At 34.5% G+C, this 119,288-nt stretch overlaps 4 protein-coding genes and 1 long non-coding RNA gene across 6 annotated transcripts; 2 read left to right on the forward strand and 3 right to left on the reverse strand.

The window, feature by feature from the left end:
- Positions 1-1,156: 1,156 nt before the first annotated feature.
- tamo (PUB and ZnF_RBZ domain-containing protein tamozhennic) lies at positions 1,157-20,803 on the reverse strand. Of its 2 annotated transcripts, none has more exons than XM_085943611.1 (7): positions 20,158-20,803; positions 18,170-18,369; positions 16,908-17,087; positions 14,863-15,001; positions 13,154-14,039; positions 11,283-11,782; positions 1,157-3,514 (listed from the first exon to the last, which is right to left on the reverse strand). In XM_085943611.1, exons 1-7 carry the CDS (start codon positions 20,312-20,314, stop codon positions 3,237-3,239), a joined length of 2,340 nt encoding a protein of 779 aa, XP_085799737.1. In that variant the 5' UTR covers positions 20,315-20,803; the 3' UTR covers positions 1,157-3,236. The 2 variants fall into 2 exon arrangements, with proteins under 2 accessions (XP_085799737.1, XP_085799739.1); XM_085943613.1 differs by having other exon boundaries at positions 16,908-17,259; positions 17,344-18,369; positions 20,158-20,405.
- A 3,173-nt stretch (positions 20,804-23,976) lies between these two features.
- Positions 23,977-55,416, forward strand: mi (cyclin E-interacting protein minus). The gene is made up of 7 exons (XM_085943609.1): positions 23,977-24,031; positions 27,002-28,223; positions 33,213-33,625; positions 35,644-35,913; positions 42,316-42,868; positions 48,724-48,899; positions 52,269-55,416. The coding sequence occupies exons 2-7, from the start codon at positions 27,033-27,035 to the stop codon at positions 52,645-52,647; spliced, it is 2,982 nt and encodes a 993-aa protein (XP_085799735.1). The 5' UTR covers positions 23,977-24,031; positions 27,002-27,032; the 3' UTR covers positions 52,648-55,416.
- Positions 55,417-64,672: 9,256 nt separating this feature from the next.
- LOC147074330 (calcium and integrin-binding protein 1-like) lies at positions 64,673-74,531 on the forward strand. Its single transcript, XM_085943951.1, has 5 exons — positions 64,673-64,764; positions 66,184-66,283; positions 69,308-69,455; positions 70,819-70,940; positions 74,421-74,531. The coding sequence occupies exons 1-5, from the start codon at positions 64,673-64,675 to the stop codon at positions 74,529-74,531; spliced, it is 573 nt and encodes a 190-aa protein (XP_085800077.1).
- Positions 74,532-82,732: 8,201 nt separating this feature from the next.
- Pabp2 (poly(A) binding protein nuclear 1) lies at positions 82,733-109,564 on the reverse strand. The gene is made up of 7 exons (XM_085943640.1): positions 109,505-109,564; positions 109,007-109,129; positions 104,994-105,132; positions 102,628-102,760; positions 92,084-92,213; positions 91,045-91,172; positions 82,733-85,773 (listed from the first exon to the last, which is right to left on the reverse strand). Exons 2-7 carry the CDS (start codon positions 109,091-109,093, stop codon positions 85,737-85,739), a joined length of 654 nt encoding a protein of 217 aa, XP_085799766.1. The 5' UTR covers positions 109,094-109,129; positions 109,505-109,564; the 3' UTR covers positions 82,733-85,736.
- On the reverse strand, positions 87,627-88,805 carry LOC147074332 (uncharacterized). The gene is made up of 2 exons (XR_015070219.1): positions 88,121-88,805; positions 87,627-87,778 (listed from the first exon to the last, which is right to left on the reverse strand). It is a non-coding gene; the product is annotated as an uncharacterized LOC147074332 (long non-coding RNA).
- Positions 109,565-119,288: the final 9,724 nt, after the last annotated feature.

The following is a 119,288-nucleotide window of genomic DNA, read 5'->3' on the forward strand; positions in this document are numbered from 1 at the left end:
GAAAAATTCTCAACTGTCGCATGAAAATTCAGAAGCTTCCGAATTTTTTTGATTCAAGCATGCAATCTTGCAACTGCATGATAATACATGTTTACACGTAATTTTCTTGTTACGTCAGCGATAATACGTACTTACAGCAGTAAACCCATGCAAGTGTAAAAGGGGTATAAAACCCTGATTTTTTCGATCTGCGCCTGCGCAGTAGATCGATAGTGGCGAACCAGCCAGCAAAAAATGAACTACGAATCAATTTTCAGGTTGACCAATTTTCACTACCTGTCAAATAGTACTAAATAGTACCATAAAATGATAACATCGCGTCTCGCTCACTTTTAAAGAATGAATTGGAGAGACAGTCAGCACTTATACTTGTAAGTCACGATAGTTTAAAATATGCACTATTGCTGCCAGTAAATCCATGCACGTGTACAAGCACTATTATATCGCAAGACCGCTACACTACATTTTGCTCTACAGATAACAATAATATACTGTACTCGTAATACAATATCCAAAGGCTGAAGAAAAATGGTTATACTCTAATAATTTCATTATACATAAGCAATACAAATAATAATATTAACATTTAGGTATATACACTGTCTAAATATATATATATTTAATTTTATGTTATATACGTAATATAATAATGAAAATTGCTGATTCACTAACCTAACCATACAATAATTTCTATGTTTTTTTTAATACTTAATAAAGTTAGTCTCAATAAATAACGGAGTATATTTTCTAAAGTTTAAAACAGATCATAATAATTATTATTAATTAGTAATAATTTATTCACCAATGATTAGTTAAACAGTAAAAAAAATTCATCAATAACCGAAGAAAATTAAATTTAAAAAAAAATGTTACAATAATCAACCCTGCTTTAGCAATTATAATAATAAATTTATTATTATAATTTCACTACTTTCATAGATTTTTTTTTGAATGTGTACAATAGACAATAACATAATTCCTAATATATTATGTTATATTATTAAATTGTATTCATAATATGCTAGCATAAGTTTTATGTGTGTATAATGTCTTTATCAACAATGCTAGACTCTATTAGAAAAAAACTCATTTCTAAAAATGTGGTTCACACAATCTTTTTTTCTTTTTTTTAAATAGAATATATATTTTCTTTATTAATTATTGTGCAAATTTTGAGCCGCTCGGTTTCTACAAAATAAATAAGAATCATTTTTTATTGTGCTTTCGAAAAACATAACATCAATAAATTATTACAAAATCAAATCCTTGCAAAAATACAAAAAAAAAAAAATCTTCACATTATAAAAACTCTATATTTTTGTAAAAAAAATCTGGTTAAGTATAACAAATTAATAAATCTCAAAATTGCATTAGTAATTGTATTCTACTGACTTGAATATGAATTCAATGAGGCGTCTCTTCCCAAATACTGGACATGTCCACAATTCAATATATATATGGCAAACAGTGGCGAAGGGTGGAGGTAGGCTGTTAAGAACTGATATAAATTGTGCCCAATAAACATTATCAGTCATACTTATTTGTTTTCATTAAACTAAGCCTACAATAATTTACAGATGGTGTTGGTTAGATTTTTTTAAATTCAATTAAACACTGCGAAAACCAAGCCATCATAGATAATAGTCAAAAAATAATCGTCTATCTATAAAATATCTAAAATTATGCCATTATATCATAGATAATTTTGGATATTTTATAGATAGAATAATATTTTTATATCTACTATGGTTTGGTCGAGGCAGGGCTTAATGAATTTTAATAAACTAACCAACAACATGTGTAATATGTATTCTTAATTTATCGAAAACTAATAAGTATGAATGAAAAAGTGTGCACTATTTTGTCGAATCACCCATAACATACCAAAACAATTATGGTTTCGTTTAGGCAAGGTTTAATTTATTTTTAAAAACTAACCATCTGTAAATTGTAGCCTTAGTTCAATAAAAACAAATACAAATGACTGACAAAGTTTAATGTGCACTATTTATGTCGGATCTTAACAGCTTTCCTCCACCCTTCGCCACTGGTGGCAAAATGACATTTTTGTGTTTCAAGAGTAAATGGTTGATTTTAACGTTGGCTTTTTTTCAATGTATATTCAAATTAAAAACAATATGCCCATTTATATTACCCGAATAACACTAAATTGCAATAAATATGAGCAAAATAGAATTGGACATGTCATTTTAATTTAGATTTTTCGTATGCCTTTGACGGATTTTGGAAGGTTGATCATTTCGACACCTTCTATGTACTTTTCGGTAGTACGATTTTAATAAATCTTAATGACACCACAATTTTAATTTTTAATGCTGAAATAGTAATTTTTAGTTATTTTTCTTTTTTTTATCAGATTATCATTGTTGTATCTTCAAAATTATTTAATAAAAGGCAATAGTCAAAAATAGCCAAAAACGCAGGTCCGGCATTTTATGTAAGAGGTGTAGATATTGAGTCAAATTATATAGCTATAAAATACATACATACTTACTTCTTGTTAGGTTTTGACGATAAATTATAGAATTGGAAATAGACACCTCAGATGCTCAATATGACCGAAAACTACAATTTATATGTTAATAATGTTATAGTAATGTCATATTTGGTAACCACCAATACAGTAAAACCCCCGTCAATTGAAAGGACTGAAAAACGATAAAAAATCGAATTCCTAAATACAAAATGCATGGCAAAAATACAGTAAAACTTTGAAAAAAGTTTTTTTCTTGTTTTAATTTTGTAAAATAATATAGTGTTGCTATAAATAGATTTTATGAATTTCCGCAAAAATATTGATTTACGGCGAAATAACATATTCGTATTAACGAGGTTTTACTGTACATTGATTTAAAGTGTAAAATAAACATAACTCTCAAAAAGACTTTCAATTTCACCGATCAACCTATTATGTTCCTATCAAAAATTAATATTCTATGATGACTTCAAGTGGCTAACTTGCAATAGAATTAATAAGTATTTCTTCAAGTTTTAATTTAGATACTTGGTTAGTTTAGAACATATTGATGTTATATTATAATGACTACAATTATAAACGCCACTTCGAGTGCCAGCCACTAAAAAGCTGCCCTGATGGAATACGCTCCTACCACATTCTGGTACTTCTCAATAACAGTACACAGTTTACAACGGATATATCCAAATACCCATAGGTAATCCATCAATTCGTCGTTAAAGAAAATTTGAAATCGAGTTCAGATATAAGTGGGTGAGTTCTGTAGGTTGGTGTCGCAGGCTGCACATGTAGTTGCTTCGCGGCGGTTCACGAGGGTACAAGCTGGGCACTCCTTGCCCCCGCTGGTGAGGGGCAGAGCTTCCACACCGCACTTTTTAGACTTGCCACACATGTCGCAAGCCTTCTTCTTGCCGGCATTTAAGAAAGTGCAAGTGGCGCACTCCCATTTGCTCGGGGCGGCTTCTTTATCGACAGTTTCATCCGTTTCCGACAGTCGCCTGACGTGATTTGAATGCACTGAAACAAAGAAACAGAAAAATAATATAGTAATTTTGCGATTGCAGAAATAATATTTTAAAGTAAAGATCTACCATCGTAAGTTGGCAGCCGGTCGAATTTGAAACTAAAATTGTCTATCGAGGATAAATTTGTTACAAATGCCATTTAATTTTACAACATGTTTCTCGAATTATGGATTGCATAATATTTGTACAGAAATCTACTACCAATAAAAAATTATAAATTACCATTTTTTTGTTAGTTATGGTAATATTCTCAATGTCATACTAGCGCCCTCGCTGAAATGCCAATTTATGATGGTAGATCTATACATACAGTTCACACAAATTATTATTACTCTACTGTTAAAAAGGTGTACCTAGTTACGAGGGTGGGTCAATAAGTCCTTAGAAAAGCCGACAGGTGGCGCGACTAGTACTGCAAGCGGTTTGTTTTCATGCAGCGGCACTACCGATTCAGTATGCTGCGAAGTTTCAATCAGATTGGTCGGGTTGTTGTGTGTTTCTCGTACATTTAAAAAAAAAATTTGCTTGTGGAAAAATGGAAAATGGAGAAAATTGAGTTTAGAGTTGTTATTAAACATTTTAATATAAAAGGGTTAACAGCAAAGGAAATAAAAAATGAGTTGGATTTAGTTCACGGCATATCTGCTCCTTCACTTGCAACTATTTATAACTGGTTAAATGAATTTAAACGTGGTCGTACATCAACAAAGGATGAACCACGCTCAGGACGTCCTGTAGAGGTGACTACACCAGAAATGATCAATAAAATCCACGATATGGTGTTAAGTGACCGAAGATTAAAGTTGAGTGAGATAATTGAGGTTACAGGGATCTCAAAAGGTAGCGTCATTTCTATTTTACATGACAAATTGGGCATGAAAAATATTTCTGCAAGATGGGTGCCGCGTTTGCTCACAGTCGACAATAAACGCAGTAGGGTGGTGGCCTCTAAAGCCCTGTTGTCGCTCATGCAACGCAATCCGGATGAATTTTTTCGTCGCTTTGTGACTGTAGATGAAACATGGATACACCACTATACTCCCGAGACGAAAGAACAGTCAAAGCAGTGGATTGCGAAGGCAAACCATGTCCAAAGAAGGCGAAAACCGTAAAATCAGCTGGTAAGGTTATGGCTACTGTATTTTGGGATGCACGTGAAATTATTTTCGTTGACTATTTGGAAAAAGGAAAAACAATAACAGGGGATTATTATGCATCTTTATTGGACCAGCTAAAAAACAAAATTGAAGAAAAACGGCCTCATTTAAACAGGAAAAAAATCCTCTTTCATCAGGACAATGCCCGTGTTCACACATGTTTACGATCAATGGCTAAAATTGAAGAATTGAAGTTCAAATTGGTCGACCACCCACCGTATTCGCCAGATTTAGCCCCCAGTGACTTTTTCCTTTTCCCAAACTTAAAAAAATGGCTAAGTGGACAACGTTTTTTTTCAAATGAAGAAGTCATCGATCGGACAAATGCTTATTTTGAGGACCTTCCGAAAACTTATTTTTCTGACGGTTTAAAAAAAATTGAGAAACGTCTAACCAAGTGTATTGAGCTCCAAGGAAATTATGTTGAGAAATAAAAAAAAAATACAAAAATAAAACCTGTTTTAATGCTTTTTTCTAAGGAATTATTGACCCACCCTCGTACACTAATTGCAAATTCTCCATTTAAATTGGTAGCAATAACACAAGTGTTGGATTAACTGTAAAATCAAGAAACTTTTTTTTACAATGTTAATTTTTAGCTTACACAGCCACCCAGAGGAATTCATACTGTAATAATCTAAGAAAAATATGACATAAAACCAAACAGAATTAATATATTAATAGCAAAGCCGGGAAAATATTGCATTTTTTATGACATCGTAAGTGAATATAATATGTACTAAGTGCAATCGAATTACAGGAGCATTGCATCTAGAGTATGAATCATGAATCCCAGATGTACATGTTTTGTAAACATACTGCTGTAGTAAAGCTATGCAGAATCTACAAAATTAATGAGGCTCTCAATGTATGCAGCAAACGCTAGTGATGATGATACTAACCTACAAAAAAAAAATGGTTATAGTAAATTCATTTTTGCCGATACCACTGTCACTTGGATGTCACTTACAGCAGTGCTCCGCAACCTTTTCCCACCCACGGCACACCAAAGGTCTACCCAGAATTCCGCGGCACACCGCACGTAAAACAATTTATACACCAAAACATGGACCCCACATCCTGAAGGGGGACCCCAGGTTACGAATAATTATTTGTCGAGTATTGACACAATAATAATAAATTGTATCCTACAATAAGATGTCTTAAAATATTAATACTATAGTAGTAGAATAGCGCCGCAGGCGACTTTTTTTGACTCGAAAATGGAAGCTGAACTGCGATAGTTTTGTCGGAAATCCGAATATTTTTTATTAACGGAAATTCAGAAAATAACCAATGGAACATCGGCGAAGTTCAGTTTTAGCGTCCCGTCATTTATCAATTCAACAAATTCCTCTCGAATTTATAGGAAAAGCGCTTCTATAGAATTTTCGGCATTGGTTGCAAAAGGGTTTCGTATCCAGTCGCATTGATTCTATGAAAGTACTGATGAAATTTCTTTTGCTGCAAAGTTAAATGTTTTTGAGACGGATCCAAAATTGATTGCTAGTTTTCAATGGTGGTCTGGTAGTTCCTTTGGAATATTTGTAGAGATCCTTCTGCCAAAGTTCGAGTTTATTTTTGAATTCTGCTAATTTATCAGAGCACGTCAATATATTTTCATTCTGACACGCATTGTTTTATTAAGTTCATCCATGTACGCAAATTTGGCTATTGCACCGCGGCACACCTAGCATCGTCTCACGGCACACTGGTTGCGGAGCACTGACTTACAGGACAGGAGGCAGCTATTTGCATTATGTCCACATTGTGACGTTTACATTTTTATAGCATTCGTTAACAAGCAGTTTGACCAGTATTTAGTTCGAGTGAGATAGCTACATTAATTTCATGCATACGACTTAGTAAATAACACCATCAAAGAACTGAATAAAATTCAATAAACTACCACTGGTATGAACATACAGTAAAACCTCGTTAATACGAATGCCATGAGACCGGAAAAAAAATCGATTTACGAAATATGAAATGTACGGGGGGGAAATATTAAAAATTTGAAATTTTTAATTTTTTTTGCTTTTTATTAATTTCGTTTCTGATCATAGATGTATGTTGCCTACCAAGGCCTGAACAAAAACGATGCATAAGTGCGAGTGAGAAAGTATTCGGCACCCTTATAATCTCTGCGACACGCGCTAGAGTAAGATAAAAGGTTTACAGATTTGGGAGATGATTTGCTACGGTGTAGCCGCCAAATCTTACCTTATTGCTTAACTATGCGTCGATAACCGTGTTGCTAAAATAGCTATTTTTTGTGTTAAACATAAAGTCAGTGGTAAATATTTTTAGTTAATTAAGTAGAAAAGATGGTTCTGTGTGTTGTATTAAAAAAATGTGGTAGCCGTACTGATAAGCAAGAAGGTGGTATTACGTTTCATGGGTAAGTTGATACATGTTCGTGATAATTTATTTGTATATTATTATATATTTTAATATCAAGTGACCGTGTTTCTTTAAAATAACTTAAATTATGAATATTTTTACGTAATGGTTGCATTTTGACCGCTTAAAAATACTATATAACGTAAAAAAATAGATAGAAAAACTAGAGCGTCCAGTGCGAGCACTAGCGAAATGGTCTATGGTCTCGAACATTTGAATACGAATGCGTTCGCTCAGCCACAAACCAAAAGCACGGCACGAAGCTTCATTTAGCAATGCAATGGGTGGCGTCTAGATGTATCTATAGTCTAAGTTGCCTACTAAATTTCCGATACAATTCTTTCAAATTAAAATCTGTGCAAATACCATGTGTCATTAATCCATAAATTAAAGTTACCATGTACTGTCCAACAGGATCTTCTTGGCTACGTGTTAAAACTGTGAACTAACAAGCTCGTCCAACTTTTAGCTGCACTAGCGACTTCCGGTTATTGCCTAGGCCCTAGATCTTCTTGTCGGACAGTAGTTAGAAAATACTTTTTATTTTTCCAATTTGTCAATACAATTGTTTGGCATTGGTTGTCTAGTAAAACTATGTGAAAAACCAATAAACATTCAACAATTAAATAACTACAGCCCAGAAACATGTGAGTTATTGTTTTTCCTATGAGTGGAGTGCAGTTGTGACTTTGATGACATACCGCTGTGTGTGTCAATGGGTCATAAAATGTCAGGATTATTTTTATTAGCTTCATAAAATAAGTAAGTTTTGATGTTGTAAGAAATGTCTGTCACATTTTTCAATGACTGGCTCATAAAATAATGTACTTTTATTACGATTTATTGAATATTTTTATATGCCAGGGCTCTGAAATCATTTCGAATTACTAAATTCGAATTTAACCCTTAACACTCGAGTGCCGCCATACCGGCGGCATTAGAAGTTTCCCGTATTACTCGAGTGCCGCCGTAGCGGCGGCATGCCAATAAAGTTATTTTTTGTAATATTTTCAGCAATTTTTATAATGCGATTTCAATCAAGTTAGAATGAATAATAATAGGTTATTACATTTATCTGAGAAAGAAGTCAGCAAAAGAATACTGCGTGCGTAATTTCTACATAGTATTTTTATCGGAATCTTCTCTTTTTTTATTCGTAGGTCGCTTGCTTGCAAGCAATGTTTTTTTGTCACATAAATTTTATTTATTGAACGTTCCCAGAGTAGAGTGAATTGAAGTGTTTGTCACGCATGATTTTGAAGTGTGTTTATTTTTTTTATTGGTTCTCGCTTGCGCAGGGGCGTCTCGTATAGTTTACAGTTTTATATTTGAATAGACTGTTTTTGATGACAATACTTACTATTATATTATGCCGATTCAGAACCTTACAAATATAATGTGAAATACTCTAATGAGTCAAATGAAAATTATTACGTATCGATTTATTATTTTTTGATAAATCTTTTGATAATGTGTACCGCACTGGGAATGAGTTGTTATGAGCCCGAAACTAATTTAGAAAATTTACGAGTCGGCTGCTTATATTACAAGTGTATTTGAAGGCAAATCATTTGGATCATATTTACAGTCATAACTATATGTATGGACGATTTAGACTTTATAGCCACTTCTCTACATACCGCTATTTCATTACGATTCTGTGATAAGCCAGGATTACATATTGGAGATTGCTTTGTGAAATACCACACAATGAAGAATTATAAATAAACTTAAAATAAGTACAGTATATTCATTATAAATCTATTTTATAGAAATAAAAAAAAAAAAAAATTTACATTTTTTTCACCAATTAAATGTTTTATATTGAAATTATGCTTTTTACGGAAAAAAGTCTCGAGTGGGTGGTATGTACCTATAAAAAAAATTTCGAGTGGAAAAGGTTAAGGTATGGTTTTATATGAAAATAATGCTCAAGGGACTTTTTTTTCGCGAAAAATTCGAATTATGGTGAATTTCAAATTATCAGTGTTCTTACTAACATACGCGGCTCTCCCATTAGGTCATTCGGTCATTGTCCTCCCAAAATAAATACCTTACAATCGACATAATAATATTAATAATATGTACAATGTCATATAATAATAATCGGTGGATTTGAAATTATAAGGCGTACGCTGTGTTTTTGTTTTGTATTCTCGATGGGCGATAATTCGCCGCCAATGTCCGGCGATTCAATTTTTGACCCAAACTGAGAATTTTTATAAAATTTTCTCTCTCATTTTTCATACATTAGACAAAGAAAGATATAAAACAATATTCGACGCTTTAAGTTCCAAGGATGCGTGGATTATATGCCTCTCGGCCATTGTCCGAGTGTGAAACAAAAAATATTTTCAGCTAATTATGTGAAACAGAATGATAAAGTCGACTATGGTCCATTGCTACTGCCACGTCGGAAATTATTGTATGATATATTTTTTCTGACAGTTGACAAGTTTCGACGAATGTCTTTGGGTGTTTTAAACGTATGTAAATAGTTTTTGGTGCAGTTATTATACGAATATACACACAAATTTTTGTGGAATTTACGACGGTTTATTTGTTTGAACTGAGACAAAATGTCTAATTCATTGGATTATATTTTAAACGAAATAAAGAATGAGACATTTAACTATGATAAACGTCTACAAGCGAAGATATTAGGCAGGTACATGCCGGAGTACATCCACTGTTATGCTCATCAATTTAATTTAGTTCTGCAAAAAGCATCCACCATAACCACTGGTCTGAAAGTTTTTTTTTGCCACAGTCCAATCATTTTCCGTCTTTTTTTCGAGATCACCAAAAAGAACGAAAATATTAGATGAATTCGTCAAAGTGCGTCTACCGAAAGCAGCTTCAACTAGATGGTGCTTCAATGCTAAATGTGTGGAGACAGTTTTTTTGTACCGAGAAGACATTTTACAGTGTTTAAATTCAATACTGGACAGAGAAAATGACACCAATACCCTAAGTCAAGCCCAAAACTTAATAAATAATTTGGAAAAAAACACTTTTATTTATTGGTTGACTTTTTTTCACAAAATAATGCCTCATTGTCAAATTGTATTTAAACAAATGCAAAAAAGAAACTTAGACGCTATTAAGATAAGAACATACATCGATAATTTTAAAAAATATATTTCCGAAATCAGAAATGAAGCTAGCACTAATCCGAATTCCAGCTGTGCAACGGGTGATCATAAAAAGCGACGGATAGATGACAATAGCAACGCAGTAGCAATTGAAGTCTGTGATACAATTATAGTGGAAATATAAGCACGATTCACATCCAACGATCATCTCATTATATCCGATTTGTTCAATAAAGAAAATTACACTGATTTTAAAAAAAAAATCCCACAAGTCAAGTAAATTTGGTAAAACAGTTAGAAGAAATAAACATAACCAAGTTAAAAAATGAATTATTGGTGTTTTATCAACGAGATGATTTGCATGGCGCTAATAGTGCAGTTTCTCTTCTACATTTTTTACTCAGCAATAATTTCAACAAAACATTTTCCGAGTCGATCAAAGTTCTCCAATTTATTTGCGTCATACCAATGACAACAGTTGAAAGTGAAAGATGTTTTTCTACTCTCAAAAGAATAAAAACCTTTCTACGCAATACGATGGGCCAAGATAGACTGACCGCTCTTGCAATGCTCAGTATTGAAAAAAAATATGTGGGAAAAATAGACAATTTTTATAATCGTGTGATTGATGATTTTTCAAAAAGTAACGAACGAAAAGTGGACTTAATTTACAAAAAATTATAACGCGTTGTGTGCAATTTCGGTTACGATGGGTTGGCGTTATGAAAAATGGACATTTTTTGAAGGGTAAGTAGTTACCTATCTATAACAATTTCTAGCACTTATTATATAATGTATAAAAAGTCAATTTGCAATACGTCTTTTAAGTATACAACGAAAAGGCAAATTAAATTAATATATTCAAAATTGACCTACCAGTTTTTCGGTTCTAAGGCCGCCAATGCTTACTAACGAGGTTTTACTGTAGTTCATTTAATTTTTCATAAATTATGTTTGATAAACCATGTTATAATATCATTAGATTTACCAGTATTTACGTTTCATCAAATTTTAGTATCAGTGTCTCTTAAGCTCTCGATGGGAGAAATATTAACAAAACTTGGGAGTATACCTGTTATTTCTACAGACGAAACATAATATTCACCTGGCGGGGTGTGATTCTTCTTAGGAATAGGCGCCAGCTGAGGCACGCGTTCCGTTGACAGTTTTCTCCTGGCGTTCTTGTCCGCATCCGAACTAAGACACTTAACTATGCTCTTCCGTATCTTGCGGCCATCAGAACGGTCCGGATCGACCACAAACTCACTGTGAATCTCCCGTCGGACACTTTTATCTGCTTCCTTCTTATCTCTGGCGTCTTCCTTAGAAATCAGCCTCAATCGATCGGAGACCTCCGAATCCGTGTTGATATCGCCGACCGGATTGACAGGAGGCCCGTCCCGGGATGTGGACTTTCGTTTCTCTCTTTCATCGGCTAGGACTCTTTTCCTGGCGTCGGCTCTTATGGCTTTGGCCTCGGTTTCTTGTTTTATTTTGAGAAGTGTTTCGTTGACTTTGGCGGTTCTGTACGCTTCTTCATCAGACTTCTTCTCCAGTTCAATAGCGTGTAACCCGTCTTCGAGATCCACTGTGGTGCGATGATACCTATCGATAAATAAATATAACATTAATGTTATTTATTTTCATGCATTGACATGAACATTGAAGTTAATCCCTCCAAACCAAAACCCGTCCTGCACCACACTCGGTCTTAATCGAGCGTATCACGGGACCCAACAGTGACGATGTGAAGCATCTATTTCAATTTTGCCTGGCAATGCATGACCAATCAAAATATTAAGCATAGAGCATCATGGCACGAAAAGGTGTGTGCAGGGCAAAATGCGGAAAAATCACACAAAAAACCATAAATGCAGTCATACGGTGGTATCTGAGGGGCACGTAACACGCTGAATCGACATATTCATCAAGTTCGCCGAAACTAGACAGAAATGAAGAACAGTTACATGTAAATTGTACGTAAAACATTTCACCGTGGCACAGTACGCCGCGAGCTTCCTTATCGGAAAGAGATGACCGTATACTATACGGTCTCCAATTTTATTAGATTCAATATGATCACTAATTCAATTTTCATGTCTGATTTTGGAAAAATTCATAAATTCAAGAATGAAAACCCTACCTAACCCAACAAATAATCCAGTATATTGGCTGTTTTCAAAATTTCTTTGCTGATTGCTCTCTGTAAACCGACAAGAACCGTGTTTAATTTAGACATGAATTTTATATCAGTACTATACGACCCAAAGAGGTTGAACGGTCTTTAATATACGGCCATAAATATTTCCGATACAACATTTCACGGTGAAATGTGATACGGCGAACTGCATACGTACAAGTTTCCGGACATGGTGAAGAACTAGGGGCATGACAATAATGGAAGGACCTAGGGGAAGCCTTCATTCGTAATGTTGTTAAATTTCATTTATTCTTAAATTTATTTGGGTTTGCATGCCATCCATGAGAATCGGCTCTTAGGTATTTTTTACTTTAAAATATTTTGAAGTAAAACCCCAGATAATACACAAAGCAGACCAAATTTTGATACTTAAATAATTTATTATGCAGAGGATTGCTACGACTCCTTTTTAAATTAACTAAATTTCATGCGTGTTGATTGATTTATGAAAATGGTCAAAACAGATACATAATAATATGTAAAATGAAAGTCGGCAACTATTTTATCCCAGTTCTTTCAGCTACACATGCTATAAAATATTAATATTTTAAAGAGATTTTTACACATTATATTATAATATTTATTGGTAATTTAATTACCTAGGTATTTCTATTTTTTTTTCAATTATTTTACGAATAGGAAATACCGAATTACCGGTATTGGTATTTTCATTCAGTATTGCAATCCCTAATTGTAAGTAACAAAGCAATCAGCCATTATGAATCATGGATTCAAGTGTAGTTAAATAAATCTGGCATCGTGAGATGTTAAGGTACCTCTTTGGATCTGGTCTGCCGGCAGTCCTGGTCTCTCTGTCGGGCTGCGGCGATAGAATATCTCCGCGTTCACCGAGATCTTTAGAGTAGCCCTGCGTCTCCAGGTTTCTGAAGACGTAGTCCCAACTCTCGAAGGTTCCTGTGCCATCTTCTCGGGCTCGGCTCAGCGAAGGCTGCGTATCAGAGCGAGGCACCGATACCGGAGCTTCGGGAAGACGTCCGGAGCGCCTGTCCGGATCGCCTTCTGGACTTTTGACCGTAGCTCCATTTCTTCTATCAGAATCGTGCCGTGCAATGTCGCGTTGTCGCTTCGAATGGCCGTCCATTCCGTTGTAACTAGAGTTTCGTTCAGGTCGACGCATTTGCGGAGCTTCCACCGGTTGGTCGAGTTCAATCAGCCGCCCAGTCGGAACGGACGGATAATATACTTGACGGATAGGTCCGGATCGGTATCCGTTCATCATCGGTTCTACTGTAGGGTATGGTAGTAAGGCAGGCCCCGCGACATACGGATGGACAGGCATCGGTCCGTAATAAAACGGCGGCATGGCACCGTATGCAGGCATCATCGGCGGTGGAGCTTGATATTCTTGTCCGCGAAAGTTTTCCACAGGACGAGGCAAGCCATCGGAGTAATAGTACGAGTTCGGTTCCCTGCGGCAGTCTGGTGGAAAGGAGCGATTCGTGTTGTAGACTAGGGGAGGAAGGGGGCCTGTTGCATGACCGTTGGAGAGAGGGGGCACCGAATCCACACGGTCTTCCGAGCGGAGTTCACCGCGGCCTCTCGACCCAGAGTGGCCGTCCATCGAGTGACCTCGCTGATGCATAGTTGCCTTTTGGCTCGACGTGATGCTAGCCTCAGGAAACTTCACGTTTGAGTAAATATCTAAAAAAGGATAACCAAAACATTAGCCTAATGTAAATGGAAATACATTGATATGTACTATACTATCTTTTGAGGGTATTTGATTCATATTGTAACCGAATCAATTTGGTATTTAATTATAAAATCATTTACATAATTCATTCCAATGCATTTAAAGTAGATATTCTTTGACATTTAAGTGTTACCATATAACTAAAAATATCCTGATAGATTGGAAAATATTGTCGTCTGGTATTGTATTCGATATTCACATTCTGAACCAAAGTAGGGGGAAAAAATCCCCTAATACTAGCAATCCTTTCATAATATATCGCAACACCACGACGGCACGGCGCCCATGACACTTCAAGTTATAATTTTCGCAATCTAGTTTGTCTTGGCACAACACTGGTGTTTACATTAAAAGGTTACATAAACAGTCAGTATGCAATCTCCAATAGTATCAACAAAATGTCTTTTTTGTGTTTGTTAGCCAACTGCGGCGACAAATTAGTAACATATAAAATGATGTAGATTTTGGTCAATAATTTTATTCGAATAATTCATCAACCATTTATCGGCTGCAAGAAATGCACATTTAGGCATCATGCAGGCCACTGGTTGCCGACCACTGACCTATTTAATAGAGATATATTATTAGAAAATATTTTATCTCTATTAGTTTATCTCGCGTGTGCCTGATATAAATTGAATACAGGTATGCAGACCAACATTTTCAATCACTTTTTATTACATTCTTTTATCAGTTAAATTATTATTAATAGCAGCTAACCCAGATAACAAAAAAAACAGATGTTTTTTGATTGATACATAATAATTTTACCTTTGTGAGAAGTATTGGTGTGTAAGAGGGCGTTGACCGCCTGTTTGACGTCCCCAGCGCCACCCTCCCGCCACTGCGCTACCTCCCACCAGCTGCACGAGCCGTGCTTAGCCACCTCTTCCCAGATCTGCGTCATAATCTAAAAACACCATAAAATAATCGCAATAAAAACCAAATCCAAATTTATTTATTTTACGTAATAATGAACATGACATGGCATGGCATGACAAGGCCACTGGATCGATGATATGATAAAGTTCTGCGGAAGAACGTGGCAATCAGCTTGGAGAGGTCTTCATTCAGCAGTGAATAGATTCAGGCTGATGATAATGAGCATGACAAATTATAAATTCAAAGCGTTCACAATATGACATAAAGTGTTAACAATTTTCAAATAAAAATACAGGATAATATGAGAAATAATACAATAATAAAATAATAAAAATAAAAGTACATGGAAGCACACAGAGTGAACTAGGTTGATAGACCCTATCTTAAAAACTTATAAAACAACGTCCACCTAAATTCACCTCACGTAAGTGGAATATATCAATATTCTAAGTAATTTGATAAAACATAGTCATTGCTCTCCCAATTGGCATTACTAATGGCCGGTTAGTTCTGCACCTTGGAAGAACAAACAACGGATGCCCCCCGATGTTATAGATAATTATCAGAGACACACAAGCCAATACGAACAATAATGGCAAAATTTCCATTTACACCACGCCGCGTATAAGTCGGAAAAAATATGCAGCTAAATAAAGATCCCTTCTAAACTTTAAGCTACAGTATGTAAGCATACCTAAGAGAAAGTCAGTCGGATAGAGCCACGTATAATATTCATACAACCGAAAGTAAAGGAGTCTCAAAAATTTCTTCTGGACCCTCTCCAATATAAGGCCATACGTAATATGTAGCAGAAAACCATCTCGGCTCGACGGGGCCTAAATACGAGGCATCTATTTCCAAAAATTGCTCATTGCTGATAGTCAGGAAGATTTGCAAATACTCATTAATAGGGTAACGGAGGCCTGCTACAAATACATCCTAAACCTGAATAACAAATAAGCCAAAACACATGAGTACAAACGAGTCTCCTATTAATTGACAAACCCTGCAAAGTAAACGGAGTACCCTTGGAGATAGCACATTCCATTATATACTAAGGTTTCAGTCTGTATGATACCAGGGACCATACTATTGAATTAAAAAAACAGTATTGCAGTAGCAGAATTGAAACAATCACATAAACATCCAAACTTTCAGAAAATCACACGTTTTGTAATCTCAGCCAGAATTAAACTCAAGGCCACCGGATAAAAGTCAGTGCCTTGAAGCTTTCGAAATGTGCATGTTGCAATCATATCACTCAGCATTACAAGCGTGACACACTTTAATATTTACGTTTTGTTGTCGAAACAAAACAAAGAAGCGGAAGCAATTGTCAGCATTTCCAAAATCATCACCTTGATCAAAAGTGTCTAATGTCTATAACTATTTGTTTATTTGCGACAATGTCTCTTGTAATGTATGGACTGCATTTGTATAAATAGCAAGGACGATCCATAACTCGTCACTCATCTCGAGTCCATCACTCGACTCACTGGTCATCACGAGTCACTCGGCAGTCAACCGTCATTGAGTCCAATTGAGTCCAATCTCATGATCCGATTAATCTATCGATAACATCAGTCTCATCAGTATATCTGTACCCGCGAGTACAACATCACTCTGTCATCTTTATCATTGTATTTATTTATTCTTGTATCGATGAATAAAAAAGTGACTACGACTTTATCACCACATACCCTTTCATCCCTTCATCCGTGTAATATAGACCCATGCTGCATATCAGCTGGAAAGGCAATGTTACGAACGCTGCCCATAAGTCGGCAATGAAATACATGCAACCATCATTATTTTGAACATTTAAATAAACATTCACAAAATTGGTATATGTCATACATCTGAAACATCAACTGCCATTCGACTAAATCTTCCCTCATACGCAAATCAAAAATTGAATAATCGTGTGAACTCACTTGGCACTCAACATAAGCGATGAGTGAATCTCTGGAGACGGCCGCCACTTGGTCGGGACAAACGGGACCATCGAGCGAGAGGCATCCATCAGCTCCTCGGTATCCCATAGCTCGAAGCATCACCCCTCCGCCCATCATCCCTGAACCCTCCACTTCGTGTTTGTAGAAACCACTATATAACTATGGGCACATAATCACAATTAATATTATTAAAATGCATCACTTTTGGGAGATCATACGCCATACTAAAATATTCATTTAGTATTAATGCTATTAACACTAAATGCAATATCAAACACACTCTGAATTGAAGGGGTTATCGCATATATCGATAATTATGTGGTTGCATTAACTTTTTATTATTATATTTTAAATTTCTGTAATCAATATGTAACTATTTGTTTTCCTTAATAAATAAAATAAAAAATAAAAAAACATGCCACATAGCTATGACTTTGAAGAAAACCAATTCCCAGGGCATACACTTATGTTTTACTTATCGGTCAGTCATCCACGCCTTCTGCTCCAAACAGAATAATTAGATGTGAGATATATCGAACATTTTAATGAGGATAGTAATTTTTCCTGTTACAATAGTGAACGAACAAGAACATTAAATTGCTCATATCTCCAAACTATGTTTCGGTGGCATATCATTGTCTTGCAATAACCCCTTCAATTATGGCCACAGGGAATGTATTAGCGGGAAAATAAACGCGGGGGGATGGTTTTAGTTTCAGAAACGACCATGATGATGTAGAAAACTTGATATAGAAGTCATACTGTAGTGGTACTGTTCATATGATACCACATATTAAGCTATTTTTTGTTTTGTTTCATCATCACGTGTTTCAAAAATGAGCGAGACAAGTGATAAAAATGACACTTGGGCAAGTGAGAAAGAAAAATTCCACCTTCGATGACTCAACTCGACTTTAATATGCATGCGAACATATACTTCACCGACTCAGATAGTGTAGAGCAGTTTGGATAGTAAGAATGTTAGTGTACTTTGCCAAATGAAAACATTGCTTATGGCGGGAAAAAATTAATGCAAGCACTGAAAGTACCGTCCATCTCGTCAACAGAGAAGATCTCCCGTTTCCGCGGGAAAAACAAAGATCCAATATTTTTTGAATGCTTCTAGTATCATGTCTTATATGGCGCAACTGTAGTTAAAATACTTCTCCTTTACCCTGCGAAACATTCATAAACGATTCTCTCATTGAAATCTAGAATGAAAAAATCAGTAGATAACTCACTCTGATAGTGCGGTATTCCTTCCTCCACGGCTGGGCGAGTAGATTGGCGGCGTAACGGGCGAGGGCCGCCCACCCCCTTGCCAGGCGGTAACCGCTGAAGTCGCAATCGGCCATGGCGCTTCGCGATAACACCTCCGCAGTCTCCGGCAGATAGAACTTGTTCTCGTGAGGCACCAAACATAGATACTCCATAATATAGCCTGTGTAGGAACATGAGATTATCAATATTACTCAGTACAATTAAGCTTATATTATTTATTAATATCCAACTCATATTATTTATTAATAACGTCCAACCTGGTGGCCAAAGCACAATTTTGTTGCATTTAGAGTATTTGCAGTGTCATACTACGAATATGAACATCTCTCCACTTGATTGTTCAGCAGTCTTGTATTACCTACTGTTACAACTTTAAATTTTGTCTACATGCTCCTCTCTCCCACTTAAAGTCATGTAAACTCATTCAAAGCACACTTATGTGCTTCAGTTTCGGGTAACTGCTCCGAAGATATTTCCAATCATAGAAATTAGTGATGCTTCACATACAAACATAGGGCCCATGATACACCTGCTTAAGACCAGTGTCTTTATTCCAATATACGAACCGCGAAAGGAATGTATCACGCGCAAATTATCGAATTGTATTACCTTGGTCAGCAGAAATTTTCTGGTGGTTTGTGAATTTTTGGCGTCCAAATGCATATGCTAAAGATAACAATAAAATCTTCAAAACCCTTGCACCTGCAATTGTTTGTGCATTGCTTTTGTTCTTAAAATAGATTAATGGTTTTACATGATGAAATCAATCGCGATCAGACGTTATTATACGTAACCATATAAATTAAAAAAATTGTTTCTGCGTTAATGGTGTGCAAAACATTTCTCCTATTTTCAATTGTCCGCAGGCAGTGACGTCCCTAGACAAAATGCCGCCCCTTTTTATACGGTATTTTTTATCATCCTTTCATGATTCCAATATCTAAGAAATGTGTTGTATGGATACAATACCTACTAACAAAATATTTACCACTGAAAACAAAATTAAATCGCTCTGTAAGAGAGGGTTGCATCTTCAGTTTCAACGGCCAACGCAATTTCCGTGCTTACTGGTTAATAAATCAGACTGTAATTATCCGTAAATCTGCACGTGTAGTTTCTGGTTACCAAGGATGCCGAAGAGCAACAGAAGTAAACTAGACATCGCGAACACGACAAAAAATTACAGTCCTGTTAAAACTTTTATGTTGATTAAGTAATACATTTTGTTTCTAACCGGTGATTTTTTTAATGGAAAGGTATTTTCCTTATTATTAAATTTAGGTAGCTATGTTTTTTTATGTAAGTATACCAAATTATTCTCTCGATTTGCCGCCCCCAAGCGACGCTCAATCTGCCTACCCCCACGGGACGTCACTGTCCGCAGGTGTAAAAAGGTTGAGAAACGCTAGTTGGTCTAGCTAGACAATTTCCTAAAGTTACCAAGGTAATAACAATTCGATAATCCTGGCACGCTATCTTCTACTAGCAGTTGATTTATTGGAATAAAAACGCAGGTATGGTGCAAGGTGTTTATGGTGTGGTTTTTTGGAGCAGTTAACTTCAAAGTATCAATTAATTGTTTTATATTGCATAAATTTGTCTGACATACATTCATTTTAATTTCTACATTAATTACAAATGTGAATTTGGGGTTGTTTTTTACGGTATGGAATAAATACTGTATATTTAGGTACTTACCTAAAGTTCACAATGCTTAGTTAAAATTTAAGAAAAACCACCAAATTTATGAACCATTACTTCCTCCCCCTGAAGTTACCTTGTACAACTACCTGCAAAATTCTTTGCGGATTCAGCAATGAAATCATGGATGATTTTATTGATGTCGACTGTCAATAATCATTCTTACGAAAAACCGTTCAGAAAAAGCTTAAAAATTAATTATTATTGGAATGCTTCTCCCATTAGTCATTATTAATATCGCACATACCTTCCAGTTTTTTCCGCTGATCCAATTTCTCCGGGCTGTCATCGGTTTCCAAATAACTAAGATGCGTATTGTCAATCATACGTCGCAGCTCCGGCAATCTTTCCCTTATAATATAATCAGTCATCGCCATTTTAACGTGTCTTTGCGTTTCTTTCATTTAATAAACTGTTAATGGTAACAGCGCGATACGTAAATAGCATGTAAAATAATCCCGTATCACTCTGACAACAGCTGCATTTTTTTCACATGTCAAAATACGGGGTTTGTCGTTTTTCAATAAAACATCGTATTACTCATAATAGCCATAATACACATTTTCACGCGATGCCGAACAATTATAAGTAAAATACAGATAACATAATCACGATTCAACAATAACACGATGAATCATAAATACATTTGATAAAACAGAGCAAATAAAATGTCGATCCGTAAGGTTAGTGTGCTAAGCTGTCCGATCCTAAAATAGTCATTCAAAAATAGATCACAAATAGAAAAGCGCACCGAGAATATTCTTTTAAATTATGGGACCTCCTTGCGAGTGGACATTTCATTGATTTTTCGCAGATCGCGATCACACGAGATATTTAAAACAAAAATTGTGTAGTTACTACATCCTAACTTTAAATCTATTATTATGACACCTGCGCAAGGGTGGCAAGCTAATAAAAATTTATTTTCGTCTTCATTACAGTGTTGCCATCTTTTAAAAGTGGAATTATAGTACAGAGCTTCCAAAATTATAGTATTTGGGGGGAAAATATAGTACGCGTTGTCATCAGAATCAGTTGAAAATGTAGGTATAGGTTTTTTGTTTCTCGGAAAAAAACGAAGAATTCGAGAAACTGAGAAACTCCGAGACCCCTTTTCATTTAGGTAGGTACCTCTTCCGACCAAAAATGCTTACCGAAGAATTCAAAAAAAATCATTTTAAACCAGTCAAGCGATTTTTTACGTTTTTCAAGCAATTTTTTTCCAAGTTCTCCAAATCTTTTTATATTGCGTAATTATAGTACTTTGCACCAATTTAACGAACGGAAATATCGAAATTTTAGTAAGTACTTTTGGTACTGTTCGGTTATACGGAATACAGCGGAAAACACATTTTGAAAAGAGCCGATAAACTGAATTATTTGTTAGGTTAACCTAACCTAACCAAACCTAACCTAACCTAACCTAATGAAGGCCTCCGACTTCCTGACTAGCTCAGGCACTTGGAAGTGGAGGTTCATTAATGTGGAGGAACAGGCAGGAATCTCGTAGACGTGGAGTAACCAAGTAGTTACGGTAGACAAAGAAAGTCGATAACTCAAGAAAACACTGGTTAAACTTCATAACTGGTATATTATCAATGTTGTTACACAATTTAACTTATGGTCACCCTTTATTCAAAAGTTTATAATCAAATGTCAATGAAATAATGTTTATATGTAACTAGATTCTCGTTAAACAATCACAATAAGTCGAATGTCAAAATTAATATTTAACGTCTACAAGCCACAATTATCCAAAAGGAAAAGGTCTGAATTTGTTCGCATCCGAAATTCACAAGTAAATTATGAAAAGTCATTTATTTAAATCTCGAAATTAAAAAAAAACATTTGAAAACGTCTGATTTATTTATATCTCGAAGTCCACAAAAATAACCACATTTATTACTGATTAATTAAAAATTAATTCGAATATTATTAATTAATTATTTTAAAATTAACTTGAATATTATTAAATAATTATTTAACATTAACTTAATTATTTCTAATTAGTTATGCAGACGAGATCGCGCGGGTCCCGGGGCAACAAAGCGTCGCAGAGACGACCCCCGGAATCCACAATCAGACTGATATCGGATTTTAGAATCTTGCCTTTTTATTCAGTTAGGGGTGGTCGCATTTCTTTTTCCGACGCTCGATCTTTTCTACTCTTATACCTATTCACACCGATACCGCCATATGCTACACGTTTATATCCGGTTGACGGATGTCAGTCTATTAACCAAACATATAGTGATATTGATGTACATAATATGATTAATATTAATATTACCTTAATTACATTAATTACCATATACTATTAACGCCCGTCCATACGTCTCGCTTTATTATTTAACTAACCCATTGCATATTACATTACATTAACCGTTATATTACAATTTTATATTACCAATAAAATTACCTTACAAGCCAAATCATATTTTACATTTAATCTACCTTAATTAACCCTTTACCTAAACATATATTTAATTAAAATTTATCCCTATTACCATATTACCTATATGTACATGGTCTGTGACCGACTTATCTCCTCCACAGCTCGCCTTGAGGAGCACTACCATTCGACAAGGCAAACTGTGGGACTCATTTACATTTATTAAATATTGTTCTGCTTTGTCGAGGGTCGTAATCATCTAACCAGTGGTACATTGACTACCAAGATCAGACCGAGCGGCTGGGAGGCACCACTCTTTATGGGAGCGCCCCCCACAGGGGCGGAAAATTAAGTGTGCGTCACTAACCTAACCCAACCCAACCTAACCTAAACTAACCCAAACTAACAAATAATCCAGTATATCGGGTATTTTCAAAATACGTTTTCCGCTGTATTCCGTATAACCGAACAGTACCGTAGTTTTTACATATTTTTTCCGATATTGAAAATTATAGTTTTTGGGCGTACTATATCTGTTTTATATCGTACATAGTACTCGGACCAAAATTATAGTACAAATACTATAAATTTATTATAGTACGGGTGGCAACATAGCTTCAAAATAAATCTTTTTTATAGATTTTTTTTTTACTTTGTGGTACCTACCCACCACTTCTCAATTTTTCCATCTGTTTTGATACTTGGGAACGTTATTAGGCATAATACTTAATGCCAGCGCTCCATTGGCGAGCCAAAAGTCCGAGGACAATAAATCGTCCGATTTGTCTATGCTCTGCTACTGATCAACGAACGAATAAAAAAGTCGAGCTGTCAAAAGTGAAAAGTTATGATTCTCGTAATGTCTTCCGATAATCCTATAATTTTGTGTTATTTATATGTAGACTTGCATAAAATAGTATAGCAGTGAAAACAACACAAGTTTCACGATTTATTTTATGAATTTCATAAATACAAATAAAAAAATTAATTGTAAATCTCTCATTTAATAATGTGTAAATTAACAAATTAATCAATGAAAATGTTTAAAACAATTACAGATTTTTTTCCGGTCCGAATGATTGCGTATTAATGACAAATCGAATTCGCATAGTGATCGACTGACGAAGTCTGGCAAAAATATCAAACATGTTTGAAATCCAGCGAGCCTGGTCTGCGGATTAAAAAGTCTGCAGATCTGGGGTGCTCCACGCGAAAAAAAAGTCCGAAGACTGTAAATCGTCTGACTTGCGTGCCAATGGAGCGCTGGCATAATAGTATCATTGTTTCATTTTATGCTATTTTAATGTAGGCACTTAATTATTGTGACGTTTGAAAAAATGTTTCTTATCAAACTTTAGTTGAAGTAGGTACCTACCTACCTGCCAGCCATTAATAATATAAAATTTTGTAATGAAGCCCAAACTGTAGGTAGGTACCTACCATGCAGATTGATAATATTTAAATAGGAACCATTCTTGTATTCTAATGATTTACAAAAAAAAAAATAAGAAAAAAAAACTTTAAGTGAAATAAAATCATAATGAATATTCGTGCTAATAGCATTAGTACCGCTAGAAAAAACCAGTGTACTTAATAATATAATATACGACGTCAATAATTTCCATTTCTATTCCCTATTCTTTTGTCTACTTTTACGTATATTATCTATGGTTTATAGTTTATGGTCAACTGAAAGCTGACGGGTCGATGGCTGTTTAGAATTTTCAAGGTATCGTTGATTTTAAATCGCAAAACTATTTACTCAGGTCTAATTAATTCATTTCAGCAATATTTACAACCCGCGCGACAATGGCCATAAATATTTTCAGGTTTTTTCAAATGTTTATTTTAAGTACGTACGTTGCAAAAAAATGATAACGAATCTGCCATTGAAATTTAAATTTGATTATTTTACTAATTATTTTCGTCGGTATTTCAAGTTTGAAGATTTTAATAAATTCTACAACGGCTACTAAATAATAATAAAAGTATAGCGAGTACATAAACGTAATATTATTATATAAAAAAATCCAGCATCAGTTTCAAAACACACCTCGTTTAGGTACCTACATTTTGTCACATCTGCACAAATAGTCAAATTTCATTTTAGTTTTACACCGGTTTTATTAAATATTTTCGTAGAGTCGTAACTGTAAATCAATCTGTTATCTTTTAACTTACAATATCTTCTCAATTTTATTCAAAATGTAAATATATCCACTTCTTGGGTGCATTGACTTTACCCGAGTATGTTTTAGAAAACTTAATTAAGTAATATTAGGAGTTATTATGTAAGTTCAATACCAATTACGGACAGTCTAGTAAACTGTTCCTATTTCAAAAAAATTGCATTTATTCCCGCTTTGTCAAATATTAAATTGTCACACTTACATCATCAAATAAAATCTACATTAGGTAATTATTAGATTATTAGAAGATAACAGTACAATAATATACTGCTATATAGAGTCTATAAAGCCAATACCTTTATCGGTAAATGTGCCGCAAATGCCGTCATGAGATTTTATAACTTTCTTTTTAGACCAAACCAAACCTAATCTAACCTACCCCAACCTAATATTCTTCTTCCACCCTGTCATGACCCAGTATTGGCGCATAGGGCAAGCACAAGTTCACGCCACTTCCTTCGGTCCCTCGCCAACTCTTGCGCCTCCCACTGTGTCAGACCTGCAGCACGTAGGTCGCTCCTGTAGCACCGCTGCAGGGTGAGGGAGGGCCGGCCACGGCTACGGAACCCTTGAGGCTCTGCCACAAGGGTACGAAGCGTCGCACTCTTTGGCGGCTTCCGGAATACGTGTCCCAGCCACGTAAAGCGTCTCTTCGTGATAACCTCAATCACCCAAGGCTGCTGTGTCTTCTCACGAACTCGGATGTTTGTAACGCGGTCGTACCAATGTACCCCTAAGATTCGGCGGAGACATCGATTCTCAAAGCTCAAAAGCCGATACTCTTGAGGCTTAGTAAGATGCCATATCTCACAGCCGTACAGGAGCACAGGTAGCACGCACGCGTTAAACAAACGACATTTGGTCCTCACAGAATACAGCCTTGACCTCCGTGCGACTCCAAGTTGGTTGAATGCAGACCCCGCCATACCCATGCGGATTCCAAGCTCACTAGAAATACCACCATCCTCGGCAACCGTGGCACCCATCTATTTGAACCTGGACAAAAACCTAATATTACCTCATATAATCTTAGTTTGTGATAATGGTGCATCAAAATGTATGAAAATTTCAAATTTTCAATTAACGATTATTGGATCGAGAAGCCGATGCGCCGACAGAAAAACGTATTTATTATAATTGTCTACATGGAATAAACTGTTTTCGTAAAAAAAAAATTATAAAAGCTCGTAACGGCGTCTGCGGCACAATTACCCCTTTACCTAATCTAACAGTAATTGTAAGAAATGAAAGAACACATTCGTGTGGCTAATATAATGAAATGGTAGGGCCAGGTATGAAAGTGATATAAATGTGAAAAGAAGACAGGTTTAGTGTTATGGTATACTTTCACTTAGAGTTCAAATGTCATCATTTCCTCGCAGGTGATAGCTCAATGATTACGAAATGGATTCACTGCAACTGAAAACCGTAATGTAATATAACACGGTGTTGTTTTTGTTATCCTAAATCTTTATTTCTATAAATATATTACAGCACGCTCATTGGTATAAAGACAATCCAAGAGCTATAAACTGCGGCTTCTATATTGAGACATACAATTCACTGTGGTCGTTTCTGGAACCAAAATCATTGCAATGGAAAAAGCGCGTGATGTAATACTGTCATTGCATACAGCGCCATGACGGAGATGTCAATATATTGAAGGCGCACAGTAGTATACTTTGCAAGATACTTAAGACTAGCCATGATTTGCGAAATGAAAAGGAATCCACCACGAATTCAAGACGATTTGAAAAAATATTTTTTATTGGTCTCTTTACACATTTTTTACCTTGCCAAAAATAAATTGTAACTTCCCTAACATCCTTCTGGTGTAGCACACAGAACAGTATAATAAATGGAATTCAGATAGGCTATACCCCAATACACTACATTTTGAATCAGGGTTTTGAATGTCTGAGTGTCCTAAAAATTGAAACACATTATAGACATGCAATAGTGTGTTGCAACCTTCATATACACCAATTTTGAATGAGCCTAAGTGCATAAACTAAGAGCAGTTGAGTATATTCTTCCACACTCGAGATCGGTTGCCTGTTACTCCACACCCGTTATATATTTCAGTTCCCATTAATTCTGTTAGCACCAACGATACGTGTTAAATAATGTTTTTTCGTCTACTAAATCCAAACTAATCACAGTTTATTATCATTATTTTTGTGCTGGGAGAAATATTTCTTAGAATTCTTATTGGAGGGTAAATTTTCCCGTTCCACTCTTCCCAATTTCATGCCACTATTGGTTGGATCATGCAATTTTTTGTCATACTATTGGCTATCGATGCGAAAACAGGACAGAAATTCAACCAGATGCCTCGTTAGCGACACACTTAAGGAGGGGGGCGGCAATGGCGCTAGGGTTATGTGAATATTGCCGGAGTATAACAAGCTTTTTAGTTCTCCAAATCACCTTGGAACATTATTTCTCAGTCGGGTAATATATAAATATTAAAATTTATAAATGTCCTGATATGTATAAATATTTTTCAGATATATGGAACGGTTGCCATGCGGCTGAAATATGGAGACTGCTGGCATAGGAGTGAATTCTGACGGCGACTCTGTTGTGGAGTCATTTCGACCTTTTGACGAGTATCCTGGACAGCAAAACGGTAGAATCGGCATCACCCGCAACGTATTCGGTGCCGGAAGCAGCTTCAGACGAGACCTCGGAGACGACTCTGACGGTTCGTCCGATAACATTATCCGCGCTGATCTCTCTCTCAATGACGGAGGGCGATCACCAAGGGATGATGGTTTCGACTGCGGTGGGCGGCTACTGTATCCCGCTAACGAAGACAATGATCCCAATCCAATTCGAGATGCGCAATTAGAGTCTACTGCGTTTCTCCGAAATTTTTCTGTGCAAAATTTCGCCCCTGATGATTGTGACGATTTCGAATCGGACAAGTCTCTAGTTTGCAATTTTCCTCAACAACCTGACGGTTTGACGGATAAAATCTCTTCGGATTCGCGCAATCATCTCAAGGCTGACGCTGCTCTTGGGGGGCCCCCTGTCAGTTCTTTTATCACGATGGATAATAGTAATAATGCTATTGATAACAGTCTGCGTGAGAGCGTATCGGCGTCGTCATCTGTTGCTCCGCCGCCGAACGGGCATGTTTTTAAACCGCCAAACAATGAGTTGACCTTCAATGGAACCTTGCGTCGCCTTCAAAAACCACCTCCAGCTGGCGACCAATCCAAAGGAGTGTTCGGGCGCGTTGCGGAGACTGAAGAAGAGTTGACAGAAGATTTACCGTCCGATGACGTCTCTTGGAATTCGAACGCGAGCGTTTCTTGCGAGAGTTCGAAATCAGGCGGCACTCTGTCGTCGTCCGCTTGGCCGTTTCGGTTTCCAGCTGAACCCGACCGCGCCTCGACGGATAACCGCATTCCGGACTTTGTGCCGGACTCGAATCCGTCACCTGACCGTGAAAATATGCCTTACGATAAAATACTAAGCTTTGCGGGGGCTGTGAGTCCTTTCAAAAGCATCACTAATGGTGTGACCCCCGGACAGGTCAACGCCAATGGGGCGGAAACTTCGAAAAAAACTCTCGATCGCAGGGACTCTTTGGACAGTTCCTATAACAGTGGGGCACAGTCGCCGAATATGTTTTCTGACGAAGAGGAGTGTCCAGATTTGAAGAAGGCAGTGACCTTTAAACAGTTTGAAAAGTGGGATAAACTTTTAATGAAGAAGCTGGAGGTAATTGCAAATTGTTAATTTATTAAATAATTCCTTGATAGATAAACATATCTCTTAATCTTACTTCAGATTTTTGTAGTCGGTTTTTATTGTATTAAAGCTATACCTCAGTTGAGGTATGGTCTAAAAAGATCGTAGCGAGGTGATGCATGGATTGCGAGTCGCGGTTGCAAATGACACATCGTCGCCTTAGGATTTGTTTCCCGAATAGACCAAATGTCAATTTTACAGGAGACGAAAAACAAATTTCATTGTCGTATATTTAAATATCAGTAGATGTATCAATCATTCTTTCTACACTGAATGATTGCAACATTATCTAAGAATAGATTCCAAGAATAATATACTGGTATAAATCATTAAATGCACAGAAAATACGTTTTATTTACAAGTACTCACTGTGGATATTCGGGAAATTTTTAGCGCTCTCTCAGAATAATGGATATTCGGGACAAAACAAGGACGTTCGGGATTTAAGACCGTAGCGTATTGCTGCACGGCCCACGGATTACTGAGTGGTCAAGAAGTACGCGCCTCAAATGTTATATTTATTTACACGATAATTGTTAATAATTACTTCTACTATTTAAATACTTAATGATCGTCATCACCGAAGTTCGTATATAATAATAACATGCGGCAATCGCTTTTTCGGTTTTTTTCGGATTAAGTACCTAATAAAATAGTTTTTAAGTAATTAACTATTTTTTTATTGAACGAATAATCCACAAGATTTAAGAATGTACCATTCTAATAATTGAACATACATAATTTTTAAAATCACTTCTGAGAAAATATATTATAACCAATAGAAAAAATATTTTTGAAAAAAGTAAGACACCCGGCAGGAATCGTCCCTGCATCTCCTGGGTTTACGACCCAGTCCACGAAGTATCCACTATGCTACGAGGTGACATACTTATGACGACAAACTTTAACTATTGGCCTTTTAATACCTGCTCATCAGTATTCTTCAAAATTAAGCGACTATCGGCGATCGGTTTTTGTTTATTAAATAAAAGTAGGTATCTACTACTTCAATTACTAACCGACGTCACGGATTTCTCCAATATTTTATGATGGTACTTACTCGTATTTGCTAACAATTTTATATTAATAGTTTTTCCAAAAAAAAAATCTATGTATATATATCTGTATATTATTATATCTATATATTTCTATAATTAACAATTAAACTTATTACAAACCACCAAATAAATATTATATATTTACTTTTGGAATGACAACACAAAATAATAGCATCTATTAATTAATTACCATTGGCTGCTAATATTAGGTAGGTACCAATATCCTAAGAATATAATATTCACCAAATAAATAGTTACTAACATACATATTAAATTAAATTAACTATCAGCGCATTAAAAAATAAATAATAGCATCGCCTTTATTTTCATAGAAATACCTAGATTAAAAGTAAAATAAAGACAAACAATGTTTGATTAATAATTTGAAATAATAATTATTTTTTACGTTATAGTAGTTGCCGGGTCATACTGTAGAATTCATATAACCGTTGGGATTTTGTGTCATTTATCAAAACAAAATGCAGTTATTTAGGTTAAAATACTCACTTCCATAACTTTACTATAAGTTCAGGGCGAACTGGTGATGTATCAACTATAAATGATCTCTTCAAATTTGATGAATTCACTATTAAAACAATAGTAACTTTAAAAACAATATCAATAAGACGAAATTTGAAAGAGCACTCCGGACGGCCGAAAAATATGACAGTGGGCGTGATTGTTTTAGAGCTAGACAGCGTGAATGTGGGAGCGAGATGCATGGTGTCAGCGCGGTTTGATTGGCTAAAAGTCATATTCGGGAAATAAAAACCAGCCAGAGATTTATTTCGACCGAAATTAACTTGGATATTCGGGTACGAATAGTTGGACATTCGGGAGGACACCACGGAGTAATTGTAATTTAACATGGCGTATTCGGGCTTTTTTAAAAAATATCTCTGTTCCTAGATAAAAATATATTGTTTTTATAAATGATTTCGGTAGAGTTCGATAAAAGAAATTGAACTGCATTAAAATGTCGATTTCGACAAAAATGGATATTCGGGAAACAAATCCTATAGCGACGACATGCCGACCGAAATATAATTTGTCATATAAATCCAATATGCGTCCATTTAATGTTCTGTTTATTGTTCTATTAATAACAATAATAATATATTCATTGTCATGTTTTCTTTTTAAAGTAAATGGGTAACGTTTTTAGTCATCTTTACACGATTTAATAATTAATACTCCCGTCGCCATCACGAAACAAATTGACGTGTTCCTAGCTCAACGTTCTCTCTCCGAATGCCAGTGAGTCCAAAATTTTGTTGCGCCTATAGTTGAAAATTATTTGCCGTTTCACTGATGTATCGTCTTAATGTCAGGCTTATGGTAGAGGCCATTCTCAAGAGATAATGTATTCAAGTGTATGAATACAAATGATGCTCTCTAAGCTGGATTGCACATCTAAACTCTCCTCATCTGCCGCACAACTATAAATCAAACCTTCTAGGAACGTGGCACCAATGTTGCATATGAAGACCGGGCCCTTAGCGCCTAGCGGCAGTCGCACGTAACCTCTCTCTAAACATAAATATCTTGGGATGCGGCGACCGGCGAGCTTCGACTTCTTAACAGGAATGACCAATTTGTAGCGTGTGCATATGCGTACTGGCAGCTTCGACTCAGCTCGAGACACATGCGATTTGTTGTTAAAACACTAGATGTTTTTTTTTTCAAACTATAGTGTTGATGTATAATAACGATGACGTCACATCGACGTATTCGACATGTTGCAGACGAGACGAGTTTAGATGTGTGAGACAGCGAACATTGTTATTTACTGAAAAATGCCAGATTGGACATTGAATTTGGTGAAAGAGTAAGAAGCTATGACATTTTCAAATGTAACGTATCGTCCATATTAATAATGTCAGCATTCCGGTTATTTTGCTGACATCCTTTACAGTACACCTTACCTAAGATTTTTTCTTGAGATTGGCCTCAAGAACCATGGTATAGGTATATCATTATAGAGTGACACCATGGTTAGGACAAACGCGGCTTGCAGTTGTAGTGGTATTGTTTGCTAGTATTAAAACATGCATTGTCGCACGCAATCGAATACACTTGCGAATCGCCGAATCGGTGCCACTGTAAAATGATTTACCTATAACAGCACAAAGACCAAATACAAAAATATGTCCTGTGTTGTCAATTTATTGATAAGCGCAGTATTGTTTCCAAATATTTGATTAATTATTATTGTTTGGATAATAATTTTATTAATGCCTCATTAAAGTCATAATCAATGAAAGCAATTAACTTTCACAATATCTGATCATTCATAAGCTCATTATTACATAAATGAAAGCGTCATGTTTAAATAAACCCTCTGTCTTGTGTGAGGTGATTACTGTTGATTGATTTGTGGTTAGACAATGAAAGTCTGTGCCTACTAAAGGGGTGCAAGGTTTATAATCTTTTATTACACTTTTCATACAATATACCCCATTTCAATAATGCAGTCGAACTTGGTTATTACGATTACGGAAATAGCGAGATCTCGGATGTAATGAGGAAACATTAGTTGACATTTTAGTTTATGATTTTCTCCATACTTTTATTCACTTTTATAACGAGCTACTTCTCGGGTATACCGAGCAAAATGTTAATGTGTCGATCGTTTAAAAACAACATTTTCGACCCTAAGCAATAAAATCCGACCGGGCAGTTAACTAGACCGATGATGCTGGGATCGGATTACGTTTATGACACTAGTTAAGTGTCTTAAGTATCTTATTGGTGTTTACGCCGACAACATTAAAAAAGTATCCACGCATATGGCTGAAATTGCATGTAAAAAATCCACGCTTTGTGAAGTCAGTAGGTACCTACCAGCGCCGGTGGCTCAGCACTTCATTACAATAAACAACTTATTTTGTAGTTTATGAATGCCATGCTTGATTCGGGGATTTTTACGATGGTTTTCAGATTTTTTATATTCTATGCTTAAATAGAACGTGGCGCGAAAAATGTTGTATAATGATATAACGAGCAAATTCAGTCGGTCCCATCTTCCTCGTAATAACCAACTGTACTTCATTAACGTGTAGTTCTATAGTTTTGAAAGAAAACGACATAGTCAGAGCAATAAAAAGCAATGCGATATAACAATAATCATATGTGTGCACGTTTAACGTTAAATTGATTCACTATAAAAATAATCGTGTCCAGAAATATGTACATATGCAGTTCGCCGTATCGCTCTTCACCGTGAAATGTTTAGGTCGTATAGTACTGAGATAAAATTCATGTCTAAATAATAACACGGTTATTGTCGGTTTACAGGAAGCCAGCGGCAAACAAATTTTTAAAATAGCCGATATACTGGATTATTTGTTAGGTTAGGTTTTCATTCTTGAATTCAAGAATTTTGACAAAGTCAGAGTTGACCGTATAGTATATGGACATCTCTTTCCGATAAGAAAGCTCATGGCGAACTGTTCTACGATGAAATAAAATGTAATACCTACAACTTACATGTAACCAAAAATAATGTCTTAACAAAACACACTACTTTTTCGCGAATCTAATACTACAGGGTTCTACGTGTTCATCCTTTACAAAACAAACCCAACAATGAAGTAGTACTCAAAGCTGCCTCTGTATCACCAAAAATAAAACACATGTAACCTTGTAGATCTCCACTCGCGATTTGCCTCATCACCTATAAGACAAATGACGATAAAATTGCATCACGGTAGTGAATTCGTCACTTACTTACTTATGTCACCAAAAACTATTTCTGTTGCACTCACATGCCGGTTTTGTTCAGGTTTTTGATGACATTTTAGAAATTGAACTGCGTCGTTGACTATAATATTCTCATCTCATCTCATTTTTATTATCAAGAAGAAATATATATTATATCAATAATGTTTATTTCTTCCAGAAAACCCTGCAAGGAGTATTGCCACCTCCGTCAGTGACTATTTCCCAACTGACGGCTGTCCAGATATTGAAACTGTACAACGACAATCTCTCAAAGTACGTTGGTGAAGAAAATAAAAAGTCAGAAACGTGGAGAGACGCCGAAGTCTCGAGCTCTGTAACCCCGCCCCGGCGGATAAGCTGTGATTCTAACGCGGAACTATACATGTCCAGTACTTTTGCAACGGCACTAGAAAACTCTTGCAGCGACACGGTTAAATCTTCCCAGCTGACAACAGATCAGTCTAAGAAGGTGTCTCCTAGCGAAGGAGAGAGCGAGCCTCGTGTCAGTCTGCTCAATATGAACGGGACAGAGGCCGCGGCCGCCGAAGACGATTGGCCTGACCTCTTACGGTGCAGATATCACGGAGTCCAGTATGTGGATATTGAATTTTTATTAGTATTAAATTATTAAATGTGCCGATATTACCATGATAAACCCAAAAATTTGAATTTGCTATGAATGGATAGTATTGTTAGCTTAAGCGTCGGCCTATCGCGTCGTGGGTCCCAGGTTCAAATCCTTCATCTGGCAAGTACACATATTGTTTTTTAATTTGTGTATGAGTCAGAGTATCGACCTAATAGGTTGAGCAAGTGGCTGACACCCATTTCTCGTAAAAATATATCTGTTAATACAAACCTCTACTATGTGGAGGCCCAAATGATCTTATTAGGATCGGACATGGTCGAAAAAAAGAAGAATTACTGCATACATCGACCATTTTGAACACTGAACCTGTTTGACATGTATTGGAACCAAAGCATTCGCATTATAATACTATAACTGTCTGTCAAAGAACAGACTGCATCCATTGTTACCCTTAGATAGGCAATGAAATACTTTGAACCACCATTATTTACAATATTTAAATGAATCATCACTAAATATCACATTTTTCATACGTATCTAAATAATACCGAAACCTAGTGACGAAGGGTGCTTGTTGAAGAAAGGTAGGCAACTGAAAAACAGACCTAGGACAGCCATATTTACGGGACTTGAATTTGAATTTTGTTTCACCAGCATTTCACTGATTTTTTGACAGTTTACTGGACATAAATTATTATATATTTTTTTCTAAAAATATTTCACAAAAAAATACAACATTCACTAAAATAGATATTTTTCGTCTATTCAATTCTAAACTATCCTAAATGACAAATCATAAAATGTGCAGGAAAGCGAAATTTCGAAACTACGAACCTATACTTAGTTCGATTTTAGTTGTGTAATATCGAAATATTGAAAAAACATTTTTTGTGTTTCAAATTACAATTAATTTTGGGGAATTTTTTCCAATTTCAAATTTATAAAAAAATTCAATACATTGGCAAATAATGTCAAATATTAACGTTTTTATTAGCTCGTATTCTTGTTTGTCCAGTACAAATCTTGCAATCGATTTTTAACTAACTTCCCGACTAGCTCTAGACATTTGAAACTTTTAGAATATATCAGAACACGATGCCAATGCAGAATTGAATTCAGTATTCTATAGAATATAGAATTCAGAATTCAGTATTCTATATTTGTTTGTTTGTTTTTTATTTACTTCATATGAAGTACAAGTTTGAGCATATTAAGCATAATAATTCAACAGAAAATTCAAAAACGTAGTATATAAAAAGTTCTTTTTATCTTGTAATTATATTTCTTAAATTCAACATAATCCTATGCATTTAGGTTTATACAGAATGTTGGAAATTTCATAGAGAATCGATTGATGTAATAAAACGTATTTCGAAAAAATTGGCGTTTAGGATAGTTTAGAATTGAATAGACTATTTTACTAAAGGAGCAATGCCCAACTGCGAATCGAATTTATGCTAATACCTACTAAGGGTTTGTTTACATGGGCTTAATACTAATCATTAGTAATCATGTCAAACTGCATATAAAACATCTTTGGACTATCCCAAGTTTTTGTTTGCGTGTGTTAGTAGAAGATTCTATCGACTCGGATACACTATATATTATGTCAATGCCGAAGGATGGAGGTAGGCAGTTAAGATCCGACATAAATAGTGCACATTAAACTTTGTTAATCATACGTATTTGTTTTTATTGAACTAAGACTACAATTATTTACAGATGGCTGTGCGATACAACAAAATTGTGCACATTTTTTCATTCACATGTTATTGGTTCTTTTTTTTAAATTCATTGGACCCTGCCTAACCAAACTATAATAGATAAAAAATATTATTCTATCTATAAAATATTGAAACAACATCTGTAAAATTGTAGTCTCATTTCAATGAAAACAAATACATATGACTGACAAAGTTTTCTGTGTACTATTTATGATGGATCATAACACCCTACCTCAACCCTTCACCACTGATCTGAAGTCTTTGATGGATATTAAAATGAAAGATTTTTTTTACAGCTATAATCTGAGTTTGCACTCTGAAGAAATAGACCTGCTGACATGCCAATATGCCGCACGCTATATCGGCTGCGAGACGGCATCATCATGCTTGGTGGCACCGGCTCCCTCCAGCACAACGGGAGGCGTGCGGAGGAGGGGGAACGATGTGCGCTCTCCCGGCCGACGCCTCAGCCATCTGGCTCGGCGGAGGACTGCCTTCTTCAATGCCGCGTCGCTTCAGCCGCAGCCCTCCCTTCATCAGCGGCGTCAGATACTTTTCGATAGAAGGTCATTGATACTGTTCTATTCACTAGCTTCCTTGTCCACTAGTGGCAAATATAGTATATATATAATAATAGTGGCAAAGGGTGGAGGTACACTAAAGATCTGACATAAATAGTGCACACTCTTGTCTAAAACCCTGCCTAATCAGAGCCATAGTAGATAATGGTCAAAAAATATTCTTTTTTTAATTTTAAAATATCTAAAATCATGCCATTAACCCTTTGGCTGCTACGATGTTGTGCAAAATCCGGTCGAGGATTGCTACCAATAATTGTCGATAAATTAAAGTATTGTATTATTTTTAGACACCTTACCACTCTTAATTGTTTCTGCGAAATCGGAATATTATGAAAACACGTTTCGTAATTAATTTATCGTTTTGAATAGATAACGAGGCAAGTAATTGTCATATCTCTTTCTCGCTCTATCATACGGGCGATCGCGAGAGCGAGCGAAATGCACGACCCGTGCACAGAGTTTTGATTTTTATCAGTTATTGGAAACAATCGGTTATTCCACACGAGGGATAATACAAAGTAGTGGAATTAGGAAACTACCCGGCTGAAAAGAAAAATTTTGCATGGTGGCCTCGTTAAAAGATCGCGTAAAATATGCGTGATTAGTCAAAAAGGTCTTCATGGTGTTTGTTTATTGGAACATTTAAAATATGTATTGCAAATGATTTTATTTCATTATTTTTTTATAAATGAAACTGTTTTTTATATAGCACAAATCCACACTACTTTTGAGTAAAAGTCTTTCCCATTATTTCAAATGCATAAAATAAAATAAAACATTGTCCTTCCACCAAGAATTTGACTGTAAACAAATTTTTATACGGTAAACTGAAATTTGTATGTGGAATTGTTTTTATTGTAAAAAGGGTGATGCCATGAAAAAAAATACAATAGTTATAAGTTCTAAACCTACCCAGTCACAAAACATATATGAATCGGGTTATATTATACAACAATAAAACAAAATAGATAAAACAATGTTTCGTACCACTAGTGCAGTAGTGCAGTAGTATGTTCCCAAATTAACTTAACATTTCAGGCATCAAAAGCAAAACGACGATCGTTGTTAGCATTTCTGGCCATCATCAAAAACAATGATATATCGTTGCGTAGCATTCTAAGGGTTAAACCATACATAGTTTTAGATATTTTATAGTATTGGAAATTTGAAGTGTTGGGTAGGAAAAACGGTTCTAATGGTATAGTACAGGGATGGCGAACCTATGACCTGCAGGTCAGACATTGACCCACGCGTTGATTTTTATAAACTTATTTTTTATATCATAAAAGAGAGAACAAACAATCAAAAATATTAAAAACATAAAGTATATATTTTATCTAATGTCGAATTTCTAAAAAAATATTTCCATGTGGACATTGGCTAGCGAATTTTCTATCGTTTCACTGCACTATGTATGAGGTACATGGTCGTAAAACGTCATGTTTCGTCCTTTTGTCGCGAAGCGTGTGTGACTCATGACAGTTAGTCATAAACTGACGCGCATACATATTCATTGCATCGTAGAACGGGGAGATGTACCAGTGCTGAACTAAAGCCTTGAATTCACTAGGGGACAAATCGTGCAACATGATGCACAACATCTACGTCAATGTTTCGGGAACGAACCCGCGGAACATGTTTCTTGTTCAAAATGCGGACACTACGCAACGTCGCAGAATATGTTGTACATACTTGTCGCAGAAATGCGATAGCCGCTAAAGTGACTCTTATTGCAATATCATTAGAGCACATTTTTGTCTTTCAGGCCTTGTCATGTGATGGTGTCTAGACAATTTTTATTATTCTTTTTACCGACAAGCTGTTGGAGCCAGTGGCACTTCACCTTTTTAAATGTATATATTGAAATATATTAAATGAAATTGAGAACCTGCACAGAGTTATTTGGATTATAACCAGAAGATATTATTGTATGATCTTTTTGTAGAATACCCACTCCATAATAAGATAATCTGCTCGCAAATAAGTTATATAATTGTTTGTAAACTTATATCACTTCACAAATGCACGTTTCAAACATTTGAAACTCTACGCACGTCCTGAACTGCAAACATTGTCATCAATTTAAATGTAGTCTGGGCAGTCCATATCATACAAATTTGCGAGATTTAATCAAAACAACATTCGCCGAGACCACACGGCGTTACTTTTAGTGAAACAAAATATTTGTAAACACGTCCACACGTGCGTTTTCATACGTTTTCCATCCTTCAGAAATACAAAAAACGTGCACATTTGTTTAAAATACTTACATACAATTGATATGCAACTTTAAAACAGTGTTTAAAATGTTTATTTATTTACGAGGAGACCTATCTTGATTTGGGACTTGGCATAACACTTGATGGCGATTCCACAACGTTTTTAGTGTAAGTAAATTTACATGATGTATGCCTGTTGAAAGATCTTGACTACACACGCCTACGTAAACGAGTGTAAATTTATAAACTGTTTATTGTATTATAGGTACACGCGAAGTTAAATATCGAAAATATTATGCAATTCAACATAAATACAAATAAGTCTATATAATTTCCTACCCCGACTCCGGATTTTTTTTTTCATTTTACAATATGTAAAAATTCCGTATTTCACAAAAACAGTCAATTTTCAACATAAAAAATTAACGTTTAAAAAATGCTGAACTACTAAAAAAAACAATAATCGAAAACTTTTAAATGTTTAGTAACGCACAGCCGCATTTTTTTGAAATATTAATTATAATATTATATACATCATAATTTTGTCGTAAATATAATAATATTTAATTACGATATTCAAAATTAGTATTTTGGATGTGCTATGCTATACCTACCAATATACATTTTTCATATCGTACATAGTACGCGGACCACATATTGCCACATTATATAGATTATATTAAGAAACTCGGTTATCTACGAGGAATGGTTATCAGCCATTCGCCGAATTCATTGGAACCTTGCTGTATTACATGTTGTACCTTGTTCATAAATATTTAAGTTATTAGCAGTCAATTATTTTTCGTTTTATTTCTCTCGGAATAAGTAATGTTTTCGGAGATGTGAACGAATGACATCTATTTTAAATTTACCACCAATTTCACCCGATATTTGAAAACGGGTCTCAAACTAACATTTTATTTTGTTGTTTTTCAAGAAAATATTTAAAAGTTTTAATACCTTGGTCCTTGATATTATCGACACTTGCAAGTATCGATATAGATACCAAGCAATAAGCATCTATATTCTATACCTGATGATATGGTTTCTTTCTTATGTTAGATGACGTCCCTATTATGTATGTATGTATTGTATATACCTATTTAAAAAAGTGAGGTAGTATTTACCAGACACTGTTGAACTATTGAAGTTAATATTACGAGAAATGGTTGTTAGCCATTCGCCTAATCTACTAGATCCTTGCACTTGATCAAACATTGAAAAAACACAATGCTAACTAGGCCATGGTGGGTGCCATATATAAATATATGGGTAGGTATCTATATAAGAATGGAAATTACCATTTCCACCCCTACGCATATGGGCTTCCACAGAGGTGTAATTATATAGACAGTTTATAACAGATATATAACAGTTTTTAAGAGAAATGGTTAGCCATTCACCCATCTCATTCTGTTCAACAGTAAAGCTGAGTTGTGTAGGTAACGTCGACATTACCATAGAAAATAGTAAGCTTATGAAAATTGGTGTTTTAATTTCTTTATTTTACGGAGATAAAAATAACATCGCAAGTTATTGCAATCCAACTAATTATAGGTACCTACCTAAAGATGGTGTTATCACTCTGAAATGAATAAAGAAGTTAGACTTGCACTCGAGTATCACGGAGTTATGTTGATCACTATATTTTTTTTGAATAATATTATCTATCAAGTAAATATTTTTATGTTCTAAAATTAAAAATAGTAAATTTTATAAATATCAAATTAAATAATGGATATGTTAATTTTCGAATATACAGATCGATAATATTTTCTTTATTAACAAATATGAATCAAAATAATTCATAAAAAATCGAAATAAAAATAAAGGTTTTTTTGCATTGATTTTTTTTCTCGGCAACAAAAATAATATAATTAACATAATTATATAGTTTCGATATATTTTAATATTGTTATTAAATTAATTTTATTATTTCACTTTTTGTGTTATCACGCAGTTTGGACCATACCATCGCACTTGCCCATTCCTACGCACGAATGACGATGGGTTGCCCCCTTGCGCTCGCTCGTGGAGCGTTCATATGCAACATGTCGCGGATCACGTAGAAAAGCCTCGCTATGTTGCATACGACGTACGGAACAGTTCGCAACGTTGGGGCAGCTCGTAGACTCAATGCGAGACATTTTGTCCCCTAGTGAGTACAAGGCACAAGCGAAGCGACATCGTGTAACATGTCTCGCGTCACGTAGAAAAGCCGCGTGCAACGATGGGCGACAGAGCGCAATGTTGCGCCGGAACGTAGACTCAATGTTGGGCGTCATGTTGCGATACATTTTGTCCCCTAGTGAATTCAAGGCTTAAATGGCAGCCTTGTCGTACGCGTCTAGAAGAACATTATTATTATTTACATTATTAAAGTTTCTCATCAACATTTATGTATGTATATCAAGTACGTTAATAAGAAATTTCTTCTCAAATTATTTTGTTCTAAATATAAATATTTTTAGTTGTAGCCCTGTATTATGTCGGCGGTTAAAAAAATAAAAACAAAGGATACAAGTTCCAGACCATATAAAACAAAATGGTTTGATAAATATAGTCTGATTGAAAAGAATAAAACGACTGTGTGTCTAATTTGCCATGTAAACAATTTTATCAAAATTCAGGACCGGATTCGTCAGATTAAACATTCTTAAATAAATCAATTGGTATCCAAGTGGATAGTAACCAAGTTTAGTAAAGCGACTTTAATGATAAATTTGCGTTTATTTATTTTATTCGACACAACTATTTTAAACAATCGGTAAATGAAGTTTGGTACTTAAATAATACATTATTCCTATATCGACAAATACTATTATTATTTCTTTATGTTTTTTAGTATTCGGAAGGGTACAAATAAATTTTCTCTAATAAATATTTTCTTTTATAGATATACTTTGAAATATGTGACTTAGTGACCCACGAGCTAGTACTAAAAAAATAATGAAGAAAATTTGACCAGCTTCTCAAAAAGGTTCACCATCCCTGGTATAGTACAAAACTTAAATCAATTAGAATTAAAATTATAATTCCATCAATTACACTGGTTCTTGTTCATTTACTTAAAGCCAGCGGCAAACAAATTTTAAAAACACCCGGTATACTGGATTATTCGTTGGGTTAGGTTATCATTCTAGAATTCATGAATTTTGCCGAAATCGGCTATGAAAATTGGCACTGTTCCCGCCTGGCTTTCAAAAAAACAGGCCTGTACCAGTACCCTCAGTCAACAGTATTAATCAAGGAGCAGATTAATAAATAGAATTCCAATAGGCTATATTCCAATACATTACATTTTGACACAGGGTTTTGAATGTGTGAGTGTCCTACGAAAATGAACCACTCATTATGGACGTGCAATAAATAGTGAGTGTTGTAACCCTCAATACACCAATATTAAATGAACATCAATGCATAAACCGTGAACAGTTGTCAGTATTCGACGTATGACGTATTCTTGACACGTATTTAAGGCTATACCTCAGTTGAGGCATGGTCTAAAAAGATTGCGGGTGCAAATGACGCATGCCGACCGAAATATAATTTGTCATATAAATCCAACATGTGTCCATTTAATGTTCTGTTTATTGTTCTATTAGTAACAATAATATTATATTCATTGACATGTTTTCTTTTTAAAGTAAATGGGTAACGTTTTTAGTCATCTTTACACGATTTAAGAATTAATACCCCCGTCGCCATCACGAAACAAATTGACGTATTGACACCTCAAAGTTCGCTCTCAGACTGCCAGCGAGTCCAAAATTTCGTCGCACCTATAGTTGAAAATTATTTGCCATTTCACTGAAGTATTGCCTTGAGTTTATCCCATACTCAAGATCGGTTGGCTGCTTCTCCACACCCGTTAGGTCTTTCAGCTCCCATTATTTCTGAGTTCCCTGGTATTAATGAACTATGTATGTTGTATTGACAATGCGTTAGTGAGTGACTAAACAATTACATAATATATTAATTAATACATATACTTCTTCACTATATTTGAATCTAAACCTTATTGGATGCCCTGAAGCACCTCAGAAGAATGTTAAAAAATACCTTCTGAGTAAGCAAATGAGGAATTCTCATGTTTTGAAGCCAGTGGGTTAAAGTATCTTCAAATTTGACTGTAGAATCATTAAATCATTATCTAATATTTTTACAGAAGGTTAGCAGAGTCTGGAAAGCGTCCGGTGATGATCAGCCCTCGAAAGCGAACACCAGGCAAGCGGACCCCCGGCAGAAAGACACCGGCCAAGAAGACACCAGGGAAAAAGACACCAGCAAAAAAGACCCCAACGTCCGCGAGAAAGAGACGAATTGTCCCACGTCCATCGCAGGTCGGTGAGGAATTACAACAACCGACTAGAGAAACGTCTAAAAGAGCTTTATTCCTTAGTCCAGAGAACTGTGTCCAAAGCTCTCAACCTGTTGTCACGGCATCTGTTTCCTCGTGTCGTGGTTTTCGTACAAAGCGGGCCTTATTTTCCTCGCCTCCTTCTAACACTCCTGCGAACAGCGGCGCTGGTGAAGAGCCGACAATGCGGTTACGGGCTGATCAAGGAGACTCCAGACGAGGTTTCCTTCCGAAGAGCCTCTCATTTAGCGGGGAAAAAACAAGTGATGGCGATCGGCGTGGCATCGGAGGTCACACGATGACGAGGCGGGCTTCTGAGTTTTCGCTGCGCAATCGAGATCTCTCCGATATACAAAAAAAGGTTGGGATCAGTTTTCTTCTTTCAACTCTACGTGTATATTTTTTGTAGCCATACCTGAATCTTTAACGAAATTTATGTGGTAAGGTTAGGTTATATGAAGTCCATAACTACTAGAGGTGAGTTGGAAATACTGTCACCAGTTTGTGTACTCAAGTATCGGATGAAACTACCCATACTGAGTACGTGTGGCCCAATAAACTTGTTCCAAAAATCTTGCAACAAAAAACATTGCGAGTCGCTGGCTAGTTGGTAGACTTTCAATACCATTGACATTAAATGTGCACGAGCGAGATAGCACTTGAATACAATTATATTTTAATTTATTAGTCTATGCATGTGAATGTCATCATCTAATGTATGAACAATAGGTCATATATTTTCTGTAGCAGCATATTCTCTCTGGCAGTTTAAAATAAAAAAATCATTGTTATTCATTTTATCTTAACACTATACGGTCCGCGAATTTTTGCGACGTACCTACACCAATATCCGGTATTTTTAAATGAAAATCAACAAATTTCGATCACGAAGTTAAAAATGCCATAACTTTTGAACCTATTGATATATTTCAATAAAATTTTCAGAAAATACTTAAAATATATCAATGTATCAAATTGTGTCATTTATTTAACACTTGTCAACCTCTGGCCCGCGTTCCATAAAGGTAAAGTATATAATTTGTAAATTTTCGTAAATTGTTTATTATATGTTATTAGATTAGTTCAATTTGTTAAATATAATGTAAAGGAAACAGCCTATTGATATAAAGCAATCACAATATATTATTTTTTAATTAAAAAATGTAATAAAATATTCAAATACAAAATGTTTTACACCGCTATAGAATACGTATCAATTCATTTTTAGCGCTACTACTCGTATCTCTGATTATCAAATATAATAAAATAACAAAGACTTCACACAAACTGTGAAGTGTTTAAAAATAAATGCATATTCATTCCCGAACGAACACTAATCTGATTTATTGGTTTTATGGGTTTTATGGCTGAGGCAGTGCAGTGGCGTGCATATTTTCAAGTAAATTCAATTAAATAAAATGCACGCATATACATTCCCACCGCTTATTACAATTTGGTATTTTTGTAAGAATCGAGACAATCCAATAACAGTGCAGAGGCGTGCGTAAAAAAATCATATAACAAAATCTATGAGCAATAAATTGTAAAACAAACGTCTACTTATATTCCACAAAAATATTTGAATGAACACTCAATCTTATGGATAATACCTTTAGATAAACTGGCTAGGCACGAAATAATTATTGGCACATAATAATATAGTGTACGAGTAGATTTAAAACAAATCAAACACTAAAGCTGAAATTATTTGAAATAGTTTATAAAACTATGAATGTAAAATGAACTAACAACTAATACACTTTTTTAAATGATAAGAAAAGCAATTACCAATATGTAGATGTAGAGGTACTTTACACTCTTTGGACATGTAAATAGGTTCTTTTCGAAGTTTATGTGAGGAACACACTTCACACTTTCTTCTTAAACGTTTATTAGTTGCGGAAATATTTGATTGTGACTGAAAATTGCGGAGATATTTGATGTAATTTTATACTGCCTATACTTTGTAATGAAGTAGGTGAACTGGTTTTATGGGTTGAATCTGTATCAGAAGATATAGAAGATGCATGCGTTTCCGCAACATCAATTGATTCAGATGTCTGTATATCCTCGATCCAAACTTTATGTTCAACAAAAAATCGTGAAATTTCATTTTTCATTATTAGTGAATTGTAAATATCGCAATATTTGAAAAACCGCTTACGTGGCATAGTTTTCGAAAATATGGGAGTCTCTATAAGTGGATTTGTCGACCAATAAGACGGAGTCGCTTTTCTGACAATTCCCATTATTATCACCAACCCGAACCCCTTTTTTAACTCCGACATGGTTATGTCCACTCATTTTTTAGATTTAGCTTCAGGACTTAAATTATCAGTGTCAAATGTTACTCCTGATAATCCTTCAAATAGCTTGTTCTCTCTCGGCGGAGATCCTCAGAATCACTCGCAAAATATTTTGTATGTGGGCGTGTTCTCAAAGGAGCAGATGAGTCTGTTTCAATATCACTAAAATCTCCGATATATTCACAGTCACTGGGAATATCTGACATACAATCCGCATAGTTTTCTTCTAAAAACGATTGGTCCTCCATTTTAAAAAGTGTTTTTGGAGATAAAACTAATAAAAAATATATATCCTAGCTAAAATATACTTAGATTAATTATTTTTTCAATGAAATTAGTGCAACAAATATAAATAATAATAGCTATTATTTATGCAGTTACACAAGCAATAATCTCCCGAAAAAAGCGAACGAAAATAACAACGCGATAAAGTTCACATTTATAACTGTTCTCATTTTCAAGATAAAATTTCTATCATGGATGATGAGGCATGGTGGACGTTTCATGGGTAGTAAACCATTAAAGACAAAATATCAAATAGCACGCAATTTCATAGCTAAAATTCGCGTTCATTTTTTTAAAAAAGAATGCAGGTTCATAAATGGTTGACTGCCACTGAAAAGGGTCGACAATTAAATTTCGAAGTTGAAGTGACGACACTGGAATATAACTGAGTGTTCATTACCTTTTTTTGTTTATGTCTCGTGATTCACCCGCCTAGAAACGGGCTTGTAACTAATTAAAAATATGGTATAGGTACAAAAAATACTGAATGGTATTACGTCCGCCATCTCTGTAAAAACCCCGAAATATTTTTTTTTCCATCGTGATTTTACTTCTTGCACATGTCATTCAACCATCTGTCGATAGATCTTGCAACCAAATATTAAATTTCATATTTATTTTTCACAATAAAGATATGCGTAAGTTAAAACGCCACGTCGGCGTCACCGGACCGTAACGTTCGGCTCGCTAAGGACGCCAATGTGGCGTTCCCGGACCGTAAAGTGTTAACAAGAATATTATAACATAACATAAAACAACTCATAAATTTAAAATGTGTTCAAAATTTTATAATAAAACGGACATTGCGAAAAGCCCAGCTCAGTGTATATTTAGCAATTCTATTGAAACCGATATTTCAAATACTAATATGGAGTTAAGTTTTAGTTCCAGTTCAGTATGATACTTATGTCGCATACGCACGCCAAACGCTCCATATTGTATTTCAAATACTAGTACATAAGTATTTTGAAACAAGTTTTGATACAAAGTATTTTTTTATACTGGTAGTAAGTATACTTAGTCTTCAAAATCAACCAGTTTTCCCTAATAACTACAATTGTCTGAACCTTTGTATCCACATGTACCAACGCTAAACAAAAACAAAAAACCACCCAACAACACTACACCACTTGGTCAGGTGGTTAGATTATGAGGTCACCCTATATCAGGGTTTGGCGTATGGCACGGTGTGCTGACGGGGCATGTAAACGATTTGAAATTCGTTTTTTTTATGCATTGTATTTATGGACTCTTTATTTATATTTTATCTTTCCGTCAGTGGCAAAGGGTGGAGGTAGGCTGTTAATATCCGACATAAATAGTCCACAATAAACTTTTGTCAGTCATGCGTATTTGTTTTCATTGAACTAAGTCTACAATTTACAGATGGTATTGGTCAGTTTTTAAAATTAAATTAAACCCTGCCTAAACCAAACCATAATAGTCTTGGTATATTTTGGTCGATACGACAAACTTGCGTACACTTTTTCATTCATACATATTATTTGTTTACGTTGGATTAAGAATACATAATATTACACATATTCTTCATTTTTTTTAAATTCATTAAGCCTTGCCTAACTCAAACTATAATGGATAAAAAATATTATTCTACCTATAAAATATTCAAAGTTATGTTTGATTTAATTGTATAATTTTATATATTTTATAGATAGACGAGTATTTTTTTACTATTATCTATTATGGCTTGGTTTTTGCAGGGTTTAATTGAATTTAAAAAACTAAGCAACAGCATCTGTAAATTGTAGTCTTAGTTCAATCAAAACAAATACGTATGACTGACAAAGTTTAGTGTGCACTATTTTTGGCGGATCTTAAGAACCTACCTCCACCCTTCGCCACTGTTTTCCGTATACCTATATATTTAAGCTGGCAACACTGCCAATGGCAGTGTAGCTAACAAATTTTGTTATCGTTGGAGGTTATGTTTGTTGTTGGTTAAAATAATTATTAGATCCAGCTGATGTTAGCCATAGCAAGCGTCAGTGAAGAGTGGTGCATGCATAATTTAATAAATCCTATTTAATATGGCTAGTGGAAATTAAAAAAAACAAAAACTATTAGAATCAAGCAGCAGAGACTTTCAAAGTTGGTGGACTGAAGAGTATGGCTTGATTAACAAAGGCAATAAAGCAGTGTGTATTTTGTATTCTGGGTTAGTGGTATGCAGAACCTTGTCAGTGAAACGGTATTATGAGACAAACCATAAATGACTCCTTGAGAAAATGAAGGACGAACAAAAAGCCTTTATTGAAATTTATCGGCAGTCATTCAAATGTAACAGTTGCTTGTTATTTTGCCTCTAACATACTTCACTAAAAATGAAATACTGTTTAGTGATGGGGAATATAATATGAAATAAATGTAGTTTAAATGCTCCCATGATCTCTTGAAAAATTTTGAAATCAAGGAAAAAATTATTCAAAGAATTAAAGATATGCCTTCGGCTAGAAACACGGTGAAAAGTAGAATCTCTATTTTTAGCACGTAAAAACGTTCGCCAACCCTGCCCTGTATCATCCGACAGAATTATGTCACCTGATACACCTACATACCAGTGGCAAAGGGTGGAGGTAGGCTGTTAAAATCCGACATAATTAACTCACACTAAACTTTGTCCGTCAAACGTATTTGTTCGTAAACCATCTGTAATACGTATTCTTAATTCAATGAAAACAAATAAGTATATGACTGAAAAAGTGTGCACTTTTTTGTTGGTTCGCCCATAGCATACCTAAACTATTATGGTTTGTATTCTAATGGATTTAAGTTTTGTACCATTCCACCCATTGTACCATTTAATGGTACAAAACTTAAATCCATTAGAAATTAAATTCAAATTCCATCAAGTACCTTCGATCGATAGTATTAGTATTATTATGGTTTGGTTAGGCAGGGCTTAATTGAATTTTAAAAACTAACCAGCACCATCTGCAAATTGTATTTTTAGTACAATGAAAACATATAAGCATAAGCATGACTGACAAAATTTAGTATGCACTATTATGTATGTCGAATCTTAACAGCCTACCTCTACCCTTCGCCACTGCTACACATACAGTGTTTCGAGCCAAATGGGTTTTTTCACATCATATTGTATTTTGAAATAAAAACAATAAAAAAAATAATATAAACAAGCATGCATTTGTTTATATTATTTTAATATAATATCAGTTTCTATACGTTATTGAGTTTTTAAAACGATTTTTCTTTCATTAGCTTTTGGCGGGTTTTGGTAATTATATAATATAATATAGAATACGTACATATTTTTTGATTGATTTCGACAATATATGGACTTATAGCTTATCCTGATATATTCTGTTTTGTCTCATTTATCTGTAGGCCCATTCCTTTGGCTGAGACTTCCAGTCCAGCCTTTTTCAGCACCGATTCAGACATGGCAATGATATCAACATCATTGGCGTACGCTAGCGGGTACAGGTTTAGTAAATATTGTACCATTGCTGCTGGTATCGATATCTGTATTCTGGATAGCCTTTTCCAGTGCAATATTAAAGAGAAGGCATGCCAGGATGTCACTTTGCCTGAGGTCATTCAGCGTTATGAATGACTAATGTTATCCTCGATTATTTATTTCCAGAAGTTACTGTGGGCCGTTGCAGAGGCCCTGCGCGGTCAGGGCGTGGGAGTGAGCGATGAGAGCTTCCGGCGTTACGCGGTGCCACTGGCCAGACTCACCCGGAAGGTGTGCTCCTTGCCGCATCATCAGCACGCCCTCGCCGCCCTTACTGCCTCCACCAGTGACACCTTACTCAAGTAACTAACTGATTATGTTTATTTGGGCACTTCTTTATTAAGAGGATCACGTATGAAATTGTGTTGTCGAATGAAGATTTTGAAGAAATGCTTTCTTGAATCGTAGAAAGAAATTAGTACCGTGTGTAGAAATTAGTATCATAGTACAGTCGAACTTGGTTATTACAATCACAGAAATAGCAAGATCTCAGATGTAATGAGGAAACATTCGTTAACATTTTAGTTTATGATTTTCTCCATACATTTATTCACTTTTATAACGAGCTACTTCTCGGGTATACCGAGCAAAACTGTTAATGTGTCGATCATTTAAAAACAACATTTTTGACCCTAAGCAATAAAATCTTACCGGGCAGTTGACTGGACCGATGCCGCTGAGATCGGATTACGTTTATGACACTAGTTAAGTGTCTAAGTACTTAATTGGTGTTTTCACCGACAACATTGAAAAAGTATCCACGCATATGGTTGAAATTGCATGTAAAAAACCCAAGCTTTGTGAAGTCAGTAGGTACCTACCAGCACCGGCGGCTCAGCACTTCATTACAATAAACAACTTTTGTAGTTTATTAATACCATGCTTGTTTCTGGGATTTTTACAATGGTTTTCAGATTTTTTATGTTCTATGCTTTAATACGAGGGTGGGTCAATAAGTCCTTAGAAAAGCCGACAGGTGGCGCGACTAGTACTGTAAGCGGTTTGTTTTCATGCAGCGGCACTACCGATTCAGTATGCTGCGAAGTTTCAATCAGATTGGTCAAGTTGTTGTGTGTTTCTCGTACATTTAGAAAAAAAATTTGCTTGTGGAAAATGGAAAAATGGAAAATGGAGAAAATTGAGTTTAGAGCTGTTATTAAACATTTTAATATAAAAGGGTTAACAGCAAAGGAAATAAAAAATGAGTTGGATTTAGTTCACGGCATATCTGCTCCTTCACTTGCAACTATTTATAACTGGTTAAATGAATTTAAACGTGTTCGTACATCAACAAAGGATAAACCACGCTCAGGACGTCCTGTAGAGGTGACTACACCAGAAATGATCAATAAAATCCACGATATGGTGTTAAGTGACCGAAGATTAAAGTTGAGTGAGATAATTGAGGTTACAGGGATCTCAAAAGGTAGCGTCATTTCTATTTTACATGACAAATTGGGCATGAAAAAAATTTCTGCAAGATGAGTGCCGCGTTTGCTCACAGTCGACAATAAACGCAATAGGGTGGTGGCCTCTAAAGCCCTGTTGTCGCTCATGCAATGCAATCCGGATGAATTTTTTCGTCGTTTTGTGACTGTAGATGAAACATGGATACACCACTATACTCCCGAGACGAAAGAACAGTCAAAGCAGTGGATTGCGAAAGGCGAACCATGTCCAAAAAAGGCGAAAACCGTAAAATCAGCTGGTAAGGTTATGGCTACTGTATTTTGGGATGCACGTGGAATTATTTTCGTTGACTATTTGGAAAAAGGAAAAACAATAACAGGGGATTATTATGCATCTTTATTGGACCAGCTAAAAAACAAAATTGAAGAAAAACGGCCTCATTTAAACAGGAAAAAAATCCTCTTTCATCAGGACAATGCCCGTGTTCACACATATTCACGATCAATGGCTAAAATTGAAGAATTGAAGTTCGAATTGGTCGACCACCCACCGTATTCGCCAGATTTAGCCCCCAGTAACTTTTTCCTTTTCCCAAACTTAAAAAAATGGCTAAGTGGACAACGTTTTTTTTCAAATGAAGAAGTCATCGATCGGACAAATGCTTATTTTGAGGACCTTCCGAAAACTTATTTTTCTGACGGTTTAAAAAAAATTGAGAAACGTCTAACCAAGTGTATTGAGCTCCAAGGAGATTATGTTGAGAAATAAAAAAAAAATACAAAAATAAAAACTGTTTTAATGCTTTTTTCTAAGGAATTATTGACCCACCCTCGTAGAACGTGGCACGAAAAATGTTATATAACGATATAACGAGTAATACTTATTATGTTGAGAAATAAAAAAAAAATACAAAAATAAAAACTGTTTTAATGCTTTTTTCTAAGGAATTATTGACCCACCCTCGTAGAACGACGCACGAAAAATGTTATATAACGATATAACGAGTAATACTTATAACAAGCAAATTCATTCGGTCCCATCTTCCTCGTAATAACCAAGTTCGACTGTAATTCAACATAACATCTTTCATTATCTGGGCAATGGCTCTATCCATTAAGCTATCAATCCAACTATCTTACTTGCAAACAATTATTGCTAATAACTGTACAATCTGAGGTGTTTCAAATTCCATCAAGAAATGGCTACCAACTCACTACTTTTAGCCAAGGTAACGATGTTTTTACATAATGCTAGTGTCAGGAGTAAATGAAAACTTTCTTTATGGCACTTGCACATACTATGTAATACAGTAAAACCCTGTTAATACGAACAGGGCTAATTCGAAATTAGCTGTAAAAAGAAATTTTCACAAAAATTTATAAAATCTATTTAGGTACAGTGATTACGAACAATTTTACAAAATTTAAACAAAAACATTTTTCAAGTTTTACTGTTTTTTGCCATCCATTTTGTATTTCGAAATTTAATTTTTTTCAGTTGAAAGGACAGTTCAATATTGAATTCACAAGAATTTACTGTAATTAATAAATATTTTTTTATGAATGAAGTTTCTGTTTGTTGAAATTGTATCATTTTGAAAAACTTCTGACTGACAACTCCCGACATCACTATAAATCATCTTAGTAATATCCATATGGCCTACTTGTTAGTGAAACTGTCCCTGAAGCCCTGGGTCTCAGATTTGATCCCAGAACTGGTCAAAACAGTTACATGTAAATTGTACATAAAACATTTTACCGTAGCACAGTTTGTCGTGAGCTTTACTTAGCGGAAAGAGATGACCGTATACTATACGGTCTCCAATTTTATTAAATTCAATATGAACATTAATTCAATTTTCATAGCCGATTTTTGCAAAATTCATGAATTCAAGAATGAAAACCTAACCTAACAAATAATCCAGTATATCGCCTATTTTCAAAATATGTTTGCCGCTGGCTTCCTGTAAACTGACAAGAACCGTGTTTTATTTAGACATGAATTTTATCTCAGTACTTTACGACCCAAAGAGATTGGACTGTCTTTAATATACGACCATATGTTTTCGATACAATATTTCACAGTGAAGTGTGATACGGCAAACTCCATACGTACAGATTTCCGGACATGTGTCAAAACATACACGTTTTTTTCAATGTGTGTTTGATCCAATGCAAGGGCCAATTGAATATCCAGCATCTGTTAATATTCTGGTTGCACAATATCTTTGTTTAGATTGTAATATTTATCGATGTATTCAGAATCGCCAGAATGCACGTATTCGCCGTGATACGGGGCAGGTCCATCGACGAGCTTTTCCTGGAGGAGCAAGGCAAGCAGATGACGGGCGTGGCTCGGCTCTCCGGCTACGTACCACCCTCCCACACCTTGAGCCACTCCGCCACGAAGAACAGTGTAAACAGCGAGAACTCCTTTCCAGAGAAGCGCACCTTCAAAACGGAGGGCGGGGCTCCTCCCAAGAGTGTTTTGCAGGACAAAACCGTTAACATAGACATCAGGTCCAACAGCTGCAGCGAGGCTAGCGCTGGAATCGAACTGAAGAAGGTGGCCGACAGGGAGCGGCTGAGGGCCAGACGACAGATCTCATTTGACTTTGCGGACGGCCCGGCTGATAGGTGACCTCCAAATAATGTCTCCTTCCGTTTGTTATTGTTTGTGTTGAAGTGTTTTTTATAATGTCATCTGTTATTAAATCTGGTTCTTGTGGTTTAATTTCTGTTGATCAACCTTTAGGCCCCTTACACACAAGTTGGCAATTTGCGGTTGCCTCAAGTTTGTATGTGCAAGGGGCCTTAGTGGATTATTCTTCTATTACAAGTGGAAATCTAAATTGAATGCATTTATTAAATTCAATTTTAATTAACGCTCTATGGACATTGCCAATCACAAATTGAATACAGTACAAACAAAAAAAAACACAAAAATAGTACCATTTTTCAGTCAGGCATAATCTCTGTATCCCATCAGCAAAGTGGAAAACGCAACAAACATTTTCACCCATGAATTGGATATTAAATAGTGCGTACCGTATTTTTGTATATTTTTTATCACTCTAACGTAATGACTTACTGTTCTAAATTTTGATACAAAAGTGGCAATGTGTGTGATCACTTATATTTAGATATACTTCTGTTGTAATAATAATTACATATGTACATTGGATTCTTGACTTACAGATTTTATTATATTGCAGTTATACGAAACCTTTGGATTGTCTGTGTATTAGATTTTTAAATATGAAATTTTTTTCCAATTTTTATGTTTTTATTTCTATCTACCAAAAGATTGATATCTCCTAGATAAGCATACTTGAAAGTCTCCTGTTTTTCATGACTGTTTCACTGAATACTAAGGCTTATACTCCATATCATCAGTCTTAATCAATCAAAATTTGCCAGCATTTAATGCTGGACGAAGACCTCTCCAAACTGATGACATTTCTTCTTCAGAAATCACTGAATATATCGTCTCTGTTCTGGCAGAACACACTAACTGGAGAATACTAGTTTTGAGTAATTTGACTTTGAAGTTGTTAAAATGTTTGAAATGATCTATCATGTGAGTTTATTAAGTAATCGTAAAAAGGATGATTTTAAAATAAAGACTGTTTATTTATTATGAAGGTTTCCAGACGGTAAAGTTTGAAATAAGGAACATTTTGGTATAATTAATTCAATATGTAATTTTTTCGAATTAGTGTCTTCTGCCAGAACAGTGACGATATTATTATCGATCCAGTGCCAACGAACAGACGACAAGATTTATCCAGCGATTGTCTCTTTTCGAGTTGTGCATCTCTGCATACCACGCTGTGATACTATTTTTTCTTTAGATCTCTCCTTTACTGAGGATTCATGTTTCGTACGCATATCGCGAGCCTAATACTACAAGGTTCTAAAGTGTTTATTTTTGACAAAACAAACCAAGCAATGAAGTAGTATTTTAAGATGTCTCATTGTTACTTTTGTTTCTCCAAAATAAACACTTGTAATGTACGTTGTAATTCTCAACTTACCACTATGCGTTTTCGATATTTGACTTTACAATACTTCGAATTGATGACATATATCCATTGGTTTCTTTTGTAGTCTTTCCATGTTATACATGCAAATTTCCATGGAGCACTGATAGCACACTATGCTTTAGGCACAATATAAGATCATTTTTGAACATACTATTCAGATATCCAAATGCGCTCTAAGCTAGTTTGGTGAAATGTTAGATGACAGCCAAATATATATCGAACTCTTAAATATTTTAGTGATCAATGTTTAAAAACGCCAACCTACGAAATACTTATATTCTGTTCTACAGCACTAAAAATGTTCCAGTGGTGTAATACTGAAAGGATCCATATAGATTTAATGCTAAGGGAAAAAAGGGTGCATGCAATTTTATATTATATAATAGCAATTATCATTGTACCAAGTTGCTTTCTTTGCGTGAGTGATATTCTACATAATATTATAATTTCAATTGTTTGTTTTATTGTGTGAGATAAGATTTTATTTGTTTTGACTTAATTTAAAGCCGTATAGAAACTTTTACTTGCGTCAGAATTTTGACCTTATCAGCTTTCTGCATTACACTTATCAAATTTTCTCGCGTGAATGATTTATTTTATTTATGTTTAAATTATTCTTAGCCTTATAATCAAAGTATACACACCGCTGGAGGACGTGTGTATACTGTGTACATTTTATTTTTACAAGATGAATTTGAGTGGAGAAAAAATTACGATGAAATATCAACTGCTTAATCTACAAACCAGCCAACTGCACTTTTGACCAAAAATGGGATTTTGTTATAAAGCATGTTTTCTATACTCATACAAAATTTCAAACTCCTAAACCTATAAATAAATGCATTATCGTTCTTCACACAAAACACCGAACAGCAGGAGCCAAATTTCCAATATCGTAAATGGAACAACTCCGCTCTTTATATAAATTTTCTTTATTATATAAAAGGGAAGCTAAAATAGTTTATTAATTCATAGGAATTGTTAAATTTCACTCGATAGTTAAATTATTATGTTTTTTTCTCCTTGCTGAACAATTTGCCCAAATGGAGTTGACCTGGTTGGAGATTAAGCAGTCCATATGTATTTTGACATATAAGGCAACTATGAAGAACTATACTAAATCGTAAATGGCAATACTAAATTATACAACGCAACATTGTTTTTACTAAAATTGTATGTAAGACTTTGTTTCACTGTTTCAATATTACAAGGTTGTATGTAACATTATTTGTGTTTATTAGGTTACCACATTATAAATATCACTTTATCCGATACTTTCTCAAATATATAAGTCTGCCTACATGGCTTAGAGGTATTTTGAGTAATATATTAAGACAATTATGTCCTATTAGAAATTTTTGTTGCAAATTATTTTGCAATTCTGTGAAAAAAGGAAAAATGGTTGAGTCGAATCGATGCCACATAAACATAGAAATGAAGTTGACCAAACCTAAATCTTCTTTTGACTCTCCTGAAAGGTAGTGATTTTAGACTTACTTTCCCTACCGAAAAATGAATTCTTTCTCATCACAGATATAATATATACTGCATACTTTACATATTTGCATACTTTTTCTGATACTTATCTGTTATAATGAAAATGCAACCTGTGAAAGGACAATGTGCGACAATTTATTATCTATGGAAATGCACGAAATAATATTTAGTTAGTACAACAATAGAAATCACGTTTGGCTAATATATAACTGAGACCTTAATTACTACAGGAAAGATGGTGGCTGTAAACAATGCCACCATATTTAATGCACTAATATACAAAATATTAATTTGTCAGTGGTACCAATTCAATGGCACTAAAAATGTTTCAGAATTCCATCAAGTGCTGTAATACTAAAAGGCTTTTGATTTTACTGCACATAACCCCTTGTAATTTTGAAGCAACTATTCATTTCTCATTTCATCTCGTCGTTAAGTTCTAATAACTATTTGTATTCATAATATATTCGCATTATAAACAAAAGGGTACTAACATGCGTTCATAAATTATTAAACGTAGCTTAGTGGGATTAAATTTAAGAAATGGATATTTCGAGCACACAAATACGGCTCTTGTCGCACAATTAATTTAAATTTTAAATACTGTAATCGTATAGAGACTACTTAAGTATTTTTCTAATGAAATGCATAAAGAAATATATATGACCAATTAATTATTCTATATCGATGAAATTAGTAATGTATTGATTATCTTCCGATCGCGAATCTAATACTGCAAGGTTCTAAGTGTTTATTTTTGGCAAATACTTAGAACCTTGTAGTTCTACTTTAGGTCTTATAGGTCTACACAGAGTTGATATCATGTAGTTTTCAACACGGTGGCAATAAGACTAAGGTGCACTAATTTGAATGTGTTATTATTTACCTGTTTTAAAAGATCTACAAATATGTATGTTTAATATGTACTTTGTCTGTGGCACTCACATTGTGTGGTATTGAAAAGCTGTACCTATTATATAAAATCACATTGAGAGAGGCAATTGTATAATAATAGAAATGAGTTGATTGTTATTGTAAACAACCATGGAAGACACGCTGGATGATTTATTAAAATTATAGAATTGACCAAATAAATTTCTCGTTATTGTCTTATGTTATGGTTTACACAGGATTTTATTGAATTTTAAAAATAAACCCACGACACCATCTGCAATTTGCAGTCTTAGTTCAATGAAAGCAAATACGTATTACTGACAAAGTTTAATGTGCACTATTATATAATTCTGCTCTGCTAAGTAAAAAGACGGTGTTTTTGGTTTTAGTGAAATGAGAACCCAAGTTTTAAGCGACATTATTTAAAATTATTGGAATTTTACTTGGGTTCTCATTTCACTAAAACCAAAAACACTGTCTTTTTACTTAGCAGCGCCAGTATTTATGTAGGATCTTAACCGTGTAAACCAATAAGAACCGTGTTTTATTTAGACATGAATTTTATGTCAGTACTATACGACCCAAAGAGGTTGGATGGTCTTTAATATACGGCCATTTTTCCGATAGAACGTTTTACGGTGAAGTGTGACACGTAACAGCGTACCTCCACCCTTCCCCAATGATATCAGTACATGTTTTGAAATCGACACATACAGTCGAACTTGGTTATTACGAGGAAGACGGACCGACTTAATTTGCTTGTTATAAGCATTACTCGTTACATAGCATTTTTCGCGCCACGTTCTATTTAAGCATAGAATATAAAAAATTTGAAAACCATCGTAAAAATCTCCGAAGCAAGCATGGCATTCATAAACTACAAAATAAGTTGTTTATTGTAATGAAGTGCTGAGCCACCGGCGCTGGTAGGTACCTACTGACTTCACAAAGCGTGGATTTTTTAATGCAATTTCAACCATATGCATGGATACTTTTTCAATGTTGTCGACGAAAACACCAATTAGATACTTAGACACTTAACTAGTTAGTGTCATAAACGTAATCCGATCCCGGCGGCATCAGTCCGGTCGAATTTTATTGCTTAGGGTTGAAAATGTTGTTTTTAAACGATCGACACATTAACAGTTTTGCTCGGTATACCCGAAAAGTAGCTCGTTATAAAAGTGAATAAATGTATGGAGAAAATCATAAACTAAAATGTCAACGAATGTTTCCTCATTACATCCGAGATCTCGCTATTTCCGTGATCGTATTAACCAAGTTCGACTGTATATTTCATTTTACAAAATGTTGCAAGCAATCAAATGCTGAGCATTTTTTTTAAAAATGCAATAATTATTAATTCACCTTTTCCAATGATATTATAATTAATCGTAAGTTTTATTAATTTCCTTTTGTTTTGTTTTAATAGTCTCTACTCTCACCTCACTAAACTGTAGATAATAAAAATACAAATGTAATATTTAAAGACGGCCTTAACTTTTTCAGTTTTGTAAATTATAATACGGTTCGTAATCATTAATAATTAGATGTAGTACATAGTTAGTTAATAAATTATTGTAAATATGATTGAAAATAAATAAAACAAGCATTGATGAAGATGTCTATTTGTTATAATTTGTTGTTTTATTATATTTCCCTATCCGATTAATCTTTCAAAAGACAACGAATGAAGAAAACGTTTTCTATATGACAAACTCTTTTGAGGTGTCTATATCGTGCGATCAAGCCGAAACCAATTTCGCTTCTCTTTCAATACGATGAGAGACCGCACAGTCTGTTCTCTTATCTCCCCATTACTCTTAGGCCATCCGCTCAGGTGAATACTCAAAAAAGGCGAGACTGAAACTTCAGTATCTAACTAATGTATTTCAATGGCGGCTCGCTGACGGCATGACTGGAATCTCTCAGTTTCAAAACGTTCACGACCGAAACCCCGAAGAGACGTGACCAGCGGCGGCTCCTCTAATACCATCCAAGTGCTATGCACTGCCTGCATTTTTGAAGACATCACTCAACTTTTCATTGTTATTCATATGTGTATCACTCACTTCGCGAAGTAGAACATGTAGCAGTATTATGAACAATACTCCGTTCATGTGCGCAAAGCGATTGCGATCCAAGTGGATTTTCAGTTTGTACAGGATTATAATGAGGTCATTGTATACTTTTTAAACGGTAGTCCAATGTTCCTGTGGTAGCGTTTTGTGTAGCATTTTTTACACACTTTATGATCGGCGCACGAAATTAGGACTAGAAACAAAAACGCCAGTTTCTGTTTTATAACAATGTTGGCTAGTTAATTTTTAATAATTTCACATTTAAGATTTAATGAATCGCGAAACTTTTACGAAAATACAAACTAACGCATTTATTTCTAAACCACTCAAATACATTCAATAATATAATAAAAAAAAAACAAAGCAGCACTACATGAGTAGTAGGTCGTAGCTGAATAATAAATAAGAACGATAATATAAGAGAAACATACTTTTAATGACACATAAATACATCAGAAATAAATATGAGTTCGAAGGAACGCTGATTTACAATATAAATATTACCCACGCAATGTTAGTTTATTTTATAAGTTCACTTAATCAATAATAATATGAGATTTAAAAACTAAATATACTGCTGTGCACTATTAACGAAGTGACCCAGCGTACGTCATCCGTTTTACGACGGTTCATATTTGGCTGACGCATCCGTTGTTCTGAGCGTAAAGCGATAAACCGTGACATTTATTTTTCTTTATTGATATTAAATCATTCTAATTGTTGAAAAACTTTTTTAAGAAATAGAATAAATAAACAAAGATATTTTTAGCTTAGAGCGGAATGCAGAAACATTTGTAATAACTAAACTTTCCTTAGCAGAAAACACTATGCAGAAACATTGTCCTTAGAAGATCATTTCTATTGAAAATAATAGCATATTTAAAAATTCTCTTATAGTTTAGGTAAATTATTTTATAATTGTTAAACGATGACATAAATATGACAACTGCATTTTATAAATGCAATAACTATAAATACATATTAATATTTAATTATAATACTCTTATGTTTCCGTTATAAGTCATTATACGTGATTCCACAGGCACCGCAAGATATTTTTTTAACATGGTAACACTAGCGCCAAGTGTCATTCTTCACCTGGCATTTTGTATTTCTGCGGGCTGGCAGTATGCAGCTGTAAAATAATATTCTGCAAGTACATGCCAAACGAATTAACACTATCAATATCCATATTGAGATACATTGTTAAATGAATTTGAGTGTATGGACTGTTTTATAGACATGCGAATTTATTTTGACAGCAGCTGTCAGTGGTAAATGGTAATACAGAAGGGGGCGTGTTCATAACAAAAGTAGTCTATGGTTAAGGATTCCTTAACTCTATACTCAGGATTGTCTATAGTTAAGTCATGCTTTTCGGCGACTTATCCTTAGGATCGAAATCTTAGATTGTGCATTCCGCTCTTACCTTCTGAGAAGTTCGACGTTTCAGTCGTTTTACACTAAGATATTATCTTAGAGCGGAATGCAGAAACATTTGTCATAACTAAAATTTCCTTAGCAGAAAACACTATGCAGAAACACTGTCCTTAGTTAAGATCATTTTTATTGAAAATAATACCATATTTAAAAATTCTCGTTAGGTAAATTATTTTATAATCGTTAAACGATGACAAAAATATGACAACTGCATTTTATAAATGCAATAACTATAAATACATATTAATATTTAATTATAATACTCTTATGTTTCCGTTATAAGTCATTATACGTGATTCCACAGGCACCACAAGATTTTTTTTTAACATGGTATCACTAGCATCAAGTGTCATTCTTCATCTGGTATTTTGTATTTCTGCGGGCTGGCGTATAAAAATAAAATAATATTCTGCAAGTACATGCCAAACGAATTAACACTATCAATATCCATATTGAGATACATTGTCAAATGAATTTGAGTGTATGGACTGTGTTATAGACATGCGAATTTATTTTGACAGCAGCTGTCAGTGGTAAATGGTAATACAGAAGGGGGCGTGTTCATAACAAAAGTAGTCTATGGTTAAGGATTCCTTAACTCTATACTCAGGATTGTCTATAGTTAAGTCATGCTTTTCGGCGACTTATCCTTAGGAACGAAATCTTAGATTGTGCATTCCGCTCCTAGCTTATTGACACGGCAGCCTTCGGTGATTAAGTTAATCATGGAGACGCTTTACGACCTTTACATGGCTAGGACAAGTGTTCCTGATGCCGCCAAAGAGTGTGACACTTCGTACCCTTATGGCACAGCCTCAAGGGTTCCGTTGCCATGGCCGGCCCTCCCTCACCCCACAGCGGTGCTACAAAAGCGACCTATGTGCTGCAGGTCTGTCATGGCGGGAGGCGCAAGAGTTGGACCGAGGGAAGTGGCGCGAACTTGTGCTTGCCCTAATGCTGGGTATAGAAGGTAAACCATTGCGCACTACCAGAAAATGCTATTCTGAAGACCACCGGCCGCCACTAGACGTGACATGCTAGACTCTCAGTTTCTAGTCACCCATTAAACAGAGGTACCAATCAGTGGCGGCCGGTGGTTTCCAAAATTGCTTTCATTGGGGGTGTATTAAACATTTTCTTGCCTTATTTAAAAAGAATATCAATTCGGTGTTGTTTCTGTTTAGCGAACACCTCAATCACTTCTCATTAAAGTCTGGAACTGTTTTTGAAAGTTTTTGCATGAATAAAGAGTCAAATGTCGAGTCAGGACATGGGCGAGCATAACCTCGGAATAAACTGTTCGTGCATATTTTCTAAACAATATCTACTTATCATTTTAGTCTGAAAATATTCACGATAAACTCGAGAAACATGTTGATATGGTAATTATTCACAAATATTTATCATTTTGTTATTATTTCATATTTTTAAGGGATTTCTTTAATTCAAAAAATAGCCCTAGTTCCTAGTAAAAATTGGCATGGGGTGATAAGGTTAATATGTACCTACTCGACATACATCAAAACAAAAACCGAAAAGCTTTGCGGTCGCACTTATAATCGGGGCGGCCCTGTCTATCGATAGAAGAAATTAAAACCAGATAATTGAAAACGTTTAGTTTGAAAGTACATAAGCGTGTGAGTTTGCATTATGTTACGTAAATGGACAATTTCCAGATAGGTTTTAATCACCATATTGATTTGAGCCATAATAATATTGTATTAATAACAATTTACCCCGCGGAATGATTTACGAGGCAGTGCTAATGCATCAATGATACTGATTTATGACTTTATTTATATACTGAATAATAATCACCCGAGTTTTTTCATCTAGCCTCGCGGCCGCTCTATTATTAAAGTCCCAGAGTAATGCTCCGGTCACGGCTTATGAATTTATATTACCATATTTTAGATACGTAAAATTGTTTTTTCATTATACGATGCTCTTGCTCGCAATCAATTCTGAATATCTCCGCTCTTATGAGGTGAATTAGATAATTTGAATCCATTTTGTTTAATATAAAACGAGTGGGAAATTATATGATAACAATAAACACCAATCTTACCTACAATCGCATTTATTTAATTTAAAATAAATTTGGCGCCATTCACATTGATGAGACGCTAATTTCGATTCATAAAATATATATTTTTTACACCAGTGTTCATTCTTATATGGGACGAAGGTAAAATAAATGGCTGAAGAGAACCGATCTATATAATATTAAGAATGTACCTAAGTCCTAAATTAATTGTGTAGAAGATTCTTACTAAAGCCGCGTTGACACGATCCAAGTAGACTTGGATAGGAATAATTAGTACGAAGATGTCTCATCCAAGTGACAGCTTCATACTATTTGTTCCTATCCAAGTTAACTTACTAATAATAATAAGGATTTCAAGTTATACACATTTATATTTTTATAAAAATCGATGTTTTTTAAAATATATATAAAAAATATTAAAACAATGAATTAGTCAAAAATCTAAACGACAGAAAATCTAACACTTAATAAACTAAATTTTAATAATAAATATGGCCATAAAATATAATGTAATAATAAGATTTGACCATGCAACGAATTCACATTTTTTTACAATTGCCAGTTTATCTTTAAATTAAAAATAAATAAAAAATCTTTTTAATGTTTTCAGATACATATTTATTAATTACTACAGTTGAAATTGTAAATTATCAAAAAAAATCTCAAATTGCAAGCTTCGTATTTTTCCGCTAGGTTCTCTGCTGGCGTGCCTCTCCCCCTTAAAAATACTATATAACGTAAAAAAATACAAAATTATGTTTTAATTCTGAGCGTCTAGTGCGAGCACTTTGGGCCAGCACTAACTAAATGGTCTATGGTCTCGAACATTTGTAGACGAATGAGTTCGCTCGCCCACAAACCAAACGCAAGGCACGCGGCTTCATTTAGCAATGCAACGGGTGGCGTCTAGATGTATCTATAGTCTAAGGTTTTTGTCATTTTTCAGTGACAGAATTTGTAGTTTTTATTTTATTCCTTGCCTAGAGTTGACCTGCTCTCCAAAAAGGTTGATATTCATTTGGTTTTCGAACTCTCGAGGAGCGTGACGTCGGCTGTGGCGCAGCGCTCTCCGACGTCACCGCCATTTTAAATTTAATTATTTTTTTTAAATATTTTTTTTTTTAAATATTTTCTACGCTTTACTTTTACTGTAACTGTATTCCGAACAATAAAACGCCGTTTTCGCCAATAATTCCGCGTTGCAATAATCCAGGATAAAGTATAGGTATATGCCTTATATCGGTATAATTTAGAAAATAAAACATATCAATGTTATAATGATGTGCGAATAGTTTTTAGAAATTTTCTTCTACTTTGTTTTTGTTTCCACCGCCCCCTTATTTAGATTCATCACCCCCAAATTGCATCCGAGGCTACTGCCGGCCCCCTGAATTGCTCCAGCGCCTCCCAAGGGGCCCACTTTTGGAATCACTGTTATAGACGAATTAACGGATACTTTGGAGTTTATAAAACATCAATACTTACATAAAGTTCTTAAAAGATGATTGCAGAAGGCATTATATCAATAAATATTGTGAAATGTGAGTGTTTTTAATTAAAAACCATGACTTCACTTTCCAATATTCACGTAAATGTACAGTTGTAAAGATCTGTCAAAATTATCCGCAGTGAAGAATATATCGGATGTGCCTTGCGCTACGGATTTTAAGCGAAATGAAATGATCGTATGTGCAACTTTTCTCATATACGACTAATTCCGATGCATTTTTAGAATAGCTGCACATACGATTTTTTTAATATCGTATTCATGCTCTCTCAGATTTTTTAAAAAATATAAGCATACGTTCAGACCATGGGGAAAAAAAAGCCGCTTCGAGTGGTATCATTAACTCATTTTGAGACAGAGACACTTCATTCACAAAAATACATATTTTTACAGTTTAGGATAATATTTGTCGTATATCCCATGTCAATTTATTAGCGGTTTATAATAATTAAAGACAATAATAATTATTATGTTTCATCACAAAAGCCAATATCACGTTTCAGTTAAACCATCAAATAGGGCATAGGCTATGTTTTACTTTTGATTTGTAATAAATTATTATTGTTAACGAAAATAGTTGTACAGTCATCTGTTTAAGCAAAGATGATCGAAATAGCGGTTTGCTAAATTTTTCAAACACTGGTTTTGAGATTTTTTTCTTACAAAGTAGGTACATCCTGCAATAATATTTTGTTTTGTTACGCCAAAGTATAACTTCTAACGCGCGTACATAAGTACACACACCGATTTTTTTGTTATAATGACCTATTGAGTTCAGACGGTTAAATTGTAGTCTCCACGAGACGGAGCGATAATTTTACCAACTCCACGAACCGGAACGGCGCTCCAGTGTGCTCTGTCCCATTTTAGGCCCTGTTTCTTCCTCTATTAAGTTATAATCCAAATTCTTTATGAATAACGCTGTCCAAATGAGATAAGGGCGAATCCATAATTCCTTATCTGGTGAGTCAATGATCCAGGCATATGGTTGGTTGAAAGGCATTAGTAATATATTGTTAATAAAGATTACTATCTCAATTTTCCTTATCTAATCTATAAAATAGTATTATTTATTATTGATGAGTGATCCTTTACCCGTCAAAGCAAGCAGCTAGCAAATTTTATGGTATTAGAAAATAATAATTTCCAATATAATGGGAAACAGATCATCGTTAATTGGTATCGACGAAGAAACTCTGGACGAATACGTGGATTTGACCTATTTATCCCGGTCAGAAATATTATAGTGAGTTTCTACAATTCTTTTTTTTGTTTAATACACTAATGTACACAGACTGCATAAAAAAATCGTCTCGCGATGGTTTAAAACCAACGTTCTGTGCAATAGCACCTGTTCAAATTTCCCCCTGATAAGCAACAGACAAAATATCTTGTATCGACTGTTTACGCTGCAAATAAAACTCGCTTCTCCATCCATCGGAGCAACCACCAAATCTCAGGCGGCTCTCGTGGTGCAGTGGGTAAGGCGTTGGCCTTCCACCCGAGAGTTCTGGGTTCGATTCCCGGTCGTGACAAAAACATTTATGTGTTTTTCTCAAAGCCTGGGTGTTTGTGATTGTTCAAAATTACTAACAACCGCCTTGTACGAAAAAGCAAGGACATGGTTATTAATAAATCTAAAAAAAAAAAAAAAACCACCAAATCTCGACTTCTCATCTCTCCTTCTGACGACTTCCTCATCCACCCACCACACCATGGCTCCCACAGTGATGACTACCGCAGTGATGACCTACCAGTGGTGAAGAGTGACTTTTGAATGAACTGATGAATAGGTACACATTAATGTCAACATCACACTAAATCGATGAAATTTCAATACCTCACTGACGATACACCTACATAAATTATGTATTTTCCTATACCTACACATAACATACGCCTAAAAATATATCATCGTTAAATATTATCAACAGCTCAATATGACAAACAACTAAACAAAGAAATAATATACTTACATGTTCGATTTCTCAATTAAATGATAAATAATAATCACTTGATAAAATTATTAATTATTTAAAAAAAATATTCTATCTATATAATAATTATTATATCTATATATTGAACAAATAGAAATTATTTTTTTTAATTATCGCATTATTAATTATTATTTGAATATATGCGCCAAAGCGACAGTCCTCGACACTAAATATATAAGCTTTGTGTTATAAGCCTATAGATTTGTATGAATAAAAGCAGACTGCCCCGATGCCCTTGAGACTCAGTTCATACAATAAGCTCAGCAAATTATTCTCGAGTGAATCGATATTAATTCAATACTCGCTAGAGGCGCTGGTTTGTCACTTATTATTTATTTATTCTACATTATTCGAACGATAGATGACTCTCATTTATATATTTTTTTTAATATTAATTATTCTGACGATATAATCAATTGGTTCCCGCACATTTTTTTATTTAAGTACTTATTTAAATTTAAATACTTTTTATCTATTTTTCTTAGAAGGTAGGCTTCAAATAATCGCCTACTATGGAGCCTTCGCCACTGCCTCCTACACACCTAACATTACTTATTGAGAATAGCCTTTGCAGCGATCTTGAAACATCTAGAATGGAAGGAGAAAGAAGCATTGATATCCCAATATCTCCAAAGATAATATTATCATTATCATTGTTTTTATTTCAGTCTCCTGAAGAGATTTTACAAGATTGATCCACATGGCCAATTTAGTATCTACAGAAGATACCATCAGGATGATGTGGTGGAAGTATTTCCAAATCTCAAGGTAATTATTAATTGAGCCCATTACGAGCCCAATAAACGAGCGTTATCGTAATAACGCTGTTTATTGGTAAATCAGTTTAAATTACGCGGTATACACCAATGCATGCACTCACCAAATATTACTTTGATATTCTAACAATAGGTGACAGTAGACAGTCCAAACTGACCACGCGTTACACGCTGTTTATCCGTATACCATAATATCTATGCCGCACATGACATACAGTACAACCATCTTATTTTAATAATGGTCAAAAATGGAACTACTAGAACCCATATCGACTCCATATTGAATACGCCATTCCGATGTCAGATTCTGTCCAGTTGCGAGTATTGATTGGGTAGTTTTCGATTGTGGTTCCGACATCAATTCTTCAGATTAGTTGGCGACACTGTACACACAATTCGTGCTTACGAATATTCGCGGCATTTCCATTTCTTATTGCAATAAATATTTTTTTACTCTTCAGAGTATAAAAACTGTATCTTTTTGTTCTAAAAAAGGTGTGTCATTGATGAAACTAATTATTACATCAATAACAAATAGTGGTCAAAATTATAAAACTTTTAAAGGAAATATTATCAAGAAAATATACTTTGACGTATGTGGGTAAGTGCTGTCAGAAGTTGTGCAATACATTTTTTCAGCTGTTGAAAAAAATAATTTATTTGCCAAGTTTTGGGAAATGGGAAATAAAATCCAACGGGATGCAAAGTAAATGGAAGACATTTAGTCCTGTTTGCCTTTTGTGAAGCCAACAAAGTGCTGATTGGTTAAAAAATATATTGGAATTTATCCCAATAAATGTTGGAAATGGACCTCCTAATGAAGACATCACTTCAAGTGACTCACTTAAAAACTTAGGGTAAAGGATGTTACCATCAAAATCAGAGTTGTATGATTATTTTATGTGAAACGGAAAAACAGCGTTAAATTTGTTACCGTGTATTTTACTATAAACATGGTAGTTTATCCAATAAAGTTTTTTTGTTTAATAAACCGTGTCCTTAATAAAATTTACTCTAACTACTTTTATTCATCAGAATTAAATATTTTCGACAACAAGTATCTCCACAACAACAAACTGAAATGTTTAACTGCCAATATCTCTGAACGCCGTTTTCAGGATAACACTCGTTTTCCGGATATGGGCTCAATTATAGATACAGAAATAATTATACTTTGCTACATAATCTTAAGGTCGGTTCGGATTAGTCGAGTAGTTTAGTCGAGTGGTGTGTGATTTAGTTACCACTAAATGATTTAGTAACTGAAAAGTGTCCGAACACAGTATATTAGTGAGTGACGTGTCAAAATGAAGAGAACACAACGTAAAGCAAAAATAAATAATTAACTATTTTATTTTATTCAACGAATAATTCACAAAGGAATGTAACATTCTTTTTATTGAACATACATAATTTAAAAACACTGAAATATATAATCAATAGAAAAAAAATCGGTGTGTACTTATGTACGCGCGTTAGAAGTTATACTTCTTTGGCGTAACAAAACAAAAACAAAACTTGTGATAAACTAGATTCTTTGACTAGCTCTTAATTATCTTGTTAAATTACACACTCAAGAAAAAGGACCGCTTATTGGAACACCACGCTGTTGGTTTATTTCTATACACTTTAACTAATATTACTAAATTATATAATGGTTTCTCGTTGTTTTTATTTTTTAAGTACTAACTGTCACTCTGACGTTTAATCGTTTGTTTACGTAAGGAATTGCAAATGGCCGACAATAATAAATTCGCTGCCTAGGTAATGGAACAATTCTAAACTATAATATTATACTGTATAATCGTCACAATTGCAGTATCATACTGTGGCGTAAAGGTAATGCGTTCGGCTGATAACCGAACAATCTATGGTTCGAATCCAATCGAGTGCGTTTTTTTTCGTGTGAAGAAAATAAATTATGTGTTACATGTCACACGCCAAAAATACACTCAGATCTGATGCGCCAAAAGAAGTATAACTTCAAAAATCTTTTTTTTTTCTAAAAATACGACACCCAGCAGGTTTGAACTTGCATGATGAACCTGATTCGAAATGTTTTCAAATTATGTAAGTTTAAAAAATAAATAAGTTAGTAACTCCATTTACAATGGCTATATTAGAAGAATTGGAAGAAAAATTTTTATGATAACTAATGAACTTGACTAAAGATAACGTGTTCAAACTTGTTTATTATTTAGTGAGGTGGTGGGGGTCGCTACTCGACCGAAAAATTGGAACAAAATGGATTGACTCACCCAAATGATTTTACTTAATTACTGAATTAAATTTGTCTGTTCGTACACATTTAGTTACTAAATTACTCACCACTCAACTAATCCGAACCAGCCTTTAAGTTTAGTTCTAAGTAGCATCACTCGCCTTTGATTTTAGTTATTGTTGTGTTTAGCTCAATGAAAACAAATAAGTATGACTAACAAAGTTTAGTCTGCACTATTTATATCGGATCTTCACAGCCTTCCCCGAACCCACCGCCACTTTTGACACACAGTAGGCCGTAAGCATCCTGTTATAATACAGTTTGTTTTGGCTCTTGGTAGTTTTTGCCTTGAGAGAATCTATTTACAATAAGGGCGCTCGGACAATGGGACAATTGGGCGCTGCATTGTCGAATGGAATAAATAGACGTTCGTTTAGATTTTATACAAAGTAGACGAAGATTTTAATCAGTTACTATCTCCTACTTAGTGGTTTTAATTAATTTTGCTCCAACATGTTTTTTATTGCGGATTGAGAATTATCACGCCTGAAGCTATTTATAAAAATAAAAGAACTCTCTTCTCGCTGAAACTTGAACATGTGAACAATTAAATCATTATTTAATAATATTAAACATATATTTTAAAAGTACCAGTAGGTAATTCACGAATGTCTATTTATTTTCGAATTTCATTTGATTGCGTGGCGCCCAGTTGTCCCGGTGCCGAATCGTCCTAGACCCGGGCGCTGTATATACATACTATGTTTTTAGTATAATATACCAACTTTGTTTCAGTATAACCCGTTCAGAGACCGTATTTTCAAAGTATTCTCATCAATGAATGACAACCGCTTTTCATTTGAAGACATGCTGGATTTGTGCTCTGTTATGAACAGGAGTTGTCCAGAAACCGTCAAAGCTACGTGGGGATTCAAATTATTCGGTAAATAAGACAAGCACAATTTACATGATTTGATTTATTTTCCTTCGATGGCACTCAATAAATAGTGCCATTGCACAGCAATTAAGCAGGGTAAATCTAATTATTGTTATAGTTGCTATTCTGGTTTATACTTACAAGCCTATTGCATTGTTTTCTCTCACTCGTCGCCACTCCGACGGTGTCTTCTTTTCCGTCAAAACTATTGAACTTCACAGTAATTATGGTATGTTTATAATAAATCAATACCATCCATTGATATCAAATTCAAGTTTCAGAGTTTATACCATATCCTGGTCATTAGAAAAAAGTACATCTAACACGGTCAATTACAAAGAAATATTTTTTTAACCCATTGGACAGGGTGAATTTTTCAGCATCACTTTGGTATAATTCATTTAATTCAAACAAATCTTTTAAATATTTATAGGTATTGAATTCTTCTATTATCGATTTATATTTTTTAAGTTAACTTTGTTTATCAGTAGAATCAAAAAAACATGTCAAATATAGGTTTTATGTTGTTTTTTTTTTTACCTATTTTATACAAAATGACATAGATAAAAAGTCCAAGATAAGAAGTAAATAATAAAAGAAAAATATACTAAAACTAGAGCTAAATATAATACTCTTCAAGATATTTAGAAGATGGAGGGACGTTTTATACAAACTGATCATTATTTTGACAAATTTAAATAAAAATAGATTTTATAAAATATCAAATAATTCTTAAAAAATGTATCAAACTCGATATAACTAATGTCATAAAATGATAGCTACATCTATTATTAAGTAATTTCAACTTTAAAAAAATATGATGATAATTGTTTGATTTTCACCATGTCCTGCATCCTGTAACAGTGGCGCCAAATTACCGCCGATTGGGTCCAATGGGCTAATCCTTGTTACGTAATAAACTATTTCTTTTATTCAACGAATAAGGCACAAGATTTGAGAATGTAACATTTTTATATCGAACATACATAATTTGAAAACATTTTATGTATATATCCACTAGAAAAAAAAACCCATCAGGCGTTTATCTGGTGGGTATATATGTGTTTTCAAATTCAAACTTCTTATATAGTCAATGGCCACTCCTCAGTTAGAACATTCAGGATATGGACACCATGCAGCACCTTCAAGATATCATCTAAAAATTTACATTATCATTACCTTGATTTAATCACAAGGTTGGTTTGGTTGTCTTTCCTTGGTGTAGTTTAAAACATCTCCGATAGCAGTTAATAAGATTAATTTTCATGAGTCATCGGCAGATCGATAGCTCAAAGGATAAGAGCACTCACCCAGGCAGTGAATATTACTAGTATATTACTGTGGTTTTGTATTATGTTTTCATTTCCAGATATAAATGACGACAAACAAATAGACATGGGTGACATATTTGATATCATTGAGAGATTGACATATACAGGAAATGAAAACACTCCGATTACATACGAGGAAAGAAAAAGAATTGCAAAAACGGTAAAAACATTTCTTATTCTATTTTAATTATTATTCTCGGTAGACTATAACTGGATTCAGGACCCTGAGGCACAATAGGCAGTGCCTAGGGCCTACAATCATGGCCTCATACTGAAGCGGGGCCCCAGGCCACGATGTTTGGAGGAACCCCTAACCTATCACTATGGTTAAGGGCAGTGTAATGTTCTACAGTAGTTTTCTCCAAATGGTATTCAGAGAAATTCCAGGGTTCCGCGTAAAATAAAGGGTATTCCGTGTATTTTTAGCGATTTTTGGTATTTTTAAATAAATCCACTTGAATTGTCGGATCTCGGCATCATATTATGAAGCACTGATCGCGACCCCTTTTGTGATAGCCAAGTAACATGTGACCCTTCGCCATATTGGATAAATAGTAATTAAGTAAAAGTAAAAAATGTCAGGAAACACTACAATTATAAAAAAAATTCTAGTTGTGAAATAGCGCCACAGGCGACTTTTTTTTACTATTAAAGCAAATTTGTGGCGTGTGTTTATCTCACTTAGCTGGTCGACCCCCACGCCGGGCCTCACTAAGCCCAGGCCCCCAGGCTAGAGGCCTACAGTATTTCGCTTGAAAATATAATTACGTAAAACAATAACCAAAATAAGCAATACCTGCCAATTCTAATTTATAATATTCATTAAATTTATAGAATATCCACAATGATACAAACACAGAGAGTAATAATTATTGTCATGTGTACTTTCACTTTATTGTTGATTCTGTGACATTTCACTACCCCTAAACACTCCATTGCAATTGATCCAACCAAGTTAATACTGTGAACTGAACTTGGAATCCATTCAGCAAGACCATAGAGGTATTAAATAAAAAGAGGGGTAAGGAATTGGCTTTTTCATACAACTGAATGAAGTAGGCCAACAATAGCCGACAACTTACGAGAAATAGCGACGCGATAAAAAAAATGCAGGGCATCACGGAGAATTTCCTTTGGTCATTATAACGTACCCATATAATATAATGTTAACGTGGAAATTTTGCCGCAAATTGATTACCAGCCTGCCTCACCATACTTGCCTGCTTCACCATACTTTCATTTAACCTACCGCCCCTAGAGCAAGACTGACTTTTTTTTAATTCACCTTATGGTACGTTTACATCTGACACTTATACCGTTATACTTATTTTATGTGTCTGACATAAAATTTCACTTACTGTTTACTCCTGCATGGATCTGACATAAAATTCTCGTATACTTCTCGTTGAAATAAAGTCTCTACACTTTATTCAATGGCAACATTTGGAATAAATATATGCGGTGTTTACATATGGTATTGTAACTTATTCGGACACTTATTTCGTATACTTCTCAAAAACGTTATGTCAGTTGTCAATATGGGAATGTTAAAAAAGAAAGGAGTAGGTGTTATTATTTTAAGTCTTTTGGCAACAAAAAGGAGGAAAAAATGGTCTAGATGGGTGCGGGAATGGATTCAGCGACGAGAAGAACTAGGTGCCTTCCGTTTAATGTCAGAGTTTAAAATCGAAGATCCAACTCAATTTGTGAACTTTAGTTTGCAAGATTGGACCTTTTGCCAAAAAACAAGACACACAATTCAGAAATGCCATAAGTGTAGAAGAACGATTAACAGTAACATTGCGATATCTAGCACTTGATCGTCATTGCATATTCAATATAATATTATCGTAATACGAGTGCAGGTGTGGGCCAAAATGAATTAGGTAATACCATTTGAAGGGCATTTTTTCTTCACAGAGTGCATCAGAATTAATCGTATGTGCCGAGAACAAGCGATATTTTATTTTCGTACAAAATCCATAGAACACGGCACATCCGATTTATTTCTCACTATCTATGATTTTTGACAGATAGCTACAGTACATTTATTTAAGTAAACGTTGGGCATACATTCATGGTGTATGATAGTTGATTGACCGTTGTTTTAGAAATATACCTATGCAATTCACTACCTGTCAAACTACGAATAATGTGTCAGGTACTTGACATAAAAGTAGACGGTGGTCCAACTTTGGTGATATATCGCTGCAAGTTCGGAATTGTCGAATACGCGGTGTTTACATTTGCGTATATAAGTAGATTGAATAAGTGACAGGTGAGTGTCAACACATGCAAAATAAGTGGCTGGTACATATATAATTACTGTTTACACTTAGTGAATATGGTGTCATACATAAATATGACAATATAAGTGTCAAATGTAAACGTACCATTATACACAACATAATATAATATGGCAGTAATATTGCTAACATTGGTTATGACACTTTCGATCCTTCTCTATGCGGAAAATTTTAAAGAACAAACTTCAGATAAAGGCCTTTAAAAATAAGTGCCATAGGCCTATGAAGGTCTTAAAATGACCCTGACCTAATGAGTGCTAATATCTGTATAATTTATAAACGTGTGTGCCCAGATCTTCAAGTTATATCATTATCGTTGGAACAACAGTCGTTACCAGCATACAGAGTCGGCCTGTGTCTCTTTGGTTCAGGCAAACGATATTTTCCCACATAGCAGAGATCAGATGTAGATCCAGACTATCTCTTGTTAAAGTTTCATAATTACTGGAAATGTATGACGAATGTTTATAAATCTGGAACCAAACATGGAATGAAAAAGCGACATGAGAATTAGAACCGACCGCAGAATTTGAAACCTGTAAACTATAGATTTAGAGGTGGGTGTTCTTTTTAACGCTATAATACACCACAACAGTAGTGTAGAACAATGAGACCTCAGAGTAATATAAAGAGAGTGGGTATTGTTCGGCAAAATGAAGCCGTATTTCTTGCTTATAACGAACAGTAGAACCTCAATTTTATTATTATTAACTGAACTATGAAACGTTATACTATCATGTAGCTTCTCAGTACGCCTACTAAATTTAAAAACAACATAGTTAACCATATTTTCTACTAAATTAACTAAAAATAATTACCACTAACTTATATTTAACACAAAAACAATAAATTTCAGCAACATTTACTCACAGTTTTTAAATGATGTAGTCATCCAAATCAATATTTACTGGCTGTGTACAAAAAATATTTAATTCAACTATAGAAATTCTATCTTACTCCAACACGTATTGCGGAGATATAAGCATGCCGAATGTTTTATCACTCGCACTTATGGTTCGTTTTTTTGAGGCGTTGAGTGAGACAATCACAGAAACACTTAGGCTTGAAATAATCAGTTAACCAATGTATCGTCTCTCACTGGGAACCAAATTTCGCCCACTACTCTGGTGTATTTTTTCTTTTTATTATGCCATCCCATAACGGAGGTCGGCCACCATCTGGATGATGTTTGCTCTATCATCTGCTACCTGGAATCGTTCGGTGGAGCTACTCTCGTAGCGACCTCTGCTGTTCAACATTGATCTTTCCTTGAATCGCAAGTTGGCGAATGCTGTACTCTACAAAGTTGATCAATACATTGTTTTAATTTACAGATTTTGAATGAGATGGATCTACAAAAAATTGGCAGCTTAGGACCAGCAGAGTTCCTTCAGATGGTCACCAAAATGCCTGAATTCAAGAATTCGCTATATTTTCAATTATAAGTCGTTTGTTGCTTATGACTGCCTATTACTGGCGAAATGATCTGTAATAAAATGTCAACAACACAACTCGCGAGTGGAGAACTACATGGTCCCAAGTGTTTATTTTTGGAGATATAAAGGTAACAATTAGGCACCTTAAAATACTACTTCATTGTTAGGTTTGTTTTATCAAAAATAAAGACTTAGAACGTTGGTAGTAGTCTTGCGAAATATGTGTAATATTCAAAATTTTTCATCTATTAATTAATTCAAACATATTACAGTTTTTTAGTGTTACTCTCGTGTTGAGATAAATAATTCATAGGAATACTTTCATTTTCGAGATTTTAATCATGTTTAATCATCTTTTTGAGATTTTAATCATGTTTTTGTAATTTATTCTATTATATTTACAATCTAAATGTATATTAAAATAATTACAAGATAAAAAGAACTTTTTATATACAATGTTTTTAAATTTTCTGTTGAATCATATAAACTTGACTTGACCAGCTTAAATGATCAAAAAAATTTGTACATGATAGAAATAATACTGAAATGTCATTTTGATTTCCATAGTAGCGCACATATATATTAATAATTTAGTTGCTAGGACCCCAGACCCCTAGCAACCAATAATAGTGGATTGGATTACGGATTTTTTCCGAAATAACTTTTCAGACAAAACAGAATTAACTGAAAATGAATTCAATTCTACTTCAAGATGGCTAAAAGTATTTAAAAAATGCATTGGCATCGTGCTCTGATATATTCTAAAAGTTTCAAATGTCTAGCTAGTCGGGAAGTTAGTTAAAATCGATTGCAAGATTTGTACCGGATTAACAACCACCGGACAAATAATAATACGACCTAATAAAAATGTTGTAAAATTGACACAGAACACGCATCCTGTCACTAAGCTGAACATCTGACATAGTCCGTGTGGTGTAATTAGTCCCATCCAATGTCATGCCGAATAATCTAAGCCGATTGCAAAAATTATTACTATTGCAGCGATCTAATTTCTAAATGAATCATAAAATCAAACAGTTTTAATACCTACAAAAAAAATCGGTGTGTGTACTTACTTATGTACGCGCGTTAGAAGTTATACTTCTTTGGCGTAACAAAACTTGTGATTAACTAGATTCTTTGACTAGCTCTTAATTATCTTGTTAAATTACACACTCAAGAAAAAGGACCGCTTATTGGAACGCCGTTGGTTTATTTCTATACACTTTAACTTATATTACTTAATCATATAATGGTTTCTCGTTGTTTTTATTTTTAAAGTTTAACCCTGTTATAGGCTATATTGTTGGTTCTAATTTACTAGTTTCAACTTCTTCTGGTGCTCTGAACTCTCTGCTCTCTGGGGAATAGTGCGACATCATTTATGGATGACAAAAAATCAGTTTCCTGGGTGTGGTAGTAATAAAAATGTATTTGTAAGTTTTCATAATACTGTAATAATTTATAATTACATCATTAGTCATAAAATATTTTTTTCATCGAAAGATCTATGTGATTCAACAATATGGTTTATCATCAGAAAGATACATCCAGCGAACAATGATTTATTTTCACATTCATACAAAATGATTATTAATTCTGCAAATATATTATTACTTACACAAAAATCTAGCATTGTCTGTCTGTAAGAAAATACACCAATGGATACGGGAGCAGATGAAATAAATGGGCAAACAATGGACAAAATCAATCGGGGGTCATCAGTAGCAAAGGGTGAAGGTAGGCTGTTAAGATCCGCCATAAATAGTGCACATTAAACTTTGTTAGTCATACGTATTTGTTTTTATTGAACTAAGACTACAATTTTCAGATAGTGTTGGTTAGTTTTTAAAAATCAATTACACCCTGCCTAAGCCAAACCATAATAGTTTTGGTATACTTTGGGCGATAAGACAAAATTGTGCACACTTTTTCATTCATACTTATTTGTTTATTACACATATTGTTGGTTCAATTTTTTAAATTCATTAACGGCCCACGTGCTCGTCGTAGGTCAAAATTGAGTTTTTATTGTATTTTCAAACCATGATCCTGGACACTCCTTAAACGTTGTAGATAATCTATTTATATAATTTTGAAGCCTTATTATTCTTTATAGTTATTTTAAACATTTGATGACTGCATAGAGTATTTTTGTTACATAAAATAGTATTCTTTTAAACCTCTCACTCTAATGTTTTAGAATATAGTCATATTTCGGTACATAACTGTGCAGTGGTGTTAAGATTTTTTACGTTTATTAATTTTTAAACGCATTTATAAAACCATTAGTATAATTTATTACGAGATAATTTTTGTAAAATATTCACGATAAAAAAATATATTGATAATCTCTGTGATCCCAAATTTGACAAGAATTAGGCATTTTATTATTCAAAAAATCGGCAAGATTAACATATTTGAAGATGATTCTAAAGATACTTATTATAAGCTATGTCTTTGAACATTCAAGTGTGATAAACATCTTACGAATAATGATTGCTTTATAATAATTATTGACCTAAGAATAAGGTAGTGTTTTTTTGAAATACGCCATTTCTTTTGTCATTCCCCAGTGGTTAAGCTACAACATACGGCCATACCCATAAATTGACAAACTATAATTGAAGTAGGGAGTAAAATGATATTGACGCGCGTGTTTGAACATGTACCGTTTAAAAAAAAAAAAAAAAAAAATCGGTTAGGTACATGTTCAAACACGCGAGTTAACATAATTTTACTCCCTACTTTAATTATAGTTTGTCAATTTATGACTACGGCCGTATGTTGTAGCTTAATCACTGGGGAATGACAAAAGAAATGGTGTATTTCAAAAAAACACTACCTTATTCTTAGGTCAATAATTATTATAAAGCAATCATTATTCATAATATGTTTATCACACTTGAATGGTCAAAGACATAGCTTATAATAAGTATCTTTAGAATCATCTTCAAATGTGTTAATCTCGCCGATTTTTTGAATAATAAAATGCCTAATTCTTGTCAAATTTGGGATCACAGAGATTATCAATATAATTTTTTATCGTGAATATTTTACAAAAATTATCTCGTAATAAATTATACTAATAGTTTTATAAATGCGTTTAAAAATTAATAAATGTAAAAAATCTTAGCACCACTGCACAGTTATGTACCGAAATATGACCATATTCTAAAACATTAGAGCGAGAGGTTTAAAAGAATACTATTTTAGGTAACAAAAATACTTTATGCAGTCATAAAATGTTTAAAATAACTATAAAGGATAATAAGGCTTTAAAATTATATAAATAGATTATCTACAACGTTTAAGGAGTGTCCAGGATCATGGTTTGAAAATACAATAAAAACTCAATTTTGACCTTCGACGAGCATGTCCCCCCTTAAGCCCTGCCAAACCGAACTATAATAGATACAAAATATTATTTCATCTATAAAATATCCAAAGTTATGTATGAATTAATTGCATATTTTATAATTTTTTGACTATTATCTATTATGGCTTGGTTGTCACAGGGTTTAATTGAATTTTAAAAACTAACCAACACCATATGTAAATTGTAGTCTTATTTCAATGAAAACAAATACGTATGACTGATAAAGTTTAATGTGCACTATTTATAGCGGATCTTAACAGCCTATCTCCACCCTTTGCCACTGGGGGTCATTGAACGGCAGTGAATAATAAATCAATAGTGTGACTCGATTTATTATTCCATCCGTAAAAGTAATAAAATTACAATGTAAGAAAGTAGCAACATCTTTAAATAGTATGAAATTATTGGTCCGTAATCGTAAGTAATATTTGTGTGAAGATAACTTGTGCCACACTTTGGAGAAGTAACAAAGATTTGGAAGTTTCAACATATTATATAAAAATAATTCAATTTCTGCGGAATTTTCAGGTTAAACCGAATTTTACAGAACAAATTGCTGCATATTAATATCTGTGGGTATTAGGTATCGTTTACCTACGTCCAACCACTGTACGGCCACCCTAAAACCCGCTGAAAAAGAGCTATAAATGAGAATTAAGAAAATCTTAATTATAATAACATTGCTATTCTGGAAGACTGTAAATTAACACACTAACACACCATGCTAACACAGATAATGCGTGGTATCTTTCCAAAGAATTAGAATGACATTTAATGGATAGCCATTTAGTATTAACAGATTAAGCAACATATTATTTATTTATCATTGTTGAGCTGTCAAAACCACCGATGTGACAAAATTGAAAAACAATAAGGAAACTTATCCATAAACACAAACTCTCATGATCGAATGTTTGTAATGGCTCCCATGTGATTCTGATAACTACATTATGCAAATTAAGGTTCAAACACAATATGATGCATGTCGCATACTGTCACATTCCATCACGGCGACAAATTTAGTCTATGATTTCATCATTCCACAGAATATTTTGAACAATCACTATCTCTATAAATTCAATGATGTAGAGTGCCAACTCCAATGTATTAGTATTTTGAATTATTATTCATGCTAATTTCAATTAATTTTAACAGTTTCTATGTGGGCGTACGTTAAAGTCGAAAATGTGTAGGCATGTAACGTGTGAGGTGACCTTATTGTTTTTCTGGTGATTTTGACAGATTTTGAAAACTGACGATGTTTGTTTAAACGTAAATGTGCTGATAACATTTTAAATACCAAGAAAAATGACATTACATACTTTTTTCCCGTAGCGGCAGCTTACTGTGACAGCACATAACATGATCATAATATATTTGAACCTTTAGAGGTATTACAGTCTTAAAATGAGTCATGTTTAACTCATTTAGTGCTAACACCGCGACTGGCACGTTTGGAGTCTTTGGCCATTAGATATAATTAACGTGTTATTTAAATGTGGTAATTAAAAGGTTAGCAGTGATTGTGTTAATTGGAGGTTCCTTTAATTGTATATATTTCAATTGTGGTGGGTTTACTTAGTTAAGTCGCATAGGTTTTAACAACTCGATGACCAAATAATAAAGAACAAGTTATGAACGATAGTTGGTAGTAAAATGTACATGTGTTTCGTTTGCAAAACTTTACAGGAGGCAAAAAATGCAGAAAATTTAAATAACTGTCCTGGAACCAATGACATGAATATGGACGAAGCATTTCGAAAAAAAAAATGACACTCACTTTTCTGTCGGGTCTGCCGAATGGCATAATCTGTTCTAACGTCATTATAACAAAGGTGATATTGCTATAAATTCCCGATGCTCTTTGTCAGGTCTGCCGAATGGCTCGGTTCGAATGCTTTCGCTCAAATGAACATTGACACTAGAAACACTGTTTCAGGTCAGGTTCACAGGTCATATTGCTATAAATCCCGATGCGTGATATCGCATAATGGAAATTGCGTGATGTCTACATGTGCGAATGTCGCTATGCGCGAATTTACTTGCTAGCTACTGTATCGAGTGCGTTGTCCATTAATAATGTCATTGCCTGGAACACAAGACTTATTTTGATAATTGATTTTTTTAATCAATACTGGATATCCAAAAGATTAGAGAACATTAAATTCTTTCGTATTATTTAAAATAAATAATTTTGAAAAACCTGAGAAAAATCGTTAAAAAAAAGTTTGAAGCAAGTGAGAATAGAAACATGAACGTGAACATCATTTAGTGTCATTCAGCTATCAATCTGTCTTTATGTGAATTAATTCAAATGACTGACTAGGGTATCTGAGGTTTCCAAATTCCGCCAATAATAGAGAGCAACCACGGTTTTATATTTAATTAAAGTAATACTATTACAAATTTATTATTGACAGTGTTGCACTTACGAATAATTATTTTTTTATACGAGATGAAGAATATCTGATTCATATTGAGATTCTAAAACATGTAAAGAGTGTAGGGCTCATTTGGGCGGAGCGTGTTGCGAGGTATCTTGACACGGTTGGGGTGGAGACAGATACAATTATGACCTGTACACTTTGAACAGTACACCTTAGAAGACTGGGCCATGTACACAGGATGGACGAATCACACATGACAAAGAAACTGATATTCGAAAAGCTGGAAGACAAACGAAGACTATATCAACCTCGTACAAGATGAATGGATGATGTCGAGTTCAGACAAACCTGGATGGAGACATATTTTTGTCTAGGATTTTAGTGGGTATGTTTTTTTGAGGTTTTTCAAAATTATATAAAAATTATCATTTAAAAGATCAGCTTTGTACGTAAGTATATATCAATAGATAAAATACGTACTTATGTCAGTAATAACTGTGGTATTACTGTAAAACACTATCACTATAGACATACAGCACACAAACGATAATTTATCAATATCTCAGTTATTCTGTATAGGTATATATATATTCTGCAGTGGCGAAGGGTGGAGGTAGGCTGTTAAGATTCGCTATAAATAGTGCACACTTAACTTTTTTAGCCATATGTATTTGTTTTTATTGAACTAAGACTACAATTTACAGATGGTGTTAGTTAGTTTTTAAAAATCAATTAAACCCGGCCTAAACGAAACCATAATAGTTTTGGTCTAATTTGGGCAATACGACAAAATTGTGCACACTTTTTCATTCATAGTTATTTGTTTTCATTGGATTAAAAATACATATTGAACATATTGTTGGTTAATTTTTTTAATTCATTAAGCCCTGCCTAAACCAAACTATAATTAATAAAAAATATTATTATATTTATAAAATATTCAAAGTTATGTATGATTTAATTGCATAATTTAAGATATTTTATAGATAGAGATGTATTTTTTGACTATTATCTATTATGGCTTGGATTCTCAGGGTTTAATTGAATTTTAAAAACTAACCAACACTATCTGTAAATGGTAGTCTTATTTCAATGAAAACAAATATGTATGTCTGAAAAAGTTTAATGCGCACTGTTTATGGCGGATCTTAACAGCCTACCTCCACCCTTCGCCACTGATTTTCTGTATGTATTAAGTCAGTATATTTATAATGGAAGCAAGATTGGTCATTAATGGAGATAGCAGTAACGAAGGGTGGAGGTAGGCTGTTAAGATCCGCCATAAATAGTGCACATAAAACTTTGTTAATCGTACGTATTTGTTTTCATTGAACTATGACTGATGGTGTTGGTTAGTTTAATTAATTAAACCCTGCCTAAACCAAACATAATAGACAAAATTGTGCACACTTTTTCATACCTACTTATTTGTTTTCGTTGGATTGAGAATACATATTATTACACATATTGTTAGATCATTTTTTTAAATTCATTAAGCCCTGCCTAACCAAACAATATATAAAAAATACGATTCTATCTATAAAATATCCAAAGTTTGTATGATTTAATTGTATAATTTTATAGATAGACAAGTATTTTTTTACTATTATCTATTATGGCTTGGTTTTCGCAGGGTTTAATTGAATTTTAAAAACTAACCAACGCCATCTGTAAATTGTAGTATTATTTCAATGAAAAAAATTACGTATGACTGACAAAGTTTAGTGTGCACTATTTATGGCGGATCTCAACAGCCTACGTCCACCCTTCACCACTGGGAGATAGGTGTCAATAGATTTGAAATGCACTTTCTGATTCCACAAGGCCTATTATACTGTTAACGAAGATGAACTTGACCTCAAATATTTGTATCACAAATAAAAAACACATATTAAGGCATTTAATATTAGTATTTATTGCCTTTGGATATAATTTTCTTAACTTAGTCACGGAAACATTATTAGTACAAGTCAAAAATCTTGTCTTATAACGCATGAAAAATACAAGTAATTTTGTACAAGTTTATTTGTAAAAAAAAAAATTACATAAATTTCGTAACTTTCTCCTGAACTTATTTTAGAATCACCACTTTCACGAAAAATCGTTTCTTATTTCACATCGGGGGTCATCCATGTATGACATTATGACATAAATGGGGCAGGGGGTCTTTCATAATGTGACGATCTGTAACGAAGGAGTTAGGGGTGTGGTCCAGTGTGTAAAGCGCTGGCCTTTCATCCGGCGGCTCCGGGTTCGATTCCGGTCACAATATAATATTTATGTGATTTTCTCAAAGCTTGGGTGTTTGCGATTGTTTTATTTCTACAACTAAACACACTACTGTTTCACTACACTACTGTCATTGAGCCTCATAGCCAGTTGTAGTGTTTAGAATAAGAATATAAGTTAAGAATATAATATATTATGAATATATTGAATAATTGAATCACAAAACCTATAAATATACAAATTTTTTTTGGTGGAGTGGCAATGGTTGGAAGGGAAAATACTGAAAATGAAGTGATGTCATTTATGGACGACCCCTTAACACACTGGGGATATAAAATATAGGGCGACAAAGATATTGCTTTTGATGAATTATCGGATGTCAGCATTCAGGCGTCCGTAATGATTTTACACTCATATTTACTCGATACATAGTAAATAAAGTCGTCCTCCGACAATCCACTGGGCAGACAGATTCACAGGCTTATTGAGGAAAATCAATAGTCTCTTGACATCACAAAACGAAATTGTGCATACAAACTGTATTATTTTTTTTTAAACCTCAGATGCAGTTTTAATTAAATTTCTGCATGGAAAGTATCTGAGTTGGTAGCTTAATTGGTATTGCTTATCTTCCGTATTATGATGGATGTAGGTTCAGGTTCCATTCTATCCAATATTGACAAATGTTTCCGACGTTATTCCAAATTACATATTGTAGTTGCGCCTTCAAAATCGGCTATGTGCATAAATTTCACAAAATAGGTTTTTTGCACAAAATTTTTTTTATTAATTCCTTCTATACCAAGGAAAAAATATAATGATTATGATAACAGGTAGTCTGGAATAACTTTAAAAACTATTTCGATGTTGGAAGCGACAGGCATTGTTTTTAGCCTCTCCTATAAAGTTTTGAAAAATACACATAGCCGATTTTGAAGGCGCAACGACGATATAAAGAATGTCATATTTTTAAATTTTGCTACTATATGCCAATAGGCTTTTATTTTTATTCATTCCTGAATAATGCAGCAACCATAAAGTAACCAATTTAACAGTAAGATTAAAATGTAGCTTTGTTTTTCATCAGCTGTCAATTGTCCGCGCAGTATATTTTCCATTAACCAATAAACTAAATTGTAAATTACCATACAACAGTTCGAAAAAAATGCTGCCTTCTACTATTTCTAAATAAGGCTGAATATTGTTTGAGACGTTCACAGTAATTTAAACAGCTCGTCTCAATATATTAAACAAATTAACGTTTCTCTCACCGTGCTAATAAGTTCCATTCCGCCCTGTGTAGTCACATTGCGTTACTGTTCAAGTTTCACAGGATTTTAAAATTTCAAATGCCGGTTTTACTAGCATATATACATTTCATTGGTATTTAATTTGTCGACGATTCTGGAAATAGCTTAACAGCATACTACACGTGTAACGTAACATGACTAGACAACACAGAGCGGGGAATCTTAAATAGCATGAAGTCCGCATATTGAAAATCATCTCAACTGGGATATAATCATAAAGCAAAACCGGGCTCAATGTTGCATTTTTCTTATGTGCGCATAGGTGATGTCATACCTGAACAGTGACATCACGCGACTAGCTAAAATGAATGACAGTGACATTTTAGTACTATACCTGCACCACATGCCGCATTCGGGCTGTGTGTGGGGGTACATTAAATTATGCATGTTTTGTGAATACAACACGACACATTCAACATGTTGCAGTCGAGACGAGTTTAAAAATGTGGCCCGGTTAAGTGAAAAACAGCGGCAAAATTCCAAACGCATTTCATAATACTATTATTGTAATATTTCTGTCGTCTTCTAAATCCATGAGACTCGTTACAATAAAATGAAGGTAATTAAAAGAAAATTTTTGATAGAATCACTTTAAAATTTAATAAGATAAGGGTCATACGACTAGATAGTACAAGATTTTAATGCCTAACCTAAGTGAAGAATAATAAAGAACACACTTTTAACAAAAATCCTTCACATATTACATGTCTAAAGGCCAGATGCATAGTCATAAGTGACGTAAGTGCTAGATGTTTGGTCATACTCGAAATCAGCCTTTTTGTTATTACTGACACTACTAAATATAAACAGAATTGAGAAACGCAAGTGACAGCTGCCATACACAGAATTCAAGCAAACATATTATAATTATCTAGCTTGAATTTCGCATTTTATCTTGAGAGGATGTGAGGAAGAAATAAACGAAACTATATTATTTGCATTTTATAATGTGTGATATAAGTATTAGACTATAGCGTGTCATAAGTCTACCACTCTTATGTTAGTTAGGATATTTTAACGTGGATGTCTCTGCATCTGGCCATAATGAATATTTTATTTTCTTGAATTCCATTTACCTACAATATTTGATTACTGAATTATTACACTGAATGTGTGGCGTTGGTCACTAGTCACCTTATTTTGGCTATATATAAGTATATATAAGACTATGCATCTGGACTGAAGAGAAATTTGTCAATTTTATTGGAGACAATTTTCAAGCATTCAATCTGTTGTATTAAAGACATATGCCACTATTACTCCAATGCATTTGGAATAATGCCACTTATAGAGATATTTGTATTATCAATACCCTAGTTCAATTCGGAAACAACCCAAAAAAAAACCTTGTTGCAAAAGTTCTTATTTTAGTGTAATAGAATTTACCAGTGCTCAATAAAATTGATTGATCCCAGAAGGGATTATTCGATTTCATGAAACATTCAAGAAATTCTTCTATCTCGAATGGCACTATTATACCCATACATTATATCATGGCTGAAAGCACCTTAGCAGCGTTTGGTGAAACTATAGAATCCCCCACTTCCATCTTTTAGTATAAGTCTGTTTTCATTATAAAATCGCAACCATGACATGTTAGTTGTAGAATAACTTAAAAACATGAATTTTCGAGTTGTGTCCGTATAGAATTAGGGTATAGTAATGGTGACGCAGTCACTCATGTTTAAAGATCATTAAAACTACACACGTTCCGGAGAAGAAATCAAATTAAATGCACGCATGCGAGGCGATTATGTTAATATAGTCTCGGAAAAGATTCAACATCGTATCACGTCACTCGCCAAATGTGGAACGCACTTAAGTCTTTTGAGGGGTTCACAATGGCGCGGCGGCTCTTGATTCAGGCCAACAGTCACGACTGCTGTCGTCTGAGAGAAGCTCCGCGGGGTCAGTAAGGCGAGTAGAACGTTCCCCGGCGATAAGACCTGCCAACACGACAAATTCATTAGTTAAAATTTCATTGCCGGGCACATTCGAGAGATTTGTACTTATGCAAGACCATTCTATCACGGTAATTATAGTGATAAATCAATACACAGATTGAACTACTGATTATATGGCACACAAGGGACATCTAGCAACAGAAAAGGAAGCATGCAATTTGAAACGATTACCAATACTTTACATTTTAAATTGTTTTAGTTAATTGATACTAAGCTAAAAAAACAAAGAAACAGAATTTTTTTAAATTGAAATATACTGTTATAAAATTGTGTATTCGATGTAGGCTCAATAAAATGTATATAATATGTAACTTGTAATAAACGTGTATAATATGTAACCTTTTTATTTTATAGAAATATTAATGTTTTATTAAATTATACAAAAATCTCTGATAAAATAATAAAAATTAATCTTAAAATAAAATTGAAAGCCTTCAATGAATGCACATTTTAAATAATAAGTATCTTTATTTTAAACTATTTATTCTTCTTTCAAATGTTTTGATATTTCCGACTATGTCCGATCATAATAAGATCATATGGGCCTCCACAGAGTGGAGGTTTGTATTAACAGATTTTGTTTTTACGAGAAATGGATGTCAGCCACTTGCTCAACCTATTAGGTCCATACTCTGACTCATACACAAATTGAAAAACAATATGTGTACTTGTCAGACCCAGGATTCGAGCCTGGGACCCACAACGCTATACGTCGACGATTAAAGCCGCGCGGCCATCTTCGACTGTTAGATATACATACATCGATTAATTAATGTAACATTTTAAAATTCATACAATCAATAAATTGTATTAAATTGCACGCCTCATTCTGTATTTAACTGTCATTTCATTACGCTTTTACGAAATATGTTATTGATTTATCACCATAGTTACTGGCTAAAATAATATCACAGGTCTGCCAGGAGCGTCACTACTTATAAAATTAAATACCGCATTGACCTGAATATAATATAACAACTTCTGTATGTGAAATTGACATATTATTATGGAGACAGTATCATCCCTAATACCGTATATAAACATACAATATTTTTACAGCATATACAGCGTTTACATACAGGTGTATTCTGCGTACAATAACTCTCCTTCACTAAAAACCTGTACACTAACCTATCAATATACAATTCTACAAATTCAGATTTGTACTAATTAACCTTGCATTATATTCAAGACAATACGGTACTTACAATTTAGATTCTACTTTTAGAAAAATTAGACTTACAGCGCCTGTACACGTGCATGGATTTACTGGCAGCGATAGTGTGTATTTTAAACTATCGTGACAATAACTGTTGACACGTAAAAATGCTGACTGTCTCTCCAATCTCATTTTTCAAGAGTAAGCGAGACGCGATGTTATCATTAAATTTTATGGTACTACAGGACGTAAAAATCGGTTAACCTTAAAATGAGTTTCCGCAGTGTAGTTAGTTTTTTGCCGGCAGGTTCGCCACTATCGTTCTACTGCGCAGATCGAATCGCATGAAAATTCAGAAGCTTCCATGCATGGAATCTTGCAACTGCAGGATAATACATGTTTACACATACATTTTCTTGTTACGGCCGCGATAATACATACTGCCAGCAGTAAATCCAAACATGTGTAACGGGGTATTATGCTATGGTGCTGTGGTTACTATACAAAACGAACTATAGATGTGATTTAAAAGCAGTCGTGACTGTAGGTTAACGTAGCCAGGTCGCGCGATTCTCCATCTTGTAGGTCTATCAAACGTGCTGCCAATCGGATAACACACATCTGTCATTGTTGTTTATATGTTCATGCAGGTTGCCAATAAATAATTCACAAAAATAACCTTTAAACCACCCACTTTATTTTTTAAAACAATTTTATAAACATCAACACATCATACGAAACAATATAATAAAAAATCACTCGAAACATCAATCAATTCAATCAAAAAACAAGCGAAACCACTTTAACGATATCATTAAACATACTTAGCTAAAGTAATCTATCGTTAAATTAAGAGTATGGAATAAAGTAAATTGACTTTCGCGTTTCCAGAATTAAATTACAATTTTATATTTGGGATAAGAATCCTTGCATATACAACTACTGTTGGGATGTCACTAGATTCGAGAATAAAAATAATGTCAGTGTTGCCATTATTCATTTCTCATTATTCATCATTATTGCTAAAGAAAAATATCCTAACATAAACAGGTTTTAATTAATGAGAAATTAATTTCAAATTAAGTGTTTACTCATAAAAAATCACTCGAAACATCAATCAATTCAATCAAAAAACAAGCGAAACCACTTTAACGATATCATTAAACATACTTAGCTAAAGTAATCTATCGTTAAATTAAGAGTATGGAATAAAGTAAATTGACTTTCGCGTTTCCAGAATTAAATTACAATTTTATATTTGGGATAAGAATCCTTGCATATACAACTACTGTTGGGATGTCACTAGATTCGAGAATAAAAATAATGTCAGTGTTGCCATTATTCATTTCTCATTATTCATCATTATTGCTAAAGAAAAATATCCTAACATAAACAGGTTTTAATTAATGAGAAATTAATTTCAAATTAAGTGTTTACTCTTACTAGGTATAAAATAAAATATATTATAAAAACAACATACCTATCAGTAGCGAAGGGTGGAGGTAGACTGTTAAGATCCGCCATAAATAGTGTACATTAAACTTTGTTAGTCATATGTATTTGTTTTTATTGAACTAAGACGACAATTTAGAGATAGTGTTGGTTTGTTTTTAAAAATCCATTAAACCCTGCCTCAACCAAACCATAATAGTTTTGATATACTTTGGACGATACAACAAAATTGTGCACACTTTTTCATTTATACTTATTTGTTTTTGTTGGATTGAGAGTACATATTACAGATATTGTTGGTTCATTTTTTTAAATTCATTAAGCCCTGCCCAAACTAAACTACAATAGATAAAAAATATAATTTTATCTATAAAATATCCAAAGATATGTATGATTTAATTGTATAATTTAAAATATTTTATAGACAAATATTTTTTTACTATTATCTATTATGGCTTAGTTTTCGCACGGTTTAATTGAATTTTAAAAACTAACCGGCACCCTCTTTATAAATTGTAGCTTATTTTAATGAAAACAAATACATATGACTGAAGTTATGGGCGCACTATTTATGGCGGATCTTAACAGCTAACCTCCACCCTTCGCCACTAATACCTAACATATAAGTTTATAAAATTGAGGATTATAAATAATATTAATATTTTTTGATTTTTCAGTATTATTATAAGCGTTAGCAAAACAAAACGATTTTAAATAAAATTAAAATCATTAGATAACCTACATAGCTATCAAAACTACAAGCGTTTTTATTAAAAAAAACATTCATATAAAACATCTATAATTCCCGGAATGTGAGGAAATATTTTACGATGACAATACTGTCGATACAATGTGATTTGTTGCTGTTTGACGTTTTAAAAGCGGAAATCACATATGTTGACGGCTTTTGAAAATAACTGTTTTGTAAAAAATGTATATATACCTAATAAACAGTTGATTTCACTTAAAAATTAAAAAAATTTTAAATAATAAATATTTATATATATTTCGTTTATAAACTTAAGTTTGAAAGTATTTAATTAATAAATAGATTCCACAAAAATGAATGTTTTATTTTTCCCCTGGCTGTTCTGTTCTGTTTTGTCCGGTTACCGCAGCATAGAAGTGGCAAGGACAGTGTATGAGTATTTTAAACATAACACGTACAAGGCATTTCAAGAGTAGTGCGAATTGATTTTTTATTTCGTCCGCAAGTAATGAAACTACACTATGAAAAATGGTGACACGCTATTTGTAATTATTGGGTCTGTAATTATAACTAATATATTTATGAAGACAACTAGCACCACACTTTGGAAAAATACAAAAGATCATAGTGTGTATTTTCTAACATTTTCCTGCACTACAAATATATTATAATACATTGGTTGTGTATTGTTGTTTTTCCATTTGTCATCATTGTTTACCTCCGCCTGACAGGCACTCTTAGTCACTGTGGCACGCTATATTGGAAAGTTACCGATAGGTAGTATAATTATTTTTGATATATTTTATCCAACTAAGGGAATGTATTCAAAAATAAATCTCTAAAAAATAATATAAAATATAATTCAATTTATTTTAAATATAAATCTTATTGAAAAACAATGGAGCACCAAAATCAATCACAAGAATAAAAATTTTGTCAAAAAATATCCTAGTCAGTTATTTATATAAATTGTAAATAGTTTTTAGGAAAAGAGCATTTATTTTTTGGCTTCAATCAGCGTTTCCCATAGTTCAGTGAGTAGATATTTTAGCGAGATAGGCGAAAATAATCACCGACATTGCTAAAACTACTTTTATAACGAGGCATGGAAAGGTGAATGATGGTCATAATGTGGGAAGACCACAAAAGAAGCTAATGGATGGCGGATAGTAGTGCACGGTGTGCTAGAGGTCACCAAGACGACGAAATGGCGATGGGCCGGACGTGTCGCTTGTCGTGGACAGATGCAGGGTAGTAAGACTGCCCTTAAACCCACTACATTGACAAACTTATCAAATTTGGCAGATATAAGAGCTAGAGGATTGATATATAAATAGGATACACCTTTTTCATATGCTATTTTAACACAGGCACGTTTTCCAGAATTTGTCACGACACAGATGTCGGACCAAAAATTTTTAAAAATAAACCTCATGGCAAAGTATGTAGAGTCCATTTTAAATACCATAATATTATGCATGCATTAATAAACATTTAGCAATATAACTGCAGACGCATCAGCAGAAAAGGAAAACAATGATATACTTTTACAAATTTATGGAGTTTGGAAATTGACCCTTATTGCAGATAGAGTTATTTAACAATTGTGGTCATGGGAATTCATCTGTTTACGAATGTATAAAATCTCTGAGTTTTATTTATTTATGTTATTTCATCCCATTAATTACATATATGGATGTCATCTACTCCAGTATTTAATCATGTCAGTGGTAAGAACTGTCAAAAAATACTAAACTTAATGAGTTTGGGAAACGCTGCTCTAGCCCCCTATGAATCGCGAGCAGTAAATAGTTGTAGCGTACGACAGCAGGTTAAAAAATTTAACGGCATGAAATTTCGCTTGGGTTTATTGATTGAAAGAGTGAATATGATGGAGTTACAACAATTTGGATTGGTGTGGTGTGTTTGCTACCTCGGTCTGCGCGAGGATCGGAAGTTTCCTCCGAAAGGGGAGCGGCCGCCCCTCCCCCGGCCGCGACTCCCTCGGGGGAAGCGGTTGGTGGTTGTCAGGCCGGGCTTATTGGTGCGTTTGGGCATCACCTGCAAAGACAAACGATACATATTTATTAACCGTATTCAACATTACGCAATGACATCATTAAAATTATTTCCAATCCAATATATCCAATATCCAATCGAAAGCAACTTCACTATAAGTCACAGCCTTATGAGTGTTCCATAAATACACTTACATTAATTTCTTTAAAAAAATAATGAATTTACACTTGCCGGTGACGCAATAAACAAGGGTTAGGATTCAAATATATTATGATCACGTTATATGTCGTCACGTGCTGTCGCAGTAAGGTGCCGCTACGGGAAAAAAGTTTGTGATATTGTTTTTCTTGGTATTTAAAATGTTATCAGACTGATGATGCTCCCATCCTATAGCACATTTTGACCCTTTAAATTAAACGAACATTGTCAAAAATCTGCCGAAATCACCAGAACAACAATGAGGTCACCTCACGCGTACCGCGCTGCATCGACACCCGATGAACATTTTATTGTTATCATTTTCTACATGCCTACACATTTTTGACTCATGTCAAAATCGCGTGTTCTTTGTTTTTAGTGATGGATTTTCTATGAAATTTGTATCTGTTATCTATGGTCTGCGGGTTGGGTTCTGTTCAAAATATTATCTATGGATGCAATATCGCAAGTAATTTGAACGTACCCACACATAGAAACTGTTAAAACTAATTGAAATTAGCATGGATAATAATTCAAAATACTAATGCATTAGAGTTAGCACTCTCCATCATTGAATTTATAGAGATAGTGATCATTCAAAATAGTATGCGGAATGACGTGAGCATAGACTAAATTTTTCGCCGTACCAGCATGTGACAGTATGTGATGTGATCATAATGTAATAGCAGCATTACCTGTATTTTAAAACTGTTGGATTGGGCAATTTGATCAATTACAGGTATGAACTAGCGTACCTTAATCTGTCGTCCTCTGAAGAGTGATTCGTCCATGGCTTGTGCTGTCTGCACGCTGTCCTTGTCACCAAACTCGACGTACGCAAAACCTTTTGGATGCCCATCGAATTTGTTACATAATATTGTCACCCTGAAATGCAAAAAAACATTACACATTATGAATATGTTAACAAATCTTGCTACGGTTCACAGACCAGAGATGACCTTATTAATGTAGATGTTAATACCAACACAACGATATTTACACTAATGTGACGAGGAGGGCAGATATTAACCTGAGTGGCGGTAGGCTGTGGTGATGTGACATAAATAGTGCACGCTAAACTCTGACAGCCATACTTATTTGTTTTTATTGAATTAAGAGTACAAATTTTAGATGGTGCTGGTTAGTTTTTAAAATTCAATTAAACCCTGCCTAAACTAAGCCATCATAGTGGAGGCAGGCTGTGGAGACCCGACAAAAATAGTGTACATTTAGTCAGTCGTACTTATTTGTTTTCATTGAATTAAGAGTACAAATTGCAGATGGTGTTACAGTAAAACCTGGTTAGTAAGAACACTGATAATTCGAAATTCGCCGTAATTCGAAATTTTCCCGAAAAAAAAGTCCCTTGAACATTATTTTCATATAAAACCATGCCTTTAATTCGAATTTCGTAATTCAAAATGATTTCAGAGTCCCTGGCATACAAAAATATTCAATAAATCGTAATAAAGTACACTATTTCATGAGCCAGTCATTAAAAATTGTGAGACTTTTCTTAAAAAATCAAAAATTACTTATTTTGAGGTAATAAAAATAATCCTGACATTTTATGATCCAATTCGGTAGGCACATCTATGATCGGAAACAAAATTAATGAAAATCAAAAATTTAATATTTCCCCCCATACATTTTATAATTTGTAATTCGAATTTTTTTTCGAATTTCGGTCCCATGGAATTTGTATTAACGAGGTTTTACTGTATGTAGTGACTTACTCCTGGACTTCCCGTCTTCAATGGGGAGCCGGAATAAAGTTTTGTAGGCCTAAGCGTGACGCTTGGTCACATAGTCAATTAACAGAATATGAAAGACTTATGACGTATCACTTGGCTATCTGGATAAAAAGGAATATGTTAGATTTAGAATGCTAATTATAGTATGTACCTAGATATAAAATTTCAACCTAATAGCTTTAAGGCGAAGTCTTCACTGAGCCTTTTATAAAGAGGCACCTAGCGGAAAAATACGAAGCTTGCAATTTGAGACATTTTTTTGATAATTTACAATTTCAAATGTATTAATGAATAAATATGCATCTGAAAACATTAAAAATAAAAATATTTTTTATTTTAAGTCAAAGACAAACTTACAATTGTAAAAAATGTAATAAAATGTGAATTTGTTCTATCGGTCCGCACCCTATTATTACATATATTTTATGGTCATATTTATTATTAAAATTTAGTTTATTAAGTTTTCTAAGCATCACCTAAGCGATTTTTGACTAATTCATAGTTTTAATATTTTTTATATCTATTTTAAAAAACATCGATTTTTATAAAAAATATAAATGTGTATAACTTGAAATCCTTTTTATTTATATTAACACATTTTGAGCGGGAAGGGTATTTCTACCCGCGCGCCGTACTGGTGTTCGACGGCGGGACGGGTAGAAATACCTTTTACGCCGGCTCCACTTGAAGTGCGGGAAAGGTATTTATACCCGATTATTGCATACGAATATTTTATGTCAACGGCTTGAAAATGTTTCAAACTACACACACATCTACAAAAAAAAATAATTTACCGTCGATTCGTTTACTTACACACACACTCTTGCGCAGCCCATATGAGAGCTTGTGCGTAATAAGGAAATTTGTTTAGAGTCAATAAATCAGCGAACTATATTTCTGTAGACGATAAGAATGCTAAAACTATATGCGTCTTCTTTTTACACTTGTTTATTTTTTGATGGGTGAGGAGGAAAACAACATTTTGTGAAATATCGATGTATTCTTTAAGCATGGTTTGTTCGCTGTACTGTGAATGCGATTATATGTATATTTTTATGATGTGTGATAAATACTATGCCTCCTTTTCATACTATATATCAGCCTTTGTGAGCGAGTGAAAAGACGACAATTTGTGATCGACGGAATGCATTCTTCGCACTTGTTGTAAGTGATATTGTGCGGTGCGATAACGCTGGTATGCGAGCGGAGTAATAAATTATAACATGAGTGGAAACCAATGTTATTTAGATGTCTGTAATCTACTACGATCTATATTGAATATCAGTATTGAATTTTCAGTCTTGAAATACGGCGCTATAGAACGGGTGTGTTTTTACAAGTGAAATATATTTAAGTAATCGATATTTTATTTAATCTTTAAAAAATGGCTTCAGACAATTATGAAAGCGATGACGAAATATTTGCCGATAATTTGTCTGCCTATTCTGGTGAAGATTTGCCAGAATTAGGCAGCGACAGTGATAGCGACAGCGATAGTGAAGAGTTTCCTCGCACGAGAAGGGTACCAGTGATACCGTTACAAATCAGTGATTCTGAAGACAGTGAAGTGGAGGAAGAGGAAGTCATGGAATGGTCTGAAATAGACAACCCACCGCATATTGAACCATTTTTAGGTAACGTTGGTGTTTGCGTCGCACCAAACAATTCTGAAAATGTGATGGATATAGGTAGTTAGTTTATTTATTGGAGATGATTTACTTAGCATGATGGTAGAAGAAAGCAATCGATACCGCACACAAAATGAATCCCGAATCAAGAAAATTAAGAAATCTATCAAATGGAAGCCTGTAAATATTGGTGAGATGAAAAAATTCCTCGGACTAATTTTGCTTATGGGACAAGTTCGAAAAGACACAAGAGATGATTATTGGTCTACTGATCCGAGTATAGAAACACCAATATATTCTAAAACAATGAGTCGTGATCGTTTTAGACAAATTTGGCAATCGTGGCACTTTTCAAATAACGATATCATTACGGATTCTAGCGATCGCCTCGAAAAGATTAGGCCAATTATGACATACCTAATACTGAGGTTTTCTTCGGTTTATAAGCCTCAAAGGGAACTTTCTTTAGATGAAGGTATTATACCCTGGCGGGGAAGACTTGTATTTAAAGTCTATAATGCATCTAAGATAATAAAATACGGTATCCTAGTGCGCATGGTCAGTGAAGCCACTACGGGATACATCTGTAATCTGATCATTTACAGTGGGCAAGGAAGACCACTATTAGACACCATCCAATTGCTTCTTGGTCCGTATTTAAATTTGTGGCATCATGTCTATATGGATAATTATTATAATAGTGTAAAAACCAGTGAAGCACTTTTAGAAAATAAAATTAGGATGTGTGGAACAATGCGAATAAACCGAGGCTTCCCAGAATGTTTTAAACACGTCAATCTTAGTGCAGGACAGAGTATTTTCCGTCGGCGAAAGGATGTATTGTTACAACTCTGGAAATCAAAGAGAGATGTTCGAATGATTTCAACAATACATCCATCTACCATTTTAGAGAGTCACAACATCGATTGGAATACGAGACTACACATTTGGAAACCGCTATGTGTTATAGAATACAATAAATACATGAAAGGGGTTGACCGTGCGGATCAGTATCTCTCTTACTACTCGATCATACGAAGAACAAAAAAATAGACAAAAGAGTTGTCATGTATTTGTTAAATTGTGCTTTTTTTAATTCTTTCAAAGTTTATAAAGTATTAAATCCGACCAAAAGGCTAACTTACAAACAGTTTTTGCGTAGTATAAGCAAATTTTGGATAGCCGACCATATCGTTGAAACCGACGCAATTTTGGAAGAGGCGGGGCCGTCTACATCACGATTACCAAGAAGAGTGGGTAAAAGTGATCATCCTGGTAGGTTATCACTCGATATGAAGAAGCATCGAATGATAAAAATTGTTACAGATGGTAAAAAAAATACCCACAAAGACAGTGTCGAGTGTGTTCGGTGCACAAAAAGAAAAGTTTAACTAGTTATATGTGTACATTTTGTGACGTCCCCCTACACAGGGGTGAGTGTTTTCATAAATATCATACTTTATCCAAATATTAGAATAATAATTTTTGTGCGGGAATTTAATTATAGTGAATGGAATATTTTTTACGAAACCTTCCTGTAAATATGTGATTAGCACCATGTACTTATGTTATTTTAAACAATTTGTCAACACAGCACTGAGGAGCAATATATGGTGAGTGTGAATTCCAAATTTCATTAAAAAATAACTGATAGTTTGGAAGATAGAGCGATTTTTGTAAAATTCGATTTTATTTCAATTTCCGCTGGTTTTCGCCCGCTGCGTTTACCTGTGCCTTTGTACTGAGGCCCGCGCAAAATGTGTTAATATAAATATTTTATTTATACTTATAAAAATAATTGATTTGATATAAATAAAAAGGATTTCAAGTTATACACATTTATATTTTTTATAAAAATCGATGTTTTTTAAAATAGATATAAAAAATATTAAAACTATGAATTAGTCAAAAATCGTTTAGGTGATGCTTAGAAAACTTAATAAACTAAATTTTAATAATAAATATGACCATAAAATATATGTAATAATAGGGTGCGGACCGATAGAACAAATTCACATTTTATTACATTTTTTACAATTGTAAGTTTGTCTTTGACTTAAAATAAAAAATATTTTTATTTTTAATGTTTTCAGATACATATTTATTCATTAATACAGTTGAAATTGTAAATTATCAAAAAAATGTCTCAAATTGCAAGCTTCGTATTTTTCCGCTAGGTGCCTCTTTAAAAAAGGCTCAGTGAAGAATTCGCCTTAAGTATAATATTAAGATTTATACCATTAAAATTGTAATTAATTTAGTAATAGAAATAGTTTGTAAATCTATGTAAGATCTTGTTTTATGAGTTTGAAAGAGATGGGTGTAAAAGATGTAAGAGTGGAAGAGAGTTAGCATGAAAGTTCTTTTTGTAGTGACTACTCTCACGCGAGAATTTTTAAAAACATTTAATAACGCAGTCGAAAAAAATACGTAATCACGAACGGACGTGGAATTGAGTTCGTGAACTCGCGCCCCAAAAACAAAAATAATGACGGCCATTAATAACTAGAATATAAGTGATATTATGATATAGTTAATTAACCTTTTTATCGCGACATAATTTCGCTCATGTACTTGTTCGGGCGCGCTGCGATTTTTACGATTCATAAATCATACCGAAACGTCATTAAAAATGTACCTAAAAATCCACTGAGTGGCTCTAGCTATAATAAAACATTCCTTTTAATTTTACAGCATGTGAAAATAAACAAAAAGATCGTAAATTAAGCAACAGAGCTTTAAGAAATTCTGTCATACATAATAAAGCACGCTTGGAGTACATACCGCAGAGTGAAGTGGCCTCTATGATACCGGATAAGTGGTAGACACTTGCGCCGATGATTAATGTTCACACGTTTTTTAACACCAACACAGAACGCACACAATCGTTATTGTTATATTATTTCCTTACAACTTGGTCTCATATTTCAGTCACACCTAATTAATGTTTATGGCTTAACTATATTTCAAAAATTGATTTTGTCATGGTAGTCATAAAAACAGGGCACAGAGCATAAAGCGACATCACATGCTTCACACATAATGTTCGTCATTTTTCTTTTTTTATCTTTAGTAGTTGAAGCAATACACACACGACATCTTCGATATGGTTTTGTTTTATTTACTGTTGGAGGAATTTTACGGGGTAAATGTCTTAGGAGTTCTGTTTTTAAAATTCTTTTTGGGTTATTAACTACACGAGTAGTTTGTGATGTCGATGGTCTTGAGGCACTGCCATATGTTTCGATTAATTGCCGGATTACGTTTAATTGAAATTCAGCTAAACTAATTTTTTTACCGGTGATAACTTTGTAAAGTATGCTACTATTTAATAAAAATAAATCTATGATGTGGAATCCAACCTTTTTATACCACTTAAGACTCTTTCGCATACACGAGAGGCTGCTCAACATCATGTCAGCTTTGTCTACCGTGCCCATATTTTTATTATAATCCACAACGCATTGTGGTTTTATAATGGGTTGTCCTGTGGCCCTATTAATTTTATCTGTCGGTACCATGGAGTCATCGTGCATGGTACTGATCATATGCACTTCCCGCCTATCATGCCATTTTAACACGAGCAATGGGCCACGGTTAAGAGATTTTACTTGTCCTTTCTTCAGTTTATCAAATTTTGGCATTGACTTTCGTGTTTTACGTACCGTGCCGCAAGCATTTGTCTTTTTTTTATGTAGAAACTGAAATAATTCTGGGCTGCTGTACCAATTATCACAAAATAGTTTATGCCCTTTACCAAAATAATCCTTCATCAAAGTGGTGACAACAGCCCCAGATATTCCCAAAAGTTCACTATCACTTATTTCGGTTTCTACACCACAATAAATAATAAAGTCTAAAATATAACCGGTTTCCACATCACAAATCACAAATAATTTGATTCCAAACCTATGTCTTTTTGACGGTATAAATTGTTTGAATATTAATCTCCCTTTAAAAACAATGATACTTTCGTCGATGCAGAGATTTTCGTTTGGTAGCATTGTTTCTTTGAATATTTTTCTGCAGTGGTCAAGAAGTGAGCGCACTTTATAAAGACGATCTCCAGTAGGGATTTGGGTATCAGAGTAATGTAGCATTTGTAGAATCAACTCATACCGATCTCTTATCATAGTTTGGCCAAATATTTTAGAATTTAATAATGGATCAGCACTCCAATGTTCTTCAATTGTGAGATGGCGATTTCTTGTCATCAACATTGATACAGCATAAAAAACATACATCTCTTCTGGGCATGTATCATACCAGGCATGGATCCTTGCATTCGGAGTGTGGGCTTGTGTGTTGAGCATATGGTTGTGGTAATTATTTGTATGGTTAACTATGGTATTCATTATTGTTTTGTTAAGAAAATGACGAAAAAATTCCATTTCTGTGGAATTTTCATTGAGCTGTACACTAGGGTTAACGCCTGAGTTGAAACTATCAAAATCGTATGTGATCGGCACGAAGGGACCCGCAGTCCACGATTGGAGTAAACTGTCTGGTGCTGCACTGGTAGACGGTTCAGCCACTCCTTCATCACTGCCTATATTGGAAGGCTCGTCAACATCGTCGGGATGTTCTACTAGCGCAGCTTCTTCATTATCACTTTCCATCTCATAGTCCGAATCCAAACATTCAACATCAGGGATAGACATTTTTATTTAAACACTAAATATGCTATTATAACTTAACAGTTTTGAGGAAATTTAAAGTTTTAATTCACTACACAATAATATTAAATTTTAATCTTAGTTCTTTATTCGACTAAAATGAGAAGAATTTTAATCATCACTTTCCTTGAAATAAAAATGAGTGGCCGTGAATTTTGAAAATCTATTCTACATTTTTTAATTTAAATTTAAATATTTTACAGATTATTATTTACTTATTCTCAATTTTTCGTATGTATTTCCATACAGTACAAAAGATTTATTATAGGAATTTTAAATTATTTATGTGTTAATAATTTCGTTTTCACTTTACAACCACTGATTTAATTCATAAAATCACTTTTCATTTAAAGAATTAACGCACATAATTAATTATTAACAGAATGGCGCATCAATAATAATTTTATAGAAAACCGTAAAAAACTGTGAAATGTATCAATCACAACACGAAAGCAATCGACTGTTGAAAATTATCACCGCACTAGCCGATTTCATGTATGAGATCATTAACATCAATTCGCGCCGGCGCAAATTGCGCAAAGCAACTAGCGGTAAATTTTGAAACCAATCATTGGAAATCTGTTTTACTCCAATATCGACAGGGTATGTGTCTTTGCTTAATTTCGAATTATCTAAAAAGTCTTATTGAAAAAAAGTCACAGATGTCAGTAAAGGAATAACCCAGCTAGTTTTTCAAACAAATTTCGACTGTATTACTCGCCGAATTACGAAAATACGGAGGTAGAAACTTATGGGCACTTCTGGATGCCCTTAGCGGTGAACGGTTTAACTATCATGGGCATTTCTAGATGCCGTTAGCGGGAGGAGGGTTAAGGAACTAAGTTTAACCCTTTTACTCCCAAGTGATTAAGCCTAGTATATGTGAAAACTCCCAAGCGTTTTTTGCCAAAAAATCGTTGATTTAGTGTTTTTTAAATAAATATTCTACACATGTTTTAAAAATTTGAAACTTTTTTTGTGTGTTCTCAATGGTGTATAAAGCAATAATAATTAATAATATTGATAGTTTACACCAATAAAATAAAAGAAAAAAATAATGTATCAATATTTATTTAGAAATGAACGGATAAAACTATGTTTGAACTACAAAACAAGTGTGACGACATTTTTTTATTTATAATTGATATATCAAATTATATAGTATAATCTATTCTTATCTAGTAAGAGAAAAAAAAATAAACATATTATTATTTCTCTATGAAATAGAATTTTTATAAAGTAATCAAAAAAAAATCGTATAGTGTCAAGGTATTCAAGAATATTATTCAATTCACGAAATCGCACGAGAATTCGATACAGTATTGAGGACCAACTGATATGGGAATGAAGTAATTTCAAAAAATAAGTTTCAAAGCACTAAAACTATTATAATAATATTTATTCATGTATTTTTTCACCATTCTACCAACAGAACAGTGGGCATTCATTGTTCGTTCAGTCAGAGTTCATTAAAATTACAAAATTTATAATTATATGATAAATGAATCATAAAACAACTAAAAGAAACCTCAGAACTTAAAATGTGTCATAAAAATAATGTTTTATTATTTTTATGACCCTCTTTGGCTTCGCATTCCACAGCTAGAGCAATTATTACTTGTAAGTTATTAAGTTATTAGCCCAGATGGAGTTTTCGCATAGGTATGGTGGGCCATGGGAGTAAAAAGGTTAAGGAACTATAGAAACGGTAATAATAAATATCTATGTCACTGTTTAACATAAGTTTCTTTCTTGTAAAAAAAAAAAAATAATCATAGAAAAATACAAAGCCACGTGCTTACCAAAAAAAACAAGGACTTTTATTTAATTAATTTTTGTGAATCCTGAGTTCGACACAGTTCTGAGCTAGCCCAGAACTCGGGACATCTCAGTAGTTTTTTTTAAATTCATTTTACTCCTGCCTAAACAAAACCATAATAGACAAAAAATATTCGTCAATCTATAAAATCTAATATAATGTATGGTTTAATGGCATAATTTTAGATACTTTATAGATAGACGAATAGCCTATTATATGGCTTAGTTGACATAGGGTTTAATACAATTTTAAAACCTAACCAATACCATTTGCCATTTGTATTCTTAGTTCAATGAAAACAAATAAGTATGACATACAAAGTTTAGTGTGCACTATTTATGGCAGATCTTAACAGCCTACCTCCACTCTTCACCGCTGATATTTAAATATACACCCTGACCGTGTTGTAAAACTAAATAAAATAGTGTAGGGTCGTAATTTTGAAACATACTAGTTCCCCCCCCCTCTCCCTTTCAACACCCACTTTTTCTGCACATATTTAAATATTTCGACAGATACGTAATGGAAATTTCATAGCAGCAATGACAACAATTAATTGAAACGACTAGGTGCTAAAGATCAATACATTTACCCATAATCGCTTAGGAATTGAACTGACCAATCGCTTCCCTCACATTTTTACGACCAGTTTACTGGTTCTCAATTGTTTACATGTTAAAATGATAGAGATATAATTGTCTGTATACACGTGGCTCAAACTATCGAGTGTAACATAATACTGGTGAATAAAAACTGTTTAGAGAACTGCCAGCATTCAAGGCGAATACCAAAGATTTTATGGACGGCAAAAGGACGAATATCTAAATTATAATTCCCAAGTATTGTTTGTGCATTTCTTTAGCCACATAGCCAAAAGGCTAAACAATTATTTGGAAAGGATCATCGTCAGCAGAAGCATCAAAGGTTGACACAACAAGTTCGCCTACATAACGGTCTGACTAAGGTCCAGGGTAGGTGCGTTCGGCGGAGCGTTGAGCGCCACGCGCAACTCAAACGTATAACCGTGTGTGAAAATGTTCGTAGACAATAATCTTTTTTTGGTTATACGTTTATACGTTTGAGTTGCGCGCGCCGCTCATCGCTCCGCCGAACGTGCCTACCCTGGACGGGCCTTAGTTAAGAACGCTATAGACTTTTCAACACCCTCAGCAATGAGTCATATAACAAGGACATTTAAAAGGATTCAAATCATAACAGTGTGAGATATGAAAATGGATAAAGCACCAACCACTACGGGGAACTACGGCTTGCAAGCCACGTCTTGCTTATTGGTATAAGTAGGTGTGTGTTGAGTACGTATTTGAGACACGAGAAAAAAGCAGTTGAAGAATATTAAAAATTAAGTATTAACTGCATAGTTTTTAAAAAAGATTTGGAATAAATTTGTTATGGGTACTGTACCTATTGATGGAGCCACATCCATGGAAGTGTTCCTCGAGTTCTTCAGCAGTGGCTCCGTAGTCCACGTTGCCCACGTACACCGATCGATTGTCCACCTCCACCTTCTCCTCACTAGACATGTTCAGGGGGCTGGCTGCAAAACAAACAAAATTTTTGATTCTTGTAATTTTTTTTTATATTCATTCCAGTTGTGTGAAGGTTAAACCTTTTCTATAGAATGATACAAGTTGAATGTAGAGCAAAGCCCCTACTGAAATCGCTGTAATATCGATAATCTGTGGCTTAGTATTTCATAATTATTCAAACAGATGTCAGTGTTTAAATTTTTAGATTATACAAATCAGTGGACGACAGTGGCTAGTAATTTGAGTTTTGAATTGTGAAATTTGTATGTGCAGCCTGTCGATCATGGCCTGATAGAGAGAAAACTAGCTGAAGGCACACAACGGTTAAGGGGCATTGTTTTGTAAATTTTTAAGATAAATTTTATTTTGCTCACTTCCGTGTACTTTTCATGATTTTGTATACAGTCGAACTTGGTTATTAAGGTTATACCTCAGTTGAGGCACGGTATAAAAAGATCGTGGCTAGGCGATACACGGATTGCGGGTGCAAATGATGCATGCAAGAAACAAATTGACGTGTTCCCAGCTCGACGTTCTCTCTCCAAATGGCACAGCGAGTCCAAAATTTCGTCGCGCCTATAGTTGAAAATTATTTGCCGTTTCACTGATGTATCGCCTTAAGAGGAAGATGGGACCGATTGAATTTGCTCGTGATAAACGTTACTTATTATATCAGAGAATAGGTATTTTTAAATGAACGGTCACATAACACAAAAAGTCGCAATTCAAACAAAAATACACAATTCGAATTTTTCCCCGAAACAAGCATGGCATTCATAAACTACAAAAAAAGCTGTTTATTGTAATGAACGCTGGTAAGTACCTACTGACTTCACAAACCTTAGATTTTATACATGTGATTTCAACCATATGCGTGGAAACTTTTTCAATATTGTCGGCGAAAACACCAATTAGGTAGGTACTTAAGATACTTAACTAGCGTCATAAACACAATCCGATCCCGGCGGCATCCTGTCTGGTCGGATTTTATTGCTTAGGGTCGAAATGTTTTTGACACAGTTTAAAGAAAAATTTTGACGATAGCTCGGTATATCCGATAAGTAGCTAGTTATAAAAGTCAATAAATGTATGGAGAAAATCATAAACTAAAATGTCAACGAATATTTCCTCGTTACATCCGAGATCTCGCTATATCTGTGATCGTAATAACCGAGTTCAACTGTATTTCATTAAGAAAAGCCAGGGTGGCTGGCTTCCTATCCGGAGGAGCATGTACAATGGATGAATTCTTCGAGATACCATGGGGAATCCTAATGCCCTAATTAAGGAGCGGACATGGATTATGAAAGTAGTAAGTAGTAATACTGGGGAAAAAGGAACTCACACGCATCTAGGTAGGTGTCCTGATCCGGTACCACTTTGGGTTGCAGGTTATGTATGACATCGGGACAAACAGGATAAATTATAACACAGAAACTTTTGATTTGACAGATTCTCCGCGCGGAGACGTTTAATTTCACTAAATTATACAGACATCGATTATATTACAGAAGGATAAACGTTTTTCAATAGGTTGCCGAGAGCTTTCACTTCACACGGCGCCGACATTTAAGGGCAGGTTTGTTTGTGGCACATTTCATAGTACTGTTTTCCCCCACGGGGACGTATTTACGTATCATTTAATTTAGTTTCGCGGGCACTTCGATATTTATCGCAATATTTATTGATATCCGCGCGTGATTCGAGACGTAATAATTGGGAGGCGGGCGAATACACGCGTCACTTTTTCGCCACCCGCGGCCGAACGCCGGTTAAGTACTTGTGTGTCACACTCACGATCGTAGGTAGATTGGGACTGATCTCTGAAGGGCACGCTTCGTTTCGGCGGGGTCTAGCCTGCTGTGTAGAGGGGCTAGGGGAGCGGGTTACTCGAGAGGTTTTTAAAGCGATGCGTTCGTGACTATCTCAAGGTTGAATGTTATTTGTTATCTTGGGGCGAGCAGGTACCCATGGTCTCGGTTTGAAAAGGATGCCGAGGGGGCGCCTTCGTTTTGCGAAAATGTTTAAATTTTGTGTTTGTAGTGCAGGGGTATTTTAATATTGATGTTAAATTCCTGATACGGCATTCGAGACCTTTTTATGGAGAAGGGTTGTATTTGGTAATAGTAGGTATTAGATTGTAATAGTGTAAAACAAATTATTTATACTTCAAGTTTCGATTACGTGACAATTTGATAATAGGTCTTGAAATTGTTAGTTGAAAGACGAGTGAATACTTACTGATGGAAGGGCTGATGAGACTCATATGTTTGTCCACCTCTGTCTGCAGCATCTTCAGTTTTTCGGCTTCCTCCTCCATCTCGCGGACGCATGCTTTGATCTCCGCCAACTCGGGATCTTCCCGTAACCCGCTAGCATTCTATATCGAACAGAAAAATACAGTTACACCATATTCTGCCAAACATAAGGAGTGGGTTTGTCTTTTCTATGCTACTATATTCCGGACACCATGATACGGCAGAAAAATAAAGCAGATCTAATTTGTGGGGGTTCCGCCCCACAAGTGAATTTATACCAACAGATGTTTTTATGAGGAATGGTTGTTAGCCATTCGCCAAACACAATGGGTTTTTGAACTGAATCAAATATACATTGAAAAACCATATGCTTTCTTTGATCAGCCGCGGCATCGAAGCAGCGACCCACGGCTTCAGACAGCTTAAAAAAACCAATTAAAAAAACGCCACCCTCTATCATTCAATTTAAAATTGGAATTTCACTGATTATCTCTATCCCACATTCTTATTCTATCCCTAAGAACCGGGCCACACCAAGCAACTATTGTTGTCCAGCCAATTACTTAACTGTGGTCTCTCGGGCGACTTGCAAACAACCAAGGAAGCAGCCAAAAGTCTGCTCACTTTCACTTCTGCTGTTTTTGTGGCATAAGAGATTCTTAGAAAAGAAAGATAGGAAGAAAAAAGGATCTGGAGTCATTCTTTCGTTGCTACTCTGTATGGAGTCTTTATCACATTGTATGATGACCTGATGAAGAAATACCAAATTCTTCAACTATGTGATCTCTCTGCGGTGACTTTAGCAGCGTTCAATACATACGAATATATATTTTCATGCATCACAACCAATTGCCTGACTAAATTAGTTGCGCGACCACAGGGCGAGCTCCATATAGATGCATACATTTGATCTGTTTGTGTGATTGGCTGCGCAACCAGAGTTGCCAGTCAATAATTACAACATTACATAAACCTGAAATATTATTTCAGTACTCACATTTCATAATCCTCACCATATTGCAAAACAATCTATTTGTGTGATGCATAACAAGTGAAAAACTCATTTAATAAATTATGAATTTGAAACCAGAAATAAACACTGATTCTCTTGAAAATACGTACGTATATGGTACGTTTATTCTTATGTATATCCAAAGAACTACAGCACACAATACGACTGCCGTAACAGAAACTATTACTGGTATTCGTTTAAGACACTGGCAGAAGCAGATAAAAAATTATATCTTACTGTAATATTAGAATAAACACCTTGCAAATAAGTAGGTAACATCATGTTTTGTTTTGCGTTCAAGTTTCAAATTACCATGTCTGATATTAGTGTCAGTCAGTACAGTGATTATGTGAGGACATGTCATACCTCACATTATGGCTGTTCTTGTTCCGATTTACTAAATTATACATAAGTATTTATAAACTAAGTTTATGAAACATTGGACTATAAAGACGCGCCCAGCGTGTAACGATTAAGGTGGCCATTTATTAAAAAGTAAATCACTTGACACAACCAGTTGTTCAGTGAGGCAGATATTCTTGAATGGCTAAGGCCCTCCTCCCACGGAGCAACTGAAATCCGACGGAACTGAAACTAAAATTCCTACCAGTATCTAGCTAATGTATTTCAATGGCGGCTCGCTAACGGCGAGACTGGGATCTCTGTTTCAAAACGGTAACGAAGAGACGCGACATGCTAGTTGCGCAGTCTCTCAAGTTTCCAGTCACCGTAAAACAGTGGTACCAATGTCAGTAGATTCGGTGAAAAATCATATTTTCTTACCAAAATTGGTAGCACTGCATAACAAGTGTCATGCTATAAAAACCATAACAACCCAAGACGTCAAAAGTACAAAATAAGCAAAATTGAAATAATCCAACTGTATTCCAGTAAACGCAGCAGCGTGCGTGTTATCGGTTTTTGTACAAAACAGCTGATACGTCCAGTTTGACAGTTTGAGGTTATGTGATTATTATTTCAAGTGGGTTTCAGTTGCGCCGTGTGCGAAGCATCACATTGGTCAGTTTATGAGTTCCATCACCGACCAGTTGCGTCAGATTTCAGTTGCGCCGTGGGAGGAGGGCCTTAGGCTTCATTTTTTATGTCCCGGTTGCATTGAAGTACGGCATAATTGTGATGCGGTCCTTGGGCACTTTCCTCCCTGGTACATTACTTTCTTCGCGATGAACAAACGTTTTATGAAGGAGAAGTTTCCAAAACCCGTCTTATCTGCGTTGTATACTTGTACGCAGCGGACTACTGAATTTGACAATCGAATAATGGCGAATTACAAAGCTTGATTTTGTGCTTTCAACTAGTAAAAATAACGGCAGATTATTGTAGTTGTCGAATAATCGAGCGGCGGTTTACTGAGAGTGTACTGTACCTTTTTCTGTCGGCGGAGATGCTTTTCGATCGAATAATTGTTAATGTTAATTTAAATTTTGATATTTTCATACATTTCAATGCATCATTACTACACACTAAGGTTATGTTAGGTTAGATTAGGTTGGGGTAGATTAGGTTAGGTTGGTTTTGGTCTAAAAAGAAAGTTATAAAAGGTCATGCGGTCATCTGCGGCACCATAACCTACCTATATGTGAATTGATTATGAAACTTGCAGTTAGTTTGTTGAGCCATTTTTAGTCGCAGTTATTCCTTATTTCCCCACCCACCTCCTAATTCCTTGGTATTGTCACAAGACCAGGCAAGCGCGGAGTTACATTAATAATTCGAGCGTAAATGCAAGAGATATTCATTTCGATCGACATAGTGGACGTGAGCGGGCCTATAATAGCTTTCCGTCAGCTTTATATAGTGGGACCGTCGGATACTTCTGAATAAGCCGTGATACCGGCTCTCATCTTTTTCAATCATATAATCAATCATTATTCATTAACCTCATTATCATCCATAAACTGTGTATCACCAAGTGCCGCGAACCGGGTGACCCAAAACAAACAATACCGCACGAGTGACAGTGAACCAGACCACGGAGCCATCATAAATCATCAAAAAGGTCAGTGTCTGGCATTCTGTTCAATCGCCGCCACCCCTAGATCCGGACTCCTCATCATCCTTCCAATAATAGTCCACTTGCGAAATGTTCAACCACTAGTACTTATTAATACAAAATAAACCTGTGTAAACAAACATCTGGTATCTACTTAACTAATTAATTTCTTGGAAAAATCTGTTGGTAGATGGAATAAACTATTTTGTGACATTCTGTTTTCAGTATCTTCATACAGCTGAAAATTGATGTAGGTGCTTCAATTGTATATTTATGTGGTAAAAACTACTCGCAGTTGATTTTAACATGTACCCACACATATGTAAGTATTATATTAAATTCTTATACAAATATGTACGTACCTATTTAAAACTACAAATTTACAAAATAAGTAATATAAAGACTTAAAGATAACAGAGAAAACGGTTTATATTTTCACTAACTCTGCTCCGCATCGATTCCGTCCTGTCGGATAAGGGAATGTGACAACTGGATTCCGGACAATTGGACGCCGCACTGTCGTAGACACGTATACAGAACGTAAACGAGGTATTTTAATCAGTTTCTATCTACTATTTAGTAGTTTTAATTCATTTTAATCTTAACATAATGAATTCTTAATTGCGGATTGAGAATTACCATGCCTAAGGCTTTATATAAAATAAAAAACTCTTTTTTCGTTGGAACTTAAACATATGCACGATTAAATCATTATTAACATCTGCATATTTACATTCTCACCAACTATTAAATCATAATATAATCATTTAAATATAAATAATATTATTAAATATTTTTTTTTAAAGTACCTATAAGTACCTAACGTCTATTTATTTTCGATTTCCGTGGCGTCCAGTTGTCCCGGTGCCAAATCGTCCTAGACCCTCGGATAACGGTTAATTGTCAATAGTCGGCAAAATCACAGTAGTGCAAATGCGTTTAGGGTTAAAAATATAAATTATGTTTATACCTCATTCAATACAGCGTCGTCACTCATTTCAACTCCGTTTTTATCTTCGTCCATGCTGTCGGCAGTTGAATTAAACGTATTTTCCATTCTTCAGATCTATCTGCATTTGCCAATTGGGCAGAACTGAAATGCAAAAAAACTACTTTAGGTCAAGTCAAAACAATCATAGTTTGACACGGACTTCGCCGATGCACACTTAACTGTATACAATCACCATTTGCGAATACCGTGTAGCATATATACGACTATAATTTAGCATGTAACTATGATAAATCTACAAAATATTAGTTGTATATCGGAAAAGTGCAGTTTTCGATGAAAATGACAACCGCCTACATCTCGTCCTATACAAACGTCAAGAAGTGACGATATTTATTGTTTACGTGGAATTTCACAGAGCTTGTACGCGACAATGTATCGCTGAATCCACCGATGAAAGTGATCCTTATCAAAACATATCGTTAAATTATACAATGTCCTTTACTAATTTAGGATTACCTAGGATTATGAACTTGGTTATATTGCCGGCACCCGCGCAAGCGAAATACAACCTTTCATAGACAATAGAGCCAACACTAGGGATGTACTAGAATTGAAAATTATCAATATTTTGACATCAATACTACCTACTCTCCAACAAAAAGATTTAGGCAAAAGCCGGAAGGCGCTGTTGTCGACTAAATGAGAGGAGCTTGTTAGTTTATATTGGAATTGCGGTTAAAAATCGGAGGAGCTTGTTAGTTCACAGTTTTAACACGTAGTCAAGAAGATGTTGTTCGAGTATACACATTAAACTAAAATTTAATAGTGTCAATATAAGTTCAATAACAAAGATAACATACATTAAAAACCCAACAATGTTATTTTAAGATAAATGATATTATGACAAATTAATGTAATACATAATACTATCGTTATTACCGAATCAAAAAGCTCGCTCTTTTTAGAATTAGATTAATTGCCATTTTAGTTAAATAAATTTAATTTAAATTGGTCGTGAGATCATTATATGGATTCATGCTTAAAAAAATATTTTTGACAGAAAAATGTTGTTTCGAATCAATAACTAAATAATGTTAATAATGAGTATCGACTTCTCTCTGTGCTGCCCTAGTGACTAGTCATAGACAATAAATATTGCCAACACTCAATATTCAGCGTTTTTAGAATTTGAGAATATAAAATTTATTATTGCTTACGAAAGTAATACAAATGTTTTAAAATAAATAGTTTAAGGTAAAATTCCTGTAGGTTTCGATGAGGTTTGATAATTTTATATTTTTTGGTAGGTATTTTATAAGTACCTAACTACACGATTTAACTACACGCAGAAACTAAAATCTGACAAACGGGTTGGTGATGGAACTCATAAACTGGCCAGTGAGTCAGTGACTAATGCTTCGCACACTGCGCTACTGAAACCTAATAATCTCATAACCTCAAGCCGTCAAACCCATTGGTGGCCTGCACACAACAATCTTGTCTGCGACCTGCGTGAAATCCTCGTGTGCGCGATGTTGCACGGGAATGATCGTGTGTCTAAAGTCGCGTAGCGAACAGCGGAAAGAGTGGGGTTGGTCGCGTCCAATCTTTCACGCGTGCCGTACGTCAAGTGGTTTTTAACACATTTTACCACGTTTAATCTTTCACGTGTGCCGTACGTCAAATCGCTTTACTACGTTCGTCACAAATGAACGTTCGCAATTTCTCTCGCCAATTTATTACGGAACTTATGGACATGTATAAAATATTTCCATGTTTGTGGAGAATCAAATCGGCGGCATATGAAAATAGAACTTTACGCGATGTGGCGTATGCAAAAATAATTAATTTCTTCAAAGAGAGAGAATTTCCCGAGGCTAATAGAGACTTTGTAGTAAAAAACATTCAAAGCCTTAGGGGTTCTTCTCGGAAAGAGTTTTAAAAAGTAGAGGAAAGTCGACGTAGCGGTAGCAAAAGAGATGAAGTAGGTAGGTATATGAGCCATCATTGTGGTACCTATTACGATCTGCTGCTCTTCACGAAGGACCAAGAGCTTCCAACGGCAAACATATTGTCAAATATGGATTAGGAGTCGGGGATATTGGGGATGAATCTGTAATCAAATGATCAATTACTGTTCATTATTAAATATTTTTTTAAATCATTGGGATAGTTTTGACGTAATTCACGAATTAAGGGTAGGTGACTAAAACACCGTCTATAGTCTTTAACCCAGACTTTTTGTTTTTTGTTTTGATTTAAACTTATACTTGCGACTGCACAAGCTCAGCTAGTATATTTTTTCTTCTTTGTATACTCATTTCTTCTTCTTCGATGGCGCTACAGCTCAAGTCGAGCCCTGGCCTCCTCCACCGCCGTCCTCCAGCCGGAACGGTCCTCCGTACGTCTTTTCCAGTTCATGATTTTTAGCAGCAGTTGTAATGTCACCCCATCGTGTACGTGGCTTTCCTACTGACCTTTCCCCTCCTGGGTTTCCTTCGAGGATCTTCTTCAGTATCCGTGATTCAGGCATGCGCTGGACATGGCCTACCCAGTTTAGCCTCTGGAGTTTTATGAAGGTGGAGAGTTTGAATCTTGGTATAAGCGGTATAGTTCCGTGTTGTACCTAATTCGCCACTCCCTACCATCATTCATGGGTCCGTATTATATCCACCTCAGGATCTTTCTCTCAAAGCAGTCCACCATTTCAGCTGCTTTCATATTTAGTGACGATGACTCGCACCTGTATGCAACGACTGTGCGTATTACGGTTTTATAGAGCCGGGTATTAGTTTTTAATATGGGCAGCAATGAGAAGTACGATTTATTTGCAGCGGTTATTCGGGCTTTTATTACTTCCAGTTCCTCGTCCTCTTTTGTAACATTGGAACCCAGGTATGTGAACCGGTTGACAACCTCAAATTGATGTTTTCCAAAACTGGAACTTTGGCCCAGCCTACTCTAATTTTGTCGGCTTTGTACCATGACTTTAGTTTTGTTTTCATTTACTCCTAAGCCAATCTCTAGTGTGGTCAAATTCTTTCTTCACAATCTGTATGGATCTGCCCATCATGTTGAGGTCGTCTGCGTAGCCAACCAGTTGGCTCGGTCTGCTTAATATAGTGCCGCTCCTGTTCATTTGAGACTTTCTGATAGCGGATTCGAGGGCTAAGTTGAACAGCATGGGAACCAATCCGTCTCCTTGCGTTAGACCCCGAGATACTTCAAAGCCCTCCGTCAGTTGGCCATTCACCTCCACCTGGGAGTGTGTATTCTGCAGTGTGATTCTAACAAGCCTGACTAGTTTCGGGGAGATTTCAAAGTCCAGAAGGACAGTGAATAGTTTTTCCCGATCGATGCTGTCATATGCCTGCTTAAAATCAACAAAGATCTGATAAGTGTCCACATCAAATTCCCAGCATTTTTCCCGTATTTGGCGAACTGTGAAGAGCTGATCCGTTGTAAACCTTCCTGCCCTGAAGCCAGCTTTGTATTCACTTACTATGTTTTCCGCGTAACCTTCCAGTTTTGTCTTCAGGATCATTGTGAATACCTTATAACTTGTGCTCAGGAGTGATATCCCTCTGAAATTTTCACATCGCAGTCTGTCTCCTTTTTTTATATATTGGACAGATAACGCTGATCTGCCAATCCGATGGAATGCTTTCGGACTCCCAGATTTTAAGCATTAACTCATGCACTGCTGCTATTAATCGGTGTCCACCATACTTGAGAAGCTCTGCAGGGATGTTATCGGCTCCTGGTGCTTTATGATTCTTTAGTTTCATAATAGCTCTTTCGGTTTCACTAAGCGTGGGTGGAGAGATGCATGGTTCGTCGCACTGGTGCTGTGGTCGCGGATCCGGTGGGTTATTTTCATCCTGTAAGTTAGGGTTCAGGAGTTCCTTGAAGAATTCCATCCATCTTTGTTCAATTCCTTCTTCATCACCGATAATCTCTCCCGTTTTCTTCCGGCATATGCTTGTATATCCATTTATAGAGTACAAATTAAGTGTGTACAGATGCCTTCTTATATAAAACTAAACTATGTTATTATATTAATAAACTTGTTCACGCATTATATTTTGGTTATGTTGTGTGCGGAAGGATTTTATTGAATTGTTTCAAGATCTCAAGAATGGTTTGTTTACGAAACTGTGTTTGAGCTAAATGTCAAAATACAGTGTGTCAAAATAACACACTCACACACACTCTTACTAAAACCGTTGAATTGTTGTACGCTCCAACGACTTCCACGATCACGCCGTAATGAACGCGCGATATGCCTTTAGACGCTCAATCCCGGCGCGTGCTCTCAAAACATCCGCAAAACGTTGCGCTATCGCGCAGAATATAGTTTACATATAATTTGTAACAGCAGACATCTGACACGTGTGATATTACGCGCTCAATAACGGGTTCCGGCGCGTACGCTCCTGAGCATGCGGTAAAGAATGTGTGTGTAAAGGCCGCTATTGTCTTTCCTACTTCATTCTAAGCTTTTTCCGTACCTAACATCTTTACGGGAATATTCTGACAGCCTGTAATTATGCAGGCTGGAGTATTTCTCATATCTGCTGCATATTTTAAATAAAATTAAAAATCGGTTTGCTCAACTTTAACTTTTGACGTCATTGCTTGTTATTTCTTGTTGAGTTCAGTTCAGTGTTACCAATGTTGGTAAGAAAATATGATTTTTCATCGTATCTACTGATATTGGTACCACTGTTTTATGGCAGACTGGCAATCAGTGTTGCCAACCGTACTATAATTATAGTATTTGTACCATAATTTTGGTCCGCGTACCTACTTTGTACGATATAAAATAGGTACCTATAGTTCGCCCAAAATACTATAATTTTGAATATCGGAAAAAATGTATTTTGTATCTTGAAGATTTACGTTCGACGTTAAAAATACGCCAAAAGTACTAAAATTTCGTAATTTCCGTATTATAAATTGTTGCAAAGATCTATAATTTCATAATAGAAGAAACTTGTCGAACCGAGAAAATAAATTTCATCAAAAAAATCCTTGGCTTTGATTTAAAATGGAATTTTTTAATTCGCCGCGAAGTTTTTTTGGTCGGAAGAGGTACCTACCTAAATAAAAAGGACATTGAAATTCCTCAAATTCTCCGTTATTTTTAAAAAAAAAACCCCATACATTTTCCACTGATGACAAGGCGTACTATATTTTTTTCCCAAAATACTATGATTTTAGAAGCTCTGTACTATAAATGTAAATTCATCTTCAAAAGTACAAACATCAATGTCATGTCATCTTTGTAAATATCCATCAACTTTGTTACCGCGTTCTTTTTTACTTCCATTGATAGATTCCAATAAAAAAATATTCGAAAAGCCTCTATAACTATTTTTTCATGTTTGTGGTATTTGCGATAGTTCTGCCTTGGTCTTATCACATAAATGACATAAAATAAATTTACTTTGAAATCTTCTCTAGTTGTAAATTCATGTCCGACTTCTTTGTTTTCATCAAAAAACATTTTTCCTTTTTGTTGTCTTCGAGTTTGTCCATATTCATCATTAAAAGATAATCCTGATAATTCAGTTGCCTCTTTTTCAACTTTTTCATATTGTTCTCGGAAATTATTGATGAAATTTTCTAATGAGTTCAGTAGGATGGATCCTTTCAATAGTTCGCATTCCACTGTTTAGTAGCGAGACCATAATAAAGTAAACGATGAACTGCACCCAATCACTGAAATTATTAAAAAAATATCAGAAATTATCAAAATCTGTCTGTAAGACAATTAATTCTAAAGACATACCAAGATCTCGGCGCCCCACGCGGCCGCTTAGTCCGCTTACCGCTAGACCCGCCCCTGATAATCTGAGAAAAATATCATAAGTAGAAGGTACTTTTTCATCAAATAAATGCCACTAACTTCATATCTAGTTGTTATGCGACTCCTTTGTTTTTTTAGCGTATTAAAAATACACAATAGTGACTTGTATTGTAGTGATATAAAATAGTTTTTTGTTTAATTTTGATCGGTATTTTTTATACACATGGTAAGTTTTTTGTTTGTATACAGAAGTATGTGTGTTGTTATTTTTTTAGATGTGATTAATTTCAGACAGTTACTGACATTTTAAATATTTTTAAGATTTTAATAATGATTATTTTTATTTTAAACCAATATAAAAATTAGGTAAACAGTATGTATCACTTTTATTAGTCTTAACCATTGCCGACTCAAATAGAAAGCCGATACATTCACAACGACTGGTCCTACTTTTCCCGCCCCTCCCGTGGTTGTCTATGGATGACCTGTCATTGCCTGTCATTATTCTATAGAGTGCTCATACTGACGCGTCTGTCGTGTACACACAGGGAATGGTTTGATTTGGATAGATGATATGATAAATAATAAACTAGCATTAACACACCTTCTACAAATGTAGTGCATAGATCAATGCTACATATTTTTTGGAAATCGATATTACCACCGGTTTTTGTGTGAAGGACTAGTCTGACTTTGACAGCTGATGAATAACAAGATTGTACCTATGTTATTTAATAAATAACACCGATAGTTAATATATTTTAATTTGAGAATTTTTTATAATTCAATTTGAAACGAGAAAGGGCGAATCAATATGTCAAGCAATCTGGGATCTGATTTTGATAGCTGAAAAGTGGACCACTCGTTGCTTGTGCAAAAAGTTATGCTCAGGCTTTATTAATCTAAAGATGGCGGTGGTTTTAACACATACGTGGTACCTATGTTTATTCGGTCCTGCGACCCCCACTATGCACTACGCTCCTTCCAGTAGGGTTTTCAAACGTTTACCATCAACAGAATACGGCGCTGATGATGAATTCACAGCGTCACGAGTCAGGGACACATTTATACACTAGGATTGAGATATACCTACCATCTCCAAATACGAGGTTACAAAATCATTGTCGCAATCCCTGTCGTTGCGAATAAGTACATAAGTGTTTCTAGTAGGTATCGACCAAGTTCTGATGTTGGTTTGTCGCATGTCGTACAGTGTACAGTTGGAACACCGCCCCCATAAGTTAAATCCTAGTACATACCTACATACATCTGTCCGCAAACAAATAAACAAATCTAAAAAAAACGATCAAAATCTGCATTAAAATTATATACTTACACATATTATTTGTATAAAAACAACCACACAAGAAAGTGTTTGAGTAAATGTTTACCCTTTCACCGGACGAGAACTGTGCAAACTACGTTTTATTTAATTTTTTTAGCAAATTTTCCGGGTGTGGTCATGCTAAAATACGTTTTGTAAAAGACAAAGTTTACGAATAATTGTATAATTTGTTTACAGGCAGATACATGGCCCCCACAACAAATACATCATAAATTTGCTTTAATAGTAAGAAAAGTCGCCTGCTGGCTATTTAATTATAATATAATATAAAGCATATTTATTTAATGTGCGATGCAATTTGATGTGATAATATGAAGATTTATTTAGTTAAATTAATGATAATTCATGTGTTGAATTATATTTTATAATTATTTGTAGTGTGTTTCTTGACTATACAAATGGCTATTTATCCAATATGAAGTCGAAGGGTTGCATGTTACTTGGCCACCACAAAGGGGATCGCGATCAGTGCTTCATAATATTATGATGATGAGTGTTGACAACTCAATATTATATCAACCGTGTTTATTTAAAAATACAAAAATCGCTAAAAAATACAATAAACACCAGTGATTCACAACGTGGGGCGTACATCCCACCTGGGGGCAATTTGAATGTTTTCGGGGGTAAAAAGGTCATCTTGAAAATCATTTTCTATGTTGTACATGTAACGTAATATACATATTTTCTTACGAAAGTTAAATTAAATAATAATTACAAGATAAAAAGAACTTTTTATATACAACGTTTTTAAATTTTCTGTTGAACCATATAAACTTGACTTGACTAGCTTAAACGATCAAAAAAATTGTACTTGACATTTCATATTGATTTTCATAGTAACCCACGTATATATTAATAATTTAGTTGCTAGGACCTCAGATCCCTAGCAACCAATAATGGTGTCGAAATAACTTTTCATACAAAACAGAGTTAACTGAAAATGAATTCAATTCTACTTAAAGATGGCTAAAAGTATTTTTAAATAATGCATTGGCATCGTGTTCTGATATATTTTAAAAGTATGAAATGTCTAGCTAGTCGGGAAGTTAGTTAAAAATCAATTGTACCGGACAAATAAAAATACGAGCTAAGAAAAACGTTGTAAAATAGTGCCTATGTGCATTTTTTATTTGAAACAATTCATTTTTTTTCAGAATTAGTTAGGTAATAAAAAAATATTGATATGGGGGCATAGAGATTTGGTTAAGTTAAGGTTGGGAAACACTGAAACACCCTTTATATGACCTCAAAGAACCCTGGAGTTTCGCGGAATACCATTTTTGGGGAACAAATCACACTGCCTTTTATCTTAACGATATGTAGGGGGGCCCACTAGACATCCTCGTCTAGGGGCCCGCTTCCGAATGTGGGGGCCATGGGCAGATGTATGTATATAACAGGTGTGGACTGCACTTTACAATCACAAAAACAAATTTATAGGATTTTTTTTTATTTCAATCAATAACTATCATGCTATGGTAATTATCATTTTTATTAATCATTTTTAAATAATAATTTAATACAATTTAAAATAACAATCATGACTGTTTTATCAATTATCACCAATCGTGAGTTTCGTGTATTTTTTTTGCATATTGATCAGTCCCAGAGGCGTGGGAGAAATAAATTATATTTAATTGGCGTATTGTCTTTAACAACACGCAAATATAATTAAAATATTTCGATTGCAATTATTTAAATTTAAATTTTACAGCCAATGAAATTTTTAACCTAAAAATAAATACTAATTAATACGAAAAAATCATTGCGATTTACAATGCTTTGCAAGCACGCGAAATCATTGCCCTTAAAACCTATATGCATATTTTTATTTGTTTCATTAGACAACTGTCAGAAAGGTAATTATGTATAAAACAATGTCGTTAACAGAAAAAAAACTATCAGTGCAACAGGACGAAGAGTCAAGGTAGGCTGCTAAGATCCGACATAAATAATGCACACTGAACTTTGTCAGACATGCGTATTTGTTTTCATCAAAGTAAATCTACGAATTTCTTATAGTATTAGTTAGTTTTTAGAACCCAATTAAACTCTGCGTAAACCAAGCCATAATTTAAGTTTTAATTTTCTTTTTCTTTCATCCTGTCACGACCCAGCATTGGGGCATAGGGCAAGCACAAGTTCGCGCCATTTCCCTCGATCCATTACCAACTCTTGCGCCTCCCGCCATGCCAGACCTGCAGCGCGTACATCGCTTTTGTAGCACCGCTGCATGGTCAGGGAGGGCCGGCCACGACGTCTATCTATAAACTCTATCTAACGTATATCTATACAATAAACTATATAAAATTATGCCATTAAATCATAGGTACATAATTTTAGATATAAATAAGAATATTTTTTTATATATCGTGGTTTAGTTCAGACAGGGCTTTATGAATTAAAAAAAAAAATAACCAACACCATCTGTAATAATATGTATTCTTAATTCAACGAAAACAAATACATGTGCACAATGTTTGTTGGATCTAGATCTGGAAGCTATTGTGGTTTGGCTTAGCCAGGGTTTAATTACATTTTAAAAACTAACCAGTACCATCTGGAATTTATATTCTTAATTCAATGAAAAAAAAAGTAGGATGACTGTCAAAGTTTAGTGTGCACTATTTATATCGGATCGCAACAGCCTACCTCCACCCCTCGTCACTGCAGTGCAGTCATGTATAATATAAATTATGTAAGAGTATAACTATAGAAACTTCATGTGCGTCAGTTATCAATGAGTATAAATAATATATTTTTAGAAAAAAAATATAATATGACACATTTTGAGAAGTACCTAACTTAATATAGGATTCGTAATGTTATCACTATTAAATTTTGGAAACAATGGTCTAAATTTATATATAATATTAATCTACGATTAGATACTACATTACATATACAACCTAATTGACAATATTAGAAAGAGTTTACGAGACCGTAATTTGCGTTCGCTTCAAACTCTTTCTGTGCCAGTGTGGGCAGTACCTTACTTTACATTTAAAAAAATTATTAATAGTAAAACATTTATGACTAAAATCATTATTATCGTAGATGCTAAGTTGTAATATAATTTACAGGTGCAAAAAAAATATCGATATTCACTCAATAAAACATAATATGTTAAAGTTAATTTT

Source organism: Rhyacophila brunnea, unplaced genomic scaffold, assembly GCF_057557595.1.
Source record: "Rhyacophila brunnea isolate RB1 unplaced genomic scaffold, BYU_Rbru_1.0 scaffold_16, whole genome shotgun sequence".
Classification (NCBI taxonomy): Eukaryota; Metazoa; Arthropoda; class Insecta; order Trichoptera; family Rhyacophilidae; genus Rhyacophila; species Rhyacophila brunnea.

Excerpts from the sequence above, each read along its gene's own strand:
- tamo (XM_085943611.1), bottom strand. The coding sequence starts at position 20,314 with ATGAAAGAAACGCAAAGACACGTTAAAATGGCGATGACTGATTATATT. Across the intron at positions 17,088-18,169 it reads AGGAATACCGCACTATCAGA|TTATATAGTGGTTTCTACAA; the intron begins GTGAGTTATCTA and ends ATGTGCCCATAG. Across the intron at positions 11,783-13,153 it reads GGCAGACCAGATCCAAAGAG|GTATCATCGCACCACAGTGG; the intron begins GTACCTTAACAT and ends ATTTATCGATAG.
- mi (XM_085943609.1), top strand. The coding sequence starts at position 27,033 with ATGGAGACTGCTGGCATAGGAGTGAATTCTGACGGCGACTCTGTTGTG. Across the intron at positions 33,626-35,643 it reads TGCAGATATCACGGAGTCCA|CTATAATCTGAGTTTGCACT; the intron begins GTATGTGGATAT and ends TTTTTTTTACAG. Across the intron at positions 42,869-48,723 it reads TCTCCGATATACAAAAAAAG|AAGTTACTGTGGGCCGTTGC; the intron begins GTTGGGATCAGT and ends ATTTATTTCCAG.
- LOC147074330 (XM_085943951.1), top strand. The coding sequence starts at position 64,673 with ATGGGAAACAGATCATCGTTAATTGGTATCGACGAAGAAACTCTGGAC. Across the intron at positions 64,765-66,183 it reads TCCCGGTCAGAAATATTATA|TCTCCTGAAGAGATTTTACA; the intron begins GTGAGTTTCTAC and ends TTTTTATTTCAG. Across the intron at positions 66,284-69,307 it reads AAGTATTTCCAAATCTCAAG|TATAACCCGTTCAGAGACCG; the intron begins GTAATTATTAAT and ends ACTTTGTTTCAG.
- Pabp2 (XM_085943640.1), bottom strand. The coding sequence starts at position 109,093 with ATGGAAAATACGTTTAATTCAACTGCCGACAGCATGGACGAAGATAAA. Across the intron at positions 105,133-109,006 it reads ACGACGCTGTATTGAATGAG|AATGCTAGCGGGTTACGGGA; the intron begins GTATAAACATAA and ends TGTTCGATATAG. Across the intron at positions 91,173-92,083 it reads TCAGAGGACGACAGATTAAG|GTGATGCCCAAACGCACCAA; the intron begins GTACGCTAGTTC and ends TTGTCTTTGCAG.